The sequence below is a fragment of the Cetorhinus maximus genome, chromosome 20 (assembly GCF_964194155.1).
Source record: "Cetorhinus maximus chromosome 20, sCetMax3.hap1.1, whole genome shotgun sequence".
In the NCBI taxonomy this organism is placed as follows: Eukaryota; Metazoa; Chordata; class Chondrichthyes; order Lamniformes; family Cetorhinidae; genus Cetorhinus; species Cetorhinus maximus.
The window spans coordinates 35,289,290-35,411,185 of record NC_135898.1 but is presented as its reverse complement, the minus strand read 5'-3'; the positions used below and the strand labels follow the sequence as shown (position 1 = coordinate 35,411,185).

The 121,896-nt window shown below is 45.5% G+C and overlaps 1 protein-coding gene across 3 annotated transcripts; it reads right to left on the bottom strand.

Annotated features, from left to right (window-relative positions):
* Positions 1 to 2,452: 2,452 nt before the first annotated feature.
* rtkn2 (rhotekin 2) lies at positions 2,453 to 59,813 on the bottom strand. Of its 3 annotated transcripts, none has more exons than XM_078565244.1 (12): positions 59,731 to 59,813; positions 43,172 to 43,371; positions 42,465 to 42,523; positions 41,333 to 41,386; positions 41,139 to 41,256; positions 27,958 to 28,158; positions 23,044 to 23,138; positions 19,323 to 19,429; positions 12,232 to 12,363; positions 10,273 to 10,438; positions 8,210 to 8,317; positions 2,453 to 3,032 (listed from the first exon to the last, which is right to left on the bottom strand). In XM_078565244.1, the coding sequence occupies exons 1-12, from the start codon at positions 59,746 to 59,748 to the stop codon at positions 2,521 to 2,523; spliced, it is 1,770 nt and encodes a 589-aa protein (XP_078421370.1). In that variant the 5' UTR covers positions 59,749 to 59,813; the 3' UTR covers positions 2,453 to 2,520. The 3 variants fall into 3 exon arrangements, with proteins under 3 accessions (XP_078421370.1, XP_078421369.1, XP_078421371.1); XM_078565243.1 differs by lacking the exon at positions 59,731 to 59,813 and adding an exon at positions 44,713 to 44,836; XM_078565245.1 differs by lacking the exons at positions 2,453 to 3,032; positions 8,210 to 8,317; positions 10,273 to 10,438; ... (3 more) ...; positions 27,958 to 28,158; positions 59,731 to 59,813 and adding an exon at positions 44,713 to 44,836 and having other exon boundaries at positions 41,135 to 41,256.
* Between the last annotated feature and the right edge of the window lie 62,083 nt (positions 59,814 to 121,896).

Genomic DNA, 121,896 nt, shown 5'->3' with positions numbered 1-121,896 from the left:
ACAGCAAAACTTTAAACTACTTACACTGTAAACAGTAAATGGCAGAAAATAAATTAGTAACAATTGTTGCTGTTAAAAAAAAAAGTGTCTAATGATATTGGATTAGGGAGTGCAACAAACAGGATTAATGCAGGAGACAAAGAGATCAGCAGACAGGGGCAGTGAGCTGATATATTATTTCACAAACGCAGTTCAACATCTATAAATGTTAGCCAACATATTTTGGGTAAAATGCTCCCAGAGTGCCTCTGGATCAGGGAAGGATACTCAGTTCCCACCAGATTATCAGGAATGGCAACCCAAATATTGCTCCCTATGCCAGAGGCTCTGCAGGAGGATTAGCTCAAGCAGAACCCAGCTATGCCAGGGGCTGCGATCAGGTTGACTGTCCTATCATGCTCCCTCAATCAAATAGTTTGTCAACTGTCACCAATGGCCAATCGGATGAAGGAATGGGAGGTTAACTGTAATTGGTGAGGAAAGATACTTGACAGAGATCACTGACAGTCAAGACACTCATTTCCCCACCCCTCAAACTAAAGAAACAAACCTTTGGAGCTCTGCCAAAACCCAAAACTGTGATCATTAGTGCTTTGAGCATGGCGCGTCAAAACCAGGACAAATCAACGAGCTTCAGATTACTGAAAAATATGCCTTTGGAACTGGATTTACAACCAAACAGAAAGCAAAGTTGTACTATAAAGACTTCACCTCCAAAATGAGGGGCAGCACCCAGAGGCTGAAGGAAACATACGGAAGAGTCTGTCTGACCTTAGCCATAATCTGCAAGGGGCCGTAGCATCTTTTGTTTGTTTATAGAGAGACAAGTGGTTATAGCTGGAGGGGCACCATTCCACATCAGGCATGGCTGACCAGCAATCTCTCCCACTCTCACTGCCAGTCATGGTTGTGTTGTAAGGAATAGCAACCTGTTTGGCTGTGTCATGAAGGCTCTTTTCATGGCTAACAAGTCCTGGAGCAGGACTTGAACATGGAGCTTCTGGTTCAAAGACAGGGGTGCTATGCACTGAGCCAAAAGACCTCCTTCAATGGATGAGTGGAATACTTCAATATATACAAACAGGTATAGGTGTCAGCTGTGGCTCAGTTCTCTCTTCTCAAACAGCATGTGCCGATACCCAACCTCTACCACCTAGAAGGACAAGGGCAGCGGATGCATGGGAACACCACCACCTACAAATTTCCCTCCAAGCCACACACCATCCTGACTTGGAACTATATCGCCATTCCTTCATTGTCACTGGGTCAAAATCCTGAAACTCCTTCCCTAAATAGCATTGTGGGTATATCTACAACACATGGACTGCAGTGGTTCAAGAAGGTAGCTCACCACCACCTTCTCAAGGGCAATTAGGGATGGGCAATAAAAGCTGGCCTTGCCAATGACATCCACATTCAGTAAATGAATAAAAATAGTCATGGGCTCAAGTTCTACTCCAGAAATCTGAGTGTACAATCTAAGTTGACACTCCAGGACAGTAGTGAGGGAGTGCTGCACTGTCAGAGGTGCTATCATTCGGATAAGATATTACACCAAGGCCCCTTCTGCCCGTTCAGATGGAAGAAGAGAATCTCATGATACCACTTTGAAGGAGAGTGAGTTCTCCCCAGTGTCCTGCCATATTTACCCTTTAATCATCACCAAATCAGATTATCTGGTCATTATCATATTGCTATTTGTGGGAGTTTGCTGTGCGCAAATTGGCTTCTGCGATTCCAATATTACAATGGAGCTTCATTTATTGTAAAGATTTTTGGGTCATCCTGTGGACAGGAAAGGAGCTAAATAAATGCAAGTCTTTCTTTCAAAAGAATTTGGACTGGGGGGGAGGGGTAGTGCTTTATTTGTAAAGTTTTCTTTTAAATTTAGTTATAGATTAATAACCACAGTAATAAAACTGCTCATGCCATCTGAGCTGCTTTATTACTTTAATAACTGTGCTGTGCACTGAAAATAAAAAACAAACATAACTGGCTCAAGAAATCTGGGATCCCCAGGAGCTGCCGGCAGTTTCCTAAAGTTAAATGGAGACAAAATACAATCTTCTGAATTTCCTCTGTTAGACTACCATTCTTCACAGTCAACATAAGGTCAAGAAAATAAACAAACTGTTTGAATTTGTTTTCCTCATTGCACTACTATTTGTCCTGCTTAGCACTATCTTAATTGCAACAAACTGTTTGCTCATTTGTAAAGTTAGTATGTAGATAAAGCTGGACAAAAGTTCACTAAATTAGAATTATTCTAGCGCAGGAAAGACAACACTGAGTTCTTTGCAAAAATTGCTGGGACAGATTTTGAAAGTATGATACCTGGAAAAAATATTCACAAATAAAATCAATAATTCAGGCTAATGACTGGCCCCTTGATGGGGTGCATTAAACCCAAATTGTTGTGTTTATCCAAGAAATCGCAAAGAAACACTTTGTAAAACTACAGAAGAGGAACTATCTGCTTTCCCACAGTTTTCAGGTATTAGGTGTCCATCTCTAAATGTCTTACACGTGAGATGGAATCCAGGTTCTGGGGTCAAGCTTCGCCCTAATGGACCTTCTCTGACGGGGAGCAGGTACAGGTTTATCAGGCAGGCCTACCTGGGCTGCATTTTCACCCAGGACCTGGCTGGCTGCCCGGTGTCCGGGAAGAGCCAGGACTGTTGCGTGGCCCAGTGAGGACTCCATGTCGGAGGAACATGGGACTCTCCAGAAGTTCTCCTTCTGCCCCCCTTCTGGGTGGGGGTCTCCCCGCCGGAATGGCTGCTTTCCCTCTGGTGGAGGGGGAGCCGGCCTCTTCTTGGCTCTCCCTGGTGAGAGTAGGGTGGATTGGCTCCTGCCATCTGGTGTCAGGGCATTCTTCTGGACGACCATATCATGGCTGCCATCAAACAGAGCTGCCCACTGAGGGGGGTCAGACACTTGCTGCTGACCCAGCAAGAACTCTCCATCCGTCTCCTGGATTCTGTTCCGGATAATATCTACCAAACTCTCGTCCTTCCGAGGAGACTCCATGTCTGTAAAACAAGGAACATAGCCGATTACAGTGCCATTTACCAGTGTTGGGAAGGAGTCACAATTCACTTCTAGCTCAACTCCTCTCAAAAGGATTCTCTACACTGGTGTAGATAAAGAGAGAGCGTGACAGTGGGGTGATGGGGAGGGGTTCAATGCGAGGAATGAAGGCACAGAGAGCAAAAGGGGACGGGCATGCAGCCAGAGAGAGGGAGAATGGGGGAAGGGGTTCGAGGCAGAGGGGTTGGGAACAGGAGAGAGGGAGGATTGGGGGGGGGGGGCGGGGCGCGTGATGGAGGTAGAGGGGATCAGAGACAGAGAAGGAGGGGGGGGGGTACAGCAGAGGCAGTGAAAATTAGGAGGGACAGTGAGGTAAAAGAGGAAGGAGTCAAGAGAGGGGGGGAAAAAAGAGAGGGGGAATGAAGAGGTGAGTTTGAAAAGAGGGAATAAAAACTGATTTTTCTACTCTAACCTACAAAGAATACCAGGTCTGGTCAACTAGTTAATTATAATTTTTGTGGACTCATGTTCTGCTGATATCACCATTTTAAATTCCCACAAGATTTCAACTGTCTAAAGATTCAATTTCCAGAACTATTGAGAAATCACCACGTATGGCAGAAATTGCTTTAATGAAAATTATTTCACACAATTTAAGTATTCAAGCATGTGGTCACCGCGAGTTGTGAAAGTATTTTTCTGATGTTTCATTTCCTCTCTGTTCAGTAGTCTACCTGAATCAGAGTGTAGACAGATTGTGACTCACCAGCAATGCTGGGAATTATGATTAGCTACCACACAACATCAAATATCCCATGGTGGGAATCAGGCCATATATGGTAACAGCTGCAGGAAGATGTGTGGATTATTCATGGTACTCTGTCTATTGCTTTTCCTCACACTCTTCCAAATCACTGTATAAGCCATTTAAGTGCTCATAATGGTCTTTTAGAAAGAAACACTATGTAGGAAATAGCATTACAAACATAATCTATCAATAATGTAAAGTTCAGTTTAGAAATGTTTGCAAACATTAACATATCACTGCATCCAGACCTCTTCAGTGTTATGTGGTATTAAACAATGGCGCACACCTCCACCTAGTGCTGAGACTGTAAATAACAGCAAAACTTTTACAAAAACACTTCCTATTTCCATCAGGGCTGTCTTTGGTTAAGGGACTGTAAACATGTTTAAACATATTGGATTTAGCCATACAGTAAATGTATAAAACATGCACTTATAGATTAGCCAGTGTTTAGTGACATTCCTGTCATCCAACAAGTTGCAAGCGCTCAGTGTATGAGGCAGAAGTCACTTCAAGCTCTGACATAGGGAACAGAATCTGGCTCCTTTAGTGGCTTTTACATAGATATTTTGTGCATGGTGATAGCTGAAAAGTCATCCCATCTCCCATAGTATGTTACAATCAATTGCGTGCTCCAATTCTGGTTTGTTGCGTATCCTTGATTTTAATCACTTCATCACTGGCCATCAAACCATCGCCTTCAGCTGCCAAGGCCCTAAACGCTACAATTCCTTCTCAAAACTTCTCTATCTACCACTCTCCTCTTTTGAAACCTACCTCTTTGATCTCACACTTTGGTTCTCACCAATTTACCTGTTGCAGATGTATCTGTCCATGATAGTATTGTTAGCAGTGATCATACAGTCTTTGTGGAGACAAATCCCATCTTCACACTGAGGACAGTGTGTTGTGTAGCACTACCACTGCTAAATGGGATAGATTCAGGAAAGATCTAGCAGCTCAAAACTGGGCATCCATCAGCAGCAACAAAACTGCATTCAACCACAATCAGCAATCTCATGGCCTGGCGTAGCCCCATTCTATCATTACCACCAAGCTAGGGGATCAACACTGATTCAATGAGTGCAGGAGAGCATGCCAAGAGCACCACCAGACATACCTAAAAATGTACCTGGCAAAGCTACAACACAGGATTACATGCATGCTAAATAATGATAGCAACATATTATATAGTCAGAGCTAAGCAATCCTATAACCAATAGAATTAGATCAAATCTCTGCAGTCCTCCTTCATTCAGCTTTGAATGGTGTTTCCATAGAGTGTGCTGATCTAGGATTCTAGCAAGGAAGAGCTGCAGGTCTATCAGGCTTTCAACTTTACTTATAATCATAATTTATAGTATATACATAGTGAGTTACAGGGCGGGCACATCTCTCCTCAGGGAAACCTGTCTTCTGCCTACAGTACCTAGCACGATTGCCTGATGTCAGTGCCACATTATGTGCCCCATAGATTAGCATATCCATTCCGTTAACCCTTCATCCTACAGTGCTGGACAATGAAACAACTAATCAGAGGAGGAGGCGTTACAAACATATCCACCCTCAATGAAGGGGGAGCCCAGCACGTCATTGCAAAACATAAGACAGAAGCACTTGTAACCATCTTCAGCCAGAAGTGCTGAGTGGATGATCAATCTTGGCCTCCTTCTGAGGTCCCCAACATTATAGATGCCAGTCCTCAGCCAATCCAATCCACTCCACAAGATATCAAAAAACAGCAGATACAGCAAAGGCTATGAGCCCTGACAACATTCCAGCAACAGTAATGAAGACTTATGTTCTAGAATTATCCACGCTCATAGCCAACCTGTTCTAGTACAGCTACAACACTGGTATCTACCTGATAATGTGGAAAATTTCCCAGATACACCATGTCCACAATAAGCAGGACAAATTGAAGCTGGACAATTACCACACTGTCAACCTACTCAATCAACAACAAAGTGGTGAGACTTATTCATCAACAACCTGCTCACTGATGCTCAGTTTGGACTCTGCCAGGACCACTTAGCTCCAGACTTCATTACAGCTTTGGTCCAAACAGGGACTAAAGAGACAAATTTCAGAGGTGAGGTGAGAGTGACTGCCCTTGACATCAAGGCAAACATTTCAGTGAGTGCCACAAAGGAACAGTATTAAAATTGAAATCAACGAGAATCGGGGGAAAACTCTCCAATGGTTGGAGTCATACCTAGCACAAATAAATATTATTATAGATGTTGGAAACCAATCATCTCAGGCTCAGGACATCTCTGCAGGAACTCCTCAGGGCAGTGTCCAAGGCCCAACCATCTTCATCACAGAATCACACTGCAGAAGAGGCCCTTTGGCCCATCGAGTCTGCACCGACCTACCTACCTAATCCCATTTACCAGCACTTGGCCCATAGCCTTGAATGTTTTGACGTGCCAAGTGCTCATCCAGGTACTTTTTAAAGGATGTGAGGCAACCCGCCTCCACCACCCTCCCAGGCAGTGTATTCCAGACTGTCACCACCCTCTGGGTAAAAAAGTTTTTCCTCTCATCCCTGCTAAACACCCTGCCCCTCACCTTGAACTTATGCTCCCTTGTGACTGACCCTTCAAATAAGGGGAACAGCTGCTCCCTATCCACCCTGTCCATGCCCCTCATAACCTTGTACACCTCGATCAGGTCGCCCCTCAGTCTTCTCTGCTCCAACGAAAACAACCCAAGTCTATCCAACCTCTCTTCATAACTTAAATGTTTCATCCCAGGCAACATACTGGTGAATCTCCTCTGCAGCCCCTCCAGTGCAATCACATCCTTCCTTTTTCATCAAAGTCAGAAGTGGGGATGTTCGCTGGTGATTGCAAAGTGTTCAATACCATTCGCTACTCCTCAGATACTGAAGCAGTCTGTGCCGGTATGCAGTAAAACCTGGACAACATTCAGGCTAGGGGTCATAAATGACAAGTAAAATTTGCACAAGACAAGTGCCAGGCAATGACTATTTCCAACAAGACGGAATCTAACCATCTTCCATGGCATTAGAAACACTGAATTCCCCACTATCAACATCCTAGGGGTTGGTCACCATTAAATTGAAACTTTACCAGATCTGTCACATAAATACTGTAACTAGAACAGCAGGTCAGAGGCTGGGAATTCGGTGGAGGGTAACTCAGCTTCTGACTCCCAAAGCCTGTCCACCATTTTTAATTTTATTTGTTCATGGGATGTGGGCGTCACTGCCAGGCCAGCATTTATTGCCCATCCCTAACTACCCTTGAGAAGGTTGTGGTGAGCTGCCCTCTTGAACCACTGCAGTCCATATGGTGCAGGTACACCCACAGTGCTGTTAGGGAGGGAGTTCTACAAGGCACAAGTCGGGAGCATGATGGAATACTTTCCATTCGCCTGGATGAGCGCAGCTCCAACAACACTCAAGAAACTTGACAACATCCTTGACAAAGCAGCCCACTTGATTGGCACCCCATCCACCACCTTCGACATTCACTCCCTCCACCACTGACGCACAGTGGCAGCAGTGTGTACTATTTACAAGGTGGCACTGCAGCAACTTACCAAGGCTCCTTCAGCAACAATTTCCAATCCCGCGACCTCTACCACCTAGGAGGTCAAGGGCAGGAGACGCATGGGAACACCACCTGCAAATTCCCCAAGTCACACACCATCTTGACTTGGAATTATAATCACTGTTCCTTCATTGTTGCCAGGTCAAAATCCTGAAAAACCCTTCCTAACGGCACTGTGGGTGTACCTATACCACACAGACTGCAGTGATTGAAGAAGACAGCTCACCACCACCTTCTCAAAGGCAATTAGGGATGAGCAATAACTGTTGCCCTTGCCAGCAACGCTCACATCCCATGAACGAATTAAAAGAAAATCAATAATGGTGCCAAATATCATATGTGCTTTGCTAGCCTTGGACAAATAACTTAATCTAAAATAATTCAGAGGACAAATAAAGAGTTAAGGGACATTGTGGCATACAATGTTACAATGAAGTACAAGTTTGACTCTGGCACATTTCAAAGAATGTGCCTTGCATTTGATAGATAGGCAAAAAATGAAATACAAAACAGTCATACATAGAACATATTAATAAAACTGAAAGCGATGTACAAACCTAAGATGTGTATTCAAAAACACTGACATTTCCCAGCAGTTTGCAGTCATAGATTTTAGTAACCTGACCCATATTAAAATTCACATCACTGGATTCCATCATTGCTGGTTAAATCATGCAGCTCCAAATTATGCATGGAGTAGCATTTTTGTTTTATATATGGGAACTATTTGAATTTCAAACAATGATTCTTTTATTACAAGGCCACATTTAGAAAGGCAAGGGCCACTTACTCATATCGTTGTAGACTGAAGTTGCTTGTTTTGTGAGGAATAAAGGTGGTTTCCGTGGTGACATAATCTCAATTTTCATAAGCTCTTTGCAACAATGCTTCCACTGGCCTGAAAGTTAAAGCACAGCCATTACTGGAATTTTAAAGAAAAATTAAAACAGGCCCTCTCTTAATGGGAATCTGGGAAATTTCCAAAACTACAGCATTTATTGAGCAAAGAATGACTTTCAGCGGGGAGAAACCATAAACTATTCTCAAGCGTTTAAAACGAGGTTTACAGAACCTGTAAAGCCTGTTGAAATCTGTAAATTGAATTATGTTGATCAGACCATTACAAGGCTTTTGTTATAATGAAAATAAAGAAAATGCTGCTCAGGAAGTTAGTCCTGCTCACTAATCTCTTGCTGGTTTAATGAGTAAAACAAGGATTAAAGAAATTACAGGACAGAATGTAGCCATTCTGCCCACTGTGTCTGTGCAGCGACTTGCCCTTGAAACTGCAGGTATCTAGAAATATAGGAGTAGGTCATTCAGCCCCTTGAGCCTGCCCCCCCATTCGATCATGGCTGATCTATGCCTCAACTTCATTTTTTCGCCCATTTTCTACATTGCCAGATACTATTAACTATCAACCTCAAACTTAAAAGCTCTAATTTTACTTTCCCAGTCTCTTTTTTATGTTCTGATTTGTCAATCTTTGTTCACTTGGTGCCAAGATAGTGTTGCAGCCAATACTGAGATCATGACACCATCTAAAGGCTGCAGCCTGCAAATACGCTGTTACCATCATCTGTTTACATAGAAAATTCCCATTATAACTCATCACATTGGCATTTTGTTGACACAAGAGGCTTGGATCAAAAATCCTGAAAAGAAAGTCACGCATATACAGAAGCTTTCAAATACAATACTAGTCGATATTGCATGGTGTTGGGAGAAAAAAGTTTAAGTGCAATCTTCAGATGATATGGCCAATAGTTGGGCTTGGACAAATAAATGCAATTCAGTACTCATTTGAAATCCATACAATTGTCCTTTTTTTACCTTTCCATTATAAAATTCCATTGTAAAAGCTGAGGGAACGGTTATTCCCCAAGGCAATGCCTTGATGTGCCTGGTTTGAATTTGAACAAAGCTGGGCAGCTAACTGCTCCATGCTGAATTCTCCATGACAACAACTCCACCAATCAGAGTCCACTTGCCAATGAATCAGTGCTCTCTTCTCATGCAGTATAAATTGTTGCCCCCCTGTTATAGTTAGGTAATTTCTTGCGAGCTAACCTGATGAATGCAAGACAAAAAACTTTAATGGCATGCCTCTTCTTTCAGCAATACTCAAGTTTTGTACTACTAAACAACTATTACAAAATTCCTTGGATGGTTTTAATTTTGGGCAAATGGTGTAAAGCAGGAAACATCAATGGATCAGAAAATTGGGACGGCTATTGCCCATTTATCATTGCCCAAAATCAAAACGAACCCTTTGGGAATGATCGGTCTAAAGTTTAAGGCCTTAAAGTCACCTGCTCTTCCTTTACCACGCCATGTCGCAACTTATTCATTAGACAGTTTTCTAAAAAAAAGGCTACCCAATTTGTATTTCAATGAATCAATATTATCTGTTCCCACTGTCTCCCTTGGGATCTTGTCTCATGGATCCAACACTCGCTCACTGAGGTATTGTTTCCTCATTTAGAGTTTACGCCCCTTCTAGGGCCAGCCATGTTAGGCAAGAACCTGGGACTGGACAATGAAGGACAACATCCTGATGCTAATGAACCGAGCTCAATCCTCTCAGGTGACACAAGAGGGGCAAAGATGACTAGCAATCTTTCACCTGCTAAACCAATTTAAAGTAGTGTCCCTCAAATTCCAGTAGGGCATGACTGAGCAGATCACTTGGTGATTGGCTCAAGGAGGCCACCTTAGCCTTCGGTGAGTGAAGTGCATGGTCTATGATTAACTTGCGGGGGTGCTGCATTTGGATTTTTGTTTATTCGGCTGCCACACGCAGTGGATCTGCCAACAATCAGCAGCTTTCGGCACTGCTCTCTGCCAACTCACTTATATCACCAAAGTGCTGCCAGAAAGCCTCCATCCACCGCTGTAGATCATCCTTGCAGTCTGCAGCAAAGACCCGACTCGTCGTCTCACCACTATAGGGGTTGATGAGGGAGAAGCTGTGCATCCTTATCTTTGAACCTTTCCCCATGGTGCGGATACGTGTTTCCTGCATGTTTGAATCACAATAGTTCAGATGCCATTTGGTGTTTTTGGAACCCATTCTGGCCAGAAGATTAACAATAATAAATAAAAGCAAAATACTGCGGATGCTGGAAATCTGAAATAAAAACTGGAAATTCTGGAAAAACTCAGCAGATCTGGCAGCATCTGTGGAGAGAGAAACAGAGTTAACGTTTCGAGTCCGTATGACTCTTCTTCAGAGCTAAAGAGAGATAGAAATGTGATGGATTTAATACTGTTTAAGAGGGGGTGGAGCAGGTGGAACAAAATAGAAGGTCAGGAATAGGTGGGAGCTAAGGAGAAATTTGATTAAGATGTCATGGACACAGGACAAAGGGAATGTTAATGGTAGTGCTAAAGACTAAATAAAGGGGGTTGCAGTGGCATAAAGGTAAGATAACAGGCTGTATTAATAGCAGAACAAGGGTTTGCACTCTGTGAAAGCAAAACGTAAAAACAAGTGACAGGTGGCCCTGAGTGGGTGGTGGTGGGGGGGGTGGGGGGTCGTGGCACGTTGGGGAAAAAGGGACAAAAACATTTAATAAAAAATAAATGAAAATAAAAAAACAAAATTCAATTAGAAAAAGGGTAAAGATGGAGGAGAGAGTAACAGAAGATTAACAACTTGTATTCATAGATTGCCTTTAACATAATAAAACTTCACAGGCACATTATTCGACAAAATTTGACAGAGCTAAGGAAGGAGGCAATAGGTGACCAGCAATGGTGCAGCAATGAAAATTGGGGATTCACAAGAATTAAAGGAAAGTACAAACTTTAAAACAGGGAAATAGATCTAAGTTACAACAGGGAAATTGGCCATTTGGCACAAGCTCTCCATGTCAGCATTTAACCACTATGCAAGCAAACCCTCCTCCCATGGTTCTTGCAAACGACCCTTTCAATTTGCCAACCCAAAAAAGTGAAGTGGTAAGAACAGAGCTTCATTTTTACAGGTTGCTGTCCTCACACCAAATTGCTCATGTGTTACTTGCCATCATCCAGTGAAAGAAGATAGAAAACTCTTCCATCATTCTTTCCAGTTATTAAACACTCCCTGTCCTATACACATAGCCATGTGGTGCTTTTGTACTTTTTATACAGGAAGCTGCCAAGTTCATTCCTTGCTCTGACCTGTTAGCTGGTATTACCAGTAGAAACAAGACTATAGTTAATCTCCATGTGCCACTCCGGGTGTTCCTATTCCTGACTACCTTTTAGTGACTCTACATTGGGAGTTTGTGTAGCCATGTTTGCATCTGTACGGATGACCAAAGGATCGGATTTGGAAGTGAGAAGCCCAATGACATTCGCCAACTAGGTAGCAAATCATCAAGACTACTTCAACAGCACCTTCCAAACCTGCAACCTCAACCACCTAAAAGGACACGAGCAGATGCAGTGGAACACCACCACCTTCAACAACACCTGCAACAATTTTTAAACCATTTTGAGATGCTCTGAGCACTTATAAAGGTGCTGTATAAATGCAAGTACACTTTTAAAAATTTAAATATGCGAAAATTGATTAATGCTGCACAAAATTCCTTGCTTTAACCAGGACGTTTGCCAATCCAGGACTGTGCAAACTCTTGTCAACGTGTTAACAAATTATTGCTTCAAATGGGGTATGTAGACTACTTATTTGCTTCCAAGCAGCTCAGGCATGTTTGCAACATATGGGACAACAGTTCCCTCTCTACCTACCCTCCCAGTTTTGCTCCACACAGCCAAACATAACAAGAAGCTGCCTTGGCAACCTATGGGATAATACTGCACCTTGTCAATGGCTAGTTTCAATGTAGGATCCACTTGTGCCTCGATTTCTTCAGGAGAGTAATACGCCATGAGATAGCCACTTCTCAGGACACAGTACAGCCTTGTCCAGTTAGGCAGGCCTCCTACGGTTTGCTGAAAGAAATGGGAGACATCCAGCACTTGAATGACCATATCAGAAACAGTCTGTTCCCCGCCTCACCCCACCCCCTCCCTTGGCTGACAGGATCACACTAATTAAAGGTAAAGGCAAATGGTTAAATTACTAAACGCCTTTAAAAATAACTGTATTGTTGGAATGAGGTGTGTGTTTATCAATCTGTTAGGACTATGCAGTGGAGTGAGCTCCACGATTCTAACAGCCCTTTTGGTTCCCTTTCAATCTGCTCGTCATAATACTGTATTGGAAAGGGCGTCTTGCTCCTGCTGTATTAGCAGATGAGAAGAAGTGGCACACAAAAGATCTCAATTAACATGTGTTGTTCGTTGTGAAGGGAGCAGAGTGAATCGGGGCTGGAAACAGCTAGTGAAAGGACTTGATAATCCTTATTCTTTGTGTGGTAGTATTTACTTACAGAAGAGGCCCATTGTAGCTGCACTTGGGACGCTATAGGGCGACGCAGGTTTCCTAATGTGACTAATAAAATATGCAACTGATATCTTGAAAGACTTCAAACATTTTAAAAACTCTCTTTGCTAGTGCAAACTCCTTATCAGTGTAAACTTTTCCCTGTGCCAGTGAATACTTTGACAAGCTATTTAATATTTGCAAGCTTTGCCAGCGCAAGTAGTATTCGCTTGGAGGGATATCTAAGGGCTGGCAAACAATAGAGGCATTCAATACTTTTAGGTTGTTTGAAATTGCTATTTACACTAACTTCATCTACAACAGGAATGGAGGAGCTGGCAAAAAAAGCATTGAAAATCCAGTTTGACATGGTAAGTAAAATAATTGATCAAACGATGGAGACATTCACTTTAAAATTTGGTTTCATTACGTCGATAAAAACAACAAGGAAAATAAATTAGTTCTGGGACTAGATACTGGAAGAGTTCCCAGCATTTTAAAATTCAACATTGTAAAAGTGGTTTCCTATTAAATACTGGGAAAGCTGCCTCTGTTTCTTGCACAACAGCTGATCTGTTCCCATTTTATTCCCTTTTATCACAACAAAATCCCAAACTGACTCTGAGAGGAGGTCAGTGCCTCACAGCCACCTCCAAGGCTTTTCACTGCAGGTAAGGTGCGGTCACGACAGGAGCAGCAACATCTCACCAGGGAAAGATGTTGGGAACAGCACATCACCCCCTCAAACACCACTGGCAGCTCACAGTGCATGTGACTCTTAATCACTGGTAGGAGACCAAAGGTAGTGGTCAGTCACATTTGGTGCCAATGATCCAACTACACACATGTATCAGCTGCCTTCCCACTCAAAGCACCATACAACCTGATGACTTCGTAACTGCACACACAGGGACAAGGAGAAGAGCTCAAGATTTCTTCAGGTGCCACTTTGACAGAGGAAAGATTCCCCAACTCTGCTGCTGGGTCCAAGAATTCCTTCAGATATGGGATCACAAGAAACAGGAGCTGGAGTAGACCATATGGCCCATCGAGTCTGCTCCATCATTCAACATGATCATTTAAAAAAATTTATTCATGGGATATGGGCATTGCTGGCGAGGCCATCATTTATTGCCTATCCCTAATTGCCTTTGTGAAGACACCATTCTTGAACTGCTGCAGTCCATGTGGTATAGGTACGCCCAGTGCTGTTAGGGAGGGAGTTCCAGGATTTTGATTCAGCAAAAGTGAAGGAACAGCGATATATTTCCAAATCAGGATGGTGTGTGGCTTGGAGGGGAATATCCATTTGGTGGGGTTCCCTTGCATCTGCTGCCCTTGTCCTTCTAGATAGTAGTGGGTTCGTAAAGTGCTGTCAAAGAAGCCCTGGTGAGTTTCTGCAATGCGCCTTCTAGGTGGTACACACTGCTGCCATTGTGCATTAGTAGTGGAGGGGGTTAATATTTGTGGATGGGGTGCCAATCAAGTGGGCTGCTTTGTCCTTGATGGTGTCAAGCTTCTTGAGTGTTGTGGGAGCTGCACTCATTCAGGCAAATGGAGATTATCCCATCACACTCCTGGCTTGTGCCTTGCAGATGGTGGACAGGCTTTGGGGAGTCAGGTGGTGAGTTACTCACTGCAGGATTCCTAGCCTCTGAGCTGTACTTGTAGTCAAAGTATTTATATGGTTGGTCCAGTTCAATTTCTGATCAATGGTAACCCCAAGGATGTTGATAGTGGGAGATTCACCGAAGATAATGCCATTGAATGTCAAGGGCCGATGGTTAGGTTCTCTCTTGCTGGAGCTGGTCATTGCCTGACACTTGTGTGGCATGAATATAACTTGCCACTTGTCAGCCGAAGTCTGGATATTGTCCAGGTCTTGCTGCATTTGGACATGGGCTGCTTCAGTGTCCGAGGAGTCATGAATGGTGCTGAACATTGTACAATCATCAGCAAACATCCCTTCTTCTGACCTTATGATGGAAAGAAGGTCACTGATGAAGCAGCCGAAAATGGCTGGGCCGAGGACACCACCCTGAGGAACTCCTGCAGTGATATCCTGGAAATGAGATGATTGACTTCTAACAACCACAACCATCTTCCTTGGTGCTAGGTATGACTCCAACCAGCAGAGAGCTTTCCACCTGATTGCCACTGACTGCAGTTTTGCTGGGGCTCCTTGATGCCACACTCGGTCAAATGTTGCCTTGATGTCAAGGGCAGTCACGCTCACCTTCAACTCTCTTGTCCATGTTTGGACCAAGGCTGTAATGAGGTCAGGAGCTGAGTGAAACTGGCAGAACCCAAGCTGAGCATCAGCGAGCAGGTTATTGCAAAGCAAGTGCTGCTTGATAGCACCATTGATGATCCCTTCTCTCACTTCACTGATGATTGAGTAGACTGATTGGTGGGTTGGATTTGTCCTGCTTTTTCTGGACAGGACATACCTGAGCAATTTTCCGCATTGCCGCATAGGTGCCAGTGTTGTAGTTGTACTTGAACAGCTTGGCTAGGGGCACAGCAAGCTCTGGGGCACCAGCCGGAACATTGTCAGGGCCCATAGCCTTTGCAGTATACAGTGTCTTCAGCTGTTCCTGCAGATCAAGTGGAGTGAATCAAATTGGCCGACGATTGGCATCTGTGATGCTGGGGACCTCCAGAGGAGCCCAAGATGGATCATTCACTCCTCACTTCTGGCTGAAGATTGTTGCAAGTGCTTCAGCCTTTTCTTATGAACTGATGTGCTGGACTCCCCCATCATTGAGGATGGGGATATTTGTGGAGCCTCCTCCTCCAGTGAGTTGTTTAATTGTCCGCCACCATTCACGACTGGATGTGGCAGGACTGTAGAGCTTTGATCTAATCTGTTGGTTGTGAGATCACTTTGCTCTGTCTATCACTTGCTGCTTATGCTGTTTGGCATGCATGTAGTCCTGTGTTGTAACTTCACCAGACTGACTCCTTATTTTTAGGTATGCCTGGTGCTGCTCCTGGCATGCTCTCCTGCACTCGTAATTGAACCAGGGTTGATCCCCTGGCTTGGTGGGGATGGTAGATTGGGGGAAATGCCAGGCCTTGAAGTTACAGATTGTAGTCAAGTACAATTCTGCTGCTGCTGATGGCCCACAGCGCCTCATGGATGCCCAGTCTCAAGTTTCTAGATCTATTCAAAATCTATCCCATTTAGCACGGTGGTAGTACCACACAACATAACGTGAAGATGGGACTTTGTCTCCACAGGGACTGTGCGGTGGTCATTCATACTGATGTTGTCATGGACAGATGCATCTGTGCCAGGCAGGTTGGTGAAGATGAGGTCAAGCATGTTTTTCCCTTTTGTTGGTTCATTCACCACCTGACGTAGGCCCGGTCTAGCATCTGTATCATTTAGGACTCGGCCAGCTCGGTCAGTAGTGGTGCTACCGAGCCACTCTTGGTGATGGGCATTGACGTCCCCCACCCAGAGTGCATTCTGCACCCTGGCCACCCTCAGTGATTCCTCCAAGTGGTATTTGACATGGAGGAGCACTGATTCATCAGCTGAGGTGGGGGTGGTTGGGGGTGGTGGGTGGCAGTATGTGGAAATCAGCAGGAGGTTTCCTTGCTGATGTTTGATCTGATGCCATGAGACTTCATGGGGTCTGGAGTCAATGCTGAGGACTCCCAGGGCAACTCCTTCCTGACTGTAAACCACTGCGCCACCACCTCTGCTGATGAATGAGGCAAGACATAGTCAGGGATGGTGATGATGGTATCTGGGACATTATCTGTAAGGTATGTCAGGCTGTTGCTTGACTAGTTTGTGAGACAGCTCTCTCAATTTTGGCACAAGCTCCCGGATGTTAGTAAGGAGGACTTTGCAGGATTAACAGGGCTGAGTTTGCCGTTATCCATGCTGAGTGGTCGTTCTGGTTCCATTCCTTATTGGCTTTGCAGTGGTTTGATATAACTGAGTGGCTTGCTAGGCCATTTCAGAGGGTATTTAGAGTCAACCACATTGCTGTGGGCCTGGAGTCGCGTGTAGGCCCAACCAGGTGAGGACCTAAAGGACATTAGTGAACCAGATGGGTTTTTACGACAACCAACAACAATTTCATTAGACCTTTAATTCTAGATTTTTATTGAATTCAAATTCCACCATCTGCTATGGTAGGCTTCAAACTCGGGTTCCCAGGGCATTACTCTGGGTCTCTGGATAACTAGTCCAGTGACAATACCACTACGCCACGTCTCCCCCATGGCTGATCTTGGGCTTCAACTCTATTTTCCTGCCCGTTCCACATATCAACCTTAATTCCCCAAGAATCTGCCTATCCCAGCCTTAAATTTATTCAACGATGGAGCATCCACAACCTGCTGGGTCAGAGAATTTCAAAGATTCACAACCCTTTGGGTGAAGAAACTTCTCATCTCAGTCCTAAATGATTGGTCCCTTATCCGGAGACTGTGCCCCCGTGTTTTCGATTCCCCGACCAATGGAAACAAACTCTCAGTGTCCACCCTATCAAACCCCTTCAGAATCCTGGAGGTTGCAATGAGATCTCCTCTCATTCTTTTAAACTCCAGAGAATATAAACCCTGTTGTGAAGTGGAGTAACTGGATATATGGAGTGACTGGCTGAGTTCAACTTCTGTACAAAGTCATGACTGACCAGTTCATCAGTTCATTGAATCTTTCCAAGTGACAGCTTCACTACGATCCATCATGGGGGTTTCGGAATGGTGAGAATGAAGTCTGTCAGTGCACGTTCTGGTGGCAATAGGGTCGCTTGCAAGCATTTAAAACTAAAGCAGTGTCTACTTCAAAAATAAGAATGCATTATCTGAACAGGCAATTAGGACAGGGTTTACAATTTGCTTCAGAAAATAAACCACCAATTCACATGCTCACATTTGGCACATGCAGGATTAGTTGACCGTTTTAAATACACTTGAAGATCTCAATCAAAGCCATCTGTTAGTAGTTATGATGGAGGCTGTTGTTATGCTGGCTGGAGATGTGCTTAGTGTAACAAGATGGAAACAATATGCAAATACTCCCCAGTAATCACATTTAACCATCTGTACACACACATCAGTTTTTCCTTAATCAGGCTTGTATTTTCCTGATGCTGGCTTGTTGAATGTGTAGATTCAAACTGCTGATACGTGAAACTGAGAAGATAGGTTTTTATGTTTAATCTTTCTTTAGTCTATTACAGGAGTCGTTGAAGTTGCTCCATCATTTTCCCATTATCTACATGATGAAAGCAACAAGTTTAAACAGGCGCAGCCCATACTGCTATTAAGGAGGTTGGTGACCTCCCTCTGACCCTACCTAAATGCTACTGCAATAATAGTCCAAAATCAAACCCCCATCATTCACCTGCATTCTCAGTTTCAATACAAATAACTTCAGCATACAAACAGTGACAGTAGCCAGCACTAGGTCGCCAGTCTGAAGGCTGCTTTACCAGGTCCTACCTATGATTAGAAAGTCAATTGGTCAGGCTTAAAGCTGGGGGTACCTTAGCTGAGTGAGGCCCATGTTGGAAAAAGTGGCACATACATTCCACCTCTACAAAAAAAAGTGCAGCTTGAGCACCGAGGGACCGACAGAGCGAGTGCCAAGTGATCGACAGAGAGGGAGGGCGGAGAGGGAGGGCGGCAAGTGATTGCCAGAGAGGGAGGGCGCCAAGTGATCGCCAGAGGGAGGGCGCCAAGTGATCGCCAGAGGGAGGGCGCCAAGTGATCGCCAGAGGGAGGGCGCCAAGTGATCGCCAGAGGGAGGGCGCCAAGTGATCGCCAGAGGGAGGGCGCCAAGTGATCGCCAGAGGGAGGGCGCCAAGTGATCGCCAGAGGGAGGGCGCCAAGTGATCGCCAGAGGGAGGGCGGCAAGTAATCCATGGAGGGACACGACATGTGTGGAAAGTGATTGATGGAGTGATACTGGAATAAATATAAAGCAACTGATGTAGTGATCATCACCAAAACAGATTATCTGCTCATTTATCTCATTGCTGTTTGGGGATCTTGCTGTGTGCAAATTAGCAGCCATGTTTACAACAGTGACTACACTTCAAATATACTTCCTTAGGTGTGAAGCCTATGGAACATCTCAAGAACATGCACTATACTACAGGATTAGGCTGGTAGCTTTTTTGGCTGGCACAAACAGAATGGGCTGAATGGTTTCCTGTGCCATGAATTTTCCATATTTCTATATACCGAGAAATAATGTGGTACAGGAACTGGAGGCAGAAAGAGGAAAGGAGGTCGTCTTCTGTGAAGAACATAGTATGCAATAAAGGTTTGCTCCTTATTTTAATTGAAGGCAAGACAACTGCTTTGTATTTCTCATAACGCAGGGAGTGAAACACAGGAACAGGTTGTGTGCAAAAACCAAAAACACTGAGGAACTGGTGGAACCAGAACAAAAGGACACATTTGGAAAAAGAATGGGTGAAATACTACTTCAGTGTACACATCCAGAATGACTTGGAATGGTTCAAGATAACCTAGCTATGTGTGGAGACAGCCTTACCTCCAGATTGAGGTACCCAGTCATCATATCCGTGGTCATACACGCAGGCTGAGCTACTAATCGGCAGCACAAGTTTCCATATAAGGGCAACCAGAAAGAAGATTCCTCTGGAGAGTGAAACATGGTATTGAAAATTACACAGCGGCTACACTTTCAACAGCACAGTTTGAATCTACTGGAGAAACAGCTGGAATATTAGTCATTGAATGGTTACCCAGAACATTTAAATAAGATAAGATTTGACTGGAATTATTTGTTTAATAATTTAACAAACATAACCCCCAACACCTCCAGAAGTTATTTTACAAAACAAGGATATTACCCATGACATTGCTCAAGGTAAGCTGGAGGGCATGCGACTTTACAACAATAACAGGCACTACTGGGCTAATTTAGACAGCTAGCGTTTCCTCAGGAGGCAGGTACTCAGAAGTGGAACTAATTTTAAATCAGAAGCCTATTCAGGACCCCAACACCATGTGAGTGAGTCAGTGCTAGCATCTCTAGTCCTTTTACTATACTTCATTGGCAGTGCAGGGTGAGGAATGGCTAGTTTGACTGTGACTTAAACGAGTTAAAGCAATTCTGAACGCAATTCTGTAACTCTAGATGGAAACTCTTGGGAGTTTTAAGCCTTATCTTGCCTCTGACTGATCTGGAAAGGTTTTTAAAGATAGTGAAGTCAGCTGCTCCATTGACTATTGTGAGAAGACTATGACCTCACCCTGTCTCCCTTTATAAAAAATATATAGACACCCTCGTGGCTATTTCTAAAATTTAAAAAACTGGACAAAGACCTTGCTGAATCTATGTCTGTCTATAACCCTTGAACAAAAGGAGCCATCTGGCAGTATCGCAGAAACTTGCACCTCGTTATCTCTGAAGAGACACTGGGTTGCAGAGACCAAATTCAAAGGGAACTATACAAAGGCCATTTGCATCTCATAACCCAGGCTGGGCAACCAGAGTATCCATTTAAATATCTTGGGAACCCAGACGAGGTATACACATCCCTTGTGAAAGACAATTTGGAGAGTGGGAGTCAAGTGACATGGACCTCCAGCTTGTGTAACCAGTAATATTGTCTTGTTGTACTATAACATCTCAGTCTGCCATTTTACCATCCTATAAGCAGCCTCACAGAAAAGGGGCTCTGCCCAGCTTTGGACACCTAGTCCCCATCTACAATACCACTACTGGGGATTCTATACCATCACCTACAAGACTGATTCATCTCTGCATGCCTACCTCATCGTATGAAGTCAACACTACTGGAAAAGTAAATTAACCAGCACTGGTTTTCCACCTGCTTTGATTCAGGATTCTGTAACCTACGTGAAACAATAATTCTTTTCTCTGTGGTCTTTGCCCCGTAAATCTCTTTTTTCCCTCTATCCCTCTTTTACTATATGAATGCAAAGGGGACAACTTTACAACCCCCTTCCCGCTTTTAAGTGTGTGCAAATAAACTAATCCTTTAAGATTATCCTATCTCGAGGGGTTGCTGTGGGGTTATTACTGGAAATTAGATCACACCTAAACTGAGGGGTTGTGAAATACGCCACTGCTTATAAAAGGGGAAGCAAATCAAAATCACCTTTCTGTTTACAGATGGGTGGTGAGAGGAGAAATTAGTGCTGTTTAAAGTAATACCCCTCCTGTCCGTAACAGAAATTGGGAGCTCAAATTTGGGATTACCCATTTTAATTTGACCAGAGTCCAAGTTAGGAGGAGCCAAATCTGAGATGAGAGTGTCATTTGGAAGCCTGAAAGGAGAACCCGGTGGCTGGAACAAATTTTAAAACACAGTAACTCACCATAGCAGATTCCTTCTCCCTAACACTAAGAAAATGGCAACTTTTGATGCCCAGATGTGGGTGCAGCAAGGAAATTTTAATGGTGAAATTTTAGCGGCCCTCAGCAGAGCAAATGAAAGCTGTAGCGGGAGGTACAGTTAAAATTGCCCAGTAAAGTGAAGAGAAGTGAACTGATCCAGTTGTTGGTAGAACATCTGGATCTGACATTACTGGTAGAGCAGTTAGATGTCAAGCTCAACCATATCCCAATCCCCTCCCCGAGCCTAAATAGAGCTGGGAAAGCTCAGATTGCAGCTAGAATTTCAGGAGAGGGAAAGAGAAGTGCAGGAGAGAGAAAGAGAGCAAGGGAACAGGAAAGGGAAAGAGAATTCCAGCTCCAAAAATTGGAAATAGAGCTGATAGCTCAAAGGGAGAGACACCAGACAGCTGGAAGCTGAGGGAAAACCTCTCTCTACCCGGTAGCACCTCCTATCTTCCCAACACAGAACCACTTTCCTAGGCCCTCAAGTATGCTAGATTCATTCCTAAATTCGAAGGGAGTGATGCGGAGTCATTTACTGCCACTTTTGAGAAAGTAGCAGGACAGCTAAATTGGCCACTGGAGATCTGGACATTTTTAATTCAAGGGCAGCTGTCAGGGAGAGCCCAAGAGGCCTACTCCATGCTGACTCCTGATGTGTCCATGAATTATGAGCAGACCAAGGCTGCCATCCTAAGTGCCTACAAGTCAGTCCCATACGACAGAAAGTTCCACACTCTGGGTCAAGAATGATGGACATGTCAGACAACCAATAGTGGGGGTATGGCAGCCAGAGATTGGAGATAATGTGATGAATCCTCCAGGATCCACCAACGAGAGGTGACAACCATGGGCTTGGGTGGCTTGTAATTGTTATCATGAATGTGAGGTTACGGCATTACAGATTTTAAGGGCAGCTGTTTTAAAGGGACATTTCTGCTTTAAATCTTTACATTGAGTTTAAAAGCATTTTTAAAATGGAAGTATGGACAGACAATATGGCACCTTCCAGTATTTATTCAAACCTCGTCAGACTCATCTCTAGAGCTGGCTACAAAGTGTAATTAGAAAATGCAAAGATCCCTCCAGGGATGTCCATTGAATTCTAAAAGGTGCAAAAGACCCTTTTATGTCTGAGGAAACAGGAGACAGGAATGGACTTCAAAGGACCTCAACATAATTAACTTCTTTGTTTGGTGGAACAATGCTTCATCAAAATTAACATAGCAGCCATTTTAAGTTTTGGAACATAAAGTCTGCTTGAGAACAGTAATTTTGTGTGCATAATTCCAGGAAGAACTCTGATAAACAACTTCAGAGGGGGTTCTTAGTCAAGGGAGGACAAAAGAGGAAGGTATTAAGAAAGCAACTGCCGTTCTGCCGAAAGAGTCCGGTACATCTACAAATGCCTGAACCGCAGAATTAGTGAGGAATAGAAAACTTTCTCTTTCTCCCAAAAACCTGCCTAGTCCACTTGAAAAAGGAAAACACTGACTGGCTGACTGCTGAAGCCATCACAGCTGCTAAACCGAACCTCAAGTTTCAACCACTTCACTTTGAAAAGAAGGACCTCAAGCAATGGGCCCCACAACAATATTTCACAGAGATGGGTTTGAAATCTCATCTTTAAGTTTAAAAAAAAATCTTTATCTGCTTTTAATTTTTGTATCTGTATGTTAGGTAAAACTGATAGTTATTAACTAAGTAACTTTGAGCAATAGTGTTTTTTAATAAACTAATTTTTATCTTGTTTAAGACTAAAGCTTGTCAGCTGGGTTATTTTCAAACTGAACCACTCAAATTAAAAGGGGTCCATACACACTCTCACTCTTAGCTCAAGGAAACATATTTTATGTGGTCATACTGTAAAGAGAGGCACACTCACCGTTTCCTAGGATACTGAGACTGTGAGTTCGGAAGCTGGCTTCAGCATCATCAAGTTTTAGTATAGCTTCTGCAAGCAGATGATATTTGGCATCACTGGTGCGGAGGGAATAGGGGAGGGGGAAAGAGCACAATATTACTCTGTCTCAATATCTACCAAGCACACAAGCCAAATACTGCTAACAAATATCAGAGTACATACATTTGGCGGACTCAGTTAGCTCCAGGACATAGAGATTACTAGGCCAAAAAAGACCAAAGTCCATTTAGTTCACTTTCTACCTTCCTGTTACTTGGGTGATACAATAATGGAGTTGTTGACTAATCACAGCGATGAGTATCCAATAGACTCGGACATGAGGTGAGGGAAACCCCTGTGGTGCAGAGTTTAAGAACCATAGGTCCAAGGTTGCCTGCTCCTCTCAAGCATGCTATACTTACCATGTGTCCTGTCATCCTGATAATGTAATCTAGGCACGTAGGGCTAAAACATCACTCCCAGTTACTGGGTGTAGTATCTAGCCCGAGTTAAAGTTGCTGCTTTCGTTTCCCTCCATCTCACCTCAACTGTGCACCAATAAGCCAATCACAAAGGACTAACTAATGCTGTTATGGTGCTGAAAGACAGACGGAAGTTATTGTCTACACAGACTTGTTGGCAATCTCTGGGATCAATCTGGAGTGCTGAATTCTTTAAATTGGGGCTGTGAGAGGATAGAAAGAACATTCCAGTGAAGGAGGGATTGAGTGGTCAAGAATTGGAAGCAGAACCTGGTTCCACCAAGAGACTGCTCTGTTTACACAGTGCCTTTAAATTCTGGTGGCCTGGGCAAGGGGGTGGGAAAGAAAGAAGGCGAATTTGCAACCCTCTTCTAAATCAAGGGTGCTCATTAGGGGGATTTCCTGGACACCCCTGGAACTCTGCCAATTCCACTCTTTATAAGAACTCCTGCCAACTGAGGATTAATGTGAGGCTTTTCAAAGTGCTTTGAAAAGTTTCAAGATGATGGGCATCAATTCCAGAGAGGATCAGTTACCATATAAATTCAACTGCCTTGGGACACCTGAAGGGGAGTGGCTGCTCCTTACTAAGGTCCATGGGTTCTCTAGAGGCCATCTAAACAACTTCACTTCCCAATAAGTGGACAGATCAGGGTCCAGTTCCACCACATGTGGATCACTGAAGGAGTACTGACAGTGGTCATTCCTTCCTGCCTCATGTGCACTTTATTCCTTTCTGTACCATTTCCTCCCTCATCTCCAATTTAGCTCTTCACCTTCCCTTGTATGAATTTTACATTGAAATGCTTAGGATTGCACAGCACAGGAGGCCATTCAACCCATTGTATCTGTTCCTGTTCTTTGAAATACCTATCTAATTAGTTCCACCCCTGCTCTTTTCTCCAGAGCCCTGCAAATATGTTCAAGTTTAAAGTGTTTATGGAATACATTTTGTAGGTTAATATTGAATCTGCTCTCAACATCATTTCAGGTAGTGCATTCCAGATTGTAACAACTCAAATGTATAAAAACATTCTTATCTCCTTCTGGCTCTTTGGTCAATTATCTTAAATTTGTGTCCTCTGATTATGGAACTTCCTGCCAGTGAAAACTGTTTCACCCAACTAATTGCCCCATGGCATTCAAAAGCATTACTATCACTGAATCCCCCAGCACCAACTGGGGGATTACCAACTGACCAGAAACTGAAGCGGACCAGCCATATAAATACTGTGGTTACAAAAGCAGGCCAGAGGCTGACAATTCTGCGGTGAGTAACTCATCTCCTGACTCCTCAAAGCCTGTCCACCATCTACAATGCACATGTCCGGAGTGTGATAGAATACTCTCCACTTGCCTGGATGAGAACAGCTCTGTCAACACTCGAGAAGCTCAACACCATCCAAGACAAAACAGCCGTTTGATTAGCATCCACCCACCACCTTAAACATTACTCCCTCCACCACTGATGCACAGTGTGTACGATCTAAAAGCTGCACTGCATCAACTCACCAAGACTCCTTCAACAGTACCTTCCAAACCTGCAACCTCTGTCATTTAGAAGGACCCGGACAGCAGATGCTTGGGAGCACCACAACCCTGCAAGATCCTTCCCAACCCATACACCATCCTGCCTTGGAACTATATTGTCATTCCTTCACTGTGTTGGGTCAAAATCCTGGAACTCCCTTCCTAATAGCATTGTGGGTGAGACAGAGTGGTTCAGTCCATAGCGCTCTAGCCTCTGCTCCCAGGTTCATGACTTACTCCAGGGCTTTTGTGCCATGATAGTAGTGCTCAGGTGGATCGCCTTTTCACACCTTATATGACTGTTTTTGGGGTATGAAAGAGGGGTAGCGCCTCTCACAGGCGGGCTCACCACACTCTTTGGAGTGGCTCATCCCGTATTACTCCTCATCGTCATTCAGCTCTCACTTGTGGCTTCAAGTAGCTGTCAGCCTGCGACAGCAGCCACTTCCTGGTAAACCACTTTGACAGGAAGGGCAAACTAGGCAAGGGTAGCCACTGGGTCTCCAACCCTTGGCGATTTAGGGATTTGTCTACCTTGGCACGCGAAGACTGATTCCAGAGGACAAGACCATTTTAAGTCCAACAGTCTTGAAGGTGGGTCAGCACCATATTGTGGCATGCACAGAACACAAGACACAGAAGACGTCCTGGTCACCTACTGCATCCGGATCTATCTCCAGCAGTCTAGACTCGTCTTGCCACTGGCCCAAAATAGGTCAGGACAAGAAAGCGAGGCCGATAATGTGCAACTTTCCCATACTAATCCAATTCACGCACAAGTCACGTTCATCATCTTTCTATCATCTTCTTTGCATGTACCTACACCACACGGACTGCAGCAGTTCAAGAAGGTGGCTCACTACCACCTCGCCAATGGCCATTAAGGATGGGCAATAAACACCGGCCTTACTTGCGACACTCAAATATCATGAAAGATAGAATAAAAAGCAAAACACCTCAAAATTGTGAACACTGCCAGTATATTTTCTCAAATCTTGCAATCAACATGGGTGGTGGGGAGAGAACAATTTAGCTTTCACACAATTGCTCTGAGTGAGCTCAGCAAATCACAAATACAATACTATGTGTGCAAGTAGATCAACCTGCAGATCCACTACTCTTCTGACACCCTTTTTAATTTATCCTTTCTCAAATATTTCCCTTTTAAAAATGATTAAGGATTTTGATTTTCTGGTTGGGCCTCTCCATTTCCTAACAACGCTCTGGGGGAAAAAAAAAGTCTCAAACTCCCAACCCATCTTTAATTTTTTGGGGATGATTTTAAATTTATCTCCAGTAATTATCTTACTCATTCAACAGTGAAAAGTCCCCCCCCCCCACAACCTTAGTTATCTAACTGTTGTAATTCTGAATACTTCTATCAGATCACTTCTTGACCATCTCTGCTCCAAGGAGAGTCCCCCATTTGTCTAGTCCCTCTCCTCATGATCATGAGCTTCTCACCCTTGGCATCAGCTTAGTGAATGTTTTCTGTCCCCTCTCTCTGTGTCCTTAACATCCTTCCTGAAACTGGACAGAGCACATTAATTGTGGCCTACCCAGTTTGGTTCTCCTCAATTCAGTTGTGGCAGGGGTTTCTAAGGGTGTTCGAGTAACATGAAGACCCATCCCAAACCAGGGAGAGGCTTTTCTTTTGATACATTCTGTATTTGTCTTTTTTCCTGCTTTTATCCATCAGCCCAAATGGTTATTATCCCAATGTTGGACTGGGGGAGGATGGTGTTTAGCAAAAATGTAATTGTAAATGCAAAGATAGAGCCTTTTTAATTTATCCTTTCTCACACTATTTATTCATTAATGATGCCATTTCAGCAGACAAATGAACCCATGCAGAGGCAATTTTTAAGATGATATTACTCCAACTATAGAACCAGAGAATTACAGGTGTGATTTTACAAGAAACCTACTGATTTAAAAACTCTTTGGGCAGGATTTTGCCCTTGGTGGGAGTGCTCGGTGGGGGTGGTCGGGAAGCAGACCGGCGCCCATGATCGGCTCCGCACCGCGATTTCATGCGGGCGGGCCAATTAAGGATCACGAGCAGCAGCGCTGAATGCTGCCTGCGCGGGCGGGGGGTCGGGAGGAGGGAGAGCCAGGCCTAGCGCGCAGTTCGCACATGCGCACGAAAGAGCACTTCAATCTCCCTGAGGGATGGAGCTGCTTCACTGCTTCAGGGAGACTGAAGTGCTGTTTAAAAAATTAATAAAGACAGTAAAAATTTAATAAAACATGTCCCCTTATGTGATCTCTGTACATGAGATGGGACGTGTTTTTAATTCTAAAATAAAGTTTTTCTTTAATGTTTATTTGCTTTAGGAAACCTCATCCCACTCGTGGATGAGGTTTCCTAAAAAATGTAAAGGCCGTTTGGCCTTTTGCCTGCCCGCAAACCGTAAGGTTGGACGGGCAGTGTAGATTTGAATTTAATTAGGACGCACGCCCGATGTCATCGCGCGTCATTTTACCCTTGGGTGTGTCGGGCGCCCACACGCCGAGAGTAATACTCTGTCTTTTATTTCAGTGTTTGAAACTATCGGGTCTGTATAAAAGTTAACTTTTCAGAACTCTGATAAAAGGGCACCAATTCTAAACATTAACCCAGTTTCTCCATCCATAGATGCTGCCTGAACTACTGAGTATTTCCAGCATTTTCTCTTTTGATTTTGGATTTTCGGTAGCTGCAGTATTTTGCATTTGGACAGATTCTGTTTGTTCATGTTAATGTCATTGCTTAAAACTAAAAGTCGTATTAACATTCATTTGGATGTGATTTTTTCCGGATTTAACAAAATCAAAACACCCACAAAAGCAGTGTTAATTATATTGCGTCGAAAAAGCACACTGAATTTTGCAAAGGACTCACGCTGCTACTGGGTTGGTCGATAGGAGGGAGTCAAGGTCTCCACTCTCCAGTGCAGATGTGAGCTTCTTTCCTGTTGACCTGGTGAGAGAGGTGCTGATTTTTCGGGCCAGTCTCTTAGGTGTGTTGACAATGGAAGGCCCCTCCTCCATGCAGCAGCTATACACCTCCAACTTCAACTCGAAATCTGGCTTCACGTCATCACTGTGCAGAAATGGTGCCAACAGAAATAAATGAATGGCATCATCATTATTTATTAATTACTGAAACAGATCAGAATTTGCTGGAAAAAAACAGCACGTTATTGTTGCACCTGGTTATAAACGCATAAATCGGCCAGCACAAACAGGAGGTTAAAAGATATGTCATGAAGTACTATCTCCAGAACTCAGTCAATCTATAGTACTCTGCCATTTGCTTCATACAAACAGCCTGTTTAGCCACCCTGTTATTTTGAAGTTGTTGTTGGAAGTGCACACTGTTATGATCCCAGCTGAGGTTACTGGACAAGCCTGATCCCAGGGTGGAACCCAGCTTAATAGATCCTAACTTTTACATGAAAGGGGGCTGCTGAACAGAGTCACCGGAGTCAGCTAAGAAACTTTTAACAGAAGAATACAACATTTATTCAACAAGAAAAAATTTATTATATTACAATACTCTTTCACCCACAACTATATCTTTACAGATATATACAGATTTGTAAGGATAACACAAGGTTTTAAAACTCTCTTATACTTTAATGTCCACAGTAAGAACACAGTCTACGTAAACCTATGGCGACCTGTGGTCAGACACACCACACACTGAAACCAAGTGACAGATGCCACCTCAACTATCAACCAGATGCTATGGATCTCTCCTCAACTCCTCCCAGACGCCTGTCACACCATGAGCCAACCAGTCTCACTGCACTCCGCCTTTCACACGAGGGTTTCCAATCTCTACTCTCCAAGACCTTGCCTTGGAATCTTCTCCCAAACCAACGATTTCTCTCAGACGCCTTCCACAAAGGTTCACCTCCAGGGTTTCAAACCCTCCTTCCGACCTTCCTCTTCCCTGGGTTGCAACATGAATTCAAGTGCGTCTTCCACGCACTCTCTCTCACTGGCTCAGCTGTCAACGTTATATCACTGCTTCACATGCCCATAGCAAGAGTTACAGACCTTGTTATGACCGATACAGTTGGTAAAGCTGAGTTATTTAAAAATCCCAGAGGGAAACTTTAAACAACTGTCAAAACCTATAATTTTTGTGTTATGTTTGAGATGCAACTCTAAATTCAGGAATCAGGTCGCCAGTTCTTAAGAGGTTTTATATTAAACTAGATGAAACATTTTATTAAGTTACAACTCATTAAACACAAATACGTGGCTACAAAGTACCACTATCATAACTTTCAACAAATTCCCAAACTAATCTCCATTAAGGCAACAACAACCCATAGATTTAACCATACACCAGGCAAAGCATTTTCACCTTACGAATTCAAAATGAAGTTCCTTTCACTTTGGTTCCTGTGGAAACAGTTGGAGGCTTACAGCTGCTTTTGATCTCACATTGCCTCTGCTCTACACACAGAAAACTGCTGAAGTTATACCTAGCACAGCCCACTGAATGTAAATTCTCATTGTATCACCAGCCTCTTTGAACTTTACCTTCTAACAATAAAACTCCTTTCATAGTACCAATTTTATTAGTAATATAAATATATCGCATGGTATCTGCTAGCTAGGTGGTAGTTTTCACCCCACTTCTTGAATGTTCTATTCAAATGCACTCTATCTCTCTGTTTACATCTCAAAACTAGTACATATCAAAGCACCCAGGCTAGCTGGCTTTAATGCAATTAAAACATGCCCACAGACTAAACCTCTATTTAAAAAAATATATATTTTCCAATAATATTATTTACATTAATAGTTTCATGACATCCCCCTCCTTATCGGAAAATGAACTGTCATAATTCTAAAAGATGGCTTCATTTTAATAACCCATCTCACACTATCTCCTATACTTATTACATTACCAGATGCATGCACTAACATAACAATATGTATACACAAGTCCTTGGTGTTAACAGAAAATACTCCAGTTCAGTTGTGTCCAGGTGTTTAAAAAATGTCCCATTTTCCTTTAAGCCTCAAACTCTTGATAACGCACCTGTGAGCAGATTTTCTCTTCCAGCAATACTTATAATACATAGATTAAATGTTGTAATAATAGACTCCAGCTGAAAAACCTTGCACTTTAGTCACAAAATTTGTCCCAAAACTTCAAAGGATAATGGTCTGTATAAACAATTATTTCTGAAGAATTGTTTGCAACATAAATTTCAAAATGCTGCAATTCTAACGCGAAACTCAAAGTTTATTTTTTGGTCGTTGAATATCTTCTCTGTTGTACATTCAGCCTCTGTGAAAAATGCCCGATCGGGTTTTCAATTCAAGTGTCATCTTATTGTAACAGCGCAGCGCCAATGCCTATATTGCTTACATCAACGGCCAACTTAAATAGCTTGGCGTAATTGGGGACTGCTAACACTGGTGTCGTAGTTAATGCAGTTTCCAAACTATCGAATCACTTCTAACACTCCAGTGTGCATTGAAACTTCTTGTTCTTTTTTAATAGTTTAGTTAGTGGAGCAACTACTTGGCTAAAATTTGGTACAAATTTTCGGTAAAATCCACTACGCCCAGAAATATCAATATTCTCATTTTGTTGTAGGCACTGGGAAATCCAGGATAGCCTTGACTTACGCACCTCTGGGAGCCCAGATACATAACTTGCGCTTTTGCAAATTCACTTTTAGCCAAGTTCATCACCAAATTAGCTTCTTGTAGTCGAGTACATAATTCTTCCACATGCTGTAAATGCTTCCCCCTTGTCTGACTGAAAACGATTAGATCATCAATATAAACTGTACAATTGCTAAGACATGATCTGACCTCCATTTTCTCATCAAAATACTTTCCTGAAGATAATAACATACTGGAATATATTTTGCTTCGGTTTCTGAATAAGCTTTCTGGTATAACTGTTTTAATTGCAAATCATTTTTCTGTAACTCCACTAACCTCAGAGTTAAATATTTTAATTGAACTGTCCTGTATTCCTTCCTCTCGAACAATGTTATCAAATGCTAGCTAATTGGATTTCGACACCTTCTTGCCTTTGAACCGCCTGCTTATCTTGTTCTTCCCGATGAACCTTTGATCCCATTATAACACAATCAGGAAACAATCCAGGATGTTCCTTCTGTAACATCTCTGTTGAAAACACTGCTACAGGCTGCTCAATTACCATAGGCATCAACCACATTTGCAATCCAGCTACACCATTACCCAGAATAAATTGAACCCCTGCAATGGTCATTATCAATTTTTCCATCACTCAAACAATAACTTCATCTGTCTTCCATTTGCTGTTTAAATTTACCCTCCACAACGGAATAGATTTAGCATCTCCATGAACTCCACTTATTATTACCTGCTCCTGCAATAGTCCCTTTGCACAACAAATATCACTATTCCACAACATTAGGGATTGACTAGCCCGTGTCTCTTAAAATTTTAACATCTTTACCTACTCCACCCTGTACACATGGAAAGACTTCCCCTTCATATACAAAATCTTTAAACATTTCTGCAACCTGCTCCTCAAAATTCTGAGTAAACTATGAACACATTCTCACTTCTTTATCATAAAAGCAAAAACTGCGGATGCTGGAAATCCAAAACAAAAACAAAAATACCTGGAAAAACTCAGCAGGTCTGGCAGCATCTGCGGAGAGGAACACAGTTAACGTTTCGAGTCCGAATGACCCTTCAACAGAACTCACTTCTTTATCTTTCACTGATTCTCCCTGTTTCACCTGTACACAGTTTCTCCTATGCCTGAACCCCAGAACCCACAGCATTTTTACTTCCAGAGCTTTTCTGTACCCCAACAATTCCAACAGATTTTTCCTGCAATCTCCAACACAGTGACTTCGTGTGCCCCACTTTATTACAATGAAAACACCTCAATTTTCAAATGTCACTTCTACCTTCAGCACCTTCCTTTTTATTCTTGAGAAAAAAGCTTCCTGGGAATTTCCAGCTACTTCTCTTCCCTGACTACCTAGCCTCCTTTCACCTTCCCTCTTTTTATCTTTTTCCAATTTGAAAGGGTGACGAGAAAAAGGTTTAGCTCTATGAACTAACTCATAATCATCAGCTATCTCTACTGCTTGTCCTACAGAATCAACCCTCTGTTCCTCCACATAAGTTCTCACTACCAAAGGGGCTGAATCTTTAAATACTTCCAAAAGAATAACTCCCCTAAGAGCTGCATAGGTTGTCTCTATTTTTAATGCCCGTATCCACCAGTCAAAATTACTTTGTTTTACTCTTTCAACCTCAATATAAGTTTGCCCAGGCTGTTTTCTCATATTCCTAAATTTCTGCCTGTAGGCTTCAGGAACCAACTCATAAGCACTCGGCTTTTACACCACATCATAATTCACCGACATTTTTCCTGATAGCGAAGCATATACCTTAAGCGTCTTACCTAACAACTTAGACTGTAAGAAGAACGGCCAGTTTTCCTGTGGCATTTCATTTGTTTAGCTAGCTTCTCAAATGAAATAAAGAATGCTTCAATATCTTTTTCCTCAAACGTTGGAAGAGCTTGTACAAATTTAAACATATCCCCACTGGGTTGTACTCTAGAGATAAACTCTTCCTCGCCTACTGGCATCTCTTTTCTAACTGCCAACATTTTCAGTTGGAATTCTCTCTCTTTCCTCCTTCTCCATCTTCACAATTTCTCATTCCCTTTTAAAAGCCATTTCTCTGCCTTTTGCATCTAATTCAAGCTTTTTCATTTGCAACTGAAGTCTCTCTACCTCCAGCAGTGACTGACTAGTGTTAGGTTTCACTTCCAACTGTAGATTCTGTGCGTTACTTTTAACTATATCTGATTTCCTAGCCCCTGCAGGTAACCCCAATTTTAACTTACCTGCCAACTCTGTTAACTTACTTTTGGTTATTTTCTCCAACCCAATAAGAGTTGTCTCTTCTACTCCCAGACAAGTCTTAGCAATTGCCAAATCCATCTTGCAGTCTCACCACTTCTAAAATACCTCACCAACTCTTGAATTCAAAGTGCCTCTCGTACTCGTAACCATAAGGTTCACCAATTTCTAACCAATCAAGGAATTAAAAATATAATTTATCTGGAGGAGCCCCCAATTGTTATGACCGATGCAGTTGGTAAAGCTGAGTTTTTTAAAAATCCCTGAGGGAAACTTTAAACAACTGTCATAACCTATAATTTTAAGATGCAACTTTAAATTCAGGAATCAGACCATCAGTTCTCGAGAGGTTTTATATTAAACTAGATGAAACATTTTATTAAGTTGCAACTCATTAAACACAAATACATGGCTACAAAGTACTACTATCATAACTTTTAACAAATTCCCAAACTAATCTCCACTAAGGCAACAGCAACCCATAGATTTAACCATACACCAGGCAAATCATTTTCACCTTACAAATTCAAAATGAGGTTCCTTTCACTTTGGTTCCTGTGGAGACAATTGGAGGCTTACAGCTGCTTTTGATCTCACATTGCCTCTGCTCTACACACAGAAAACTGCTGAAGTTATACCTAGCACAGCCCACTGAATGTAAATTTTCATTGTATCACCAGCCTCTTTGAACTCCACCTTTTAACAATAAAACCCCTTTCATAGCACCAATTTTATTAGCAATATAAACATATTGCATGATATCTGCTAGCTAGGTGGTAGTTTTCACTCCACTTGAATACTCTATTCAAAAAATGTAAATGCACTCTACCTCTTTGTTTACATCTCAAAACTAGCACACATCAAAGTACCCAGACTAGCTGGCTTTAATCCAATTAAGACACACCCACAGACTACACCTCTGTTTTAAAAGAAAAATATTTTCCAATAATATTATTTACATTAATAGCTTCATGGCAGACCTTCAGTTACCTCTTTGGACATTCTTGCCTCTTGCAAGCTGTTCTCGCTTTAAATCTGCTTTCTGTAGCTTTTGTCTCTTTAAATCTGAAGCTTGGAGCCTTTCTCTCTACCCCTCACTCTTAACATCACTTAACAGGACCTTTTCCAGGTCCTTCATTTGACTAGAAGGTCTTCTTTGGACTTTCCCCTCTTCCACTCCCCCGGATTTTGGGGCTTTTCTTTAGCTTGGGACTGCCTATCTGTCCCCTTTGCTCCAGTCCCTGGCAGCTACTTCCAAAAACCAATTGAATTTCACAGCATCAAAAAACAGCTGTTTCTAGCTTGTGTGTGTCTGTGCGCACGTGTGTGTGTGTGTGTCTGTGGGAGGGACCTGCTTCTCTGGACCCCTGTTGCTAGGCAACAGCCCAATTCTTCCACCTTGTTTGTTTACCTTAGCTTATAGTCATTAAAAAAAACCTCATTAGAAATGCTGGCACCTTTTTAAAGTGAAACTAAAACTCAGTTTGACTTCTCTTAACACAGATACAGAAATACAAATCAAACTTAAATTTTAAAGCTAAAGCTCATTCCTAACACTCAAAAAAAATATAAACTACTTCCTAACAACACTAATTGTCCATTAAACATGCCACAGAATATTAAGTCTAGTAATTAATTGCATAACTTTTTAAACTTTAAAAAAAAATTATTCTTTTGTGGGATTGGGAGTCGCTGGCAAGGCCAGCATTTGTTGCCTATCCCTAATTTCTCTTGAACCAAGTGACCTGCTAGGCCATTTCAGACGGCAGTGAAGAGTCAGCCACATTGTTGTGGGTCTGCAGTCACATGGTAGGCCACACCAGGGAAGGATGGCAGATTTTCTTCTCTAAAGGACATAAGATCATAAGATGTAGGAACAGAAGTAGGCCATTCAGCCCATCGAGTCTGCTCCGCCATTCAATGAGACCATGGCTGATCTGATAATCCTCAACTCCACTTTCCTGCCTTGTCCCCATAACCCTCAATTCCCTTGCTGATTAAAAATCTGTCTATCTCAGCCTTGAATATACTTAACGACCCAGCCTCTACAGCCCTCTACAGTAAAGAATTCCACAGATTCACTACCCTCTGAGAGAAGAAATTCCTCCACATCTCTGTTTTAAATGGGTGTCTCCTTACTCTGAGATTATGCCCTCTGGTCCTAGATTCTCCCACAAGGGGAAACAACCTTTCAGCATCTACCCTGTCAAGCCCCCTAAGAATCTTATATGTTTCAATAAGGTCGCCTCTCATTTTTCTAAACTACAATGAGTACAGGCCCAACCTGCTCAACCTCTCCTCATCAGAAAATCCCTCCATACCCAGGAAAAAGAGGAAAAAGCTGGAATCAGATGTAACGGTATTACAATTGAATAAAAGCAACTACAGAGGCATGAGGGAGGAGCTGGCCAGAATTGACTGCGAGATGAACCTAGCAGGAAAGACAGTGGAACAGCAATGGCAGGAGTTTCTGGGAGTAATTTGGGAGACACAGCAAAAATTCATCCCTAGGAAGAAGAAGCATACTAAAGGGAGGACGAGGCAACCATGGCTGACAAGGGAAGTCAGGGACAGCATAAAAGCTAAAGAGAAAGCATACAATGCGGTGAAGAGCAGTGGGAAACCAGGGGATTGGGAAGCCTACAAAGACCAACAGAGGACAACTAAAAAAGAAATAAGGAGGGAGAAGATTAAATATGAGGGCAAACTAGCCAGTAATATAAAAGAAGGTTGCAAGAGTTTTTTTTAGATATATAAAGGGTAAGAGAGAGGCAAAAGTGGACATTGGGCCGCTGGAAAATGACGCTGGAGAAGTAGTAGTGGGGAACGAAGAAATGGCGGAGGAACTGAATAGGTACTTTGCGTCAGTCTTCACGGTTGAAGACACGAGTAACATCCCCAAAGTTCAAGAGAGTCGGGGGGCAGAGGTGAGTATGGTGGCCATTACCAAGGAGAAGGTGCTAGGAAAACTGAAAGATCTGAAGGTGGATAAATCAACTCAGCCGGATGGATTACACCCCAGAGTTCTGAAGGAGATAGCTGAAGAGATAGTAGAGGCGTTAGTGGTGATCTTTCAGGAATCACTGGAGTCAGGGAGGGTCCCAGAGGACTGGAAAATCGCTAATGTAACCCCCCTGTTTAAGAAGAGAGTGAGGCAAAAGACGGGAAATTACAGGCCGATTAGCCTGACGTCGGTCGTTGGTAAGATTTTAGAGTCTATTATTAAGGATGAGATTTCAGAATACTTGGAAGTGCATGGTACAATAGGGCAAAGTCAGCATGGTTTCATCAAGGGGAGGTCATGCCTGACAAATCTGTTAGAATTCTTTGAGGAGGTAACGAGTAGGTTAGACAAAGGAGAGCCAATGGATGTTATCTACTTGGACTTCCAGAAGGCCTTTGACAAGGTGCCGCACAGGAGGCTGCTCAGTAAAATAAGAGCCCATGGTGTTAGAGGCAAGGTACTAGCATGGAAAGAAGATTGGCTGTCTGGCAGGAGGCAGAGAGTGGGGATAAGGGGGTCCTTCTCAGGATGGCGGCCGGTGACAAGTGGAGTTCCGCAGGGGTCAGTGTTGGGACCACAACTTTTCACTTTATATATTAATGATCTAGATGAAGGAACTGAGGGCATCCTGGCTAAGTTTGCAGATGACACAAAGATAGGTGGAGGGACAGGTAGTATTGAGGAGGCAGGGAGACTGCAGAAGGATTTGGACAGGTTAGGAGAATGGGCAAAGAAGTGGCAGATGGAATGCAACTTGGGGAAGTGTGAGGTCATGCACTTTGGTAGGAAGAATAGAGGCATAGACTATTTTCTAATTGGGGAGAGAATTCAGAAATCTGGAGTGCAAAGGGACTTGGGAGTCTTAGTCCAGGATTCTCTTAAGGTTACTTTGCAGGTTGAGTCGGTAGTTAGGAAGGCAAATGCAATGTTGGCATTTATTTCGAGAGGACTAGAATATAAAAGCAGGGATGTGATGCTGAGTCTTTATAAGGCTCTGGTCAGACCACATTTAGAATATTGTGAGCAGGAAGGATGTGCTGGCCCTGGAGAGGGTCCAGAGGAGGTTCATGAGAACGATCCCAGGAACGTTTGAGGACTCTGGGTCTATACTCAATGGAGTTTAGAAGGATGAGGTGGGATCTGATTGAAACTTACAGAATACTGAAAGGCCTGAATAGAGTGGACATGGGGAAGATGTTTCCATTAGTAGGAGAGACTAGGACCCAAGGGCACAGCCTCAGAGTAAAGGGATGACCTTTTAGAACAGAGATGAGGAGAAACTTCTTTAGCCAGAGAGTGGTGCATCTATGAAATTCATTGCCACAGAAGGCTGTGGAGGCCAGGTCATTGAGTGTATTTAAGACTGAGATAGATAGGTTCTTGATTGGTAAGGGGATCAAAGGTTACGGGGAGAAGGCAGGAGAATGGGGTTGAGAAACTTATCAGCCATGATTGAATGGCGGAGCAGACTTGATAGGCCGAATGGCCTAATTTCTGCTCCTATGTCTTATGGTCTTATGGATCAACATAGTGAACCTTTTCTGGACTGCATCCAATGCCAGTATATCTTTCCTTAGATAAGGGGACCAAAATTGCTCTCAGTATTCTAGGTGTGATCTAACTAGTGCCTTGTATAGTTTTAGCAAGACTTCCCTATTTTTATACTCCATTCCCTTTGAAATAAAGGCTAACATTCCATTTGCCTTACCTATTACCTGTTGAACTTGTATGTTAGTTTTTTGGGATTCATACACAAGGGCTCCCAAATCCCTCTGTGCTGCAGCCTTCTGCAGTCTTTCTCCATTTAAATAACATTCAGCTCCTCTGTTCTTCCTGCCAGTCATTACTATGTATTGTAAACAATTGTGGCCCCAGCACTGATCCCTGTGGTACTCTGCTAGTTACAGGTTGCCATCCCGAAAATGCCCCCCATATCCCAACTCTCTGTACTCTATTAGTTAGCCAATCCTCTATCCATGCTAATACACTACCTGCAACACCATGGGCTCTTATCTTCTTAAGTATCCTTATGTGCGGTACCATATCGAACGTCTTTTGGAAATCCAAATATATTACATTTATCTATCCTGCTTGTTGCCTCCTCAAAGAATTCTAATAAATTTGTCAGGCACGATTTCCCCTTCAAGAAGCCAAGCTGATTCTGCTTGATTATATTATGTATTTCTAAATGTTCTGCTATTACATCCTTTATCATACACGCCAACATTTTCCCAAGGACAGATGTTAAGCTAACTGGCCTATAGTTACCTGTTTTTGTCTCCCTCCCTTTTTGAATAAGGGTGTTACATTGGCTGTTCTCCAATTCTCTGGGGCTTTTGCAGAATCTAAGAATTATTGGAAGATTACTACCAGTGCATCCACTATCTCTATAGCTACTTCCTTTAATATCCTAGGATGCAACCCATCAGGTCCAGGGGACGTATCGGCCTTTAGCCCCATTAATTTCTCTAGTACTTTTTCTCTAGTGATAGTTATTGTATTTATTTCCTCCCCACCTTTTGCCCCTTGATTATTTAGTATTTTTGGAATGTTATTAGTATCTTCTACCGTGAAGACTGAAGGAAAGTATTTATTCAACTCCTTTGCCATTTCCTGGTTCCCCATTATTATTTCCTCAGCCTCATTCTCTAAGGGGCCTATGTTCACTTTGGCCTCTCTGTTCCTTTTTATACATTTAAAGAATCTCTTACTGTCTGTTTTTATATTACTTGCTAGTTTACCCTCAAAAGTTTATTTTCTCCCTCTATTATTTTTCTGGTCATCTTTTGTTGGTTTTTAAAACTCCCAACCCTCTGGCTCACCACTAATCTTTGCCATATTGTATGTTTTTTTTTTCAATTTGATACTGTCCTTAACTTCCTTGGTTAACTATGGTTGGTTTATCCCCTTCCTTGAATCCTTCTTCCTTGCTGGGATATTTGTTTATTGAGAGTCACAAACTATTTTCTCATTCCATTGTAATTACCCTTACTTAAGTTTAGCACAGTTGTTTCCGACCTAAGTTTCTCACTCTCAAATGGAATGCTAAATTCTACCATGTTATGGTCACTGTTTCCTAGGGGATCCTTTACTCTGAGATCATTGATCAAGCCTGCCTCATTATATCATTATACAAAATCACTGGTTGGATTCTCAACATATTGTTCTAGGAAACTGTCCCGAATACACTCTATGAATTCTTGCTCGTGTCTACCTCTGCCAATTTGATTTTCCCAATTTACATGAAGATTAAAGTCACCCATGATTAATGTACTGCCTTTTTTACATGCCCTCATTATCTCCCTTTTAGTAGGGATTAGTGAACCAGATAGGTTTTAATGACAATCAACAATGGTTTCATGGTGACCAATACCGAGACTAGCTTTTCAATTCCAGATTATTAATTGAATTTAAATTCCACCAGCTGCGGTGGGATTTGAACCCTTGTCCCCGAACATTAGCCCAGGCCTCTGGATTACTAGTCCAGTAACATCACCACTACGCCACCATCTCCCACAATTACTTATAGCTTAATAACGTGATAATTGTTAATGACTGCCTCAAACATTTTTGATTCAAAGGGTGTAAGTAAAAGTCTAATTAACAGCATACGCTGCAGCCATACTCCAGTGAGACTTTGCCTATTATATCGGAGATACTTGTACATTCTATCCAAGGAAAGAATCGGCTTAAAGAAACATTGTTCAAAGAGTCAATCTCAGGACATCTACAAGTAGTTTGTGCATCAATGCTGAAATGGGGCAAACATTTTAGTGAAGACATCTAATACAAAATCAAATTAAACATTAACAAGAAGGGTTAAGAGCTATCCATTCCTTAGGAGACAGACTCATTGTAAAAAGAAATTACTGTTCGAAAAGGTGAGATGGAGTTTAGGATCCCTAGTTTCCACAGCAAAGGAAGACTGAATGATTCCTTCCTCACCATTAATGTCGGTATTGTGTACATGATCAGTGCAGTTAAACACAACATTCCAATAGCTGCATTTCAGCCACAGAACAGGAGGAGGTCATTCAACCCTTTAAGCCTGTTCTGCCATTCAACAAGATCATGGCTGATCAGCATTTTAACTCCATTTACCTGCTGTGGTTCCATATCCTTTACTACTATTACATGACAAAAATCTCTCATCTTCGTTTTGAAATCTTAATTAACCCCCAGTCTCTACAGTAGTTTGAGGGAAGAATGTTCCAGATTTCCACTTTGCAAGAAGTGCTTTCTTGAATGGCCTAGTTGTATTTTAAGGTTACGTTCCCTTGTTCTGGATTCTCCCACCAAATTAAATAGCTTCTCTATCTACCCCATGAAATTCTTTAATCATCTTAACCACCGCAATTAGATTACCCCTTAAACTTTTAAACTTGAGAGAACACATGCCTAATCGATGAATCCTGTCCTCATAAATTAATCCCACTATCCATCTGGTGAATATGCACTGCACCTCATCTTCTCACTGGCTCACCACCACCTTCTCAAGGGCAATTAGGATTGGGCAATAAATGTTGGTCTAGCCAGCAACGCCCACATTCCATGAAAGAATAATTTTAAAAAAAAGATCGTTCTAAAGCTAATATTATCCTTCCTAATATGTAATGTGCAGAACTGACTCACAAAACCCTAGTCAGTCACCCATCGTGTGAAGACAACTTAGGTCCTGTGCATTCAGAATGTGTATGGTATTGTTTGCTCAAAAATGATGTAGGAAATTCCTCCCTTTTACAAAAAAAACTTTTAGAGAAGCTGGAAACTGAATTCTCAAAGCTTTTAGATGAAGTGTTGAACTGAGGCCCCATTTGCCCGGAGGTAAAGGAGCCTATGGCACTATTCGAAGGAGGGCAGGGGAACGTTCCCCAGCATCCTGGCCAATGTTACTCTCTCATCCAACACTTGGGCCTGGCCACACGTGTTACTCATGTTTGTTGGCCCTTGCTGTGAGTAAATGGCTGCCGTGTACAACAGTGACCACACTTCAAAAGTACTGCACTGGCAGCAAAACACATTGGGACGTCCTATGGTCATGAAAGGTGCCATATATATATGCAGGTCCTTTTTCTTGACAAATACAAAAACTAACTAGTACGTTTTTTCCTTATCTTCATGGATGAAAGTGCATGCAATGCAAAACAGTTTCAAAATACTCACAAAATCATCAAATTCTCAAAGCAGATGTCAGTGTGAGTCTTATCCATGGTGACCATCTCAGTGTCAAAAATCTGAGTTCCAATCTTCACCAGGCAAAACACGGCAAAACGTTGGCCCTCTAACACAAGGAGACAAGGTTAACGCCACAAAACAAGAGGTTGAGTCAAAAGCAAACAACATTTTCTAGTACATACTTCCCCGGGTGTTGAAGTGATCAGAGTCTTTCCACATTAATGGAATTCGAATATCTGTAACAATAAAAATATAATCACCAAAATACAATGGTGCAGCACAACAACTGTGCGAATAAAAGCTACGCAGGCAAGCTTCAAACTTCAATTTTACATATCCGAGGAGGAATATACTATTTATTGTTCACAGTACTATGGCACCACAACATCACCACAGGGAGGAGGGTGCAATGACAGTGTGACAAGTTGACATAGGCAGCACCCATTATAAATGTGAATGTGGGTGACTAGTGGCAACAGTATGGGGCAGAGACAGAAGGTCATGTGATAAAACCTTCTGGAATACATCTGGCCACGGCTGGCTTTACCGAGAAGCTGGGAGCAAGACAGGGTGCATAAATCACAGTGGGCAACTTTAGTATTCAGGTTTCTGTGCCTGACTCACAGCATAACCAAGGAGTTAGACTTTGTCAACTTAAAGCTACACATTACCAGAATAAGGAAATTTAGAAATAAAAAGACAAAACAAGATTAGTACTGAAGACTAACAAGAGTTACAAAGATGAAAGTAATCACCAAATTGCACGTAAAAGTGCTTTTAACATAGTAAAATGCTCCAAAACACTTCACAGGAGCTGACAAATTCTGACAGAGAACCACTTATTAGGATACTAAATGACCAAAGAGGTAGGTTTAATGCAGTGCCTTTAAAGGTAGAGAGGCAAAGAGGTCTAGGGAGGGAATTCCTAAGCTTAGGGCCAAGGGCGTGGTGATGCACAAAAGGTCAAGTTTGAATGAACGCAGAGTTCTCAGAGGCTGGTGGGGCTGGGTGAAGTTAGAGGCTGAATGGAGTAAGGCCATGGAGGAATTTGAACACAAGGATGAGAATTTTAAAACCCAGGCGTAGGTGGATCAGAAGTCAACGTAGGTCAGCAAGCAGGTAATAGGTGAACGGGACTTGGGGCGAGTCAGGTAACGGGCAGCAGATTTTTGGATGTGTTCAAGTTTATGGGGGATTGAGATGGGAGGCTGACCAGGGGCAAGGGTGGAACAGACAATATTATGCTGGTAGAAATAAGCTGCCTTTGTAACCGAGGATGTGAAATAAACGAAGTAGATGCACAAATGGTAGTACCGGATATTGCAATTTTTCCCGAGCATGCCAAATGCTCTTTCATCTCAGGGTCTGACAATCTGTGGAATGGAGAGAACACAAATATTAAGCATGGTCTCAAGAATACTGACTCGAAAAGGGCGAGTTACTAACATACATTCATGCAACATGCTGCCTGTGTGAGCTGTAACATATTGCAGTATCTGTAACTATCATTTGCCTTGAAACATGCTGCCCTGTAGATGTGCTCTCTAATCTACACTATTCCCAACAAGTCAATACTGAAGTACAATAGTGCTATTACAGGAAGGCCTTTACAATTCTTCACCAAGAAGAAAGGGTGATTTGTTTCTCTGGCATTAAAGGAGTCAGCCCCTTCAGGCAGATTTTAAAAAGGTTTTCAAAAAGTAGTACAGTATTTCTTTCTAAAATGCCAGATGGTGCTTTTTGTGGATTTGCTACACAACTTTCAATGACATACATTTTCAAACTGGGACCTTTAACCTATTTGTACTATATAGGATAATGGTGAGCACGGGTGTGTTCACACAGATAAAAGTTCAGCAAAGCTGTGGGGTCCTCTGTACTGCATAAAAATATTCAGCAAGATTGTGCTACAGGGAGACTGCTCTTATGGTTTCTATGAGGGAGCAGAAGAGACAATAATCAAGGGGCTAAATGGAAAAAGGAGGGGAAATAAATCCTAATACCGTTCAGTTCCAGCCTACCTTCTTGCCACTTTGGGTAGAACCTGTCCCTCTGTGTGCCTCTGTAACTCGGCCATGTAGCGAAGGATGCGAGCATTACAGGTGAGCAGGTTTTTGACAGCGTGCAGCACCTGATCCCGCTGGGTGGAGGCAGCGAGAAGTTTGCAGATTCCTTCACGCATCCGAGTCTCAAAGTCGATTTTTTCCTGGATATCGGAGCCCTACGAGACAGTACAGCATAGGAGGTCATTCAGCCCATCGAGTACATGTAGGCTCGCTGTACTACAATCCAGTCAATTCTATTCCTCACTCTATCCCTGCAGCTTTGCAAGTTTATTTCCCTCAACTATCCACCCAATTTCCTTTTGAAATCATTGATTGTCTCAACTTGCACTGCCCTCGTAGGCAGGAAATTCCAGGTCATTACCACTTGCTGCGTAAAAAAGTTCTTCTTCACATTCCCCCTGCACCTTTTGTCCAAAACCTTCAATTGGTGCCCCCCTGGTCCATGTACCATCAGCTAATGTGGAACAGCTGCTCTTATCCAAACCTATCATAATCATGAACAGCTATGTCAAACGTCCACTCAATCTCCTTTGCTCCAAGGAGAACAACCCCAGCCTCTCCAATCTAACCTTGTAGCTAAAGCCTCCCATCCCTGGAACTATTCTGGTAAATTTCCTCTGCACCCTCTCAAGGACTTTCACATCCTTACTCAAGTGTGTTGACCAGAACTGGACGCAATACTCTAGTTGTGGCCTAACCAGAGCACTCTAAAGATTCAGCATAACCTCCCAGCTTTTGTTCTCAATGCCTCTATTTATGAAACCCAAGATCAAACGTGCTGCCACCTTCAAAGGTTTATTCACATGAGCCTCCAGGTCTCTCCATTGCTGTGCACTTTTTAGAACTGCATCATTAAGTCTATACCGCCTCTCCCTATTCCTTTTGCCAAAGTACATCACCTAACACTTCCCTGCCCCAGGGAGTCCCAAAATATTTTACAGGCAATGAAGTACTTTTTGAAGTGTAATCACTGTTGTAATATAGGGAACGCTGCAGCCAATTTCAGCACAGCAAGCTACAGTGAAGATTTCTATATAGCCCTGCTAGAAATGACATGAAAAGTGCACTTTTTACTTTTAGACTGGCTGCCTGGAATCTGGAGCATTAAATACAAAATTAAATATAAAATTCTTACATCTGCTTTGCAACACCAGGCTCCACATTTCGCTAAAGCACAAAATATTCTTAAAACAAAAACCTGCAGCCTGGAGTTTACAAGCAGATGGCCAATCTGACCTCAGCAGTTTCCAAGTCAGTTACTCAGATTTGCCCACTTAGAACAATGGTCTTAGAGAGACAGGCCCAGATTAGCTGCTGGATTTAACGTTATATCTCAGAGCAGAGGCTATTAATAAGCAAGGCAACAGCAGATCCACTGTTTTTTTTTTAAAGCCACTCAGCTTTCATTCAGAACAGTCCGGCTTTTGGCCACCACATGGGGAGGAGAATGTGATGCTGAGGGCAGAGCAAATTCCCTCCTAGCACAGCATTTTTACCTTAGTCATTCCATGCAAAATCTGGGATTGAAAAGTCCAAATTCTAACTGCAGCCTTCATTCATTCATTTAACCTTCATTCTCCACATTCCAGCATAGCAAACCTGTTAAAAGGGAGGTCCAATCCTTGACCCCTGGGAGAAGGAAAGATCAGATTCTCAACTCGGAGGGGGTTCTGACTCCACGGGTCTTTTCATGGGGAGGTTGTTTTTTTGTAGGGTGGGGGAGGTAGAGAGGCTGGACTCTTGCTTCTACTGGCTCACAAGCAGGTGTTGTAAAGGCTCTTACCCTCTCCCTGAAGTTGGCATTGCCTTCTTTCAGCTGCCGGGTTTCCCTGAGGTCTGGGATTCCCAGCTGGACAAAGTTAAACCTGTAAAGTATGTTAAACCAGAGGCTGCCTGCCTCATTAACATTTAAATGAGGTTTAAATAGCTAATTTGCCTCCTGGGAGTCAGCCCTTGTCCTGTCTCTGTTAAACCCATAAGTGGGCGAGTTTGAGGTTTAAAAAATTTTATCATAACCACCACCCGTTTTTGCTGGTTAAAATTCATCATCAAAGCACAGGGATGAAAAGGACTGATATACTGAACAGAGACACAAAATGCAACTACTAATCAAATATGATCATTTCCCACCTCCCAGGATTGAATTCTCTAACTCCCTCAGTACCAGGACAGTAAATGAAGAATTCAGTCTCGTGAAGATATATTGAACCCTAGTGGCTTTTACATTTTGGCAACGTGTTTCAGGTGAGACCAAAAACTGAAGCCCTATCTGCTCTTACAGGTGGATGCAAGGGTGTTTAAGCAGCAAATATCCTTGTCTATCAACAGTAGAACCCTTGGCCACTCTGCAAATACAGAGTAAATATAGAAACATACAAAAGACAGCAATTTCCAAGTTCTTAATTGAATATGATTCGTCTTTAGAACTAGGGCTTCTGAAGATCAGTCATATTGGACTTCAAACGTTAGCTCCGTTTCTCTGTCCACAGATGCTGCCAGACATGTTGAGTGTTTCCAACACTTTGTTTGTAGAGCAAATGCCACCCCTAATTTAGCACTAATCAGTAATGTGACTCAGCGCGGGAATAGGATGGGTGATGAGGGGAGATGGAGAAGTTATTGAGTCTCCTGCTGTTTGTTGGGGCTGTGGCAGAATTGAGGGAGCACTCATGTTATTCTCAAATAAGCAGTGCTCAATGCTGGCGCTGGGCATCCTGAAATGGGAACAGTTTCGCTCCTTGTTAAAAAAATAATTGCACCTGTCAGCCAAGTTTTATTTTGTATTTGCATAATCTCCTTGTTATTACTTTTAATTCCATCACAACAACAAACTCTTCCTCTTAAATTACAGGCACTTTGCACCAAGTCTTGGCTTTCAAGTCTTCATCAGTGGTAATAACAGAACCGAAAATGGTTAAATTGCCAGAGTGAAGACTGCACCTGGTTTCAACAAAATTAAACAGATGCAGTATTGAGGTTCCTCCACGAGATGGTGCCAGCATACTGTGACTAGCCAGCACAGCAACAGTTCAGTGGCCTCACCCGTCTATGCCTGTGTTTATGTTCTACACAAGCTTCCTTGCACTGTGACAAACTCGCACATTAACAACAGACAGATTAAGCCATCAATCCAGGCCATTTATAATTATGTGATTTGGTTGGCACAACATATTGTCAGCTGGGAAATCAAATTGTAAAACCAGGTTGAGGTGTATTTATAGAATTGAAATGATCGATAAAAACGCAAGTGTATAAAACCTAGATATCCACTCCTTCCAATAACTTGCATTTATATAGTGCTAAAGTGGTGGAACATCTCAAGGCACTGCACAAGGGCTTTATTGGACAACATTTGAATCCAAGCCTCATAAAGATTAAAAAAAAACAGAAAGTGTGGTAAAACAGAACATGTTCTGGTGAAAGATCACAGACTTGAAATGTTAACTCTGTTTCTCTCTCCAAAGATACTGCCTGGGGTGCTGTGTGTTTCCAGCATTTCAGTTTTTATTTCAGATTTCCAGGATCTGCTGGATTTTGCTTTTGTAAGGAGATATTTTGTAAGGAGATATTAAGACAGATGATCAAATGTTTGACCAAAGAATTAGGGTCGAAGGAGCGTCTTAAAGGAGGAGAGGGAGGTCGAGAGATTTTGGGATTTTGACATCGATGATGGACGAAAAAATAATTAGGGATTCTCAAGAGGGCAGAATTGGAGGAGTGCAGGTATCTCAGAGGGCTGGAGGGGATTACAGAGGTAAGGACAAGTGCGGTGACAGAGGCTACAGAAAACATGGACCAGAATTTTATATCGGAGGCACTGCTGGACCAGCAGCCAACAAGAGATCAGTGGGCACAGGGGTGATTTGTGAGTTAGGATATGGGCAGCAGAGTTTTGGATGAATTGAAATTTGAGGAGGGTAGGACATGGGAGATCAGCAAGAAGTGCTTTGGAATAGTTGAGTATAGAGATAATAAATAGATAAAAGCAAAAAACTGCGGATGCTGGAAATCCAAAACAAAAACACCTGGAAAAACTCAGCAGGTCTGGCAGCATCTGCGGAGAGGGACACAGTTAACGTTTCGAGTCCGAATGACCCTTCAACAGAACTTCTGTCCCTCTCCGCAGATGCTGCCAGACCTGCTGAGTTTTGCCAGGTATTTTTGTTTTTGTTTTGTGTTAGAGATAATAAATATATGGGTGAGGCATTCAACAAGGCAAAGGTGAGTGAGTCAGGCAATGTTACGGAGGCGAAAGTTGGCAGACTTGGTGATACAGGGGATATGGTTGGAAGCTCATCTTGGCGTCAAATACAATATCAAAGTTGCAAAGAGTCTGGTTTAGTTTCAGATGGCTGTGAGCAAGAGGGATGGAGTCGGTAGCTAGAGAATGGAATTCACGGCAAAGGCCAAAGACATTGGCTTTGGTCTTCCCAACACTTAACTGAAGGAAATTTCTGTTCATCCAGTACTGGATGTCAGACAAGCATTCTGACAATTTGGAAACCGTGAAGAGGTCGATAGGGGTACTGGTGAGGTAGAGCTGGGAATTGCCAGCATGCATGTGAAGACAGACACTTTTTGGATGATATCACCAAGGGGCAGCATGTTGATGAGTAAAAGGAGGAGGCCATGGATTGATCCTTGGGGGACAGAGATAACAGTGCAGGAACAGAAAGAGAAGCCATTGCAAGTGATTCTCAGGCTACGATTAGCTAGGTAAGAATGGAGCCAGATGAGATCAGTCCCACTCAGCTAGAGGTCAGTGGAGAAGCATTAGAGGGTGGCATGGTCAACAGTGTCTAAGGTTGCAGACAGGTTGGGAAGGGGTATCACCATGGCTGCAGTATATACCATCTACAAGATGGACTGCAGCAATTTGCCAAGGCTCCTTCAACAGCACCTTCCAAAACCTCTTCACCTAGAATCACAAAGGCAGCAGGAATGTGGGAAACACCATCACCTCCAGGTTCCTCTCCAGGTTCCACTTGCACTTAGTCAGTGATTTTTATTAGGCCACACTGGGTTAGGTCCGAATTCTGCCCCCCCACCATGCGAATGTCCCTAATCTCCTCCCAGCATATCACCCTGGCAGCAGGGTTGAGAATGGGAACTCGTTGCAATAACAGGGTTAATCTCATGTCCCTCCAATCTAAAGGAAGAAAGCATCGCTGTTGCAGCACATCACCCTCTAATTCCCATGCACTCATATTGAAATGATTCCTTTAAGCCCACTGGGATCAGCGTAGTTGTGGCCAGAAAAAGCAGGTTGTAGTTTTCAAAAGTAAACTCACTGTAATCACAGAAGCCACTTGCCTCATCCAAGTGAACATTTCCATTGACTACAAACGTAATGAAATGAATAACAGGGGTTGTGATGCAAACACCTTAATCTTGATAAACCTCCAAACTTTGGACAATTATAACCTTCAAAAACCCTCACTCTAAAAAACACAGTAAAATGTTACAGTTACAAAAAAGTTTAAAAAACTGACAGGATATTGTAACTCACATAAAGCAAAGAATGTCCAGCTCGCTTAATGTTGCTCAGAACTCAATTTTCAACTCTCTCCGTCTCTTTACTTCACTTATGTTCTGGAATTCTCTCTCTACTCATCATTAATTCTTCCGTTTGGTCTCTCTCTGTCTCATACATGTTCTCTCATTTATGGTCTATGCTCTCTCTAATGTCCTCTTTCCATAACTCTCTCCTTTCTGATTTTCTCATCTCTACAATGTTCCTGCATGCGTCTTTACGAATTTGCTCAGTTATGTATCTCCTTTTTAAATCCACGAAATTCAACAAAATGGCAGAACACAAACTGGATTACAACTGGATGCTCAAGGCCATCCAGAAACATACACAAAAGGAAACCCCACTCTGGGGGCTTCGCTGGCAGGAGGCAGCTACACACTGAGTGAGAGGGAGGATGAGGGTGCTAGAAAGAGAAATGCGAGCAGGAATGAGTGAGAGTGCGACAGAGAACACATGAGACAGAATGAAGCCAATGGAAAAAAAATGGTGAATTATAATGATGTGAGTTACTCTACAACATCTCTCATTCCAAATCACGTACACCCTGATGAACAAGCGTAGAATTAGTTTGTTGCCCTGTCTGGAAACAGGTTGTGAAAAGTTTTGGACTGAGGACATGATTTAGAACTTGCCAGAGTTAATTTTTCACTGTCTTAAAAGTCACACGAAAGTCAACAATGTCTGAAATACTAGTGGAAACAGCAATAAAATTGGTGTACCATCACTGAATCCCCCACTATCAACTTGCTGGTGTTACTATTGACCAGAAACTGAACTGGACTAGCCATTTAAATACTGTGGCTACAAAAGCAGCTCAGAGGCTAGAAATCCTGCGACGAGTAACCCACCCCCTGACTCCCCAAAGCTTATCCACCATCTACAAGGCACAAATCAGGAGTGTGATGGAATACTCCCCACTTGTCTGGATGAGTGTAGCTCCCACAACACTTGAGAAACTTGACACTGTACAGGACAAAGCAGCCCGCTTGATTGGCACCGCATCCACAAACATTCACTCCCTCCACTACCGACACACAGAAGTAGCAATACGTACCATCTACAAGATGCACTGCAGAATTCACCAAGGCTCCTTAGACAGCACCTTCCAAACCCACAACCACTACCATCTAGAAGGGCAAAGGTAGCAGACAGATGGGAACACCACCACCTGGAAGTTCCCCTCCAAGTCACTCACCATCCTGACTTGGAAATATATCGCCATTCCTTCACTGTCACTGGGTCAAAAGCCTGGAACTCCCTCCCTAACAGCACTGTGGATGTACCTATACTACATGCACTGCAGCAGTTCAAGAAGGCAGCTCACTACCACCTTGTCAAGGGTAACTAGGGATGAGCAATAAATGCTGGCCTAGCCAGCGAAGGAATAAAAAAAAAGGAGATATTGAGAAGCAAAACAAAAACCCCCAAGTTACAAAGGATCCAATAGGGAAAGAAATGAGGACCAAATAAACGCAGGGTAAAAACCAGCAGTGCTATCAACAACCCAGAGTGTAATGGTCCCAGGCTGGTTTCTCTTATTGAGTTCATTAAAGATTCAATGTGCTGATTGACATCCAGATTTACCTTTAACAATTGTCTTATGTTGTGCTGTTAAAAAAAAGAGTTATGGTATGAACAAAATTTATAGGGCAGAATTTTCTGCCTGTCGGGTAGGCAGAGCTGGAGTGGGAGTGGGTGGGTGTGGACCTGATCCCGATCGGCGCCTGCGATCGGGTCCGCACCGCCATTTTATACAGGTGGGCCAATTAAGGCCCGCCCAGCGTATTTGCTGACTCCCGTGGATAGTGGGAGTGGGCGGGCGGCGGGTGTGCACAGACCACCGGGTCCAATGGCAACTGGCAGCCTGTTTAAAGGAAGGCCTGGCAGCCTCCTGCAGGCTGCTCACAATGGCCACTTCGAAGTCACACTGCAGGGAGTCGGCTGAACAGGGCACGCTGGAGGGAAGGGCAGAGGAGCAGGGCAGGCTGCAGGGTCTGCCCCAGGAGCAGGGCAGGCTGCAGGGTAAGCCAGTGGGGGGGGGGGGGGGGGGGGGAAGAGGGAGAATGCGCCCCTCGCTTTTCTGATGATTGCCTTGCTGCCCTCCTCGAGGAGGTGGCAGCACGGCATGAGGCATTGGTCCCCCAGGATGGGAGGAGGCAGCCCCCCCGCAGGACGAAGAGTGCCTGGGAGGAGGTGAGCTCCCGCGATGTGGTGCGGTGCACCTGGATCCAGTGCCGTAAGCGCTTCAACGATTTGTTGCGCTCTGGCAGGGTGAGTACCATGTTGGCATTGGATATTTAACCCAGCAGGTAGCCTTAGCCTTTGAGGCCACCCTCCCCCTCCCCTCTTCCCCCCCTCCCCTTTGCCCTCCCCTCCCCTCCCCCCCACCTCTCCTCCCCTCCCCTCCCTCCTCCTCTCCTCCCCTCCCCTCCCCCCCCTCCCTAAGGTGCAGAGGGATCTGTGTGTCTTAGTGCGTGAATTGCAAAAGGCTAGTATGTAGGTACAGCAAGTAATGAGGAAAGCTAATAGAAGGTTATCATTTCTGGCGAGGGGAATTGAATACAAAAGTAGGGAGGTTGTGCTTCAGTTATACAAAGCACTAGTGAGACCACATCTGGAGTACTGTGTACAGTATTTGTCACTTTATTTAAGGATGTAAATGCATTGGAAGCAGTTTAGAGAAGGTTTACCAGATTAATACTTGGAATGGGCGGGTTGTCTTACGAGGAAAGGTTGGGCAGGCTAGGCTTGTGTCCGCTGGAGTTCAGAAGAGTAAGAGGCAACTTGATTGAAACATACAAGATCCTGCTGGGTCTTGACAGGGTGGATGTGGAAAGGATGTTTCTTCTTGTGGGAGAATCTAGAACTAAAAAAAAAAGGGTCGCCCATTTAAGACAGATGAGGCAAATTTTTTTTCTCTCAGAGGGTGGTGAGTCTTTGGATCTCTCTTCCTGAAAAAGCAGTGGAAGTAAAGTCTTTGAATATTTTTAAGGCAGAGGTGGATAGATTCTTGATGAGAAAGGAGTGATAGGTTATCAGAGATGGGCTGGATGCAGATTTGAGGTTACTAACAGATTAGCCATGATCTTATCAAGTGGCAAGGCAGGCTCAAGGAGCCAAATGGCCTACTCCTGATCCTTGTTCGTATTTAAAAGACAACTGAGCAAAACAATTAAAATACTCACTAACCAATCACTTACCTAGTTCCCTATGATATCATAAATATATATAAAAACAAAAAACTGCGGATGCTGGAAATCCAAAACAAAAACAGAAACAGAAATACCTGGAAAAACTCAGCAGGTCTGGCAGCATCGGCAGAGAAGAGCACAGTTGTCATTTCAAGTCCTCATGACCCTTCAACAGAACAGTGGACTCGAAACGTCAATTGTACTCTTCTCCGCTGATGCTGCCAGACCTGCTGAGTTTTTCCAGGTATTTCTGTTTCTGTTTTTGTTCCCTATGATATCATACTTGATTTTCTCCAAATCTGGCTGGTCCACTGAGACCCACCACCAGCAAGCTCTTTTATCTCCTTGTTCTGCTCACTCCTTCTTGTGCCCTTTTATCTCCTGGCGTGAATGGTAATGAACACTTGTGCAATCATCAGCGAACATCCCTACTCTGACCTTATGATGGTGGCAGGCTCATTGATGAGGGAGCTGAACACGGAATCATAGAATCTTACAGCACAGATGGAGACCAATTGGCCCATTATGTCTTTGCTGCCTCTTTGAAAGAACTATCCAATGAGAGCAAGGAATGGACCGTTCTCCATAACCATGCAAATCTTGCAGTTTCAAGTATGTATCCAATTCCCTTTTGAAAATTACTCTAGAATTTGCTTCCACCACCCTTTCAGTTCATAACTTGCTGCATTAAAAAAAAATTCTCATCCTTGCTCTGGTTCTTTTGCTAATTACCTTAAATTTGGTTATTGATTCCAGCCAAATTCCAACTCTGTCAAAGTTCCTCCAAACTTGAACACCTCTATTAACTCTGCCTTAAACAATCTCTGAACAACCCAAGCCTCCTACTTGTCAAAATCATGTTAGGATTTCAGAGGGTAATTAGTGAAAAATCAGTGAACTAGTAACTAAAGGTGGGAAAGTGGCTCAGTTGGCAGCACTCTTCAATGGCATTGACGTTCAAAGGCATTACCATCACTGAATCCCCCGCTATCAACAAGAACAGGTCAGAGGCTAGGAATCCTGCAACGAGTAACTCACCTCCTGACTCTCCAAAGCCTGTCCACCATCTACAAGGCACAAGTCAGGAGTGTGGTGGAATACTCCCCATTTGCCTGGACAGGGACAGCTCCCACAATACTCAAGAAGCTTGACACCGTCCAGGACAAAGCAGTCCACTTGATTGACAACACATCCACTAACATTCACTCCCTCCACCACCGACGCACAGTAGCAGCAGTGTACCATTTACAAGATGCACCGGAGCAACTCACCAAGGCTCCTTAGACAGCACCTTCTAAACCCACGACCCCTACCACCTAGAAGGATAAGGGCAGCAGATAGATGGGAACACCACCAACTGGAAGTTCCCCTCCCCTCCAAGTCAGTCACCATCCTGACTTAGAAATATATTGCCGTTCCTTCACTGTCACTGGGTCAAAATCCTGGAACTCCTTTCCTAATAGCACTGTGGATGTAAGTACACCACATGGACTGCAGTGGTTTGAGAAGGCAGCTCACCATGACCTTCTCAAGGGCAACTTGGGATGGGCAATAAATGGCCCAGCCAGTGAAGCCCAGAATGAATAAAAAAACTCTTGCCCCAACCAAAACATTGTGGGTGCAAGTCCGACCATTGCTGGGCCTAGAACACTGCCCTGATGAACTGCTGAAGCAACAACCTGGGGCTGAGATGATTGGCCTCCAACAATCAGAACCATTTTCCTTTGTGCTAGGTATGACTCCAGCCATTGGAGAGTTTTCCCCCTTGTTCCCACTGCTCAATTTCACAATTATTACTCTATCCAGAGTATTACTTACAATGGTTGCTCTTCCTGCTCCCCCTGGTGTCCCCAAAGGATCTATCCTTGGCCCCCTCCTGTTTCGCATATGCATGCAGCCTCTCGGCATCAGAAGGCACAACATTAGTTTTCACATGCACGTTAATGACACCCAGCTTGACCTCGCCATCTCCTCTCTCGACTCCCCCACTGTTGCTAAATTATCAGGCTGCTGGTCCAGCATCCAGTGCTGGATGAGCAGAAATTTCCTTCAATTGGATGGAGTCATACCTAGCACAAAGGAAGATGACTGTGGTTGTTAGGGGTCAGTTATCTCAGTTCCAGGACATCACTGCAGGATTCCTCAGGGTAGTGTCCTCGGCCCAATCATCTTCAGCTGCTTCATTAATGACCTTCCTCCCATTGCACTGAATGCATAATGTTTAGCACCATTCGCAACTCCTCAGATACTGAAGCAGTCCATGTCCAAATGCAGCAAGATCTGGACAATATCCAGGCTTGGCCTGACAAGTGGCAAGTTACATTCGCACCACACAAGTGCCAGGCAATGACCATCTCCAACAGGAGAGAATCTAACCATGGCCCCTTGACATTCAATGGCATTACCATCGCTGAATCCCGCACTAACATCCTGGGGATTACTATTGACCAGAAACTGAACTGGGCTAGCCATATAAATGCTCTGGCTACAAGAGCAGGTCAGAGGCTAGGAATCCTGCGGTGAGTAACTCACCTCCTGATTCCCCAAAGCCTATCAACCGACTACAAGGTACAAGTCAGGAGTGTGATGGAATATTCTCCACTTGCCTGAACGAGTACAGCTCCAAAAACACAAGAAGCTTGACACCATCTAGGACAAAGCAGCCCACTTGATTGGCATTCACATGCAATGCAGAAACTCATCAAGCCTCCTTAGGTAGCACTTTCCAAACCCACAACTGCTACCATCTAGAAGGTCAAGGGCAGCAGCCACATGGAAACACCACCACCTGGAAGTTCCCCTCCAAGCCACTCACCATTCTGATTTGGAAATATATAGCCGTTACTTCACTTGTCGCTGGGTCAAAATCCTCAAACTCCCTCCCTAATAGCACTGTGGGTGTACCTACATCACTTGACTGCAGCGGTTCAAGAAAGCAGCTCACCACCACCTTCTCAAGGGCAGTTAGGGATGAACAATAAATGCTAGCCTAGCCAGCGACTACATCCCATAAATGAATTTTTAAAAATTGGAAAGACTAAAGCAAAACTCCATTCCCTAGCCGACTCCATCTTTCTTCCTGGCAACCATCTGAGGTTGAACCAGACTGGTCCAACCTTGGTGTTATATTTTACACCAAGGTGAGCTTATGACCACATAGCCACACCATCACTGCCTTTTACTACCTTCATAACATTGCCTGACTCTGTCCCCGACTCAGCTTATCTGTTGCTGAAACCCACATCTACACCCTGGTCAGGTCTGCACTCAACTATTCCAACACACTCCTGGTTGGTCTCCCACATTCTACCCTCCATAAACCTGAAGTCATCCAAAACTCTGCTACCCATGTCCTAACTCACACCAAGTCTTGTTCACCCACTACCCCTGTGCTCGCTGATCTACATTGACTCCCAGTTATGCAACACCTCGAATTTCAAATTCTCATCCTCCTTTTCAAATCCCACCATGGCCTCTCCCCGTCTCTGTAATACAGGGATGACAGTGGTCAAAGACAAAAATGTCTGAAATTTTTTTGTGTGACAAGGAATCAGGTAGGGACATTTTTGGATCTAACTTCCCAAATGTGTCTAAGGAGGAAACTCCGGGCCATAATCTAACATGTTGAATTAAAGATCGGCTTTTTCCACCTTAGTAACATTACCTGTTTCCACCCCTGCCTCAGCTCATCTGCTGCTGCAACCCTCATCTGTGTCTTTGTTACCTCTAGATTCAGTTATTCTTCTGGGACAAAGTCCTGGAACTCTGTCCCTAACTGCACTGTGGGTGTACCTACACCACAGGGACTGCAGCGGTTCAAGAAGGCAGCTCACCACCGCCTTCTCTAGGACAATTAAAGATGGGCAATAAATGCTGGCCTGGCCAGCAAAGCTCACATCCTGTAAATGAATAAAAAAAATAGTCGCCCACATTCTATCCTCTGTAAACTTCAGGTCATCCAAAACTGCACTGCCCGTGGCTTTAATGACACCAAGTCCTGTTCACCTATCACCTCTGCGCTCGCTGACCTACATTAACTTCTGGTTAAGCAACAGTTCCACTTTAAAATTCTCATCCTTGTTTTCAAATCCCATGGCCTAGCCCCTCCCTATCTTTATAACCATCGCTCCACAGGCCTCTGAGATACCTGTGCACCTTAAATTCTGGCCGCTTGAGCATCCCTGGTTTTAAATTGTCCACCATTAGTGGCTGTACCTTCAGCTACGTGGACTCTAAGCTCTTGAATTCTCTGTCTACACCTCGCCGCTTTGCTACCTCACATTGCCCCTTTAAGACGCTCCTTAAAACCTACCTCTTTGACCCAGCTTTTGGTCATTTGACATAATATCTCCTAATGTGACTTGGTGTTGGTCTTTGTTTTATACTGCTCCTGAAGCACCTTAGGACATTTTATGACGTTAAAGTCCCTTTATAAATACAAATTGCTGTTATGTACATAAGAACTTTGAATCACCATAACTGATTTCTCCAAACATATGGTTGCAGCAGCTGCAATCTCCAAACTAATTTAAGCTACTTTTCTAAAGTTCATATTTTTGCCCCATTTTGCAAGGTTTGCGAAAAACTAAACTACAAATTGAACACTATGTCTTCTGCCAATGCCATTGTTGATGCTAATTTTCAATGATGCAGTCGTGTTCAACTTTCCTTGTTGGTCAATAAAGCTAAGCAGCTTTAGAGAATAGAGAGATTAGGGCACAAGTGGAGGAAAGGCCTACTACCTCGTGCTTTATAACCAAGAAAACAAGTTTGGTGCACAAAACGTTCAGCAAGATCATCCCCCATCCCTAAACTAACACATACTGGTCTGAGAGAGAGGTCTTCAGGCCAAGGGTGCACAACAGTCGGAAAGGGAGCTCTCGCCAGTCATTGCCTACAGGGGAGTCTAGGGTTTTTGGGGAAACAGGAAAGAGTTTGCCCAGCGCAAGCCTGACCTGGAAAGTGGGTGCCACTGGCAGAGGGGAAGGCAAAATGAAAGCTGCACAGTTGTAACTCTTTACTCTCTGGAAGTCAGCTGCCAGTGACCCAATTCCCTTCTAGTTAGCAGCCATGCTCGGGGATATTCTGCCCTGTTGCCTTGTGCTCCGGGCCACGTTCGACCTCTGAACTTCCCCCAGAATCTGCGCTTTGTGACGTGCAATCTTTCTTCGCCCAGCAGTTTCCCCCCCTCTGATGCCACATCCAAGAAAGCCACATATTGAACACATTGCACAGGCAGCCAGGGCAGGCACTCTGCGCACACACAATCTCCCACTGCTAGAAACAATAGCAAATCTGTTCCCATTCTGTTGCTGCGTTCGGAAGCTCAGAGTCACGTTGTGTTCGTTTTGAAATGTTTACAACAAATGTTTACTTCAAGCATACCTTTGCCATAACTACGGAAACGGGGAGGCAGAAGTTGGGGAAATATTTCAAAGGGCGGAATTCCGGAATCAAAAAGTCAGAATTCCACTAAACGGCGGAGATTTCTCATCCCTGACAATATCCTCCAGCCCCACAATTCTCTACGATGTCTGCACTCATCTAATTCTGGCCTCTTGAGCATCTCCGATTTTATTTGCTCTACCATTGATGGCCGTGCCTTCAGCTGCCTAAGAACTAAGCTCTGGAATTCCCTGTTCTAGACCTCTTCACCTCTCTACCTTTCTTTTTTCCTTCAAGGCAATACTTAAAACCTACCTCTTTGACCAGTGCTTTTGGTCATCTGCCCTAATACCTTCCTATGTGAATCGGTGTCCAATATAGATTCATAATGCTCCTGTGGAGCAACCTTGGAACTTTTCATGTTAAAGGTGTTATGGAAATTCAAGTTTCTATTGCTCTAGGGCTCCTAGATGCCAGATTCAATCAAACGCTGCCTCGATGTCAAGGGTCAAGGGTAGCCACTCTCACCTTGAGTTCAGCTCCTTTGTCCATGTTTGGACCAAGGCTGTAATGAAGTCTGGAGCCGAATGGCCCTGACAGAACCCAAACTGAGTATCGGTAAGCAACGTTTTGTGACTAAGTTGATTATTACTGAATAAGTCTCATCACTTTGTTGATGATCGAGAGTAGACTGATGGGGCAGTAATTGGCTGGGTTGGATTTGTCCTGCTTTTTTGTGGACAGGACATACCTGGGCAATTTTCCACATTGTTGGGTAGATGCTAGTGTTGTAGCTGTACTGGAACAGCTTGGCTAGGGCCACGGCAAGTTCTGAAGCACAAGTACTATTGCCGGAACAGTTTCTCACTATCATGTGGAGTGAATCGAATTGGCTGAAGACTGGCATCTCTGATGCTGCGGACCTCAGGAGGAGGCCAAGATGGATCATCCACTCAGCACTTCTGGCTGAAGATGGCTGCAAATGCTTCAGCCTCACCTTTTGCACTGATGTGCTGGACTCGCCTATCATTGAGCTTGGGGATATTTGTTGAGCCTCCTCCTCCAGCTAGTTGTTTAGTTGTCTACCATCATTCACGATTGGATGTGGCAGGACTGGAATTTAGATCTGATCTGTTGCTTGTGGGATTGCTTAGCTCGGTCTACTGCAGGCTGCTTATGCTGTTTGGCATGCATGTAGTCCTGTCGTGTAGCTGCACCAAGCTGACACCTCACTTTTAGGTATGCCTGGTGCTGCTCCTGGCATGCCCTCCTGCACTCGTAATTGAACCGGGCTTGGTGGTAATGGTAGATTGGGGGATATGCTGGGCCATGAGGTTACAGATTGTGGTTGAATACAATTCTGCTGTTAATGATGGTGCACAGCACCCCACGGATGACCAGTTTTGAGTTGCTAGATCTGTTCAAACTCTATCCCACATACCACGGTAGTAGTGTCACACAACATGATGGAGGGTATCTCCAACGTGAAGACGAGACCTTGCCTCCACAATGTGATGGTCATTCCTACTAATACTGTCATGGGCAGATGCATTTGTGATAGATTGCTGAGGACGAGGTCAAACAGGTTTTTACTTCTTGTTGGTTTCCTCACCACCTGACGCAGACCCAGTCTAGCAGCTATGTCCTTTAGGACTTGGCCAGCTAGGTCAGTAGTGGTGCTATCGAGCCATTCTTGGTGATGGACATTGAAATCCCTCCAGAGCACATTCTGTGCCCTTGCCACCCTCAGTGCTTTCTCCAAGCGGTGTTCAACATGGAGAATTGCATCAGAACACAACAGAAAAAGTTTCAAGACATGGTCTTTTAACGTAGGGAGGGAGCAGACACTTAATTAGTTCCTGCAGATGGTAGCGGATGTTTGGGATGAGCAACTGATTTGGAATCCAAGGCAAAAGCAGGATTGTGTGCACAACGTTCAGTTTAGACAAGGACTCTAACGTTGGAAACAGGTATTGTTCAGTGGGGAACGGGCACTGCGGCAGTGACTAAAAGCTTGGTGAGAGCGGAAGAGGCTAATTGCAAAGCCAGGTCTCTCGACATCTGAAGACACGGAGGCAAAGGGATGCAGAAATGATCAGGGTTAGAGGGAGCAAGGCCATGGAGGGATGTACTTAGACAGGGGAAAGTTTCAGCTGAGAGCTCACTCCTGCCTGGGTGGAGCTGGCGGCCTCTCTGGGTGACGGTGACTCCAGGTACACCCAGATCCGCAGTTTTTTGTGTCGCTGCCGTCTGCGCACAGCCCAGGCCGCAAGTGCAGTCCGGGGAGGGGAAGGGACCTTGGAAGGGTTTAAATAAACTGCTCCCGGTTGATACAGCACCACCAGCGGGGCAAGAGCACTGTTTTCAGCGGGGCTCCCACCACACCGTCCCGAACCGCCACTCACCCTGGGGTCGCTGCCCATCGCTCACCCCACTCGCTGTCTCCCCGCAGCGCCGGACACCTGCGCTCCCGGGCCAACGTTCGAATCTTGCGCTCCCGGGCCAACGTTCGAATTTTGCGCTCCCGGGCCAACGTTCGAATCTTGCGCTCCCGGGCCAACGTTCGAATCTTGCGCTCCTGGGCTCACGTCAACGTTCGAATCTGGCGCGCCTCCGCCCCACAGATTTCGGGAGCGCGCGCGCCTCAGAGCAGCAGCCACAAAGGGCGGAGCGTGCAACCTGTTGGCTGAATTAGGACAGTTTCACCCCCTCAAATAAATGGGCGTTTTCCGCTGATTAATCTATTTTGCAAATAGCTTATTGCAGACGGCTCTCCTATTCCGCAAGAGGCTTGGGATGGGGGAGATGGTCATTTACTGACGCTGAAAACTGATCCCTCCAGTTGCAAGAAGGATGTTGCGGGACAAAGTCAACCTGCTAGATTGCGCGACAAGACAGTGACCGAGCTGCATGTCTCAGGAAACCGGGCGCTAGGCGATTAACCTCTACCCTTTAATGGCACTGCAGGCTGAAACATGCAGTCTACTGATTTAAATGATTGCTGTATATTTATACCTGAGATTGGGGCGGGGTGGTATTTTATGAGGAAAGGCTTGACAAGCTGGGCCTACTTCCATTGGAGTTCAGAAAAATGAAAGGTGATCTTATTGAAACATGAGATCCGGTGGGGATTTGACAGAGTGGATGCTGAAAGGATGTTTACCCTCTTGGAGGAATCTAGAACTAGGGGACACAGTTTAAAAATAAGGGGTCTCCCATTTAAGATGGAGATGAGAACTTGTTTCTCTCAGAAGGTTGTGAATCTCTGGAATTGTCTTCTCCAGAGAGCAGTGGAAGCAGGGCCAAATGAATATTTTCAAGGCAGAGGTGGATAGATCCTTAACTAACAAGGGAGTAAAAGGATATCAGTGTAGGCAGGAATGTGGAGTTGAGGTCACAATCAGATCAGCCATGATCATGTCAAATGGTGGAGCAGGCTTGAGGGGCCAAATGGCCTACTCCTGCCCTTAAATCATATGCTCAAATGTGTGTAAGAATGCATACAGCTAGCACTGGTCTGTGCTGTTCATTGGCTTCACCCATGAAGAGGTGGGGGGCTTATGGGAAATGCAGAATGCTACTTAAAGGAAGTCAGCACCAATTGACAATGTGGTGCATTGTGATTATTGCAAGTGTGATAGAAATGGCTGAATCCGGGAGAGAGTGTGTACTAAGGTTCTCTGACACTGCACCAGAGGTGTTGGTGCAGGAGGTTGGGAGCAGGAAACCTTGGTGTTATACCATGTCAGGGCAGAGGAGGTGAATGTGAAAATTGTGACTCCATGTACTTGGGTGCATTGTTTGAAAAAGGTTCAATGATCTGATAAGAATTATCAAGGTAAGATCCATCTTCAGTGGCTTAGCTGCAGCACTAATTTCATCACCTGCTAAATTCATTCCCCACCCAGCTACAATTATTACTGAATAATTCATTTGATAAACCTCAGGCACTCAGCTGTAGAAAAATCACACCGATATCACCGAGGCATATTGTAAATCACTCACTGTGGGAGCTGGGATAAATAAATGTCAAAGTAAATTCATGACCAACATAGAGGAGCCACAGAACCAGAGACTTTTAAGGAAAATATATGAGGCATGTGTATATATGTTACTCTTTGTTTCTTTTGTATTTTTAGAATCTAATTGGAGGTAAGGGAGCACAAGCATCAGGAAGAGAGATATAGCATAAAACATATAGCATAAAATGTATAGCATAAAACATGTAAGATGTTAAGGGGACTTGACAGAGTGGATGCTGAAAAGATGTTTTTCCCTTGTGGGAGAGACTAGATCTAGGGGACACCGTTTAAAAATAAGAGGCCTCCCACTTAAGATGGAGATGAGGAGAATTTTTTTTCTCCCTCAGAGGGTCATTGGTCTGTGGAATTCTCTTCCTCAGAGAGCAGTGGAGACTGGGTCATTGAACATTTTTAAGGCGGAATTAGATTCTTGACTAACAAGGGAATCGAAGGATATAGGGGGTAGGCAAGAAAATAGTGCCGAGGTGATCAGATCTTACCAAATGGCGGAACAGGCTTGAGGGGCCAGTTGGCCTACTCCTGCCCTTAATTCGAATGCTTGTATTGAGAGATGGTGCAGCGGGGAGGGCTTTAGATTCCTGGGGCATTGGGACTGGTCTTGGGGGAACTGGGACCTGTACAAGCTGGACAGGTTGTACCTCAACAGGGCTGGGACCAATATCTTGACGGGGAAGTTTGCTAGTGTTGCTTGGCAGGCGGATGGGAACCTGAGCGTGGATTCAGAAAGAAGAGAAACAAAGCTGGAAATAGAGGACAGAAAATTAATAAGTGAGGATGGAAGGTCAAGGAATCAAACATACAAATTCATTGATCAGTGGTCTACGCATCAATGCGAAAGTCTTGTGAATAAGGCAGGTGAGCAGAGGGCCAAATAGACACTTTGAAGGAATGATATCATAGCTATTACTGAAACATGGCTTCAAGAGGGGCAGGAATGGAAGCTCTGTTTATAAGGTTTTCACAGGATAGAGAGGAGTGGTTTAAAAATAGAGTGCGGATTGCAATATTAATTAAAGAAACAATCACAGCTGTGATATGCTAGAAGGAGCATCAAGTGAAGCATATGGGTTGAACTGTGGGGTGAAAAAAAAAAGTGGCAATCACACTGCTGGGAGCATAATTTCGACCCCAAATAGTCAGCGGGAGATAGAAGAGCAAATAGGTGGGCAAACTGCTGAAAATTGCAAAAAGAAAAAGGCAATGATAGCGGTTTTCAACTACCCTAATATTAACTGAGATAAATACAATGTAAAAAGGTAGCGAGGGCACAGAACTCCTAACATGTATCCAGGAGAGTTTTTTAAGCCAGTATGGAGCAAGCAAAGCAAGAGAAGAGACAGTTCTAGACTAAGTTTTAGGGATAGGGAATAATTATAAGAGGCTGGAAGGGGTACTGGTGGAAGAGCATTTAAGTGATAGTGATCATAATTCAGTTAGATGAACATTGTTATGGAAAAGGACAGAGAGAAACCAAGAGTATATGTTCTCCATTGGCGAAAAGCCAATTTTAGTAAGCGGAGATGTGAAGTGGACATTGTTGTATTGGACAAGTTGGTATTGCTGAAAAAAGGAGACATACTTTTGAAGCTTTTTGCCTTGCAGTCATCAGGACAGTATCACTAGAACACCACAATGCTGCTAACCCAATTTAAAAAGGGACAACAAATTTCAATTGTCCATTGACCACTGCCCTTTAAAGTGAATCTTTTCACAAGTCCCTGTCCGGATCTTTTTCCTCTTGGGATTAATTTTGAATAGAATTATCATTTTCATACATTCAGTTTGTTTTTAATATCGTCATGGCCATGATTGGCGAAGCTGGCCTTTGTTGCCATCCTTCACATTCCCCTAAGTAGGTCATGGTGGGTCAACTGAGTGGCTTCTTGGATCCTGTCAGAGAGCAGTGTGTGGGACTGGAGTCACAATAGGTCAGAGCAGGTAAAAATGGAAGCTTTTCTTCCCCAAAGAAAGTGTCTCATTTAGATTTTTATGACAATCCAACAGTTTCATGGTCACTTTTACTGATACCAATGTTTTATTGCCAGTTTTTTTTAAACTGAATTAAAGTTCTCATACTGTCATGATGGGACTTCAGCTTGCATTCTCTAAGGTCCTTATTTCAGGATTGTGGAATACTAGTCTCCAGTAACATAACAGAAGCTCCCGTCATATTCCTAGTGGCCGAATTTACTACTAGTAGAAAGGCACAAGTGGTCCCTGGAAGAGGCAATTACAGTCTCCAGGCTTGGGACCTTTGGCAATAGCCCTGAGCTTCTTAACCCATCTCAGAAACATCTGTCTTTTGTCACGACCACAGATCATAGCCCCGAATTACCAAATGGACATATTGAACTTTTAAGTAAGACCTACGTTTTTTAACAAAAGGACATACAAGCAAAAGCTGGCGGAGACTGTAAAGTAACCACTTGCTGGAAAATTTCTATGTGGATTACACTTGACCAACTAGTCCAGGGAAAATGGAATGTCGCATTAAAAGGTGTCAAGGCCTACTTCAGACAGAGACATTTCAAAGGAAGAGATGCAGTATAAAAACTGAACTGTAATCTCCTGTGGTTGTGGGGATAATGGAGGCTGATTACCATCTCAGCAGAAACCAGCTCCTGTGAGTTATATCTCAGACTGGGGACATGATGTGAGTTGAAAGTTTCTGGGCGAAAGACATGTTTGTTTTCTCCTTCCAGAAATGCACAAGAAAAGGGACTAAAAGCCAATTGCAACCGTGGTCTATATGTGCTAGTCTATTGTTCTTGTGTGTGCTGTGCCAGTGTATGCCGTGAAGATCACAGCTGAAGAACATCAACTAGGCATCTCTGCGCTTGCAGGTAAAAAATGTCTCTCTCTGATTGCTGGAGGCAAATCCCAATCAGCAAAGCTACAGTCGAAAAGGAAACAGGGCAACTCCTTTCAGCTAACCTGCAAAACCAAGAATCTCCAAATCAACTGCATAACTGTCAAAGTCAGCTCTACCGGAATCACCCAACTTAATGGCCACAATGTTTCACCATTTACTCCTCACTGACAAGCCAAAGACTGATTTGTGTATCTTTTTAACTTTTGTTTCTGGACTCATTCCTCATTTCCAACCTGTGTGTATGTGTGTTGATTTTTTATTACTTTTCCTCATGTTTTAGTAGCTAATATTCTTTATTTAACTCAAGAAAGCTTGGTTAAATTGGCTCCTTTTAAAACATAAATACATTTGGACTGGGAAAAGGTATCCATGAAGGAAGGGATCCTTTTTAAATTAACCTTGTTGCGACCAACCAAGAGGGTTGAATAAAGAAGGGGAGCTGGTTCATCCCTCCTCACCCAGGAGCATAACAACTTGGGGTACCTCTTGTGGGGACCGGTTGTAACAGTTTGCATGGTATGAAATGCAACAGGAGCAGTCCTTAGGGAGGTCAAATGATTTGAACACACCATTATATCAAAAACAAGTTGTCCCTTTATGTTGTGCTGGGCTTTTTTAAAATTTCTTCCTCTGCCTGGTGCTTTGAGACATTTTTCTACGTTAACGACCATTAACCATTGATGCAAGTTGCTGGTGCTTATTTAAAGGCCATAATACCAATAATGCAAATGTGGGCACTGGTGAACAGGCTTAAACTAATTTTGTCCCGTTCCTTTCCGTGGAATGGAAATTTGCTCAGGTAAAACTTGTTCTGATTGTAAACTTTTCTTCTCTCGTTAAGACTGCCACGCTCATCTCTAAAATGCTGCGACTATTTGGCTTCAGGCAGATCCATCAATCATCCAGCGTGCTTCGTAAATTGCATTACACAGGGCCCAAACACCCTGTGTATACATATAAAAAAAAAAGACAGGAGATATGAATTTTCTTAAATCACTGATTTCTTTTCTCCAAATTAGCATAAAATAATATTGTGTACACTTATCAAAGTGTACAGGTTCTGTTACATATAGTAGACCGAGATTTAACACTTAAGAGTCGATTATTCATTCTGAGCAACCTTGCCTGCTTCTGGGTGTGCAGTCCTCGAATATCTGCTTGCCAATGAATGGGACAATTATTTCCCTGACAGGCCAAGTTCTCTACCAACCGCAAGCACTGGTGAAGTCAGCTTCTTGTTTCACTGGTATCAAGCCTCTCTTCCCATTGTAGTTTACATATTCTAATCCCATTGTTGTCTTTGCTGCTTCAACAGAACTGTAAACCTATTTGTTAAATCATGTTGCCTCATCCCAAGGCAGAGAGAGGAATCTTACAAAAACCTGCTAAACATTCATCTGCGCAAGAAGAGTAGACCATTTGGCTCCTTGAGCTTGCTCTGCAATTCGATTAGATCATGGCTGATCTGTATCTTAACTCCATCTACCCGCCTTGATTCTGTATCCATCAACATCTTTGCCTAACCAAAAATCAATCCATCCCCATTTTGAAATTTTCAATTGACCCTCAACCTCAACAGCTTTTTGAAGAGAGAGTTCTAGATTTCCATTACCCCTTTTGTGGGAAAAGATTTCCAAATGGCTGAGTTGTAACGTTTTAAGATTGTGGCTGGATTTTCACCCAAGAGGTGGGTAAGCAGGAGTCAAGAAATTTCCTGGCCCGCTTTGGGAGAAAGTGCCTGAAAATGTGGGGTTTTCATTCGGAGGTTGTGGGGGAGGGAGTACATGCTGGAGTCAGCCCCACTGCACCCCTGAAAGAGTTCGGAGGCAGCCACAGGGGCTTCCAGGTGTGGAGGCAGGCTGTTTAAAAAGCCCACTTCAGCGCTCTGGGACTTTGTTCCAGTTATGATAAAATCAATAAGACAAAAAAAAAGCCATCTATCCCTCACCCTTCACACTCCATCACCCCCCATACACTCCTCATGCCCTATTCATGCCAACTCATGCCACCCCATGCGCCCCACTCACCTGCCAAGGCCCTCAAACCCTGCATGCCAACCTATGCTCTCTACCTACCCCCATGGCACCTCATAGCCTCTATGCCAACCTATGGCATTTCCATGCCCATTCACACTGTTGTACACAGAAACACTGAACCTGTAGTAGCAATAGCACATGTAAAAGATTTTAAAAACTAGTTATTTATTCATAACTTTCTACTTTCTTTGAAAAAGAACTTTTTTTACTATAGCCCCATAAATGTGTCAATCATCCAGACCTAGATCTGAAACTGCAAGCACTTGACACCTTTTTTTCTTGTGTAAATAAACATTGTGCAATGGACAGAATAGATCACAGAGAAAGAGCTGTCAATCAAGCAATGTTTTCCCTGGGGCACAGCTGTTTAAACAGACTAATAGATATCTGGGCTCTTAGCTGAACCTCCTTAGCATTCTCATTACCAGAAAGTTCATTATTAAAAATCACCATTGTCATTATCTGTAGCATATGTTCTCTGCAATGTGCTGTATTCTCCCTTGCATTACAAGTCAGAAGAAAATAATGGCACTTTTTATTTATGTTTTCCCCATTTCAATAGATACTGGTCCCCTACCTTGTGTGCAAAAACAATAATGATAGGTAATTATATCAGGTGATTTCAACTTTCCCAACATTAATTGGGATAGACATGGTGTTAAGGGCTTGGATGGAGTAGATTTCTTGAAATATGTACAGGAGAACTTTTTAGGTCAATATGTGGAGGGTCCAACAAGGGACGGCGCAGTGCTGGACCTAATTATGGGGAATGAAGCCGGACAGGTGGCTGAGGTGATGGTGGGGGAGCATTTTAGTGATAGAGACCACAACATTGTACAATTTAAGCTTGTTATGGAAAAAGAAATAGACAAGTTGCGAAAAAATGTTTTGGATTGGGGGAGAGCAGATTTTAGTAAAATAAGGCAGGATCTGGCCAACATAGACTGGGAACAGCTACTTGTGGGGAAATCTACAGAGGAGCAGTGGGGGGTGTTCAAAAAGGAAATGGGGAGGGTACAGGCTCAACATGTTCCCTCTAGGGTGATAGGAAGGAGTAACAAGCCTAGAGAACCATGGATGACCAGAGATATTCAGGTTATGATGAGAAGGAAAACAGAGGCTTTTAGCAGGTACAAGGGGAGCAAATCAGCAGAGGCATTACTGGAGTACAGAAAGTGCATGGTGAAGCTTAAGAAAGCAATTAGGAGAGCAAAGGGGATATGAGAAAGCTCTGGCTGGTAAAAGTAGGGAAAATCCCAAGATATTCTATAAACATATCAATGGGAGGAAGATAACCAGGGAAAGAGCAGGGCCCATTAGGGACCAAGGGGGCAATCTATGGGTGAAGCCAGAGGATATTGGTAGCATGTCGAACGAATAATTCACATCCGTCTTCACCCAAGAGAATGAGGATGAAGGCATGGAACTCGGGGAGAGAGACTGTGAGGTTTTTGAGCAAATTGATATAGGGAGTGACAAGGTATTGGAAGTGTTGGCAGGCTTAAAAGTGGACAAATCTCCAGGTCCGGATGATTTGTGTCCCAGACTACTGAGGGAGGCAAGGGAGGAGATCGCAGGGGCTCTGACCCAAATTTTTAATTCCTCTCTGGCTATGGTGGAGGTGCCAGAGGACTCGAGAACAACTAATGTGGTTCCGCTATTTAAGAAGGGTTGTAGAGATAAGCCAGGGAACTACAGACCAGTGAGTCTCACGTCAGTGGTAGGGAAACTATTGGAGAAAATTCTGAAGGAGAGAATCTATCTCCACTTGGAGAGGCAAGGTTTGATCAGGGATAGTTTGTCAGAGGGAGGTCATGCCTAACAAATTCGATTGAATTTTTTGAGGAGGTGACCAGGTGTGTAGATGAGGGTGGTGCTGTTGATGTAGTTTATATGGATTTCAGCAAAGCCTTTGACAAGGTCCCACATGGGAGACTTATAAAGAAGGCAAATGCACATGCGATACAGGGTAATTTGATAAGGTGGATTCAAAATTGGCTTAGTTGTCGGAGACAGAGGGTGATGACAGAAGGCTGCTTTAGTGACTGGAAGCCAGTGGCGTACCACAAGGATCTGTGCTGGGTCCCCTATTATTCATCATTTATATAAACGACATATATGGCTATGTAGGGGGTAGGATTAGTAAGTTTGCGGATGGCACAAAGATTGGCTGGGTGGTTAACAGTGAGGTTGAGTGTCTTTGATTGAGCTACAGGAAGATATAGACGGGCTGGTCAAATGGGCAGATAAGTGGCAGATGGAATTTAACCCTGAAAGGTGTGAGGTGATACACTTTGGAAGGAGTAATTTGACAAGGAAGTATTCAATGAATGGCATGACACTAGGAAGTTCTGAGAAACAAAGGGACCTTGGCGTGTGTGTCCATTGATCTCTGAAGGCGGAGGGGCATGTTAGTGGCATGGTGAAAAAGGCATATGGGACACTTGCCTTTATCAATCGAGGCATAGCTTACAAAAGTAAGGAGGTCATGTTGGAGTTGTATAGAACCTTGATGAGGCCACAGCTGGAGTACTGTGTGCAGTTCTGGTCGCCACATTATAGGAAGGATGTGATTGCACTGGAGGGAGTGCAGAGGAGATTCACCAGGATGTTGCCTGGGATGAAACATTTAAGTTATGAAGAGAGGTTGGATAGACTTGGGTTGTTTTCGTTGGAGCAGAGAAGACAGGGGCGACCTGATCAAGGTGTACAAGATTGTGAGGGGCATGGACAGGGTGGATAGGGAGCAGCTGTTCCCCTTAATTGAAGGGTCAGTCATGAGGGGACACAAGTTCAAGGTGAGGGGCAGGAGGTTTAGGGGGATGTGAGGAAAAGCTTTTTTACCCAGAGGGTGGTGATGGTCTGGAATCCGCTGTCTAGGAGGGTGGTGGAGGCAGGTTGCCTCACATCCTTTAAAAAGTACCTGGATGAGCACTTGGCATGTTATAACATTCAAGGCTATGGGCCAAGTGCTGGTAAATGGGATTAGGTAGGTAGGTCAGGTGTTTTTCACGTTTCGGTGCAGACTCAATGGGCTGAAGGGCCCCTTCTGCATTGTGTGATTCTGTGTTGAAGACAGCACTGCATTCTATGTTCATGAAAGTGGGTGATAAATCACTGGAGGCCTCTAATACTGCAAACCTGCAGCTAGTTTGAAGGTGTTGTGATTTCCTCTCCAGGAACTCATCTGGTACTTTCCTTTGACAATTTGGTCAAATAGAAACTTTTCACAGGAAAGTAGGTGGGTCAGGGAGTGACTGGGTGCAGTGGAGGAGATTTTCTCCCATAAATTTAAAAAAGAGGAATGAAATTATAATGAAAGCAATATTGGGATAGATTTTCAGCTTCATCACCTTGGCTGTAATCTGACAGTGTGAGTCGTCTGTTAACTAAAGAACCTGCCCAATTTCCATTCCATTAATTTCAGTGATTGGAAAGACAGCAATCAATTTAAAAGAATTACTGAGAAAGTGAGAAGACAGTTTGAAGGAACTTTATTCCAGAGGGTTGTTGGAACAGGAACTAACTGATGCAGGGACTATCGCATCAGTTAAGGGAAAATAAGTTAAATATTTGAAGAAGAGGAAGTCTCTGGGGAGAGTATGAGGCACTGGGGCTATCCTTGAATTGCTTTATCTAAGGGATGAATGACCTCTTTCTGTTGCTCTAAACCTCTATGATTCTATTTTTTTCCTTTATTCTTTCAGGGGGATGTGAGCTTCACTGGCAAGGCCAGCATTTGTTGCCCACCCCTAATTGCCCTTGAACTGAGTGTATTATTAGGCCATCTTAGAGGGTAGTTAAGAGTCAACCACATTGCTGTGGGTCTGGAGTCACATGTAGACCAGACCAGACAAGGATGGCAGATTTCCTTCCCTGAAAGGCATTAGTGAACCATATAGTTTCATGGTTAACAATACTGAAATTGAATTTAAATTCCACCAGCTGCCATGGTGGGATTTGAATACCTGTCCCTAGGGTATTAGCTTGAACCTCTGGATTACTAATCCAGCAACATTATCACTACACTACCATCTCCCCAGCATAAGTGTTAGCAACATTAGATAGGTGCGGATTGATTAGAGTATGAATGTAAATTTTATATTTGCCCATCTGCTCCGTGGTGTTCATCTGTACTTCACATCAAACCATTTTACGTATTATTAGGAATGCAACTACCCATTTTATTTTTAATTAAAAAGAGTTGCATTTATATAGTACAGGAGGATAGGGTGGATTGCACTTAACTTAATGGAAGGAAAATCAGGCAGGTTTTGTGAGGAGCATTCAGTCTTCCCAATTTGATGCTCTGCACTTTGTCCAAGAGTTGCTCAGTGACCAGAAGCTGAAGACAAAAATCTATGGTTTGATACTAAATTTGGTGTCTGTGTCAGCCATGGCTCACCACTGAGCCTGAAGGTGTGGGTCCAGGTCCCAACTTGATCACAAAATCTAGGCTGAAACTTCGTGTAGTACTCGGCGGCTGAGGTTGCCATCTTTCAGATGAGATGTTAATCTGAGGCCCAATCTGCTCTCGCAGGTGGACATGAAAGGTCCCATGACACTATTTAAAAGAAGAGGAGGAAAGCTCCACTGGTGTCCTGACCAATATTTATCTCTCAACCAACATCACAAAAACAGATTATCTGGCCATTATCACATTTCTGTCTTGGGATCACCACGTGTTCGAATTTGCTGCAGCGCTTCCTACAATACAGCAGTTCAAAAGTACAGGTACTCATTGGCTGTGAATCTATTTGGGATGTCCACTGGTCATTAAAGGAGCTATTTAAATATAAGTTTTTTTTTGCCTCACTTCAACTTTGTGCATCTCTCCAGTTCTGGGGATCACATTAAAATGCACCAGACAAAGGAAAACTAGATATACAAAGAAAACTAATAAAGAAAAGTCAAAAACAAACCATAACTTTTTTTGTAAAGTTGAATTTTCTTATGTTTTTCTATGTGTTACAGAAATGATCTGGCAATTTAAATGAAGACTGATAATGTTCTTGTGAAAGATTAATCTCTTAACTCCTATGTGAAAACGAATCATACTTCTCCAATGAAAACCAAATCTTGCATCTCCCCCCCCAGGCGACTCAGGTTGTCATTACAATCTATTAAACTAACTATAGAGGGGGCCATTCATCACCAATACACTAGCAAAGCAATAATCGGCAAGACTGCACAAAACTTTGATTTCTTGTTTTGTTGATTTTAAAAATAACACTGTCGCAGTGCTGCAGTTAATAAGAGAACGGAAAATAACATTCTCTCCAAAATACATATATACTTAACATTCATATGTCATCCTCTAAAAAATGTAAAGCTTCAAGCGTTTTATTTCTCATGGACTTGGATCAGCTTTTTAACCTGATTATACTGTTTTGATGCAGTTTATTACTATGCTCAAATTACTGTTTCATAATGCTTATCCAAAAATTACAATTGGAATTTTTAACAGAACTTATTAAATCTACTCCACATTTAAGTCCATCAATTTAACACACAAACCTTGCAACAACAACAACTTTCATTTGTGCTGCACCTATAATATAGTAAGTCCCAAGGTGCTTCGGACGAATGTTATCAAAGTTCCATACTGAGCCACATATGGATATTTTAGAACAGTTGAGCAAAAGCTTGCTCAAAAAGGTACCTTTGGTTTCAAGAAGCATCTTAAAGGAGGAATGAGAAGCAGAGAGATTTAGGGTGGGAACTCCAGAGTTTATGGATTGGTCAGCTGGAGACACGGCCAGTAATGGTGGAGTGATTAAATCAGGGATCAGAAAGAGTGTGGAATTGGAGTAGCGCAGATTTCTGAGGGTTCCGAGCTGGAGTTACAGAGATAGGGAGGGAGATGCCATGGAGGGATCTAAACACGATTGAGAATTTTAAGCCACCAATCTTCCATCAGAAAATTTTTTAACTTTACTTAATTTTGTATAAAATGTACTTGAAAAATGAGTGAATACAAACACTTTGCTGTCACCTCATATTAAACACAAATGAATGTTCAAAACAGTAACAATGGATGATTGTTAAAGAGGCCTCTCGACAGCCTCCTAGCAATATGCGCCTTTTCCTCTATTAAAACCTTTCCCTTTTGCACATCAAACCAAAACAATACACTCCAACCACTTGTGGCAGGCTGAACGGACTAATGACGGGGCTGACGCAAAACCTCACGGCAGCAGATGTTTAGTGGCACAAACACGGGGAAGTAAAAGGCAGGAAATCTGAAATGGATGTCAGAATTTGTCATTACAGAAGAAATGAGAAGCTGGCCCAACAAAAAAACACAGCCCTTTATCTTATCAGTATATGATCCTGACATTTAAAGAAATAATCAGAAAAACATAATCCGACAATTGGGTTTGCATCTTTATTTAATCATTTTTAATTATTCTGAACATGGCTCAGTGAATATTTCACTTACAATCTATTTTCCTAGGGATTAGAGGAGAATTTTGAGGCCAGTGCTTTTCAAAAGCTATTCATTGAACATAAGCAACTGAAAGAGATTTTCACTTCACTATTTGTATAATGCACAAGATCACCTTGTGCTCAAGCTTGGAGAAAATGAATGTTTCCAATCCAGAATAGCTCACTAAAGTCATTCACTCCCACCCCAAATCATTACAGTATAGAAACAAAACCAACAAAAATGCTGTGAACATTTATACTTCATAACTTCTTTCAGCCAATGACAGAACCTGGTTAATTTGATGAGGGGCCCCTCTAGCCCTCACTGGGGACTGATTTTCCATGTTAGGTGTGGCTTTGCGCAGGATTACCTCCATTAGTTCTTTTAAAAACCAAAATAGTTCCTAGTGTAATAAGGGCATGTTTAATGAGTGCTGACTTTGTTTCAATTATTTTAGCGTGCTGGCTGCTTCAGCTTCATTTCACATGCATTCTGCGTGGATCCATTACACCTAACACAAAATGTCAGGAGTTAACCACAGTTCAATGTTAGCACTGTTGCCTCTGAGTCAGAAGGTCATGGGTGCAAGTTCCCCAAAATCTCAGCTGACACTTCAGTTCAGAGTGAGGATATTCTAGAGGAGTATGAGGAGGCTTTTGTGGAGCATAAATAACGGTATGCAATAATGAGGCTGAATGGTCTGCTTCTGTGCTGTACGTTTTATGTTTCTCTGTGTACTCTTTTAAAGGGGCCATAAATCCACCTATGGGGGTTACTATTGACCAGAAACTGATTTGGACCAGCCATCTAAATACTGTGGCTACAAGAGCAGTCAGAGACTGGGAATTCTGTGGTGAGTAACTCACCTCCTGACTCCCCAGAGCCTGTCCATCATTTATAAGACACAAGTCAGGAGTGTGGTGGAATACTCCCCACTTGCCTGGATGAGTGCAGCTCCAACAGCACTCAAGAAACTCAACACCATCCAGTACAAAGCAGCCCGCTTGACAGGCACCCCATCCACAAACATTCACTCCCTCCACCACTGATGTACAGAAGCAGCAGTGTGTACCATCTACAGGATGCACTGCAGCAACTCACCAAGGCTCCTTCAACAGACCATTCAAACTCACGACCTCTACCACCTAGAAGGACAAGGTCAGCAAATACATGGGAACAACCTGCAAGTTCCCCTCCAAGCCACACGCCTACTGGCTTGGAAATATATCGCCGTTCCTTCACTGTCACTGGGTCAAAATCCTGAAACTCCCTCCCTAACAGCACTGTGGGTGTATCTACACCACATGGATTGCAGTGATTTAAGAAGGTGGCTCACCAGCACCTTCTCAAGGGCAATTAGGGATGGGCAATAAATGTTGGCCTTGCCAGAGACACTCACATCCTTTGAATGAATTTTTTTTAACATACTAGGTCTGTCCTACCACCTAAAAATGCTGTTATCTGTCTATTGCATGACAGATCTAATTGTTAACAGTAGGTTTCTTGCATTTGGTGGTGAGCCACTCACAGTTATTGTGGTTTCCCCAGAAGCATTGAGAACATTTTCAGGGGTTATGAAAACCACGTGGCTCATTGGGCAATTGAGAAGCATTAAATGAAAAAAAGAATGTTTCAGGTTCCACAACTGTGTTATTTTTATGGTCAACATTTAAGGAAATTCAGTGTTTGGCAATCCATAATTTTGAACCACACATTGATGTAAATTTTTTTCAAAAATGCAGGATATGACCCCATTGCTTCAGAATCTGCATCACATGCTTCAATAAAGATAACACCAAATGTAACTCCTCCTCCTCCATAAGCATCGAGATAAGCTCATTAACTAATCATTTAATGAACCATTTCACTTGCATTGAAACCTGAGATCATGCAGTGATCTCAAACTGAAATATGTTAAAGTGATGTACAAATGGAAGAAGACAAATAGTTATTATAATCCCTTTTTATGATTCACAGTGTATTTTTTTTACCTTTGATTGGTTGATGTTTGTTTGAAAAAGTTATATATACACATGGTGTTCTGACTTCACTGAGATCAAAGACATAGGGCGGAATCGTCCCAGATTTGCACTAAGTGCAGTAGCGGGTAGGAAAAAGGACGTTTTACCCGTCGGCCGCAATGGCAGGTTTTCACACCGTATTGTCCCATTCCTGGTGCATCCTGCTTCATTAATAATTCATTCATGGGTAACACGCCGGCTCACTGGCAGGCGGGCTTGGATTTGCCCACCATTCAATGCCCTTGGTGCTTCCTCGCTCCGGGCGCCATATTTAAAATGCATCACAGCACATGCCAACTTCATGTCTTCAGACCAGGACTGCTCCAGGTGACAAATGGCCCCTGTAGCAAAGAAGGCAGCAGCCTCCAGATTTAGTGACGCCTCTCTGGGGTGCCTGCTGGACGCAGTGGAAGGCCGCCACAATGTCCTCTACCCCCGCCTGGCTGCAGGAGGTCCATCACCATCACTTATCCAGCCTGGGAGGCAGTGGCAGTGGCAGTCAGTGCCATCAGATCACAGAGGAGGTCAGCCAGTGCAGGAAGAGGATGAATGGTCTCATAATAAGTCAACCACCTCATCACTCTCAACTCACACACTCACAAACCCATCACACATCTACAGGGATCTCACACATCAAGGGACAACACCACTAACTCTCACACACACCCTCACATCTCCATCGGGCTCATATCCTCTGGAACTCGTGCCCTAATCCCATCCATGGCTCCACTCACCACACAAATATTCTACACAGTGCCATGTGTCCTGCTCACACTCTCGCCATCTGTTTTCTTGCAGGAGAAGCTGGCTCACCACAGCAGGGAGAGGTCCCAGACTGGGGGTGGAGTGGCCCACATTAGGCCCCTCACTCCTTTTGAGGAGCATGCCATCGCACTGACTGGTGAGGACGTGGACCGTGTCTGTGGTGATAGTGAGGTCGGCGACGAACACCCATGTAAGGATCCTGCACCACATCATCCTTCTCTCAATGCAACTTTAGTGCTCTCTCTCCTGCTTTTGACTCTGCTGCCATGCACTAATTATCTCTACTTTGGTTCACAGGGAGCTCTGCCAAGCGACTGACACCCTCAGCCAGCCAATGCCTCAGCTCCATCCAGGTCCTCACCCCTAGCCAAGAGCACATCTCCTCTATTGAAGAGCTGGAAATAAGCAGCCTGGAAGACCTGTCACAGTGCTTACCCACACCCTCCACCAGCACAGAGACACACACCTCGGTGGGACTAGCTGTGGAGGAGGCTTGGGTTCACAATCTGGCAGCCACTGCACGGATACATGTCCGCAGCAGGAGGGAGGCAGGTTCAGCCGAGCTCCCTGGCACTCGAAGGACTGCCGGAGAAGAAGCATCTGTGAGGTCTGAGTCAGATGATGAGCCTCTGGATTTGGCCTTCCAACTCATACTGCAGAGTCAGCAGAAGGCGTGGGAACATCACGCAGAGCTGTTGGAAGCCCTCAACAGAGTGACATGCAAATCGGAGGATTGCGTCCGCCTGCTCTCTGATGAAGTGGTCCCACATGTGTGCATATGGAGGTCTCCATGGGAAGGATGGCGGATGCCATGGAGACCCTGGTCCAGCAGAATGAGGAGATGTGCGCAGACCTGCACTCCATCATGCTAGCCATGGGCGAGTTCCTGCAGTGGCAACATGAGTGGGAAATGGGGCATCTCAACATCTCTCCAGGTGCTCCTTCCCCTCAAGGAGTCAGGCAGGGGCCCTTGGACACCCGAAGGGAGGAGGAGCGACAGCTGGACACCCCTGGGTCATCCACTCAGGAATCTCAGAGGCTGTCCTCTCCCTCCAAGTCCCCTTTGCCTGTGACCCCCTCAACTTTGCCCTCTGTCACTGCAGAGGGAGCAGCTGGCCCACTGGAGGACAGCCAAAGCAAGCTGCGGCCTTCAAGGTCTCGGGTCTTCAGAAGATGCAGGCCGAAGTCAGCAGAGGCAACAGGGCCAACCATTGCACAGCCTGTTTCCACCCTTCTTGCAGATGTCAGGGCAGCACCTAAAAGAAGTGGTAGGCCTAGAAAAGTTAAGAATTTCTGATCACAAGTGGTTGCACGGGTGAACACATTTTGTCATTTTATAATCTGAAAATATATTCACTTTCACTGAATAATGTGTAATGGTGTCTTTCAGCTTCATTTACAGGCTTCGTGAGTCCTCCCCATGCATCCCACATCCTCACCCACCTGCGCACCCCCCCCCCCCCCCCCCCCCCACCGCCGCCCCCCCCCCCACCCCCAACTCACAGTTCAGCAGCACGCAGCCGGAACACAAGTGATTCTGGAGGGAGAGGTATGTGTGTGGCAGGGCCTTTCAGAGCCTCATGTGAGCCTCTTCCACACACACGGAGCCTTCCTCAATCACACTCATCTCAATGTCCTGAGCATTTTCAATGCTGCCTGCTGGGCTTCTCTTTCAGTTGTCCATCTGAGCTGACCTGCATCTCCACCCACCCACTGATCTCACTCCCATGCAGCACATGTTCCCGCCCAACATGAGGCTCCGCTCACTTTCGATTTCAATAGCCATTGTGGTCGCTAAGTTTCTTCTTAGCTCCCCCATCCTTTCCCCTCCCCCAGTCACCCATGTCCTTTACCCCAACACTGTTGAACCCCCTGGCATCACCTTCCACTTCCCCACCATTGCCTACCAACCAGAACCCTTCTCGTTCCAGGATGCCCAGGTGAATGTGCATGTTGCCTACCTTCCTGAGAATCCCACCCCCATCAACACTGACCTTCCCGACCTCCTCCTTCCCACCCCCAGGGTCCGTGTCTGCCTTCAAGCCCCCACCAACCACCCTCACTATCCCTTCTACCACTACCATTGCACCCTTGCCCTCTCACCCTTCTGGCTCACTCAGCCCCCTCTCATACTCACCATTCCCTCGCCCACCCTTAGTTCGCTCCCCAGGAGGCAGTCATTGACTCCACAGATCCCTCCCTTGCATGTTCACCCGGACATCCCCCTCCACTCGCTCATCCACCCTTAATCACTCCTCCAACTCTACTCCTTCCTCCCCCCAGATTCCTTCCTCCCCACTTACTGCTTCCTCCCGCCTGGACTCCTTCCTCCCACCTGGACTCCTTTCCCCCCTCCAAATTCCTTCATGCCTCCGAAATCCTTCATCCCCCCGAAGTCCTTCCCCCCCAAAGTCCTTCCCCTCTCTGAACTCCTTCCCTTAGACCTACCTCCCCAGTTGCCGCATTCTCCCCTGTTACACTCTCCTCCCCTCATACTCCCTCCCCCCACAACCTCACCTCCCCCGACACCTTTGTGTCCCCCCTCCCAAACTCTCCCCCACTCCCCCCAGCGGCCCGCCATTGATGGGCGGAGCAGACGATTGCAAACTGGTTTCACGAAGTGTAAAACCGATTTCTGGCCTTCTCGCCATATTGTCTGTTCACACCTGGCATGGTGCCCGACGCCAACGGGAGCATGAAATTCCAGCCATAGAAAACCAGAGCATCGACTTCACACAAACAATCGAAATGTTCTCTGTGCTGTTTTTCTTTGTTAATTTCCTCTCTGCTCCGCCTCTGAATCCCACAATGGCATTTGAACCAATGAGTTAAGCTGACACTTCTCAATGTTATCCTTGTCCTTTTAGCACTGCGAAGATTGTGCCGTAGAAATTCACCAATATGGCAGACTGGAACCCATCCAGAAGTGCATTGTTGGCCAAGGTGGATGCATTTGTGGCAGGAGTGCACATCAGGTACATTTAAAGGTCAGAATAATTTATTCCAGCTCCCCAGTTTCCCCCTGCATCACCTCCCCTGCCCAGTCAGCCATGGATCACCCCCCCACCCCTCCAAAGGCCAGATTGCTCTCCTCGCCCCATGTTCGATTCCCCCTGAGCCTCGCTAACCCCCTATTGCACAGCCTTGTTCTCTGATTGTCCAGCCAAGCCCACCTGTCACTCCCTATTGACCCCCCCCCGCAACCACACGCCCCCTAACCACTGATTGCACCAGCCACCATTCACTGACTGCCAGCACACCCTAGGCTACAAATCCACCGCACGCAGCCATTGATTATCTCCCCCATCACCATCAACCCCCACCATCCACTGATCGCCCACCCAATCCAGCAGTCACACTCATCCCGGTCATTGATTGCACTCACCAGCCTCTGCTCCGTCCCAGCTGATTGCTACACTCACCCCCCCGTTTCCTTACTTACCTAAAGGGCCGCCGTGGCACTAGCAATGACTTGATCTTCAATTGCGTCTCACTGGTGGTTCTCCTAGTCTACTCATTGAAAGTGTGACCCAAGGTGCAATATCAGTGGTATCTTGGGCCTCAGCATTCAGCACAGCCTGTGCACTCTTCAAATGAACACAACCGAATTTCTAGGCCCTGGTATTTCAGACCTTCCCTCCTACCCAGGGGTTGATCTGGTGACATTGTCAATTGGAGCATTGGTGAGTGGCCCTGTGGCAGAGATGTCCAGAGTCAAATCTCTAAGACATTGGACTTTGTCACGGTCATCTCCAGCTGTTCTATTTTGGATACTGTAGTAAATTATGGTTTTATTTAGTGTGTAATGTACCTTTAAGAATAATTAAGTTGAGGAAAATCACATGATCTGTACGAATAGGAGAGCAGCGCAGGCTACCTCTAGCAGTCAGTGTAGAGATAGAGTTGCAGTTGGAAGCACACATGTAGTTGCTGCTGGGTACATTGTAAATAAACTTAATGGGCAGAATTTTACGGCCCCGTTTTGGCAGGGACGGGGCTGTAAAATGCGGTGGGCTGTTATAAATCCCATTGACAACAGTGGGAACGTGAAATCCCGCTGTCATAAAATTCTGCCCAATGTTTCCACCCAAGAAGTATCTGCAGATCAACTCTGTCAACAATAGTAGAAACTTGGCCACCCTTACAACAAACTGGTGATGAGGATAGAACGGGATTGAATAGAAGAAATCAAGTTAAAAAGAAATCGGCACTGTACCTCACCCAGTGATTGTAAGTAGCAAGCTCTGTTAGAATTGAAGAAGTTATCATCTCTCAAAATGCTGCAATTTAGGAGAATTTGAACCAGCCACAGACAATTGGTCTCATTATGTAGAACACCTCACGTTCTTTTTTCAAGTGAATGAGATTACGGGGGAAGAGAAGAGGTGAGTGATCCTCTTGAGTACTTGTGGAACAAAACCTACAGTCTGATTCGATGTTTGACAGCACCCAGTACCCCAGATTTGAAGAATTTTGATGAATTGGTGGACATTGTGAGGCGTAATTTTCAACCAAAGCCCTCAGTTACGATGCAGAGGTTCAGGTTTAATTCACGAAATAGAGCACTGGGTGAGACAATTGCATGCTACATGGCAAATTTGAAGCAGCTAATGGAACATTGTGAGTTCGGTACGACTCTAAACAGCATGCTCAGAGATCGTTTAGTGTGTGGTGTGAATGAGGACACTATTCAGAAAAAATTATTGTCCGAAGTGAACCTGGATTTGAAGAAGGTGCTAGAGATAGCACTGGCCATGGAAAGCACAGTAAGAAATTCAAAAGCAATACAGGGTGTGCAAAATGAAACCCTTCTCCACATCAGGCGGGAAAACCCAGCCGAAAAGGGAGTGAAAATGCAAGACTCTGCCGGGAAGTGGGAAACAGCCCCTGCTAGCCGGAAAATAAAGAAAAATAACTTAGCAACGAAATTGAAGAATAATTTTAATAGAGGTGGAAACAATCAGCCTTGTAGTGATTGGCATTTTAAAAAAATTGAATGCTATTATTGTCACAGACATGGACATATAATGAGGCAGTGCAAGGCAAGATTCAAACAGGCTTGTAAACAAAAGAAGAAACCCAATGAAATCTACAATGTAGAAGAGCCTGAAACAACAGCAAATTCAGGCATTTACTTGTTGTTTAATCTGAAAGTTGGAAAGACAGAATCAATATTTGTCACAGTGAAAGTAAATGGCAAACCTGTTAGAATGGAAGTGGATACAGGAGCTTCCACTACAGTAATTGGGGAACATACCATCGAATATCTGAATAATGGTGAACATCAACTAAGTTTAGAAGAAACAGCTTCCAAACTCAAAACATGTACATGTGAAGACATTCAAGTAAAAAGCATAAGCAGAGTAACTGTCCATTATCAAAACCAATTGGCAAAGCTACCAGTGTTGGCTCTGAGAGGCAGAGGACCAAGCCTTCGAGGGCGAAATTGGCTAAGGGAAATCAACCTTGATTGGCCACTGAGATTCCAAAAGGAAGCTGGAAGCGTTCCTGGTTTGAAAAAGAGTGTGTAAGGACTCAACAACTTGAAGAAATACAGGCTGTCTTAAGCCAAAACCTGGAAGAACAGCAGAAGAAACTCAAAGAGACATGGGGCAGGATTTTCCCCCCGTTGGGGGGGGAAGTTGAAGTGCGGGCACGCAAGAAGCGCGCCTCCAATCAGTGCCCCCGCCGATTAAGCCCCGCCCAGCGTGATGTCCGCATGGAAGTGCTATGCACTCCCTGTGCGGGCGGGTGGGAATCCCTAAGCCTGAGAGTGCGCTCTTTGACGCATGTGCATGGAAGAGCGCACTCATCTCCCTGGGGCTAAGTGATGCCTCAGGGAGATCGGCTCTACAATAAAAAATATTAAAAATAGAAAAAAAAATCCCTGACATGCCCCCTTACGTGATACTGTCACACGAGTTGGGACATGTCCATAACTTTTTTAAAAACTTTAATTACATTTTTTAAAACCTACATGAAACCTCACCCTGCCCGTGGATGGGGTTTCATGCTTTTTCTGAAGCCTGCCAGGGCTCCTGGCCTGCCCGCCAACCTTAAGGTTGGACGGGCAGTTCCATTAATTAGTTCAATGACTCTGTCAATGGCCTCAATTGGCCATTGACAGGTCGGCGGGCGCACAACTGATTTTGCTGAGCCTCCGCCTTCTTGAAAATTTAACTGTGGTGGAGTGATGTCGGGAGTTTCGCCATTTTACGCGTCGGCGAGTGGGCCCCGCTCCCTGCTCGCTGACGGGAAAATCCTGCCCATAAGAACATAAGAAATAGGAACAGGAATATACCATTTGGCCCCTCGAGCCTGCTCTGCCATTCAATAAGATCATGGCTTATCTGCTTGTGTTTCAATTTCCACATTTCCATCTAACCCTGATAACCTTTGATTCCCTTACCTGCTAGATGACGGAGTTCGAGACGAGGTGAGCAACCTTTGCAGGGAGAAAGAAAACCTGTTAAAAGACCATAACGCTACAAGATTCCCTCAGGTCAAAGTTTGTACCTCTGGAAAAGTGTGAAGAGAAACAGAAAGAATTCAGCACTTCTCTGAACAAACTGAAGAATGAATTGGCAGAGAAGACACAACAAGCTGGCTGAGTCTCCCAAAATGTCATTATCTGTCTGCTTCTTGGAAAATTCTGAGACTTTTGCTTCCAAATCCTCTTTGGCTTCATTTAGCTGATTCTTCAGCTCTTCTGTCTCTTTTTTGTATTTGTTTGCTGCCTCATGGAAAATTGAAAAGTCTCAGAATTTTCCAAGAAGCAGACAGATAATGACATTTTGGGAGACTCAGCCACTGAGCTCAGACAAATTGAGCTTTCATCTGAGAGAAGTCTGACCAACAGTGAATTCAAAAGAAGGCCAAAATTAAAGCCTGCGCTAGAAAGAAGAAGGCACACAGAAAGAAGGTACAGAAATACTAATAGGTCTTTAATTCTGGCAGCATACAAATACACCTTCGTACATAGGTCTGGCAATCAAATCGCAAACGCTGATGCCCTAGTCATTTGCCTTTACAAGAAAATGATGAGCATGCCCCAGTTCCACAGGAACTTGTCTTACTGTTAAATTTCTTATATTCATTGCCAGTATGTGCTCAACAGATCAAAGGCTGGACAAGTTGGGACCTAGTCCTATCACACGTATGAGAACAAGTGCTGCATTGTTGGTCACAGGAGCCTGTATCTGATGAAATGAAACCATACTTCAACAGAAGACATGAAATAACCAGCCAAATTGGCATCTTATTGTGGGGAGCACAAGTGATAGTTCCTCCAAAGGGAATTTAACTACACATCCAGGAATCTCCCAAATGAAGGCCATAGCACTCAGCTATCCATGGATGGCGAAATAGACAGTTTAGTAAAGCACTGTGTGCAATGTCAGCAACTGCAAATGTTGCCAGTGACAGCCCCTTTACACCCATGGGTGTGGCCAGGTAGACCCTGGGTGCGGTTACACATTGACTACGTTGGACCTTTCCTGGGAACAATGTTTCTGCTCATAGTCGATGCCCATTCAAAATGGTTGGATGTTTATGAGGTGAAGTCACCAATGTCGGCCGCTACAATTGAGAAACTACATCAGAGTTTTGCCATTCACGGACTACCAGAAGTAGTCGTTTCCGATAATGGCACGGCGTTTATAAGGTGCTGAGTTTCAACAGTTTATCAGCCTCAACGGTATCACTCATGTAGAAACTGCACCGTACCACCCTTCCTCAAATGGATTGGCCGAAAGGGTGGTTCAAACATTCAAGGTAGGCATGAAAAAGCTAACTGGTGATTCCTTGGCAACCAAGCTGGCACACTTTCTTTTTCATTATAGGACCACCCCTCACACAACAACAGGGGCTGAATTTTCCCTCCCGTCGGGGAGGTTGTGGGGGGTGGTGGGTGGTAGCGAGCGTGAACCCGATCGGCGCCCCCGATTGAGTGCGCGCCGTCATTTTACATGGGCAGGCCAATTAAGGCCTGCCCAGCGTGACGTGTGCCCGGGAGTGCTGTGCGCTCCCTGTGCGGGTGGGGGGATTCCTGAATTGGGGCCTGCATTCGAAAGAGTGCAGAAATCTCCCTGAAGCATGGAGGTGCCTCAGGGAGATTAGTTACAATTCTGGAAAATTTAATAAACGTGAAAAAGAATTTTAAGGACATGTCCCCTCATGTGAAACTGTCACATGAGCTGGAACATGTCGATTAATTTTTTCAAAATTTTTTATTTAATTAATAAACCCTTCATGAAACCTCATCCCGCCCATGGATGAGGTTTGGTGAAAAATGAGAAGGCCGCCTGGGCTCTTCGCCTGCCCGCCAACCTTAAGGTTGGACATTCTTAACAACTTTAATTACTTTGTTAGTGGCCTTAATAGGCCTTTGACAGTTCATTGGCTGCGCCCCCGCTGACCTGACAATCTAAATGACATGCAGTGATGTTGGGATGCCCGCCCGATGTCACCATGCGATACTTTACATGTCAGCAAGTGGGCTCTGCCCCCCCGCTCGCCGACGAGAAAATTCTTCCCCAGGTGTCACACCATTTTATTGTTGAAACGCCGTCTCAGAACGACATTGAGCTTAACAATGCCGAATTTAGAGGGGAAGGTGGAAAGGAATCAGGGAAGCCAGAAAACTAGACACGGCTGGCATAATTGCGAGAGGAAATTTACCGTGGGAAAGCCGGTATATGTGAAGAACTTCGGGGAAGGACCTCGGTGGTAACCGGGTGAAATAAATGTGGTGACTGGACCTCTAGCTCACCACATGGAGTTGGAAGGCCGGATCATTCAGTAACATGTGCACCATTTAAGGAAGAGAGAGACAAATCACCAAGGGGAGAATTTTCATGTTGGTGAGTGGGGGTGGGCCCTGCACGCCGACACGTAAAATGACGCGCGGTGACGTCAGGCGTGCATCCTGACATCACCGCGCATCATTCCGATCTTCCATTCGGCGGGTGCGCGCCAGAGGTGGCTGCGCATCCGCCGAACTATCAAAGGCTTGTTAAGACCATTAGGAGAGTAATTTAAAGAATTGACAGGGCTGCAAGTTCAACCTTAAGGTTGGCGGGCAGACGAAGAGCACAAGCGGCCTTTGCGTTTTCCATGAAACCTCATCCAAGGAAAGGATGAGGTTTCATGAAGGTTTTATTAAATTAATAAATATTTTTCACACATTTCATAAACATGTCCCAGCTCATGTGACACTGTCATTTTTTAATCTGTCTTTATTTGAAACTTTAAATATGAACTTAATCTCACTGAGGCACAGAGCTGCCTCAGGGAGATTTCTGCGCTACTGAACTTGTAAATTCCTTACCCAGTATAAATATTATGTTGTCTTCAAAATGTTGTACTTGTAAATATAATATGTATAGCCGAGTTGGGGGGAGTGGGGGGATGTAGTAATCATGGTTTTATTTAGTGTGTAATGTACCTTTAAGAATAATACTTGTTAAGGAAGACCACATGACCTGTAGTAACCAATAGGAGAGTAGTGCAGGCTACCTCTAGCAGTCAGTGTAGAGGTAGAGTTGGGCAGGATCTTGCCTTTGTTGGGCGGGCTTGGCGGGGGCGGTTGGGACCGGAAGGCGATTTCACGCTGACGGGCCAGTTAAGGCCCGCTCAGCATGAAACGTGAGCTGCAGCCCTCAGCGCTGCCTGTGTGGGCGGGAAAGGGAGTGCGAGAGGGTGTGCGCTTGATAACCTCCCTGAGGCATAGAGCTGCCCCAGGGAGATGAAGAGTTATAAAAAAATTAAAAATGTAATAAAACATGTCCCTTCCCATGTGACCCTGTCACATGATCAGGGACATGTTATTAAATAGGTTTTAACATTTTAATTTTATTTTTATTTGCTTTAGGAAGCCTTATCCCACCCGTGGATGAAGTTTTCTAAAAAGTACAAAGGCCGCTTGGCCTGCCCGCCAACCATAAGGTTGGACAGGCGACAAAAAATTCTATTTAATTGATAATTTAATGGCCTTAACAGGCCTTTTAATTATCGGTGGGCACACTGCTGACTCCGGCATACGCCCACCGAATGAAATATCATTCGACTGCGCGTTGACATCGGGACGCTCGCCTGACGTCAACGCACGTCATTTTGCGTTCGTGTGGGCAGGTGCTTGCCCGCCTGCCTGGCTAAAAATTTTGCTCTTGGAGTTGAAAGCACGCATGTAGTTGCTGCTGAGTACATTGTAAATAAACTTAAAGTTTCCACCCAAGAAGTGTCTGTAGATCAACTCTATCAACAACAGTAGCGACTCAGCCACCCTTGCAACAGATACTAAAGTGACAAATTTAAGAATGCACACTCCAAGGGCAGAATCTTCTGGCTGGCGTGCGGGTGGCGGAGCCCTCACGCCAGTGCTTAAAATGTCACGTGAGCGTCCCGACGTCAGCGCACGGCATCGCGATATTTCGGTCGGCGGGCATGCTATGCAGAGGGATGCGTGCCCGACAAGGGCAAAATTCTGCCCCAGGGATGGGAGACTCTTCCCCCCCCCCCACCCCTGGGGAGCTCATATCGAGAGATGTGGCTGCACTTCTCGTGGAACCTTTCTGTTCAACTGGAGCACACTTGCTATTTCCTGACGCATGCTCCCAATGAACAAAGCTCTGCGGCGTGAGTGTGCAGTTCAAGATTTGTCCTTTTAATATCCAAAGTCACATTGACCAGGTGCCCTCTTCAAGAATGAGATTCCTTGGCAATTTAGAGGAAATGAAATCCAAACTTCAATAATCTCATACTCGGTATATGGCATGGCTGGCTACCCCAGCATTCATTGCACAAATGTACTTGCCCTTTAGAAGGTGTTGGTGAGCCACTTTCTTTAACTGCTGCAGTATGTATGGTATAGGTACATCCAAAGTGCTGTAAGAGAGGGAGTTCCAGCATTTTGACCCAGCGACAGTGAAGGGACAGTGATATAGTTCTAAGTCAGGATGGTGTGTGGCTTGGAGGGGGACACCTGACTTGCAGCCTAGTTTTTAATGATATGACAAATGTGGCATTTCACTAGTCCTGTAATCTGAGATTTCAGCACCAACATGTTAATAAAAATAAAAATAGCTGGAAAAACTCAGCAGGTCTGACAGCATCTGCGGAGAGGAATACAGTTAACGTTTCGAGTCCGTATGACTCTTCATCAGAACAGACTCGAAACGTTAACTGTGTTCCTCTCCGCAGATGCTGTCAGACCTGCTGAGTTTTTCCAGCTATTTTTTATTATTGTTTCAGATTTCCAGCATCCGCAGTATTTTGCTTTTACCAACATGTTAATAGTTGATTGGAAATTAATATAGAAACCACTAGGTGGGGATAGTTGTCAACTAAAGGAAGGACATGACTTCTATCACTCTTAAAAGCAGAAATTTCAACCATACATTTTTTAAAGTTTATCCTTGACACAATCATGTCAAGACTTATTTATTCATACATTTTACACAATTTCTCAGTTTGCTGAAAGTAATTGTAATATATGTAGTAATTCATATTACACATCAAAATGTTACAGAATCAGAAAAATACTTCAACACAAGTTTTAAGCAAAAGAGAGTTGCATTCATATAGCAACTATCATGGCCTTGGGATGTCCCAAAACACTTTAGAACCAATAAATTTTGAGGGGCTGTTTACCCGGGCTGGAGAGACTGGAACTGGGGCTCACAGTCTCATGACAAGGGGTCGGCCTTTTGGGACTGAGATGAGGAGAAATTTGTTCACTCAAAGGGTTGTGAATCTTTGGCACTCCCTACCCCAGAGAGGTGTGGACACTTAGTCATTGAGTCTATTCAAGAATAAGATTGATAGATTTTTATGTACTAAGGGAATCAAGGGATGTGGGGTTAGGCAAGAAGGTGGAGTTGATGTAGAAGTTAAGCCACGATCTTACTAAATGGCAGGGCGGGACCAAGGGGCCATGTGGGCCACGCCTACTCCCATTTCTCATGTTCTTATATTCTTATGATACAGAAATTTACTTAATTCCACAGGAACTTAGGATATTTCTGTTTTCCTTTGTCTTTCTGAGACCTGTTCATTTCTGTTGCATTTTGAATTTAGACACAAACAACAATGTGCGAGGTTCTGATGCCAGTCTGGAGCCTCACTAAATGGGATCATTTATCTCAAAATCAGCACTAAAATATCTTGGCCCTATTGCCAGCCCACTCTGCTGCCTAGAGGGGCTTTGAGACAGGAACAGAGGCTTGCAAAATTAGCTTGACAGTTTTCAACAACTTGCATTTATATAGCACCATTAACAACCCTCTGAGTGAAGAAATTTCTCCTTGTTTCTGTCCTGAATGGGCTGTCCCATTATTCCAACCAGGGGAAACAACCTGTCATTATCTATCCTGTCAAGCCCTGTACGAATTTTATATATTTTGAAGAGATTGCTTCTCATTCTTCTAAACACCTCAGAATATAGGCCCATTCTATTCCATCTCTCCTCATAGGGCAGCCCTGTCATTCCAGAAATCAACCTAGTGAACCTTTGTTGCACTCTCTCTAAGGCAAGTATATCTTTTCTTAGATATGGAGAACAAAGCTGTACACAGTACTCCAGGGGAAGAATTTTCCCATCGGTGAGCGGGGGCGGGGCCTGTTCGCCGACGCGTAAAATGACGCAGGATGTCGTCGGGCGGAACTCCCGACATCACCCCGCGTCATTTCCATTTTCAGGTCAGCGGGGGTGCAGCCGAGTCAGCTGCGCGCCCGCCGACCTGTCAACGGCCAATTGAGGCCATTGACAGAGTCATTGAACCAATTAATGGACCTGTCTGTCCAACCTTAAGGTTAGCGGGCAGGCCGGGAGCCCTGGCGGGATTCAGAAAAAGCATGAAACCTCATCCACGGGCGGGATGAGGTTTCATGAGGGTATTTAAATTTCTAATAAAGGTTTCAAAAAAAGTTATGGACATGTCCCAACTCATGCGACAGTGTCACATATGGAGACATGTCAGGGAAATTTTTCTATCATTCGTATTTTTAATTTGGAGCCGATCTCCCTGAGCAGCACTTAGCCTCAGGGAGATCAGCGTGTTCCTCTGCGCGCACGCGCGAAAGAGTGCACTCCCGGCTGAGGGAACCCACCCCCCGCCATCATAGGGAGCGCATAGCGCCTCCTGGTGGATGCCACGCTGGGCAGGCCTTAATTGGCCCGCCAACGTAAAATGGTGGCACACCCCCAATCAGGGGCGCCGATCGGAGGCGCGCCCGCTCCCGCACTTCCCCCCCACAATGGGGGGAAAATGTATCCCCAGGTGTGTCCTCACCAAAGCTCTGTCCAAAAATGTCGCAAAACACCTTCTTCAAAATTTTAAAAGGAATAAAAGGAACTATGAGTTAAAAGAAATCTCTATGAAATCAGAACACTGAGGGGCTGATATTCACAACCTTTGTTCTTGAAAAATTGAATAGAACTCTTTGAAGAACTGGCTATTGACTAGATAAAGGGAATGTAGATGTAGTGTATTTGAATTTTTACAAAATGTTAGATGAAGTGACCCACGAGAAACTCATTAGAAATGTTCAGGCAAATGGTATGAAAGAATAGCAGCATGAGTAGGAAGTTGGGTGCCAGACAGGAATTAAAGAGCTACGGTAAAACGTTGTTGCCCAGCCTGGAGAAGTGATGGACGCTTTGTAACCCAGAGGTCAGTGTTCAGTCCACTCTTATTCTCAGTATGTGTGGAATATTTGGACATGGGTGTGGGGAAACAAGCTTGAGATTTGCTGATGACTCTAACATAGGAAGGTTGGCAAATAGTGAGCAGGTCTGTAAAAGGGCTTCAGAAAGACAGATGGAGTTGTGGTGCAATTAAAAGTAGAGAAGTCCGTTAATATATTTTTTTTGGAGAAAACAAACAAGGAAATTATGTGGCTGCAGAGAATGGGGAGGGATGGGTTAGATGGCTGGTGGGGGAGGTTTGATGGGCTAGCTATCTTATCCAGTTGTGGTCTGTATGTCTAATGAGTGGTTGTTGATTGGTGATAGAGTGATGATTTAATAGTGTGATGATGGTTTAATGGGACAGTGAGCATTGAATAGTGATGGTTTAATATCTCAATGGACATTGATTAGTTCTGGTTTAATGTGTGAGTGGCATCGATAGACAGCCAAAGCAGAATTGTTATAAAGGGAGACTTTAATTTTCATACAGGTTGCGAAGAACAATATAGCTCAAATCAAATCAAATTGATAGTGAACTTCCTTAGAGCGTTCAAAATAGCTTTCTGGAGCAATACGTCCTAGAACCAATAAGTAGGAAAGCTGTATTAGCTTTAGTAATGAGTTTGACTTAGTTAATAATCCAACAGTAAGGAGCATTTGTCTAATCTGAATAAAGGGCTTGACAAGGCAAATGCTGTTTCCTCAGGCTGGAGAGTCTAGACCTAGGGACTAGGGGTCACGGTCTCAGGATAACAATCAACTAGTTTGGACAGAAGTGGGGAGAAATTTCTTCACTCAGAGGGGCTGTGGATCTTGGGAATTCCCTACCCCACAGGCTTGTGAAAGCTCAGTTGTTGCCTATATTCAGGCTGAGAGTGATAGATTCTTTTGGATTCTAAAGGAATCAAGGATCCCCTGAAGGGGATCAGGCAGCCATGAGCTTATTGAATGGTGAAGTAGGCTCGAGGGGCTGAATGGTCTACTCCTATTTCTTGTGTTTTTATGCTCTATCAGTGATTATAATACTGGATTCAAAATTAGGTTTGCAATGGAGAAACCTAACATAATTACCAAAATTCTAGGTGGTGAATTTTTCCTGTGGCGGACGTGGGCGGGCTTGGAGCCGATCACTGCCTGCGATCGGCTGCGTGACGCCATTTTACGTGGGTGGGCCAATTAAGGCCAACCCAGCGCAGCGCGCGGCCGGTAGCACTCAGTGCTACCTGTGTGGGCAGGAGGAGGAGGGAGAGTCGGGGCCTGAGTCACACGAGTTAGGACATGTTTGTGAAGTGTGGAAAATTTATTTAATTATTTTATAAAACCTTCAGGAAACCTCATTCCGCCCATGGATGAGATTTCCTGGAAAATGCAAAGGCCGCTTGGGCTCTTCGCCTGCCCGCCAACCTTAACAAGCTAAATTACTTTTTCGATGGCCTTAATAGGCCGTTGACAGTTTGGTGGGTGCATTCCGCCAAACAAAATATCGAAATGACACGCGATGATGTCAGGACGCAGATTTTACGAAGGCTAACTTTAACAGGGTGGGAACAGAAACCTGGACAAAACTGTTCTTGGGTAAAATTAGATGAGCCATGCAAGGTCTTCAAAAAATAATTTAGCTTCACACAGGACCAGTGTGTACCCCGAATGGGAAGGGCTCTACTCACCAAAGAAAGCAGCTTTGATTGACAGAGAAGGTGAGGGATAACATGAAACTAAATGAAACTAAATACAGAAGTACAAAGAATTGTGTAGACCCAAGGGACTGGGATAGATATAAAAAATAGCAAGGGAAGGGAAAAAAGATAGTAAGAGCTGCAAAAAGGAGCTATGAAAAGAAACTTCTGACGAATATTGGGATTAACAAAAAGATTTTTGCAATTACATTGGAAGAGAAAGGCTAGTCAAGGGTAACCCACGCTCTTTAAAAACAGTTGAGTGTAATATTGCAATTTAAAATAAAGAAATGGTAAACTTTAAAATGATTACTTTATGTCAGTCTTCACAGTAGAAGAAAAGGATAATATACTTAACATTCTAGGGAAACTAATAATGAATTGAGAACTGAAACTCACTAAAGTTACCATAAACAAGAAACAGTACAAGAAAAAAAATAATGGCACTGAAGACTGACAAATCCCCAGGACCTGATGGTTTCCAACCTCAGGTTTAAAGGAGGTAGGTGAGGAAATTGCAGATGCTTTAGCCACAATCTTCCATAGTTTACTCGATTTGGGAATTTCGTCCTTTAGATTGTAAAATTTTAAATGTCTGGAATGCAATCATTGAATGTTGCTGAGAAAAGAGACAAGCTATCAAAGCTTTCACCTTGCACTCATCAGGACAGATGCAAGAATGCTAAACTTCAAAGGGAACAGCAATTTATACTGCATGAGAAAAGGGTTGCTGATTGATTGGCACATTCTCTGATTGGTTGAGACATTGCCTTGGCGAGTGCACCAGGGAATTATTGTCTCCCATGCTTTTGTTTATTCAAAAAAGGTGCAATGCCTGTACATATTCCTTTTGCCAGCAGTGGACAAGTCCCTGCATATGAATATATGTAGCTTCTAGCAAGCATAAGTGGGCTACATTGCAAGCCCAATCATAGAATGATTACAGTTTAGAAGGAGGCCATTCAGCCTGTCATGTCCATGTCAGCTCTCTGTAAGAACTGCTTAGCTAGTCCCATTCCCCTGCATTTTCCCTGTAGCCCTGCAAATTCTTTTTTCTTCAGATAATTATCCAATTCCTTTTTCAAAGACACAAGTGAATCTGCCTCTCAAGCATGCATTCCAGATCGTAGCCCATGCTGCATTAAAAAATTCCTCATCTTGCCTCTGGTTCTTTTATCAGCTACCTTAACTCAGCCTCTTCTGGTTTTTGACCCTTCTGCCATTGGGAACAGTTTCTCGCTATCTACTCTGTCCATTGTTCATTTAATAAAGGTGACAAGGAGAAACCAAGAAATTAAATAGTCAAAAATCTGTTGTGGGGAAATTATTGGAATGTGTTATTTATAGGCAAGTGGACATTGATTGGTAATGGTTTAATGAGTGAGGAGGTATCTGATCAGAGGTGATTCAGTGGGCGAGTGAATTGGAGGCTAATGTTCTATCTTGAACTGAATTCTCCTTATCCCAGTAACTGGTGAACAGCCCTCTGACCATCAATTATCATCAGTAACAGGGGCACCTCAGCAGTAATATTTAGAAGCATAAAATCATAGAGCATAGGGAATCAAGGGATATGAGGAGCAGATGGGAAAATGGAGTTGAGGTGGAAGATCAGCCATGATTGTAATGAATGGAGAAGCAGGTTTGAAGGGCCCTATGGTCTGCTCCTGGTCCTAATTCTTATGTTCTTCAGAACATGGCTGTTTGAAAGAGTTATCCAATTATTCACACCTCCAGCTCTTTTCCCATTCCCCCTGCAATTTTTTTTCTGTTTTAAGTGACTATCCAATCCCTACTTGAAAGTTATTATTGAATCTTTCACCACTCTTTCAGCTACGACATTCCAGAACAACTCACGATGTAAAATATTTTCTCCACAGCTCACACCTGGTTCTTATGCCAATTATTAAATTGGTGTCTTCTGGTCACCATCCAACCTACCAATAGAAACGGTTTCCCCTTATCTAAAACCTTTTATACATGTGATAATTACCTTAAAACTATACAATTAATCACAGAGCCCAACATTCTTCCTTATGTCATGTATATCTTTAATTCTATTAACTAAAATTGGAAATTCTTATCCTTTGCTCCTCCATTGAATTACTGAAACTCCTTCTGAAATGATATGACCACAGATTCACTGAAGTAAGAAAATAAGGCGAACACTGCTGGAACTTTTCCAATGGAATATTCAATAAATGAAGTTGAAAGCGATTGTGTCTGTTAGGTTCTTTGTGTTGATGTTAAAACAGTGCTAGAGATGGTCAGAACCTCCAGTGTTCATGGTGGTGAGAGAAGGGATAATCCAGCCCGGTTTGCCACGTACCTCACCTGTTCCTTACTGCTGGTCTTTCTTGTCTGTTCCTCACTGCTTCACAGGCTAGCCAACAGGCTGGTGCAGGACTGAGGGAGTGTGGCACTGTTGGTACTGCGGCTTTTCGGGTGAGACCTTAGACTGAAGGCCCATCTGCCTTCTCCGGTGGATGTAAAGGATCCCATGACATTATTTTGAAGAAGGGGAGGAGGGATCGTCCCAGTGTGCTGGTCAAAATTTCAACCAACATCTAACCATTATTGTGTTGCTGTTTGTGGGAGCTTACTGTTGCAATTCCTAGATTACAAAAGTGATTACACTTCAAATATATCAGCATTGGCTGCAAAGTGCCTTGCAATGTGCTGAGGTCATGAAAGGTGCTATATAAATGCAAGTTCTTTCAGTCTCCCTCATTAGGGATGAGCAATAAATGCTAGCCTGGCTAGTGTAACCCACATCTCATCGATGAATAAAAATAAACGTGGACTGTTCAAATTCATCAATCAATATAATAATTATTGAAATAAAGCTGTCAAAATGTAACCTGTTGCTTTCCTTCAAATGATTTTGAAAAGAACCAAACACATTCAAAGCTTTTTGCTTGAACTTGTCCTCACCAACCTGACTGTCTCCTAGCCCTGTGAAGACACAGACTGTCTCCAGGCGCTGTGAAGACACAGACTGTCTCCAGGCGCTGTGAAGACACAGACTGTATCCTGGCCCTGTGAGGACACAGACTGTCTCCTGGCCCTCTGAGGACACAAACTGTCTCCAGGCCCTGTGAGGACACAAACCGTCTCCTGGCCCTGTGAAGACACAGACTGTCTCCTGGCCCTGTGAGGGCACAGACTGTATCCTGGCCCTGTGAGGACACAAACTGTCTCCAGGCCCGTGAGAACACAGACTGTCTCCTGGCCCTGTGAGGACACAGACTGTATCCTGGCCCTGTGAAGACACAGACTGTCTCCTGGCCCTGTGAAGACACAGACTGTCTCCTGGTCCTGTGAGAACACAGACTGTCTCCTGGCCCTGTGAGGACACAGACTGTATCCTGGCCCTGTGAGGACACAGACTGTCTCCTGGCCCTGTGAGGACACAGACTGTCTCTTGGCCCTGTGAGGACACAGACTGTATCCTGGACCTGTGAGGACACAGACTGTATCCTGGCCCTGTGAAGACGCAGACTGTCTCCTGGCCCTGTGAAGACACAGACTGTCTCCTGGTCCTGTGAGAACACAGACTGTCTCCTGGCCCTGTGAGGACACAGACTGTATCCTGGCCCTGTGAGGACACAGACTGTCTCCTGGCCCTGTGAGGACACAGACTGTCTCCTGGCCCTGTGAGGACACAGACTGTATCCTGGACCTGTGAGGACACAGACTGTCTCCTGGCCCTGTGAGGACACAGACTGTCTCCTGGCCCTGTGAGGACACAGACTGTATCCTGGCCCTGTGAGGACACAGACTGTATCCTGGGACTGTGAGGACACAGACTGTATCCTGGCCCTGTGAGGGCACAGACTGTCTCCTGGCCCTGTGAGGGCACAGACTGTCTCCTGGCCCTGTGAGGACACAGACTGTCTCCTGTCTCTGTTGTTATGACCACGTGAGGAGGGGTGGAATGACTCCCCTATTCTCTATCTCCAGGTTTGAGCATAACAAGTTTTTTTGGTGAATTTAGAGAGGATGTGGTTTGCAACTGCTGCTGGATTCCCATTATTCACATTTCCAGATTGTAACATTTTAATCAGACAGCTTTTCTTAGGTTGAACAATGAAGAAGATAAGTTTATTGAAACTATTTCCCGACCTTAAAAAAATGAGGTAAATCATGGCCACCATTTATATGTCACATGCATTCATCTGAGCTCACACATGCACCAGTACAGATGGCAGAGTAAGAGAATTGGTTTATAGGATTTTTACAGTTCATGAAAAATAAAACAGAAGAATATACAGTTAGCTGTTCCTTGACCTGTCTCAACGCAGTGATTCCATGTTGTGGCCAATTGGTTCAGTTGTCTCCCTGGCTGTAGTTGTGTGGAGCAGATTTCCATGCTTTGTTCCAAAAGGTCTCAGTTCTCAGTAGATTTCTCTTCTCAGGATGGTTACTTTGCAAAACCAGGCACACTTCCAAGAGAAAGAGAGGCAGAGAGGGCACAGAGCTTCAGACAGCCTGTGTTCAGTACAGCATTGACTTTTGTTCTCTCTCTCCTCCTTTGTAAGCTGCCCTTAAAGTACCTTGCTGACTGTATATTCCAGAGAAATCCTATTAGTTCATGCCTACTGCAGTTATTGTTTCAGAACAGGTAATTTCATTTTAATGTCTCGTCTCAGATGGAAGCCAACAAGAATGGGGTCTTTCCCGCTCCACAGGGGGTTGAGTGTTTGTTTTTCATCTCACTTGGTGAAATGCAAAATTGTGTATTGTTGCAGTCTGAGCAGTTTCGACATTGTTTCTAGAGGGTTCCAGCTTTGTAAAATCCAGCCAGAAAAAGAAAAATTAGAAATTGTGCAGTGTAAGGGTCTTGCACATGTAGGGTTCATGTGGGGCTGAGTACAGTACCGCCCACAAAATGATCTAAAAGAACAAATGACCTGCACCTAGGGAATAGTTCTTGTAATAATAAATACATACAGTTAACCTACTTAAGCCTACAAAGACCTCATTAAGACTTACCAAGCAGAATCTAACACCACACAACATAGTGGCAACGAATGGAAAATCCTAAAAACTCACACAAAAAGGAACGTAAAACAAAAATCCTGCAAGGCTGAAGAAAAATTCGAAGAAGCATTCTGACCTGAAGAAAAGCTCGAGAAGCAGACACCCAGAGGAAAATTGCTAGGGAAAAGATCCAAAGAAAGGCTTGGAAGCTGAAAGCAGATGTTTAAAACTCCTCACTGCAGCAGAAGACTCCAGCTTCAATTCCCTGAATGAAGAGTCAGAATACCTAGTGGGGATGAGCTAAAGCTTTTAAATTCCAGGATACAGCAAGTCTTGAGAAACTTTTAAATAGTTCAGTGGTCAGAAATTTCCATTTAAAAACTCTGTCATATAAAACTAGATTCTCGAGTCGGTGCCTAAACACCGAGCTTGCTCCGATAAAGAAAAAAATAATAATTTGGAAGAATTATGTCTAAAGAATCAGCTTTAAAGGCCAGGATTCATGGTTTTTGCGACCCTAAAGCATAGCACTGAAATGGAGAGTCTGCAGCCCATTGATCCAAGCCATTGTTTAAAATGTTCACAAGGCTGAGAACAAGTGTCGTTGCAGTGGTAAGCATGAGTAAACCCTTTCTCTTCAAATGAATGGTGGCGCCATCTTGAATTTCAGCAACTTCTTAAAGTTGAACCTAAACTTAGAAATTTTTTAACCATGGATCAGCAATTCACACTTCCAGGTCAATTTGGACTTATCCAAGCCCAGATCAAGCAGATAATTGGGGACTTTGGAGAAAAAGATTCCTTAGATTCATGATTGTTTCAGGACTGAATAGGAAGGCAGAAACTCAACAACTCAGCACACTGCTTTATTTGGTGGGCTGATAGCAGATGACATTATTGCTAGACAAGGAATTAACGAATCATCTACTAAATTTGAAGAAATACTGAAATCATTCGATGTTTATTTTAACCTAAGAAGTAACAAAATCCTCGAAAGGGCTGAATTTAATAAGCAAGTCCAGCAGCCAAGAGAACCTGTGTACTTATTTACTAATGATCTGCACAGGAAGACTGATGGTTGCGAATACGGAAACCTAAAATCTGAACTTATCAGGGATAGAATGGTTGTATGGGTAGTGGACATACACTCTCAGACATGCTGCAAACGAAGAAAGATCTAACCCTTGAGAAAGCTATCCAGATTGTCAGGCAGTCTGAACTCCGTGTGCAGTACAAGTCCATTTTAAGAGGAGAAAGTAAAGCGTGTACAAAGGAAACCCCACAGTCCAGTTAGTTAAACAGCACAGAAACAGGGGTATCCTAGGCCAAGGGAAGCAATGCCCTAACCAACCAGTAGAGCGACCGTGCCAGCCTGTGGAGCAAAGTGCCTCCCACAGGCGGGAGCAATGTCCTGCAATTTCAGCCCAATGCTTTCAATGTAACAAAATTGGACATTTCGGTAAACTATGCAAGGCCAAAACACCTAAGCTCACAGAAGACTCAGAGATGATTCATGAAGTTGAAATCGCACACCAAGAGGACACACAGCTATGCTTCTTGGGTGAGGTCAAAGATCCTGGATTTTCATGTTGGAATGCGGACATTTCAGTTAACGGCCATCTCAAACTTTAAATTGGACAGGGGAGCCAGTGTTATGGTCCTATTGGACAAAGAACCATTGCTGAGAAACCTTTGACTATGAACAACAGACACACCACTCTACAGGCATCCGATTTCCGGTCATAGGCATGATCCTGGGACCACTAAGATATGGCAGCAAACAAATCTTCGAGCTGATGTACGTCATCTGTAACCAGTCTTTTTCTCTCTTGAGCAAAGATTCCTGTGTAGCCCTGAATCTCCTCAAAACAGCAGTAGATATGAAGACAACCACTGTCATAAATTATACAGAGCAGTAAGTTCCCGAGAGCTCAAACAAGAAAGAGTATTGAGACTTGAACTTCAACTCTGAACACTCTTCTCTCTGTGCAGAGCAGGTTTGTCCATTTTCGTTACAGGTGCCAGAAAGCCCTCATTGGTCGGACCAGCCAACCACTCAGATGGTTACCATGCTGCCTCCAGTGGAGGATAGACAAGAGAGCAAACAACAACCAGAAGAGCCTCAACCTTCGGCGACTGTTAATGAGGTTAACACTGCAACCACAGAGCAAATGCTGCAACTCTCAGCCAGCATGACAGTGCCACAGACAATGCTGGAACCAAGCAGCAGCCACCCATTGTAGACAGCACACCACACAGCCAAACACAAAGGTGAGCTTACCAAAAGAATACATCCTCATAATAGGAATGGCCATCTTCCATCACAGAGGACATCATGACAATCCACATGATGAAGGAAGAAGAGGGAAAAAAAAGGACGGGAAGATGAGCACAATGTTTGTCTGCCCTGCAAGAATTGGGATGGAACAACAATCAACTATCACCACAACTGCTGAATTGACAAAGAGTGGTTCAATACCAAGGAATGGAAAAAGACAATAAAAAGATTCCCAGATGTCAGAACAACCTCTAGATCAACAGAGTTTACCTGCAGTGACAGAGCTAACCACTTGTTATAACGGGTCCCTGAGCGAGGTCCCCCAATTTGTTAACTTCCCGAATGGGACACTAATTTTGTCCCGGGTCAGGAGGAATGAGCTGGCTCCCCTTCTTTATTCAAACCCCCTCCGTTGGTCACATCAAGGTATCACTTAAAAAGGGTCCCTTCCCTCGTAGATACCTTTTCCCAGTCCAAATGTATTTCTTTTTTTTAAGAAGGAGCCAGTTTAACCAAATTTTCTTGAGTCAAAGAAAGAATAAATTTATTAGTTACTAAATGAGAAAAATAATAAAAATGCAACGCACATACATACCAATCAGAAATGAGAAGTTGAGAGTCCAAATAAAAGTTTAAAAAATATATGAATCAGTGTTTGGCTTGTCCGTGAGGCGTAGATGGTGAAACATTGCCGCCATTAAGTTGGATGATTCCGGTAGAGCTGACTTTGGTAGTTTTGCAGTTGGTTTGGTGGCATTTGGTTCGTCAAGTTAGCTGAAGAAACTATTCTGTTTCCTTTTTCATTGTGGCTTCTGCTGAGCCTTACCTCTAGTAACAGAGAGAAACTTTGCTGCAGCTGCAGGGGTTACTAGTTGGTCTTCTTGTTGCTCTCACGCACACAGCACACCAGCACACTAGCTTTTCATCCCATTTTTCCCTGTGTATTCCTGTAAGGGAAAAAAAACATGTCTTGCACCCAGAGTCTGTTTTTTTTTTATTTCCGACCAGTTTACACATTCTGAGATATGAATCAACAGGAGATGTATAATAAATAGATATCAACATCTATTACTTCAGGCTTTTCAATGCTGTTTGTCTCATTGGGTTTTTGCTTCTGTCTGAAAGTCTGCCTGATTCTATCTTTACAATGTCTCATGAGGCGTCCATTTCGATGGCAGAAGAAACGTTTGATCTTTTTAAACTGTGATTCATTACAAGGTTGTCTGCTTCCACCTCTGTTACCATTATGCCATGTTTTTGCTGCTAAGTTATTTCTTTTAATTTGTCTGCTAGCGGTGGCTGCTTCCCGCTTCTGAATAAAGTCTTGCACTTTCGTGCTCTTTTTGGTTGAGGGTCCCCGCCCAACACGGAGGACAGCGTCATCTTGCACTTCTCGTATGGCTTCTGAGTCTCGCACTGCACTGTCCATTGCCAGAGCGATTTCTAATGCCTTCTGAAAATCTAAATTTGTTTCAGACAGTAATCATTTCTGAATTGCATTTTCGTTTATACCACACGCCAAACGATCTCGAAGCACATCATGGATAGATGTTCCAAACTCGCAATATTCAGTTAATTGTTTCAGACTTGCCACGTAACAAGCAATTGTTTCCCCCGCAGCTCTATTTCTTGAGTTAAACTTAAACTGTTGCATCGTCACCGACGGCTTGGGCTGGTAATGATTCTTTACGAGGTTCACTAAATCATCAAAACTTTTCAAGTCTGGGACACTGGGCACCAACAGATTTCAAATTAGTCTGTAAGTCTTACTCCCACACGTGGACAGAAGGATCGTGCACCTCTTCCCCTCCCCCACAATGTCATTCACCTGGAAGAAGAACATGAGGCGTTCAACATAGCGAGACCAGTCGTCTGAAGTTGGATTGAAAGGCTTCACTCTTCCAATTTGCAGCTTGCTCTGAGGGGGTCACTTTGACGCTCCGAAGGAAATTTCCTTTTATTTACGACAACTGTGCGAGGTACGGCCCAATTTCGGTTCTTCCGATTTCCTGCATTCTTCCTCGGTTTTTACCTTGTTTTTTTCTCCGGTTTTTTTGTGCTTTTACTCTCGTCGCCAGTTTGTTGGACCCAGTGCCCTTGGTTTGTTGGGGCTAAAGGATCCGGGTTGCACGCTTGTTTCGGGGTGACCGAGTTGGTACAGAGACAGAGAACATCTGGAGATTGTTGTTAGAATAAACACATGCTGGTTATTTACAAACTAAACTCAGCAGCTACGCTTGTGTGCTCACAACTTAAAAGTCTGTCTTCACTCTTCAGTGTCTAACTCAAGACCCTCCCACAGAGGTAGCCCGCGTTACCCTGCTATTGGGTATTAAGATCATGTGACCTTACATTACAATACTTGTCTTAAAGGTGTATTACAAGTCAGATTATGACACGCCCCTTGACATTCAATGGCATCACCATCGCTGAATCCCCCACTATCAACATCCAGGGGGTTACCAAAGACCAGAAACTGAAATGGACTAGCTGTATGTACAATACAAGAGCAGGACAGAGGCTAGGAATCCTGCAGCAAGTAACTCACCTCCTGACTCCTCAAAGCCTGTCCACTATCTACAAGGCACAAGTCAGGAGTGTGATGAATACTGTCCAATTCCCCGGATGAGTGCAACTGCAGCAACACTCAAGAGGATTGACACCATCCAGGACAAAGCAGCCTGCTTGATTGGGACCCCATCCACAAACATTCACTCCCTTGACCACTGACCAACAGTGGCAGCAATGTGTACCATCTGCAAGATACACTGCAGAAACTCACCAAGGCACCTTAGGCAGCACCTTCCAAACCCACAACTGTTACCATTTAGAAGGACAAGGGCAGCAGATAGATGGGAACACCACCACCTGGAAGTTTCTCTCCGAGCCACTCACCATCCTGACTTGGAAATATATTGCTGTCCTTTCACTGTTGCTGAGTCAAATCCTGGAACCCCCTTCCTAACAGCATGGTGGGTGTACCTACACCACATGGACTGCAGCGGTTTAAGAAGGCTGCTCACCACCACCTTCTCAAGGGCAATTCGGGATGGGCAATAAATGCTGGCCTAGCCACTGATACCACATCCTGTAAATGAATAAAAATAAATTTAGTTGGACAGGAAGAAGCAGAACATGTAGTCTGAAGCAACAATTGCATCTGTGCATCTTGTAATGAACGGTGTGAGCTTAATGGGTTAAATGGTGTTTTCTTCCTTTCTATTTTTATATATTGTTCCTCTACAATTTTGTTAGCCACTTGTAATAATATTTTGTGTAATTTGAGAACAAGTTATCTGTGAAGAAGAGTTTGTTCCAACATGCAAGCACTAATAGAGTCAGCCCCTTAGATAACCAGGATAACTGAGGATAAACTAATCCCTACCAATCTGGCATGTGTACCAGAAGAGAATCAGGAAAACTGCATCCCCCAACAACAAGGAATCATTCCAACTGTAAAGCAAATGGGATTGAGGTTATACATCAGCACAATCCAGGGGCAATGAGAAACCTGTGAAAAAGGTTGCAGCATTCTAACCTGTGAGTTAACAGCCGAAGCCAGTTCCATTCATGCTTTCCACGTTCTTTAACTCTGGTTCAAGATTCCATTGCTTGGATCAGATCTTGCTAACAAAACTGGTCACCCCCCTCAATCAAAATTGCAAAACTTGGCCGATTGCTCTAGTTCAGGAAGCTTCTTCAATTTACGTTCCGTTTTCTGTGCCGTGGGGGGCGGGGGGCATACAGGCAACAGTCAACATATTTTAAAAGTTTTTCATATTGTAGATTGTTCAATTTACTAAAACGCTGACCAGTATACACAAATGAAACTATTCATGGCTCAGTAGTTTGTATTTTAAAGTCATTTTCAATGATTTTTTAACTCTGAATAATTACAGATAGAGGACTGGGCACCTTCATCAAACCCATATTCAGCTGAATTAATTAAATAGCACCAGAACCACTCTTAGGCCAGGATTTCCCGGTCAGCGAGCAGGGTGGGGAGGGGGGGGTGCGGGCTGGGCCCGCTCGCCAACATGTAAAATGACGTGGGGTGACGTTCGGTGGATCTCCCGATGTCACCACGCCTCATTTAAATTTTCAGGTAGGCGGGGGCTCAGCAGAATCAGCTGTGCACACGCCGACCTGTCAATGGCCAATTGAGGCCATTGACAAAGTCATTAAAGTCATTAGTGGACCTGCCCGGCCAACCTTAAGGTTGGTGGACAGGCTGGGAGCCCTGGTGGGCATTAGAGAAAGCATAAAACCTCATCCACGGGCGGGATGAGGTTTCATGTAGGTATTAAAAAATGTAATAGAAGTGTATTTGAAAGCGATGGACATGTCCCAACTCTCGTGACAGTGTCACATGAGGGGACATGTCAGGGAAAATTTTTTGTCTATTTTTCAGATTTTTTATTTGGAGGCGATCTCCCTGAGGCAGCGCTTAGCCTCAGGGAGATGAGTGCACTTCTTCGTGTGCATGCGCGAATGAGCGCACTCTTGGGTTTAGGGATTACCCCCCACCCCCAGCCTGCACAGGTCCGCCCACATAAAATGGCGGCCGCCCCCGATTAGTGGCACCGATCGGAGGTGCGCCTCCATGTGTCCGCTCCTAAACTCCACCCCCCCCACCCAATGGGGGTATAATTCTGCCCTTAAATACATAAGGAATATTTTCAAGGATCATTAAATTCTGAAAAGTGGTTATTCTGGTAAGAATTCCAGAGGGGAAAATGAGGAGAATTTTTTTTTTTTAACACAGTGAGTTGTAAAGTGGAATTCACTGTCTGGAAAGGGTGGTGGAAGCAGATTCAGAAGTAATTTTCAAAAGGAAATTGGATGGATACTTGAGGGGGAGAATTTAACAAGGCTATGGGGAAAAGGTAAGAGAGTGGGACTAATTGTTAATTAGAAAGTTAAGTAAACAGATTCCACAAGGCCTGCAAGGACAAAGGTGAGGGGCGCCTGGTTCTGGATTTTACCTCGTCCACTGCCATGTTTGTGGGGCTTGTAAAATGCAGCGTGTAGCCTGCCTGCAGCTTCTTGCCTGCCCCCAATCTGTCTCCCATTTTACAGTGGACAGGGGAGGAATTGTATTGCCAGCCCACCCTTGGGCCTATTGAGGCCCTTAAGTTGCCAATTAATAGCCACTTATGTGCCTCATCTTGCCCCGCCACTATTTTACCCTCAGCAGAGGGGGACCAATGCTAGGCAAGTAGCCCAGCAACTTCTACTGGGTGAGCCGGTGTCAGGCAAGGTAGGGGGAGCCTCCTTCAGAGCTCCCCTCAAAGTCATTACTCCTTTTAACCCACCCGTCTTGACCTCTCAAACCTGGAACCAACCTGCCTCATTCCCCACGCTGAGTTCTGCCAACCAGGCCCCACCAATACCCTGGATTTACTTGAGGTCTGACCTCCATTAGCTCCTCTTCTTTGAGAACTGGCTGTAGTCCCAGCAGTGGCTACTGTTAATAGAATCCAAGCTGGTTGGTAAAGTCAAAACCAAGACACACAGCTTTTCTTTACTGAGAGACTTTATTGACTTTGTTCAGCTCTCCACACACACTCAGTGTCCCAGCTGCCCCCTATTTATACTGTCTCTCTCTCTCTCTTTCATGCTGCAGGAGGACCATGTCAGGATCATGGATCCTGGCAACCTAGCTGGATGCCTGATAGCCTACAGAGACCGTAGAAGACGGAGGAGAGAGTGACTGAGGCACCTGACCACACAAAGGCAGGAGCAGCAACCTCATGTAGAAGGAGCAGCCGGGGTTCCCACACACACTGCCCATGAGTGACTGTGAGCCGTGGATGGTCGGCGCTTAGCGACACCCAGGATCTATAGATGCCGCCTACCATTCCTGCAGATGACTGAGAACCAGTGTCGCCAACGACTGCACATGTCTAGGGACCTGGTGGCTCACATCTGCCACTTACTGCAGGACTTGGCGCCAAGGGGACATGGAGGGCATCCACTGCCAGTGGCTGTGAAAGTGACCGCGGTGCTCAATTTCTATGCCAGTGGCTCCTTTCAGGGCTCCACAGGTGACCTCTGTGGGATTTCACAATCCGCCACCCACAAATGCATCCATGAGGTCATGGATGCCATCTTCTCCATGGCACACGACTTTGTGCATTTCGCCCGGGACTGAGACAGCCAGGATGCAAGGGCCAATGGATTCACCCTGATCTCGGGGTTCCCACAGGTGCAGGGTGCGATTGACTGCACTCATGCGGTGCACAGGTCTCCATCGCTACACTCAGTGGACTTCATCAACTGCAAGGGCTTCCACTCACTGAACATGCAGCTGGTGTGCGACCACCAGAAACACATCCTGCAGCTGTGTGCAAGGTTTCCAGGGAGTGTGCACGATGCCTACATCCTCAGTTGGTCACAGATCCCTGCAGTCTCCCAGGGTCCACAGAGGCTGCAGGGTTGGCTCCTTGGGGATAAGGGCTACCCGCAGAGGCTGTGGCTGATGACACCCGTGCGGCGGCCTCAGACTGCAGCAGAGCGACGCTATAATGAGGCTGATGCTGCAACTCGCAACTTGGTGGAGCAGACCATCAGGATGCTGAAGATGCGGTTCCGGTGCCTGGACCAGTCTGGTGGAGCCCTGCAATACAGTCCGCAGAGGGTGTTATGCATCATCGTCGTCTGCTGCACCCTTTACAACCTGGCGCTGCAACAGGGAGAGGAGCTGCCTGAGGAGGAGATGGAGAAGCCACACTTTTCCTCCAATGAGGAGGACACTGACTGACGGCGATGAGGGTGAGGGGGTCCTCGGTGGTGACGATGACAGGGATGAGGCTCTCGCCCTGGCTAGATGAGGCAGGCGCACTCGGGAGGCCCTCATAGCTGCCAGATTTGTGGAGAATGATGATGACATGCAGTGAGGTGTCCCCGTAGATCCTCACATCACAGTTGTGAACGTTTGACTGTGAGGATGCTCCTGTCATGGAGACTCAGTGGAGGCCCTAATAATCGCTCGATCGCAAGAGGATGATGACAACATGCAGTGAGGACACTCCATAGATCTTCACATAGCCTCTGAGAATGTCTGACTCCTGTCTGGCCGAGGGCAGCTCGCTTGTGCTCCATGATCAGGGCTATCTCAGAGACACAGCCATGAAACTTTAGATGCATCTGATGCTGTGTCCGCCTTCAGCACATCAGCCTTTCAGGACCTAGTGCACAGCATCACTGGTCACAGGTGCTGGTATGATGGGGGCCAGCCCCACCTTAAAGGTACTGAGAATACACAGAGAGTATGACGGAACTCTGTGGCCCCTGCCCACTACATTCTGGCAGCAATGACCAGCACTGCCAAGATGCAGGTATCAGTAATGTTTCCAGGGAGTGTGAGGCTGGACCAACACTTTGGTCTGAAGGCTGCACAGAGCACAGGGAAGAGGCCCTGGACTGAGACATCTGCCTTTTATCTTGAGCAGAAAGGTTTCACATCTGAGTGACAAGAACATTGCTCATCAGAACAAATAGCCATAGGCAGGGAGACATTCTTGGGAGTTTATTGACAATAGTAAGCAGTATGTACATGTGATTAACACCCATGCCCAGGCTGTGCTTCCTGTTGGTCTCAGCTGCAGCTTGTTACTGCCTGAGCTGTGTGGCTGTTGCTGTGGTTGTGCTTGGTGCTAGCTGTGGCAGTTCCTGCTGCTGTGGGATTTCCCGGGGCTGTTCTTGCTGCTGTGGGATTACCTAGGGCTGTTCCTGTTGCTGTTTTCCTGTGGCTGTTCCTATTATTGTGTTGCTACCTTCCCTCAAGCCTTCTTCCATCCTCTTTGTTGCTGGGGACTTGGACACTGCAGGGCCTGAGTCCTGAGGCCTGGAGGAGAGAGCGAGGGAGAGAGGGAGAGAGAGAGAGAGAGAGAGAGAGGAGGTGCTGCTGCTGCTGCTGCAGGATAGGGAGGCCAGGAGGCAAAGACCATTTGGTTTAACATCCGAGGTGGGTGTCTGGACTTTTGTTTGGTGGGAGCTGAAGACAGCTGTGTGTTCTGTAAGGGGAGGAGAGAAGGCTGCTGCAGAAACTTGAGGGAGAAGGGGTGTGCGTGTATGTGTCGTTTAAAATTTTGCCACCCCCTCACCCCTCCTCGCGCTGACCATGTCTGAGTCCAGGTAGCTGGTGCCGCCTGGTGAAGAGGGACAGAGCTGACTCCTGTGTGCCCGGCAGTACTGGCTGACTGGTGAAGACATTGCCCTCCCTTTACAGGAAGAACATCGAGGCTCCCACCCACACTCTACTCCACCCAGTGACACCAGCCTACCCTTTCCCCGCTGTGTCTCCCTGTCCTTCACCCCTCGACCTCCTCTCCTCTCTTTTTTTGTCATCCCAGAGGGAGCAGTTACACCATCCTTTCCCCCTGTCCTCGGGGTGGGATATTGTTGAATATAGAGCTCGGGGTGGGTGTAGCTCAGTCCCTATGGCTGCGACAGGGTTGCCTGTAACCGGGCCTTCCCGAGTTAATGTGGAGGTGGTGCTGTCACCGGTGGCGGGGCCCCCTAAGAAAACCTATGCGTGTGCAGCTGCTCTTGCTGCCTCGTCACCCTCCTGCCTCCTCACCAAGGGCCTGGGGCTGAAGAGCTACACTCACCCGAAATGGTGATTGAGGCGTGCGTCAAGGCAGGGGCTGGGGTTGTCGGCCCCTCAGCCATAGTTGCTGCCTCAGAAATGTACGGCAAAGCCGCAATTTTCTTGAGGTCAGAGCCGGTGGTGCACCTGGCCCTAGAAAAGGGGTTCACTGCGGGCGGGACATTTCAGGCAGTGGACCCCCTTGGAGGCCACCACCCAGAGGATCATCATTTCCAATGTCCAACCTTTGTCCCTAGTGAGCTCCTCCTCCCCCACCTCCATCAACTGGGGGAGGTCAGGCCTGGGGTTGCACTGATGCCGCTCGGCCTCATGGACACGGCCCTCCGACATGTGTACTCCTTCTGGCGCCTGGTTGTCGTCCGCCTGGCCCGGGAAGGGTGGATGGAAGGCAGCTTTAATGTGGAATATGAGGGGGCAGCCTGCAGGGTCTTCTGGACTGCAGATGGCGTGTGGTGCCATGCCTGCAAGGATGTGGGGTACGTCGGTAAGAATTGCCCCACCTCCAAGGCCGCCAACACCATCCAGGCAGCCGTGGCTGGTACCACCACTCCTCCCCCTGCCACCACTCCATCTTCCTCCCCACAAGGTGGCTTCCTGCTACCATCTCGGTGCTGCAAGAAGGCGCGGAGAAAGACCCGCCACCTGGAGGAGGCTCCCCAGAGCCCCCAAGCCCACCCTGATTCCCAGACCCCTGACAATACCGGCTTCGGGGCAAAAGCATCACCTGGTCCTGGCGACGTGTCTGCGCATTCTCCCGGGCCCGTGTGCGCCTCAGCACCATGTGCTGGGCCCCGATGTCGTCCCTGCGCGGGTTCCTGGGTCCAGTGGCAGTGGGGCATGTGACTCCGAGTCGGTGGTCCTATTAAAGAGGGCGGACCTGCCCAAAGCCCAGAGGGCAGACCGTCCGGAGGGCCTGGACGAGGCGGCGGGGGGGCCTCACAGATGGAGGTCTCCCCAGTCCCCAGCCTAGCCCGGAAGAGACGCCACCCGTGGGAGGGGGATGACCTCACGGCTTGTGAGGTCGGATGCACCCCCTCCCCTAGTGAAGTGGTGGTGGTGCCTCTGACTTCGGTCCAGAGCTTTATCCATGACTTGCTGGGCGACCCGGTGCCTGGGGGGGGGGGGCGGGGGAGCGGGGTTCTGAGCCATCGCCGCCCTTTGGCCTATATTCCCAAGAGAAGACCAGAGAGGACCCTCTGCCCGTGATCCTCGGGGTGGGATCGAGGTGGAGGTGGAGCCGACTGGCAGCTCCAAACCAGCACCTGTACTCAATGCGGGGGAGGGGTTGGAAGCTGGAGGCGATGACCTGGAGGAGGGCAGGGTTTTGGTGGTGAGCACCAGGGACAACTTAGAGTCGTTGTTGGGTGAGTTGGTGGATCCCCTGGTGCCTCACACCAATTCTCCTCTCATCCCTTTATGGGAGCTCCAGGATTTTTTAGTGAGTAATCCCGGTCGCCGAGACAGGGTCCAGTCGGCCCTGGACCAGTGGACTTCTTTTCCTCGTATATTCTGGTTAGCCCGTAAGGCCCTAATAGCCCGTGGGCTGGACCGGAATGCTAAGAGGGACCACACGTTTCTCGCTGGGCTCCTGAAGGAGAGGAAGGATTAAAACAGTCCTCTCCTTCTTACACTCGGCATGGTGATGGTAGCACATACTTCTGACAATGAAGACCACCATAGCCAGCCTCAACATCCACGGTAGCAGGGACGCAGAGCGCAGGTTCCAGGACTTCTCGGTTCTCCAGGACGGGAAGTATGCGGTGTGCTTCCTGCAGGAAATCCATACCGTTCCGGGAGACAAAGCTACGTGGCTCCTGGAGTGGAGAGGGGGGGTCTACATGAGTCACCTAGCCTCTAATTCTGGTGGGGTGGCTATCTTGCTGGCCCTGCATTTTCAGCCGGAGATCTTGGGGGTCAAGAAGCCAGTGCCAGGCCGGTTGCTGCACCTGACTGTGCGCCTGGGGGGTGCGGCCCTTCACTTTGTGAATGTGTACGCTCCCTTGGGCGCGCAGCAGCAAGCGAGACTCTTTGAGGAAGTGTCCACTCATCTCAGTTCCATCGACGTGGGCGAGTCCATCGTCCTCGGGGGGGATTTTAATTGCACTCGGGGCCCGGGACCGTCACAGTGCCCAGCACCACTCGCTCGGTGTGAGTAAGTTGCGGGACCTGGTCAGGTCCTTCGACTTGGTGGACGTCTGGCGACATCTCCATCCTGACTCCAGCATTTTCACCTTTGTGTCACCTGGAGTCGGAGCGTCCAGACTCGACCACCTTTACTTTGCCCAGGTCTTCTTGCCTTGCGTTCCGGCGGTTTCAGTGTGGTGGGTGCTGTGCACGGACCACCATCTGGTGTGGGCGGAGCTTGCTCCGTTCTGCGCTTGGACGGGGTCCGCGTACTGGCACTTTAACAACCTGCTGCTGGAGGACGAGCGGTTCCTGAACTCGTTCCGTTGTTTCTGGGCCGGCTGGAGAAGGAAGCGGGGAGGCTTCCCCTCCCTGAGGTTATGGTGGGACGTGGACAAGACTCATGTCCGTGTTTCCTGTCAGGAGTACACGAGGAGGTCGACAAAGAGGTGGAAATCCAGGGTTGAGGAGTTGGAGAAGGAGGTGCTCGAACTGGAGGCACGTCTCCGTCAGCCTGACGAGGACCCGGCCCTGCGGTCGGTGTACGATGAGAAGAAGGGCGCGCTGCGGGACCTGCAACTCGTCGGGTCCCGGGGCGCGTTTGTGAGGTCACTGATCCGGTTCCTCTGGGATCTGGACCGCGGCGGCTCCCCCTTCTTCTACTCGCTGGAAAAAAGGCACAGGGTCCGTCAGCAGCTCCTTACGCTGCTGGCCGACGACGGATCCCTTGTCTCGGATCCAGAGGGAATCAGGGCCATTACCTGAGATTATTACACTGCCCTGTTCTCTCCAGATCCATCCAGCGAGGATGCTTGCAGCGTTTTGTGGGAGGACCTGCCGCAGGTCGGCCCGGAGGGCGCCGGAAAGTTTGACTCCCCTATAAGCCTGAGGGAGCTGACCGGCGCCCTCGACAGCCTCTCCAGGGGCAAATCCCCGGGGCTGGATGGGCTGACCGTGGCGTTCTTCAGGGCATTCTGGGACGTCCTGGGGAACGACTACGCGGGGGTCCGGTGGGGGGAGTATTGCGACTGGGGAGATGCCCCTCTCGTGGCGCAGGGCCGTGATTGCCCTGTTGCCTAAGAAGGGGGATCTCCGCCACCTTAAAAACTGGCACCCAGTCTCCCTCAGCACGGATTACAAAATCTTTGCCAGGACCATGTCTTCTTGCCTTGGCACCATGCTGGACCACATGATCCATCCTGACCAGTCCTACTCAGTCCCGGGGTGCACCATCTTTGATAACATCCATCATGTCTGGGACATTATCAGCTTTTCCCACGGGACTGGCCTGTCGAGCACCTCCCTGTCCCTTGACCAGGAGAAGGCGTTCGACAGGATGGATCACGAATATTTATTCGGGACCCTGCAAGCATTCGGGTTCGGGACGCATTTCATCGCCTGAATCTGACTTCTATACACTGCTGCAGAGTGTCTAGTTAAGGTTAACGGGTCCCTGACGGCGCCCCTTTGCTTTGGGAGAGGGGTGCATCAGGGCTGCCCCCTGTCTGGCCAGTTGTATTCTATCTGCGTGGAGCCTTTCCTGCGCCTCTTGCGGAGGAGGCTGTCAGGATTGGTTCTGCTTGGGCCGGGCATCGGGGTGCTCCTCTTGGCTTACGCCGATGACGTGCTCCTCATGTTCACCGTCCCGGCTGACCTGCGGAGGATGCACGAGTGCCAGGAGGTCTACTCTGCCGCGTCCTCTGCCAGGATCAACTGGGGCAAATGTTCTGGACTCCTGATTGGTCATTGGCAGATGGATCCCCTACCCGAGGAGCTCAGGCCTTTCACCTGGAGCAGGACCAGCCTCCTCTACCTGGGGGTCCATCTCTGCCCTGCCGAGGAATCCTGGTCAGTGAACTGGCAGGAGCTGGAGACCAAAGTCACCACTCGCCGGAGACCAAAGTCACCACTCGCCTGCGGCACTGGACAGGACTGCTCCGAGTGCTGTCTTACCGGGGTCGAGTTCTGGTCATAAACCAGCTGATTGTGGTACCGCTGGTCACTTTGAGCCCTTCCCCAGATTTTGTCACAAAAATCCAGAGAATGCTCATCGACTTCTTTTGGAACAAAAGGCTGCACTGGGTCGCTGTTGAGGTTCTGAGTCTCCCGCTTAGGGAGGACGGTCAGGTGCTGATGTGCCTTCACACCCAGGTGGTGACTTTCCGCCTTCAGGCCCTGCAGCGATACTTTTATGTTGAGCCTCCTCCGAGATGGTGTGCCCTGGCGACGTATTTCTTCCGCCAGGTGCACGGCCTGAATTATGACGTGAGTTCCTATTTGTAGCCCTGAGGGGCCTTCGTGGCTCCTTGTAGATGTTGCCTGTCTTTTACCAGGACCTGATCAAAGTCTGGAACATGGTCGCCTCGCGCCGCAGCTCTCCCCCGTCAGGAGTAGCAGCTATTGTCAGAGAGCCGCTGCTCAGGAATCCGCCTCTCCGTCCTTTTCAGTGGCTGGCGGAGAGGAGGGCTGTGGCTGCCGGGTGACCAGGATCGGGGATGTGCTGGGTGGCGGAGGAGTGGGCTGGATGCTTCCTCAGGAGCTGGCGCGTTACATGTCTGTGGATGTCCGGCTCATGGGCAATGCCATTCTAGACCTTAGGATGGTCGTGCTCAGCCCTGACGTCATTCTCGAGGTGGCACAGGTGTGCGGTGGTCTTCCGTCTGAGCGTTCCCCTGTTCGGACAGAATTCCACATTGACCCCAAATCCTGAACTCTCCCTCGGGAGCCGGTGCCCCACAATATGAGCCGTCTCATGGAAATGCCCTCCCTGTCCTTTAGCACGGCACGGAGAGGTTTCCTGTACGGGCTGTTGCTGCACACCCTTCACTTCCTCGCCCTCGCCCGCTGCCCGGACACACCCTGGCGTGCCTTGTTGCCATCCGGCGGCGGAGGCCCCCGTTGGGAGGCCCTCTAAGGAGGTGTCCTCCCGCTTTCCATTGGGGACCTGGGGTGGAGGGTGTTGCACGCACGGACTCTCAAGATACCTGCGTCTTTTGCAGCCTTGTGGAGTCCGTGGACCACGTGTATGTTAATTGTTGAAGGCTGCACTCCCTTTTCAGTTTCTTGAAAAACCCTTTACTGATGATTTGTTTGCACTTCAGTCCCACGCTTCTGGTCTACGGGTACCCAGTGCGGAGGGGGGCCGGGAGGGAGGAGGACCTCCTCGTGAACCTGCTCCTGGGCCTGGCCAAGTTAGCCATTAACAGGTTCAGGCAGCGGGTGATCGAGGGGGTTGTCCGACCTGACTATCTGCCCCTCTTCTGCGGCTATGTTCGTGGCTGGGTGTCCCTGGAGAGGGAGCACGCGGTGTTTGCTGGCACCGTCGAGGCCTTCGGTGCCCAGTGGGGGTTGGGGTGCTTTATCGACCCCCTTAATCACATTTTGTTTTAATGTTTGTAAGTTTCCTTTGCATTTTGTCTTTTGTTTTTGCAGTTCCCCTTTAAGGGGCTGCTTTTATTTTGTCCCTGATTTTGTTAATTTAGTTTAATTGTTTTGACTCAAAAGAGTTACATCTCCTTAATTTGGTTTGACTCGAAAGAGTTGGTTTTACCTAACTTTCCTAACCCTGCTGCTATGTTTTGGTGCTCCCCGGACACCTACAGCGGAGGTGGAGGCAGCCTGCTAACTGCAACGCCCTGTCTGTGATGACCTTGGCGGGCGCCTTCTGGAGGGTCGAAACTCGGAGGGCCCCGGCTTGCTTTCGAGGTCCTGCTGTGTGGCAGTGGCACCCTCCTTGGCTTGTGAAGCTGGATCTGCAGAGGTCACAGGAAGAGGGGAGTCAGATGGGCTGGACACTCCCAGAGTCACCTGGATGGATGGCCCCAAAGTGTGCACCTGCTGATCCCCCTCCCTATGGGTGCCTGAGGGCCCCAGGCTGACTCCTTGAGGAGCAGGGGTAGCTGGAGTGAGATCAAGCTGCTCAGCATCCCTCTCGCATTCACGCTGTTGGAGGCCAACTATGGCATCAGTGATGGAGTTAAGCCTGCGCAGCAGTGCAGGAGTGATGTCCTGGATCAAGATCTCCATGCCGGCTGCCATCCTGCCAGTGTTGACCTCGGTGCGTTGCGATGCCGATGCTATCACCACAGAATGAAGATGGATGGACTCCCCCATCATGCTTTGCAATCTGAGGGGTGCAGCGGACATCCCTTCCTGATGTTCCCGAGCTTGCCTTTGCAGCTTCAGCAACTGAGACATGACCGAGTCCAGGGACTCGTCATCTGACTCGGACTCAGCAACGTTTTGGCCTCCAGCAGTCCCCCGAGTGCCAGGGGTCTGAGAAGTTCCTGGGCAGCATTTTCCCCCCGTCAGGAGGGTTGGGCGGGAGTGGGCAGGTTCCCGATCGGTGCCCCCAGTCAGGGTGCGCCACCATTTTACATGGGCGGACCAATTAAGACCTGCCCAGCGTGACGTGCACCAGGAAGCACTATGCGCTCCCTGTGCGGGCGGGGTGGGGGGCGTGGGGGGGATTCCCTGAGCCCTGAACAAAGTGCTGCCTCAAGGAAATCAGTGTTACTTTTAAAAAGATAATAAATTATGAGAAAAGTTTTATTGACATGTCCCCTCATGTGACACTGAGGTGCAGATGTGCCTGTAAAAGCAAGGAGAGATAATTAGTACATGGCAGTGGCCTGTGAAACAGGACACATCACTCACAGCATGGTTATCTGATGGATGGTTATCTGACGGTGTCGCACTGCTGGACCCTCACTTGGTAGAGCATCGCTGACCTCACCGTCAGCACAGGACCGGTCCTGGTCATTGCTGGCCAGCTGGATGGCTCTGTTTTCAAACTTTGATCTCCGGCATCCCTCCACCTGTCTGCGACCTTTCCCTCCTGTTGTGAGCCAGTTTGTCCTGCATGGATAGAGATGGGGAGAGTGTATCAGGATTCCTGCCAGGCCAGATGATAAGTATGCCTGGCATGTGTGGGTGGTGAGTGGTCCCATGGATGGGATAAGGACAATGAAGGTGTGTGTGAAGGAGCGAATGGTGATGTCCCTTGCTCTGGCAGTGAGTGAGGACCCTGTGGATGTGTGATGGGTTTGTGAGTGTGTGAGTTGAGAGTGATGAAAAGAGTGACTTACCCTGGCAGAGCAGAGGAGATCATTCATCCTTTTGCGGCACTGGGTGGCTGTCCCCCTCTGCAGGGCGTTCGCGCTGACCACCGCTGCCACCTCCTCCCAAGCCAGGTTGGTGACATTGCTGCCCATCCTGCGGCCAGAGCGGGGGTAGAGCACATCCCAGTGGGCAGTTGCTCGAGGGACCCATCATTGAAGCGGGGGGGCTGCAGTCTTTTTGCCTTTGCTGGCCATGTCTCCCGGACAGCGGTGGTGAGCTGATGGTGATGAGCACTTTGCTGGTGGCTGCCTTTTAAAGATGGTGGCCGGCATGATACAACAGCGGGGTGATGGCGAGTGGGCGAATGAGAGTCCGCCCTCCATGCAAACGGCGTGTTTCACAGGAGTGAATAAATAATGAGGAGGGCTTGGGAAGATACGGTGTGAAAACCTGTCATTTTCGTTGGCGGGCGGGATTCCATTTTACCCGCCCACTACCACACTTAGTGCAATCTGGGAAAATTCTGCCCCACGCCTCAAAAATACTTAAATGGTGTGAAGAATTTTGGGATGCCTGGAGTCTGTCTTTACCTTTATGTTAAATCCTTAATAGAACCTGAAATAAGAGTGCCACAGCTATTAGGGATGGGCTATTTCAATAATAAAAATTAGTATTCCATTTTATTGTAACTCTCATAAGACTTTGACAGAATCAAAATTGGAATTATCTGAAATGAGTTACCTTCAGTGCGTAATTTAGTTGTAAAAAGAGATTCATGTTCTGATTCACATACGTTTTGTGTGTTCATGAGTGCACTCTTCTCTCACTGTCACGTCAATGGACCTTGCAAGTGCACCTTGTTATTCATATTCTGAGTGCCTGTGTTGGAGTATTCATCTGCTCATTAAAGCTGAACCATGACATCCATGATTTTCAGATGGGGTTTGAAAAAATGTCGCTCACGAAGAGGAGGTAGGATAACAAGTTAACCTTTTCAGTGACATAGCCCTCTGAGTTTGGATGTTGTTTCCTGGTGAACTAGTAGTAGCACACTCACCTCTGAATTAGGAGGTGAGAGGGGTTCAACCCTCATTCCAGAGATTTAAGCACAAAGCCCAGGCCGATACTCCAGTGCTTTTCTGAGGGAGTGATGCAACTGTCTGTGTGCTTTCTTTTCGATAAGATGTTAAACTAAGGTGCCATCTCAGGCAGATGTAAATGATCCCATGGCACTGTATTGTCCTGATCAATGTTTATCACTCACCAACACTTAGAAACAGGTTATCTGGGGCAGGATTTTGTGTTTTGGGTCAGGATCCCGATGACGAGGCCAAGTGCAGGTTCTGACCCTGCACTATGTTGGGTACAGGCACCCGACAGTGATTTTGTCTGAATTGGCCAATTAATGGCTAGAGGTCACACTTGCCATCCAATTAAGGATGGCGGGCAGGGTCTCAAAGCTGGAGGATCAATATAGGGCCATGCAGCTCAGGAGGGGCTGTAACCTGCCATTGCAGGTAAGGGAGAGGGAGGGCACCTCCATCTTGAGGCAACCTCTCAGCAGCTTTAAAAAAAATCAGAAGTAAAAGATGGCCACAGCTGTTGGGCCTTGACTGGAGGAAGAACCCCCTCCACAGAGTGGCCTGTGGCTGCAGCAGTGGTCAGATAGTGGTCAGAACCTCAAAGGCACTCACCCCAACCCCCTCACTTCACTGGGGTCTGCCGAAGGGACACTGCCCCCAGGCAGCTGCCATGCTCCTGATGCTGTGGGGGAACCCACACGCTGACTGGAAAATTCTAGCCAGCCTCTGATAATTGGCCTTTAAATTATCCTCAGCTACCTGCCATTTGCAGGCCGGTAGCTCATCCCATCCCCAAACCAGCCTCCAGCTAAATGGCTTGGGGGTGGGATGGTTCTGAGAAACCAACAGACTGGCTGGCAGCATGGAATGACATATCTGCTCACCTCTATTCCCACCCTCATATCAAGTGAAAGTTCTGACCCTGGTCATTTTCTCACTGTTATTTGTGGGAGCTTGCTGTGCGCCAGTTGGCTCCTGCGTTTGCTGCTCTCCAACAGTGACTAAATTTCATAAGTGCTCCATTGGTTGTAAGATGCTTTGGGACATCATGAAGTTGTGAAAGGGAACAGACAGATGCCCCGCTGTTGGGAATGCAGGGGTGAGAGGGGGGGGAGCGGTGATGGGGGTGATCCAACAGTTCCTCTGTGAAGCCAAGGTAGGCCTTAAAGAGGTTGGGAGGCAATGGGGGAAGCGGTTGAAAGGGCCATTGATGACCAGCATCAAGTGGGCAGACTTTTGTGGGGTCAGGAGGAGCATCCAGGTGCCATGAAATTTAGTTGTGCAACTTTATTTTCGCGGAGGTTTTTCCGAGTGATCTACATTGGTCCCTTTAAGCACTACTAATTCGCCAGCTCCACCTAGTTCAAGATCAAAATGGCGCCGGGGTTTCTACAAATAAGCGGGACCCTGTTTTGAAATATTTTAATGGGACTTGCCTCCATTGGGCACTGGCCGCTCATTTTGAGGCCTGCTCGAAAGTTTCTGCTTGTAGGGGTGTCGTAGCATGGTGGTTATGTTATTGAACTAGTGATCCAGAGGTCTGGACTAATAAATCAAGAGACTTGAGATCCAATCCCAGCATGGCAGTTTGTGAATTAAATTCAGTTCATCAAATAGGAGTGGAATAAAAAGCGAGTGTCAGTAATGGTGACAATGAAGTGGTCAGAACCCCGAAGGAAGAAACAGTAAAACTTGGAAATGGCTGGCACTGGTCCAAACTGAAGTCCCATTTTAAGGTGTACAAGACCAGTACCAGACAGTTCCCAAGTTTTACTGGTTTTTCCTCGAGTGCTTGTTGTCAACATACAACTGGTTCACTGAGATAAAAACTGGCGCATTGACCTCTACCTCGCGGAGGCTGAGCGTCAACTCGCAGACGTTTCCTCCTACCTCTCCCTGGACCATGACCCCACCACAGAACATCAAGCCATTGTTTCCAGGACTGTCACTGACCTCATCTCCTCTGGAGATCTTCCTCCCACAGCTTCCAACTTGATAGTCGCCCAACCTCGGACGGCCCGCTTCTACCTCCTACCCAAAATCCACAAACAGAACTGTCCTGGCAGACCGATCGTGTCAGCCTGTTCCTGCCCCACGGAACTCATTCCTCGTTATCTTGACTCCCTTCTCTCTCCCCTTGTCCAGTCCCTTCCCACCTACATCCGTGATTCCTCTGACACCTTACGTCACATCAACAATTTCCAGTTCCCTGGCCCCAACCGCTTCCTCTTCACCATGGATGTCCAATCCCTTTACACCTCCATCCCCCACCAGGATGGTCTGAGGGCCCTTAGCTTCTTCCTTGAACAGAGGCCCCAACAATCCCCATCCACCACTACTCTCCTCCGTTTGGCTGAACTTGTTCTCACACTGAACAATTTCTCCTTTAACTCCTCTCACTTCCTCCAAATAAAAGGTGTGGCTATGGGTACCCGCATGGGCCCCAGCTATGCCTGTCTCTTTATGGGGTATGTGGAACATTCCTTGTTCCAGTCCTACTCCGGCCCCCTCCCACAACTCTTTCTCCGGTACATCGATGATTACTTCGGTGCTGCTTCATGCTCTCGTCGGGACCTGGAAAAATTTATTAATTTTGCTTCCAATCTCCACCCCTCCATCATCTTCACATGGTCCATCTCTGACACTTCTCTTCCCTTCCTTGACCTCTCTGTCTCAATTTCTGATGATAGACTGTCCACCAATATCCATTACAAGCCTACCGACTCCCACAGCTACCTCGACTACAGCTCCTCACACCCCGCTTCCTGTAAAGACTCCATCCCATTCTCTCAGTTCCTTCGCCTCCGTCGCATCTGTTCTGATGACGCTACCTTCAAAAACAGCTCCTCTGACATGTCCTCCTTCTTCCTTAACCGAGGTTTTCCATCCACGGTCGTTGACAGGGCCCTCAACCGTGTCCGGCCCATATCCCGCGCATCCTCCCTCACGCCTTCTCCTCCTTCCCAGAAACATGATAGGGTCCCCCTTGTCCTCACTTATCACCCCACCAGCCTCCGCATTCAAAGGATCATCCTCCGCCATTTCCGCCAACTCCAGCATGATGCCACCACCAAACACATCTTCCCTTCACCCACCTTGACGGCATTCCGTAGGGATCGTTCCCTCCGGGACACCCTGGTCCACTCTTCCATCACCCCCTACTCCTCAACCCCCACTTATGGCACCTCCCCATGCCCACGCAGAAGATGCAACACCTGCCCCTTCACTTCCTCTCTCCTCACCGTCCAAGGGCCCAAACACTCCTTTCAAGTGAAGCAGCATTTCACTTGCATTTCCCCTAACTTAGTCTACTGCATTCGTTGCTCCCAATGCGGTCTCCTCTACATTGGAGAGACCAAACGCAAACTGGGCGACCGTTTTGCGGAACACCTGCGGTCTGTCCGCAAGAAAGACCCAAACCTCCCTGTCGCTTGCCATTTTAACACTCCACCCTGTTCTCTTGCCCACATGTCTGTCCTTGGCTTGCTGCATTGTTCCAGTGAAGCCCAACGCAAACTGGAGGAACAGCACCTCATCTTCCGACTAGGCACTTTACAGCCTTCTAGGCTGAATATTGAATTCAACAACTTTAGATCTTAAACCCCCCTCCCCCCATCCCCACCCCGTTTCTTTTCCCCCCCCACCCGCCTTTTTTTTCAATAATTTATATAGATTCTTCTTTCCCCACCTATTTCCATTATTTTTAAATCTAAAACTAAAACCTTTAGTCTTTCCACCCCACCCCCACTAGAGCTGTACTTTGAATATCCTGTCTTACATTCTTAATTAGCACTTTTCTCAGACAAAGACCACCACCTTCAACACCTCTTTGACCCTTTTGTCTCTGACATCTTTTGATTATCTGCTCACACCACACCCTCAATGTGTCTCTTCCCCCCCACCCACCTTAAACCAATTTATATTTCTCCCTTGTTGAAACTATGCTTCAGTTCTGCTGAAGGGCCATGAGGGCTCGAAACGTTGACTGATTTCTTCTCCACCGATGCTGCCAGACTTGCTGAGTTTTTCCAGGTAATTCTGTTTTTATTTTGAACTGGTTCACTGATATCCTTTAGGGAAGGGGTAAATTAAGAATGTGATTCCAGACTCCCATCAATGCGGTTGACTATTAGCTGCCCTGTGAAATGACCATGCAAGCCACTAAGGCAGGTCGCCACCACCTTCTCAAGGGCAATAAATACTGGTCCTTCCAGCAATGCCCACATCCTAGGATCATAGAAAATTTACAACCCAGCAGGAGGCCATTCAGCCCATCACAACTGGTTAACAAAGAGCTCCCAGCCGAATCTCACCTTCCTGCACTCGTTCCGTAGCTCTACAGGTCATAGCTCTTCAAGTAGGCATCCAAGTACTTTTTAAATGTGGTGACAATTTCTGCCTCTACCACTCTTTCAGACGGTGAGTTCCAGGTACCTACCACCTTCTAAGTGGAAAACTGTTTCCTCAACTCCGCTCTAATCCTTCTACAAATTGCTTTAAATCTATATCCCCTGGTTTATGATCCCTCTGTTAAGGTAAATAGGTCATCCCTATTTCCAAAAGCAGAATACTGCAGATGCTGGAAATCTGAAATAAAACAGCAAATACTGGAAATACTCGGCAGGTCTGGCAGCACCTGTGGAGAGAGAAAAAGAGTTAATGTTTCAGGTCAATGATCTTTCATCACAACGGAACCAACAACCCCAGCCTATCCAATTGTTCATCATAGCTAAAATTTTCCAGTCTTGGCAACATTCTCATAAATCTCCTTTGCACCCTCTGCAGTGTAATCACATCTTTCCTGTAACCGTGGCCAAATCACCACCTTCCGTGAGTGGAGAGAGCCGGACCTGCGAGGGACACCCCTACTCGGGCAGCGGTTAAATAGAGGGCGAGGCTCGGGGCCTTCACTCATCTTCCAGCAGTGGAGAGAGCCGGACCTGTGACAGAGACACCCCTACTCGGGCAGCAGGCTGAATTTGAAAAAAACCCAGGAGTGACCTCACAGGAAAACTAAATCCATTGGTTGGTGAGAAGTTGCTGTTAGTGAGTAAGTTTAAATAGCTTAAAACTAGAAAAAGGTATCATTTATAAAGAAGTAGCTACTCGGGGGAGAATTTTAGCGTCAGCCTGCGGGGGTGGGCCCTGCACGCTGATGCATAAAATGCCGCGCGATGATGTCGGGCATGCGTCCCGATGTCACCCCGCATCACTCAGATCTTTCATTCGGCGGGCGCACAGCCGCCTCCGACTGTCAAAGGCCTGTTAAGGCCATTAAAAAGCCAGTTAAACTAATTATCAACACTGCCTGTCCAACCTTAAGGTTGGCGGGCACGGGAAGAGCCCAAGTGGCCTTTGTGTTTTTTAGGGAACCTCATCCACGGTGGGATGAGGTTTCCTGAAGGTTTATTAAAATCTATAAATAATTTATTCACATTTTATATGAGGGGACATGTCTAAATAATTTTTACCTTTCTTTATTTAAATATTTCAATATGAACTTAATCTCCCTGAGGCAGCTCTGTGCTTCAGGGAGATATCTGCGCTCTTATATCCACATGCGCGAAAGAGCGCAGACTCCGACTCTCCCTCTTCCCCCCCACCCCGCCTGCGCAGGTAGTGCTGGGCGCTGCTGGCCGTGCGTCACGCTGGGTGGGCCTTAATTGGCCTGCCCACGTAAAATGGCGGCACGGAGCTGATCACGGGCGGCAATCGGCTCCGCGCTCGCTCCCGACCGGCCCGGGATCTCCCCTTGGATTTCAGTAAGGAACACTAGCAATAGGGAAGTAAAGTTAAATCAAGTCAAAGTGAAATAAAGTAATAAAGTAAACTAAAGTAAGATAAAGATAGCATAAGTGTAGTAAAGTTAAGTTACTAGTAATTTACTCATTCTACTTACTCTAAGTGTAATAAATAGTTTTTAGAGTTACGGGATGGCAGGTCAGCTCGGCCAAGTGGAGTGTACATCCTGTGGTCTGTGTGAAGTCGTGGACGCACCATGTGTCCCTGACAAACACATCTGTAGGAAGTGTCACCAGCTGCACAAGCTTGAGCTCTGGGTTTCAGAACTTGAGTGGCGGCTGGAGTCACTGTTGTGCATCTGCAAGGCAGAGGACTATGTGGGTAGCACGTTTAGGGAGGTGGTCACACCGCAGGTCAGAAACGTACAGCCATAGAGGGAATGAGTGACTGCCAGGCAGTCTAAGAGAACTAGGCAGGTAGTGCAGGAGTCCCCTGAGTCTATCCTGCTTGCTAATTGGTTTTCCATTTTGGATGCTGATGAGGGCGATGGTTCCTCAGGGGACTGCAGCCAGAGCCAAGCCTTTGGCACCACAGGTGGCTCAGCTGTACAAGGGGGAGGAAGAAAAATGGAAGGGCAATAGTGATAGGAGATTCCATAGTCAGGGGATCGGACAGGCGTTTTTGCGGCAGTAAACATGACTCCAGGATGGTGCGTTGCCTCCCTGGCACCAGGGTCAAGGATGTCACGGAGTGGCTGCAGGACATCCTTCAGGGGGAGGGGGATCAGCCAGATCGTGGTCCACATTGATACCAACACCATAGGTAGGAAGAGGGATGAGGAATTTCAGGGAGTTAGGAAGGAAGTTAAAAAGCAGGACCTCAAGAGCAGTAATCTCAGGATTACTCCCAGTGCCACGTGCTAGTGAGCATAGGAATAGGAGGACTGATCAATTAAATATATGGCTGGAGAACTGGTGTAGGAGGGAGGCATTGGGACTGGTTCTGGGGCATGTGGGACCTGTACAAACTGGACGGGTTACATCTTAACAGGACTGGGACGGATATACTCACAGGGAGATTTGCTAGTTCTGTTGGGGTGGGTTTAAACTAGCTTGTCAGGGGGTGGGTGGGAACCTGAGGGGTGGCCCAAATTCGAA

Excerpts from the sequence above, each read along its gene's own strand:
- rtkn2 (XM_078565243.1), bottom strand. The coding sequence starts at position 44,772 with ATGAAGGCTGCAGTTAGAATTTGGACTTTTCAATCCCAGATTTTGCAT. Across the intron at positions 10,439-12,231 it reads TGAAACTAGCCATTGACAAG|GAAACACGTATCCGCACCAT; the intron begins GTGCAGTATTAT and ends TCAAACATGCAG. Across the intron at positions 3,033-8,209 it reads TTCAGTCTACAACGATATGA|ACATGGAGTCTCCTCGGAAG; the intron begins GTAAGTGGCCCT and ends CTTGTTTTACAG.